Raw genomic sequence first — 143,207 nt, forward strand, 5'->3', positions numbered from 1 at the left:
TCAACCTAGGTGAAATCATCTTCACACACTTCCAAGGAATCCCTAAACCTTCTCCATAATGTGTAATTACATAATCCTCTTTAACCTTCTTGGAAGCCAAAACCTCTCCCTTTGTTTGGGAGATTTTCTGTGATGACATTTCTTGCAAAAAACCCCACAGCTGTGGTGTCCATTACTGCAAGAAACTGGATTTGATTTGGACATGATAGCTACAGGAAAAAAAAAATGTCTGCACCTTTATTTAATGACATAACAAAAATAAAAATAAATAAAAGTCAGGGAGATGAATGGTGGTATAAGCAGACACTGACAGCTACGTTTGAGTGTATGCAGGAGTGTGTGTTATGTGTTGTGTGTGGAGGCGTCTCTCCTGTCCATCGAATCTGGCCAGCACAAGTCTGACATGACATTTCCCCAGGACGTCAAGTTGCAGGAAATGGGGGTCACAGCTAGGGGATTATAAATCTAAAACTCATTTCATCCTGCTGTCATTCCCTTCTTCCTCTTACTCTCCTGTCATGTTAGCAGCTCTGAGGTAGATGTATACGATATACAAGTAAATAAATTAATAAAATAATAGACTTTTGTGACTGTGTTGTGTACGGGGCTTAGAATTCCTCAAACTTTCCTCGCGGCTGGAAGCTTGATTACATTCAGCAGCACGTTCAGGATTTAAAGAGCATTATTGCCAGCCTCAACCAAGAGGCGAACAAAACAACATGCAGTGTCGCGGCATGAATAATAAAAAGCTCACAGGATGGAGAACTTCCTCTCACACACGCAGATAAGAGTAGCTTCGAATGATTTCATTCACATTCATTTAATCTTTTTCCATGGAAGACGCACGAAATGCAGAAGCCGGTATGAAAGGCTTCTAATTACAGCGGCATCTTTTTCATCTGTTTATCATTAGGTGACAAGTGCAAGAACCCAGTAGACGCCACAATAAGTCAGTGTGCTGCAAGGTGACGTTCACAAGGACAGCTTGGTTTAACCTTCAATCGAGCCATGGGTGTAATTCTGTCAGGTAGCAGACAAGGTGGGTAAATAGGATGTCAGCCAATAACACTACTGTCAACACAACGGAGCCATCGCAGCCAAACCAATAAGCTTTATGGGCTTGTTGTAATTTAGTGCGAAACAGTCTGAAATATGTTATCCTTACAGCCAGTACAAAATCACAGAGGTAACAATAAACTGTGTTTTAAAGGGTACAGGGGCTAAGTCTGGGGGCGGAAAAATTAAGCCACCTCAGTGGGGTCGAAACCTGCAGTTCCACTAGAGGCCGAGTCAATCCCTGTAGACCTCCAGGTTAAAATGCCCAACAAAAATAAACATGTTTACACCGTGGCACAAGGGTTTTGGTCTCGATAGACAGTTTCTCCCATTAATGACAACTGTGCAATTTCTCCCATCAAACAAATTGTATTAAGGCTTAAAATAATGCATAATTAAGGAGAACAGCCACTTTGAGTGACAGCTGGGTGAGAGATTATGGGTTACATCCATTTTTATGCCACCAAAACTGTCCAGACTATGAGTTATATTTAAGTCCATGTGACTTCATGCTAACAGCTCATGATAGACCCAAGCTTGTATTTTATGATTGTGTGTATAATATTCTAATAAACACTACTAATCAAAGACGGCAACACACATACAATCAGATGCAATCAGCAGTAAAATATATCATAAGCAACAGAAATTAAATTAGCACGGTGTTAAAATGTGCCTGTGCGTGGTCCCGTCTGCGCAGCGAGAGGACACTTTCACAGCTTGAAGATACTGACAAAGGCTCCAGAGAAAGAGCCAACAGTCGACCACGACAAGCAAACGGCCGCTACTGATGTCACAATCACAGAAATACTGGCTGCGATACGAGCTGTGTGTTCTGAGGTTCAAGATTAGAAAAATATTCTCGTCATCTCTGAGAGTGCCAGCCAGTGCAATATCAAAATGCAGACCAGCAACCTCTAGGGATACAACACATTGCGTAAGCACATAGCCTTTCAAAACGTTTCTTTATACATATAATACAGGCCATCAGTTTCACAGACGAGAAAATAATAGATGATTTACTTGAACTCTGTGTAAAGTTATTATGAACTGTGAGTAAAAGGATTTCAAGCTCGTCATCCAAATGTTTCACCTGTCTGTCCGGTGCAACAGCTGTGTGATCCGCCCCTCCCTCCCTCCACAATACTCTGGCCCCGGCGGCATCCAAAACAAAAACTTGTGAGAAGAAACAGAAAACAGGACAACAAAAACGCTGTCTCAGGCTGCAAACTCTGGTGCATATTTGTTCCAAGACATCAAACTGAGCTCAAGCTGTGCCGTACATTCCTGAGCCTAGTTTCCTCTAGCATCAGCAGAGCCTGCAGCCTCTCCAGGGGGATGAGTGCGTCCCTGCAGCCTGAACTCAGCCAGCAGAGCAGGCAGAGGCCAGCTGAGCTGACGGAGCAGGCCTGGCTCAGAATGCTGGAGGACAGAGACACACTTTTCACTTCCCACATCTGTCCTACTGAGACAGAGATGAGCACAAGCGTGTACAGTACGGTACATCCGAATGTGTGCGACTGCTTCATAGAACTGACTGGTGTGTTAGGCTGTGAGCACAATGGAGATTCTTTATAGTGATAAACAGAGCAGATGATCGAAAGTAATGTAATTTGAAACAAATTTGATAGCTGAATAATCAATTGACTTGAATCTTGAACATCCCTACAAATAAAAACAAGTTTCGTGTAAAATTTGAACAATAGTAAATTCAATATTTTTGAGTTCTGGTGTTTCAAGCCAACTATCGACCACTAACCGGTGTTGGGCCGCTGGGAATAGAGGTGTTTACAGCAATAAAATGGAAATGCAGAAAAAGGCTTTGCAATAAAAAAAATCCTCTACCCCAAGTCCCAAAGCAGAAAAAAAAAAAAAATTTGCATTATCTGAAACCAGAAAGTTTGTATTTTTGCTCTATATGTGACCTCAGTGTTAATCTATCTACATATTTGTAGATTCAGATTTATTGCCAGTATGCTCACAAATATAAAAGGATCCATCTTTGTGTTTGGTGCACTAAAGAAGGTAAGAAATAACAACATAAAATTATTTTCTTACACAGTTAAGAGGTAAAAGGGATAATTCATTATGTGGTATTACTAAGTCTACAACAGCAATCTATGCAGTCATCCAATATTTGATAGAAACGATAGACCTATTATCTGCTGTGACCCTCAGTCTGATCACAAACGAACCCATGGTCCATTACTTCTATTTTACCACAATCATTTCGTAAATGAAGTGAGTTGAGTGGAAGCGCCGAATGCCTCCGCCACTCCTCTGAATATAGGGCACGTCATGTAAATGATGAATGCTCGGAGGCTGCTGCTCCAATTCCTGGAGCGAGGAAGGGCACAGAGTATGCAAATGTATTACCCCGAACGTGAACAGCTAGGGAAAAAAAGAAAGACACAACACTGCAAGTCAGTTCTAATATATTTATCCTTCAAACGGAAAAGATTCATGGTGTTTGAATTGCTGACAACAGTCTGCACACGAAGCGGAAGGAGGTGTGTTATGAGGCAGCAAAATAGGTTTTCAAGAAAGACAAACATATCTCAGTGGCATCCATGTAAAGGTTGATAATCTAGTGAGTGTAGGACAAGCCATTAAAGAGGAACAGCAGGGCTGCTGTTGGCACTAGAGTGGAAATGTGAGAGGTGTTGACCGATAAGAGCGAGTCTGCTTCTTGTATAAAGTCACTCACCAGCTCGACAGAAGCTACTCTGTGCTTCACCTTCCGCCCCGAGGCTTTTACAGCTCATCTTCTTCTGACTGCTGAGCAGGGCTAGCTTCTGCACAGATATTTAAATGAGGCATCCAAGCTGAGCCCATTTTTACAGCTGAAATTGGAAAATTTATTTGACAGACAGCCAGTTTAAATGCTTATAAGCCTAATATGAAATTTCAGAATATTTCTCACAGCAGAAGCCATTTTCAGACCCTCTCTGAACAACTATCAATCAACCCTGTCAAGAGCGAGATGCTAATCTTAGAGAGGGCTATGCATCATCTCAACAGGCAACTAATGAAAGAAAGGAACATTAACATGGAAAAATACATCCTCCAGGCCTGTGAGCAGAACAGAAAATATAAAACCAAATGCAAGCTTCTCACATGAGTCACGGACTTCTATAAAGTATGGGATCCTAAGTAAAGATGGTTTAAGTTGTTAAGATGTTTGGAAACATCTGACTGTGCAGAAACTCCAACTGAAAAGACCTCTTCAGATATTTTTTTTATTATTATTATTGTGTGGGGAGAGGACAAGTAAAGTCAAAACTGCAATGTTCAAGAAGTAAGACAACCTAATTCAAAATCCAGCAGTTCAGTCATAGCGACGACAGCGACAGCAACTTTCTTAAGAGTATGACCGTGCGTTTTACTTTGTATCTCAATGTAAGAATTTCAGTTATGTTCAGTTTTTAATTCTCCACTTTCAGTAGTCTTTGATACTAGATCACTGCAGGTTAAACACCATGGCTCATAACAAGAGGCAAGCTCACGGCCAAGGACAGTGTGGACGTTTTCAGGCAGAGAATATTAAAAAATAAAACGCTAGAAGAGAGTGCTGGTGATTTTTAAATCTCCCACAGGTGTGAATATGAGTGTAACTCTACACAACTTGGTTGATACTCCACGCAGAGCATGAAAGTGGTTGACATGTGTTGTTGTGAGCATTTAAACTGGCACGCTGCTAGCCAGCTGCGTCGAGTTTCTCCGTCTACTTCAAAGAACGCCGGTAGCTGATGTTGGAGTTGGAGCTCGTAAATTAACAGTCACTGAAAATCACTGCAGCACAGAGAAGACTTCGTAGTAGATGGTGTGTAGGAGGCAGAAGGAGGGTGAATTTTCTGTGCCTCTTCGGCCACTGAGAGCCACGGACGAGTGAGGCCATTTCAGACCAATTACAGTTACAGCTGCAGCACAATGCACAGTTACATTTCAGGGGAGGTGTATAGCAGGTGCAGGAGACAATCAGCCACTGGCCAATGTTCAAGTGAGCGTCCATAGCCCTGGTTTTTACGGTGTGTCTCACCGTTTGTGCTTGTCGGACCCCTGTCGACTGGATTTTGGCTGATTGAGCCTTCTGAATACATAAGACGTCACTCTGACTGGAAAACCAATGCTCAAGACATGATGTGGAAAAAAAATAAACTGTAGGCCAGCTCTTTACGACTGCTTTTAATTCTTCCTAGCTTGTCTTAATGTACCCATTTTCCCTTTTGAATGACAAAACAGACTTCTGCCACCTTCTAGTAAGGACTCTACCGTTGCCTGTGGCCTTCTATGGTATGTTCACGTGAAATTTCCTTTGCCCAGACACAGGTGTCAGGACGTAAATAATAAGCAAACAAATGGATGGCTGTGTGGTGGAAATGTTCATTCAATTGTTTGGTAAAATGTTTTTATTGAAACTATTTCAAACATCTCAGCTACAGGCATAAGAGCACTCCTCTGAAGAGCTGCCTTTTCTATTATCTATTTTCTATTGCAGAGTGACTTCACCCTTCGGTCACAGTCAGTAAACACGCCCTGAAAACGACCCTTGGACACGTTGGACTGCCAGCAGATTTTCACCACAACCAAATACAAGCTTGTGTCATCTTCTAGAAAAAGCTTCTTAGGATTAGTCAAACCTCTAAGAGTCAGCATGCTGTTAATATAAAACCATGTCGTATTTGTCAGGCGTACAAATCACCTTGTGAAAAAAAAAAAAAACAAAAAAAAAAAAAACATGATGTGGTTGCATGCCAGCCAGCGCCACACGGCAGGGATAACAAACAGATTTGTTTGCCTCTACTTCATCTTAGCGTCATGGGTGCAGCTGCAAGCTATTCTACTATAGCCTGTTACATGTGCACTATTCAGGCTACAGCTCGCCGAGAGCTCTATCTGACCAAATAGAGCATACGCCTGCTTCTCTTTCACTTAGTCCCCTGACATCAAATAAATATTTGGGATGTATGCCTCTTTTGTCAAGCCACACTCTACAACAGCAGACCCTTTCCTGCAGACAGTGGAAGTGCAGTTGTATGAATTTTAAGTATAGCCACTAGTCAGGTTTGTGTGTTAGTAAATCCCCTGATGATTTCCAATAATCTTCATATTCTAGCCTGGATCATAACACTACAAAACAAATTCAAAGCACGGTGCAGGGAAAAACATATCTGTTTACAGTTAATGCATTCAGAATTTGTACAAAAATGACCGGTTTCAACCCACACAGGTCAACCAAGTTTATATGCTGCACAAGTTTACGATGAGTTCTCAAGAACTTTTTTGATCCTAATTAGACAGAAACCGAGGGCATGCATAAAGTATAAAAGCATAAGTGTTGTGCAAACAAAATGTTCAGAACAACAAGTACATTTGTATTCAATACACTTCCAAATAGAGAGCGAATACAAGACAACCTTTTAAAGCTTGTGCCTACCTCACTTGCCTTAATAGTCAATGTAATGTGCTACAGAAGGTTTTGTTCAGTTGTTATTCTAACCGAGAATAAAAGCATTTTTAGTGTAAATGTCTGAGGAGAGTGCTTTTAAAATTGATGCATCTATCGTTTCATCTTTATAAAACAACAGGATGCTCAAATGTTCCTCACCAGGACGGGCACAGATACCAATTTATCTAAAAATGTGGACTGAAACTACCAATAATGTTGTATAGCCTTTCAAGTAAGACACTGAAAAGTATTTTTTTTTTTTTTAACCAAAGTACAACAAGAACTGAAAGCCTGAAAGCATTCACCCTCTTTGAAATGGCATCATTTAGTATATATAGTGGAGAATCAACAGCCTCTAACATCAGCTCAGATTTGCTGAGACTACCTCCGCGCTGAGCTACTTAATTATGAAAGATCTCTATCTACATGTTAATGGCTGAACAGTAAAAAAAAAAGCTGCAAAGAATTATTTTCTTCCAGGACCCATTTAATTCAGTTAACAACAAATCTGTGCTTTAACCCGAACAACATCCACACCTCACTAGCAAAAGATTGATCACATCAGGACATCATCTAGATTGGCAATTAAAAAAGTCAAAAATCATCTTTGTTTTTCGATATACCATGACCTGGATAAGTGATGACTGATCTTCACAGGCAGCCCAAAATCAGGTCAATTCAAGAGCTCAGTTTTCCTCATACTCACGCTTCAAATATTAGCCGGTCGGGAGAGTTTCCAAAAGCTTAGATTTCTGTTTTTGAATGTTACTTCAGATAAAACAAAGAGAAAAGCACACTTCTTCTGAAGGGTGATTGTGTACATAGTCTGAGAGAAAGAAGCAAACATTTCCAAACACCCCAACTTCTTTTAAAGCCTTAATGCCTTTTTAATGAAACAACATATATAACTTGCAATTTATTGTCACTTTAATAGATGGGGCTGCAGATAAGAGGGCCGCACCTCCTTGACTTTGCCTGATTAAAGCTGTAGCACATTTCACAGCTCTCTGAACTATCTGACAGCAGCAGCTATTGTAAGTCACTGAGGATGAGAGCGTGTGCTAAACGCCTAAACTGTTAACAGCTGCTCGAGCAGGAATCCGCTGTTAATGTGGAGACTGAGAGCGGAGACGTGTAGAGGAACCATGGTGAGCAGAGACAATACAGCTGGCTGCTCCTCGCTGATTAGCCTGAATCCTGCCGAATGCAGTATGGTAAATAAACAAAGTCCAAGAACACTTGGCCATAAAAATGTGAATATACCATACATCACATTAGAAGTTAGGGTGTTTAAATTCCTAACTGAGATATCAGTTATAATACAGGCTAACCCGGGGCAGTCATGTAGATAATAAATTGGACTTATAAACCTTGATAAGTCCGTACAGTTTTATTGACTAAAGCTGTTTATTCAACAAGACTTTTTCTCACAACTCTGATAATTACATAACATTTTAGGAAAACAGAAATAACTGCTGCTCATACGGAGATCTTTTACCTAACCCCATCACTAACACTAGACCGATCACGCAAGAGCTTTTCCTGCACTTGCCTGCCTATCGATCATCATCTGCCCCTCAGCACCTGCACTGATGCAGGAACCACAGGTTTGTAGGTAAACTAAAATACCGCTTTGAGACTTGTAGGCAAAAGAGGCAAACATCTACAGGTTTTCTTCTCTCTCCCGCTAAGGCGACTGGTTAGCTCAGGGGTCACGTCTAAGGCGGACTGTTTGGTAGCTGAAAACGAGGACTCCTATCAGCAGCAAGTCTAATTAAATCATCTACAGCAAATCACGGACACAGGGAATTACAAGAGATTACAGCCCCATCCAACCCAGCCCAGACCCCCAAGAACAATGGGCTGTAATCGGTCTTAATTCCCCAGCTAATCAACGCAGGGCTCAGAGTCTCATGGCTGCAGCGGCAGGGAACAGCAGTTCCCAAACATCAAACTGACAAAGACAAAACGAAAAGCAGTCTGAAGAATCTGAATAATGACTCCTCACTCATGGATTATTAACGGATATCAAGATCAGGAATTGTTTCTGCCCAAAAACATTTTCTTCAAACTATCATTTGATATTCTCAACTTGTTGTACCTCTAAGGGAGTTCGAAAAATATATAAAAAATACACCCTTCACTGTGAAGCGTTTTACATTTAAAGTAATCTTCATACTGGTGTCGCTGGTGCAGGGGCTGCTGTCTCTGTTGATTAGGAAGACCTGGGATCAAGATTAATCCTCACTTAATGCAGCAAAACTTTGAGGGCAGCACTTCCACTTTCATTCTCTAATATGACCACAAAATCCCGTCTCTTTGGCGACCTGTCGTCTCGCTCTCTGGCCTTTCCCGACCCGTTCCACCACTCACAGCGTTCCTGCGAACTGCAGGTTTAACGAGCTGCCAGGTACATGTACAACTACTGATGTCACATAGCGGGAACAATGCATTCAATTACAATGAATCATCGAGATGCGGTAGATGTGTGGAGTTTGTGGGTTTCCAAAGAAGCTGAAACAGACTTCTGCTGAACACCTCCCTTTTGAAGAAGCCAATTTGGAAGACTGTAGCTAAGCAAATATACCCGTCACTGCTAGTTTATTCAGCAGCAGTTTCCTACAGTCGTACCAATAAATCCGACCTTCATGAGAGTGATAAGGTACATTTGACCTAATGGTCAGTTTGGAGGCTGCTTTATGCAGATTGCTGTTGCAGTTACATTATATCCACCCCCATCATTAAAACATTAACTAAAACTGAACATTATAATCTTTGTGAAGTCAGGATGTATTACTACATGTTAAGCTAGGTGTGCCTAATAAACTATCCACTTAGTGGCCGTCTTTCACTCACTGTTGGTCAGTTATCTTTGGGACCTCAAATTTCCAAATGTCAAATGTCATCATTTTGAAAATATTAATTTAAAAACGTACACATTAATTGAAAAAGACCTGGACAACTGAATATAATACATCAAGACAGTGGCATTTCAGCCTGACAAAAAAAACTACAAACAACAGTTTATCTAAAGAATGAAAAGAAGAAGAGAGCAACACAAACGGACCTAATGTGCAAAACAAATATTGAATTTTTTGTATGCAAGTTCAGTTTTTTTATCACTTATTTTACTTTAAACTTAAAACACATTGCCCTCGCATTTCTTTAAACAGAGGAGGCGTTTATCTACAGTCGTTTAGAAGAGCGTCTTAAGCTGCAGTGATTTGAAAAACACCTGTTAAGCTTGAGATGGTTCACACAGGGCATTTTTTTCAGTCATCATAGCTTTTTGTGAAACAAGGTCTCTCTGCATCTACAATATGTGGCTGCTTATTAACAGCTTTCACCTGCATGTCTCCTGCCTCACACTCTAATGAGACATTTTCACTCGCTAGAAAACATACAGCAAATTGCAAAATCATCTTCTCTTTGCAGAAGGCGTACATTTCTAATGCACAACAGATGTGGAGACATCTGACTCACTTAACTGAAGCGCGAGCCAAAGTAATCATCTAAACAAGACACAATGTTCTGTGTGAAAAAAGCCGAACCAACCCACTTTTTAAAATCAATGCAGCTGTTTATCTGCTAATCTACCAACAGCATGGTGTACGCCGAGCATGCAGCATAATCTGTCTTGCCTCAAGTACCATCAGGGGTATCAGTAATAAGTGCAGTATGAGCTACCACCTCTCTCTGGATGAGGATATTTGCCAGGACTCCTCAAATGAAACATGACTCTTCTCTCGTTCCCCATAGCTCTGTTTCTGCCACACTGCCATTGCTGACCGCCAAACTAGGCAAACTCATTTGTTTGTGGTGGATGCGTGGCAAATGAGTCTGCTCAGAACTAGCGTTGTCAAAACAATTTGTCACCAAACCAGTTATGTGGCACTTAATAAAGAACATAGTTTGGAATCAAGAAGATTACTGACACAGGAGACAGAAAGACGGAGAGGGAGAGATGGAGCTGCTAGAGCAGAGGAGAGTGAGGCGAGCCACAGGGGAGATGGCAGCCGTGGGTGCCCTTGAAATTGCCTGACTCATTACTGCAGCAGCACGGCCATGCGTGGTGATGGCAGGCTCAGAGAGAGCTCTCGGCCCGGCGCTGACAGTCGGAGAGTGAAAGACAGCCGTGCTTTTAAACCACCAGAGGAACGCTTCAAAGGATGATGTTCTCATTTTCCATTTTCAAACGTCACCTTACATCAATGCAAGGCACATAGGGGAAAAAATGCTAATTTATTTTCATGATTAACCCCCCCTGTCTGTGGTCTGATAAGAAAATAATAACCTGGTAGAAGATGGTGTTAATGGAGAACAGCAAACAGGTACATCTGCACACTTTGAATGACAGGTCTGTGTGGGTGACTCAACACCACAGTAATCATTTAATTCTTCTCTCGCTTGGGCTTTTGTCAAAATGAGACCAGCATCACTGCACAGCTGCCCGCTGCTATTCTCCTCGCACATACAGTATAGTCTATAGTATCGGAAACAAAGTTCAGTCCCCAAATACGCATGGATAACCAGGGGCTGCAGTCGATTTCCCTTCTTATCTGGTCTTACACCGCTGTCAAGTAGAGCGGAAACACATCCCTAGGGCATGTAGACAGCCGGAAGAGTCTGTGTAGCCTCGCAATACTGTGGCTGCACTCAGCCCACAGTAGTGACAGTCTCCATCATAACAATTAAAGCACGCTGGCTGCTGTGGCTTCCATTTTGTCCTCCGCAGGAGTTGACTGCCAACTTTAGGCCACAGTGGTGTGGTAATACGTGCACAGCTTCGTCCGGCTCCAATCAGAGTTACAGCCAGCCAGCCAACCTCTATTTAAGATGGCGCCAGCGCTCCAACTCTAGCTCGACCAAGGGAGGGAACTGTAACCACGTTGCCTAAAAATAATGGCATTGTTTTCCTGAGCATAAAGCACATACTTCACATGGTGAAGGAATGGGGCTCTGTAGATAAGAATATATAGCCTCATGGTTAAAACCTCATTTAATGAGTTCAAACCTAGTTCAAAATAAAATATCAGAGGATTAAAATGATGTGTTGATTGACAATCTGCATATTATTAATGCGGATTGTGGCGCAGTTTAATGTGTTGGCGCTCAAGAAGTTTAAAATATTTTTTTACATTTAGAGAGCTTTTTGCTCTTATACGAAAGGTTTAAATGTGGTTCCAAGCCATGCAGTACGATTGCTGGAATAAAACCCTTTCTAATCATAATGCATTAGTTGCTGTGAAATCTCTGCTCCCTGGAGCAAATGGCAGAGCGGCGAACAAATCCTCCTCGATCCTACCTTAATGTTCTTTATGTTGAGAAATATGTGCAGGCAAGCAATTATGTGCCGGGTGAATGTTTGCCAGATGTGTGTGCGTCACCGCGCAGTGGTCGGGTGCTGGGTGCGTTTGTGCATTACAGATTTGGCCACGGAAGCATTTACGGCGGAATAGGATGCAAATCGGCAGGAGGTAAAGCTCTCAGCACAGCAACAAGACTCAGGGCTTGAGGTCAGCGGAGTGACATGCCAGGCTAAGGAGATTACATTCTGCCACAGACTAACCAACGGCTGCCCTAGTCACTAGACACTGGTCAGTCAAAAATTCTGTCAACACAGAGCTATGGCAGCAGTGTCATGACAAAACAGAAAGATGCTGCACTTTAGGAGTATTGTTAGTTGGAGAATATGAAATCAAAGGCTTTAAAAACTTGGAATCTGTGCTTAAAATGTCATAACCTCAGAATGAATCTGGCAGTCACATGGCAGATGTGCTTATCAACAGACTATATATCTGTACATACAGATATATAGTCCACATATCTGAGTCAGGGTCTACTGATGTTGAAAGTCAATTGTGACATCCTTGTAGCATTGATTGTGAAACAAACTAATGATCAGTGTTGAGGAAAAGGTCCTGGGGTGAGAGCATGCCATAGCCTAAATAGAAACCCTGCTGGGAAAATGGGCAGTAACAGTGAACTATTACGCATGAACTAATCCTGGCAGAATCTATTTTTGTTTTTTTTTGTTTTCCCCAGAAACAGAGGAAAGCATAGTAAGAGCCAGTCCTGAATTCCATGTGCCAAATTATCAAACAATTCAACACAAAGAGGCAAAGCTTTGGCTCTCGACCTACCAAATCCCCCCCCCCCCCCTCTTCTCCAAACTTTCCCACCCTACAAAAACTCTAAGGTTCACTTTAAAGAGGCCAAGAAGCTGGCACGACATGTGTCCCTCTGGCGCAGGCAGTCAAAACACTGGAGCAAATTGCTGCTGCAGCACTTCAACACATCCCAAGCATGTTGTTTTGGCATTTAGTTTAGCATCGTCAAGCCCCGTGGTGAAAGTGACGTTTGTGGCTGCAGGCCCAGCTCTTGCACATTATGCTATTGGACACACGGTTCCTGTCTGCTCACTGGAATAAAAGTAAATAAAAATAACAGGACAACTTGTAAGCTGCCTAATACCACAGAGCATTATTTACACATGTTACTTCCTACTAGATAATCAATTCAGAGAATAAAGTTCAGTAGCAGGATACAGTGCAAATTCCTCGTAAGATGCATCTTGTGATCTTAAACGAATGGGACATAAAATAATCGTAGCACCATCTGCTGCCTCTTCATGATGTCTGTGTTTGTCTAGTAGGGATGAGACATTACATAACAAGCCACCCCACTTGTAGATCTAAAAAATGCAAGTATGCCAAGCTCATCATGGGACACGGTTGTTTCCGACAGGGCCTTTGTGTGCTCATACTTCCTCTCAGGATTGCAGAGCTGGGAAGCCTCCAAAGCTCCTGCCAGAATACAAAACGCCACAACACGGCCTTGAAAAGAGCTCCAAGCAGAGGGACAAGCTGATGCCCAAGAAAAGAGAAACATCTTGTGCTGGGCCTAATTACTTCAGCTCCAGGATTACACAGTTTTGACCTTTCTCAAGCTTCCACTGCAGAGCCTGATTGGAAATTGAGGGGGGCAGCATTGATGTTCACAGCGCTTTTAATTATACTTAATGCAGAACACAGAAGGGAACACCGGTATCTCAATACTACCAACATACTGCATGACTGTGTTTACATGTAATCATTTAATTAAACTGAAGGCACTTGCATATGTTTAAAACCTTTATTTACTCCTCATGCAACACTTTGATGGTGCCAACTGGTCACAATCCAATTAAAACTTTAACATTTTTTCCAGCTTAAGAAAAACTGCACACATACCACACATCAAAGTTGACTTACATGTCTTTGGGCATATAGGAAAAATTAATGTAAAGCCGTTTGTAGCTCCAGAGAGAGCTACATTTCTGCTTGAGGCGAAGTGCTCGAGGATACATTCACTGCAACTAACATAACAAACCCAAACCTTCAGCTAAACTGAAATGATTTAAAAAAGGAAAATATTAAAACTATAAGTAAAATGTGTCCAATCGTGGTAAATTTCAATAATAAATTATATGCAGTTTGTTATTCAGCACCTGCTCTTCATCAGATGGATTTAATAATTCATCCACAATTCGCATATAAAGCCACTCACTGATTCAGAGCGTGTGGAATGAGCTCGTCAATGTCAAAGATATGCTTTCAGAAAAGTGTAAGTGGTCAGCTTCATGAATAGTAAATAGGCTGAGGCTATTTAATTGATATAGTCTGTGCAACGAGGCAACACTTAGCAACACACACACAGCTGCAATCAAATGTAGACATACAGCAAAGGATTATAGTAAAAAAATGATCTCCAAATTATCAACACTCAACACTGCAAAGCCAAAAGCACAGATGACATTAGTCGAAAGCGGTTTTATTGTTGGTCTGAGGTGCAATGTAAGAGCCTTAACCATTAAAAACCATCACAGCCGAATGTTACCTCGTCAGTTCTTCATCAGAAACTTCACTGTGCTGTTTGTAACGCAAAAACATGCCCTGGTTTCCAGTAGATATGAATATATCTACATCGGTAACAGCGTGGAGGACATGAGGATTGAGAGAGACTACATAACATTAGACTGGAATGTGTTGCTATGAATACTGGAGCAAAGAAGGAACGGGATTAGGGGCTTTGTTTTACAGTTATTGGATTTTGGCTCTGTGGGAATGGAATTATCCAAACAGTGAGACGAAATGAGGCACTGAACCAGTTCTGTTAATGTGGAAAACACGACTCTGTGTAACCACATATGACGCATAAACACGAGATTTGCAGGGAAGTTCATATCTTCACAGTCACCGACAATTACTGGCAAGCATCCTGGAACTAAAACGTCATGAATCATTTAGGAGTTTTCCCCTTATTTTAACGAACACTTTGGATCAACTGGTACATTTGAATTGAATTCCTTACAGAGTCGAGATCCCTGAACTGAAACAAGCGTAACTTTTAAGCACTTTTAGGCCAAGCTGAAAGCACATAAATTATAAGAAATGTGGGGAAGAGAGATGAGATTAGCAACAGAGGTATGCTTGAAGAGTTGAACTTCAACATCATAACTGAAATATTATAAATCCAGGACGCAATTTTGTAATTTGTTGTGGCATGTATGTCGAGGAAGTATTGACACGCAACTGAACTCACAGATCAGCAAGGTGATGTGACCTTTATTTCGCTAGATACATCCTGCTGAGATTCCAGATTTAATTTTTGAGTGGGACCTGCCAAACTGGAGGCATGAAGGTTGAGACAAATAAACCAACAACACAAAACGAAAAACAGCAAATAAACCCATATATACCCAACGCTAAAAGTTAAAGAAATTGCCTTGGGTCCAAAAGTTAAAAAACATTCACAGTTTCCAATAAAGATCTAATTCTTTGGTGCACAGTGCTTATCTATTTCCCCCTAGGGTGAAACCTATTTCAAGTTACTCCAGGCAATAGGGGCTGCACACCTAAACATCTTTTTACCCAGTTCAGTACGCACCACAGAAACCAATCCATTGACCTCTGATCACAACAAGAGCAATAAACTAGAATCTCATTATGATCTGGGGTCAGCACACTCATGTGGGCATCAGTAAAAAGCAAGTGAGATATTTCTCATTCGTCAGCAACTATTGTACGAGAAGTACTCATGAGGAAAGCACAAAATCTCCAAACTGCTTTAGTGGAGCTGCTCTGTGGAAGGAGAGGACTTGACGCTGAACTGTCTGGGCAGCTCCCAAGGGGGGAACGAGTGCAACTGCCTGAATGTGATGCAGAGCTCTGATGGGTTTTAAGAAAATGTCAGCCTCACCCTTGCTAATGAGCTGTCAAGAGCGTGTGTGGTGCGACTGACCTGTATCTCCTCGTACGCCTCGTCAATGGTTGTGACTTGGTGCTGCTCGTGTAGCGCCGGCTCGTCGCAGAAGAAGCAAACCAAACTTTTGTCAGTGAGGCAGAAGAGCTTGACCTTCTCGTGGTCCTTGCAAGGGTAGGAGCTCCTCTGAGCGTTAAGGATGGCGTCCAGAGGGAAGGCCGAGTAGCGCTCCACAATGTTGGATAACTTGAGACTCGGCGAAAGCAGAGGATCGGTGAAGGTCCTGCGGCACTCGGGACAGTCTCGCACTCCGTGAGGCTCCTGTCTGCTCCAGTGCTCGGTAATGCACTTGCGGCAGAAGTAGTGCTCGCAGCCAAAGCTGACGGGATCCTGGTAGATGCTGAGGCAGATGGAACAGAGGAGCTCGTCCTTCAGACAGCAAGCCATTTGCAAAGACAGAGGCAGAGCGGCATCTAAGAGTGCAATGTTCTGAGAATACTTGGTTTAATGTGTAAGAGAGTGGCTCACTGCCATGCAGGAGTTGACCTTCGGGAATCTTGGAATTTCACGTTATTGTCTCTGCAAAGAAAACAAAAAACCCCAAAACAATTAAGAACGGAGATAGATGCCTTAAGCATTCAATCAAAGAATAGTACAGTAATAGATATAAAGCAAAGAAATCAATACGATCGGCAGGTTCTTTCTGTAACACATTAACAAAATGGGTTCAATGATAACACCTTTAATATTTAATCTTACCCAAAAGAGCTTCCAGGGAGCTCATATAGCTGGGTCTCACTTCAGACAGCTAACACCAGCTGAACTCAACATGCCTCTGAAAATGGAGCTGTAACAATTGCCTATTTAATTGATCGGTTGACCCGAAAAGGAAACTAATCAGCAATTATTCTGATGACCAATTATTTGATTTGAAGGAGAAATGGCCCCAAACATCACAGCTTCCAGCTTCCCAAACCTGATTATGTGGCATTTTCTAAGACTTTCATGACAGTATATGTAACATATGTGGTAGAGGAGTGGACCAATCAATTAATCAATGAACTGGGAAAATAACCAGCACACTTATCGACACTTAATATGACTGTTACAGGTTTATTTTTTAACAGCACCTTTACTCAGACTAAAGACAAATTAATGAGTAAAGTGGACAAAACTTTAATGCTTCATCAATCACATTTAACTGAATTTTAAACCGACTTATACGACAAAAAAAAGAAGAGCAGCATTTTACTTTCATTTTGTTAGCTTCCTCCTTACCTGGGATACCACCTCAATATGCTGATGCTTTTATCAGAATACTTCTCCTTTCTTCACTACATCCCTTTCCTCGCTCATTGTCAAGGATTTTTTTTTTATTTTTTTAATTTCTAACTGTCTGCACCGACCAACCACACCAACAGGCAAACACCTGCAGCAGTATTATCTCCGCTGCTGTCTTCCTCCCTCCCCGGTGTTAAGAGGCTTCCCTTTAAATTCCTTCACGAGGATGGTTCCAACAGCCCGGACTGAGCTTTTTTTTTAATTATTACCTGCCGCCACAAACTACCGGGCCAACAGCTGAGATTTAGCTTAGCATAAATACTATTTAACTGGCTTGTTCCACCTTGCCTGCTAGCTGGGTTTTGTAAACACAACCGACCAGGACACCGCCAACCACAGCGGGAGGAGGACTGAGGGGAGGCAGGGACACACACACACACACACACATACATAAAAAGAGGCATAACACTAATTAAATAAGCGACATATTAAAATGCTACATTCGGGGGAAGCATACCAGAGATAAACGTATCTTACTGTGATAATTCTGCATAGTGGGGACGTATAAAAACGAGGAGAAAAAGCATCCACTCACCAGTTTCTCCACAGCGACATCAGCAGCTCCAAGCCAAGTGTCTTTCAGGAAGAAGAGCAACACACAGCGGCAACAGATGCAACCAACTCCTCCAAAAGACGGGGGGGATCCATCAAACACATAATTTACAAGATAAAAATTATTTGTCTATGAATGCCATGTGGAAGTAACTTGGAGCTAATTTCTGTTTTATTTGGGAGTTTTAGTAATTTTGTGTCAGTATGAAGCGTAAAAAATAAATAAAGATGTAAAGTTGTCCCCCCCTCTAATAAAGAAGTGGTTCAGACTTCCTAGCTCCCCCGTTCTCCGGCTGCTGCTGCTGCTTAGCTACTTTGATTATAACAAATAAATACACAAAAAATACATCGATAGCAACTTTATTAGGAAATGGTTTGACTTAAAAAAAAAGTACGTTTAGGAGCTGCCATCCAAACTCACTGTCACCGTTTACCGATAATGTGATTAAGAGCCGAAAGAGAAGGGTTCTCAACGTCTGCAGTGCCCACCTTCAACCAGGAGGGGTCAGGAGCGTCCGCACAAAAAAATACCCCAGACTTCCCAGTGCAGGTGATTTACAAAATCTATGTGATAGATAAAGGGGGAATTCAACTTTTAAATTCGTCATGAGGGGTATTCCTGCTAAATCGTGTGTAGTTTACGCTCAAGCGAGAAAATAACCGTCATAAGGTCAATTGGGTTTGGTTTGACCAATGTTGCTATGTTGTGTTTGGACCTTGAACCACAGCAGGGAAGTCTGTACATCCCTCAGGTTTTCCTTTATCAGTTATTATGACTGTTGTTTTATTTTCCCATATGAGTCCTCCAGGCTCACGTGTAGACCAGGCATTTTAATGCATTTTGTGCCTAAGATAAAGTCTGAATATATTATGCAAGTTTAGAAATATACATCACACCAGAAATTCAACATGACCTGGTACATTTACATAACACAAATATGAGATTTTTTTCACAGTGCATAGTGCATTGTTATTTATCCCACTGTATCCCAAAAATAAAGGATTATCTTATCTTATACACAACTGTGCTTTTAATTCATTCATTTTTAAATTTTATCAACCGATTAAAAAATGAATATTTCACCACTAACACAGCTATGCCTTTAAGATAAATGTGTTTATCTGTTAAGCTGTTGAACTAAACTGTTACAAGCACCCGACCTGTAAACTTTGACTCTTGAGGGTTTGTGACTGAGAACAGAAAGTGTTAAAGCAGGCCCAGAAAGTTCTGCGGCAGAGCGGAGCATGTAATTGTGAGTAAAAACAGGCATAAAGCAGCAGAAAGTGTCACTTCAGAGATCACTAACAACTGCCAAATGCAGTTCAGTTCACAGACCATTCAAAGGGGGTCAAGGAGAGGACGGTGAAGTGTGTCACATTCAGTGGCAATAAACATGTTGCAGTTTTTAATATAAAAGCTTTTTTTTAGTTTACAAAATGCACAGATTATTAATTCAGAGGACAAACTACAATTTAAAAAATATATATTTTATACTGTGTTTTTACAAGTGGGATGTTGAGTTGTGATTCACTGTTCAGTTTATAATTATATTTTACATCTCGGTTAAGTTTTCTATGCAAGTTCTACAGAAAATATTATTTACACCATACAGAACAGACAATAGTATTTACAGCAAACAATATACATTATAAACACACATGTATCACAAGTATCAATGACTTTGAAACACAATAAAGGTTTAAGCCTTTAAGGTTTATTGTCCATGCCTACAGTGCAAGTGCAGTTCTTTAGCTAGTCAGATTTCTTCCAGTGCTGTTTGATGACAAAATAAAAGTGTTTATGTGCTGTAACTGCCACTCTCCTGCACTGACATCAGTGAAGGTTTGCCAGCTTCTTGCTGTGGGATGCTAAAGGACTCCTCTTCTGCTCCAAAGGGGAGCTTACAGTCTCCTTGCATTAAGTCTGCGGGCATGAAAGACGGCGTCCCACAAGACCCATTTCCAATATGCAGAGTAATGTTGACGTTGACGTGGGGGCTGGTAGTCACCGGGCTGATGACGTGAGCGCTGCTGGGCTGAGACAACGACCGTGCAAGGTTGCTGGGCTGGGGAGATATAGGCTCTGTGCTGGAGATTAAAGGCATGGGCTCCGACAGAGTCGAGTGAGGATAGTTCAGAGCCAAGGTGGATTGTGAAGGGCTGATGGAGTCGTGGCTGCTGTAGCCATCTGTTCTTGTTTCTGTACTGGTACTACACTGACTATGATCACCACCTGCTTCCCCATTCTCTAGCAGACGTTGTTGTTCTGGATAGGTAGCGGTGAAGGAAGTAACCTGAGATTCCTCCATATAATGCTGAGCGACCTGCAGTAGAAAAAAAATGAAGTTACATTTTCAGTGTTTTATATAGTCTTGTATACAAACTCACCTCTACATTCAAATGCAATCTAACACAACTAATCTGCCATGAAGTGTACTGTTTCTGATGCCAGGTTAGAGTTAGATTTGTATTTAGGTATTTGTAGTATATGTAAATTGAAAGGACGGCTGGGATAGGCTCCAGCAGACCCCGCTACCCTTAACAGGAATAAGTGGTTACAGAAGATGAATGAATGAATGAATGAATGAATGTAAATTGAAAGGAATTCACAGTTGGATTCAGAAGTTTACATACACTTAGAGTCAAATCTTTAAAACTGATCCAATTTTTTGGTAACAAACTGTAGTTTTGGATAGTTGGTTTGGATATCTTCTCTGTGAATGACACAGTAGTTTACAGATAAATTATTCATTCATTCATTCATTCATCTTCTATACCCGTTTAGTCCTGTTAAGGGTCACGGGGGTCTGCTGGAGCCTATCCCAGCTGTCATTGGGCGAGAGGCAGGGGTACACCCTGGACAGGTCGCCAGTCCATCGCAGGGCTAACACAGAGACAGACAACCATTCACACTCACACGCACACCTACGGCCAATTTAGAATCACCAATTAACCTAATGAGCATGTCTTTGGATGGTGGGAGGAAGCCGGAGTACCCGGAGAGAACCCACGCAGACACAGGGAGAACATGCAAACTCCACACAAAAAGGCCCAGCCGGCCCATGGATTCGAACTGGTGAGAACCGCCCAGATAAATTATTTCACTTCAATTATTAATTATTCCAGTGGGTCAGAAGTCGAGGCATGTCGGTGGCAGCATCATGTTGTAGGGGTGCTTTGCCACACCGGGGGCTGGTTAATAGGAAATAGATGGTGTCATGAGGGAGGATATATGGAAGCAACATCTGAAGACATCGGCCAGGAAGTTAAAGCTCAGAAATGGGTCTTATAAATGGACAATCATCCCAAGCATAATAAATAACACTTCATATACATTTCCGACCTCAACTGTACTGTACATAGTCCCACAGTGTCACCAAAATCCGAAAATTAACAACTTTCAAGGTGGTATTTATGGCAGATCTCATTATGACACACATAACAACATAGAAACATAGACTCACTTTATCAGCACTCTCGCAGTTTCCATTTGCATCTACTTTGGGAGGTAATTGTGCAGAGTCTTGGAAAAAAACAACAGTGGACATTCAGTGAGGTTGTGAGTATGTGATGGAAACAGTTCCAGATAAAGATGCTAATAAATTATGGTCATAATTATTGTGTATGTCAAGTTGAAGATAAATATAAAGTAGATAGAAGCATAGCTTTTCCACAAAACAATATGACGCATTCACCTTTTTGCTGGCCGTTATCACTCTTACAGATTCGTTTACAGATGCACATGAGAACGATGAAAAGCACAATGGCAAAGGCAACGGGAATGATGACTGCTGCTGTCAGAGAGATGCAGGAAGCACAAACACAGAATACATTTTCACTTCAAAGTTTTCTTATGATGACTGATGATCATGAAGCAACAAGTTAGTCTGTTACTGTACCCAGTCCTGTCCAGTCAGATCCTGGGGTTGGGCTCTGTGTGGTCTGGCTTGGTACTAAACGGTTCACGGTTGTGGATTCTTGTCCAGGTGAAGTGGTGGAGTCTGAAGTCGCTGCTACGGTGCTCGTCGTCACACTTGCAGTTGTGGAAACGCTCTGAGTACCAGACTGTTTTGTCAAACTCTGTGGTTCACACACGTTGTCTGATGTAGCGTCACCCTTTCTAAGGACAGCCATCCCACCACAGCTGGAGAAGATAAAGAAAGAAGTTAATGATCTGAGTTCCTAACAGCTATATTAAAAAAGCGTCTCTCCTCCGCTCACTTTGTATGAGGCTGACATTTGTCAGTGTGGGAGATGATGTCAGAGAACATCCCATTGCCACACTGTTCACACTTCACATCCGAATTTGCTGTGCCTGCCAAAGACAACCAAACCATCACACATTGCATTTTATTCTCTATGTGACATTTTCTCTAAGAATCGTGTTGGACTAGATTTGTAATTAAGTTCACAGTAAATTTTGTTGCTATTCACCGATGAGCCACAACATTATGACCACTGACAGGAGAAGTAATTAACATTGACCATCTTATGACAATACAATGTTCTGATAGGAAACTTTTGGACCTGGCATTCATGTGGATGTTACTTAGACATGTACCACCCACCTAGACCAGACCAGGCACCCCCACCCCATAGCAATGACGCTCCAGCAGGATGCAGACTGATCTGGCCTCCAAATTCACTAGATTAAATTAATCAAGTATCTGTAGGATCATCCACATAGGCCCCTCCCCTCAACTCATAGGACCCAAAGGCCCCCACTAACAACATTCTGTTGCCAGACACCACAGGACACCCTCAGAAGGACCATGTCCATTCTCTGATGAGTCACAACTGTTCTGGAGGCACAAGGGAGACCTACACAATATTAGTAAGGTGGTCATAATATTATGCCTAATCAGTGCAGTCTCAAGTATTGATATGTAATTCTTGTGAACCGACTTTTATACTGAGGCTACTGAACAATTTAGAAACCAGCTGGCTAATTTAACACGTTAAGTTTAACATTCATACAGTGACTTTTTAAAGATAAGTATGTACCTGGCACAGAGACTCCATAACCAGCTTTGCAGGGTTTGTATGCTTTACACTCACTGCAGTACTGCGGGGCGTCGAATCCCATGATGCAGTACATCCCAGGCTTGCAGCTACACTTGGACCTTGTGGTGGAAGTGCAGTTTTGGGCATACTGCAGACCTTTTACTGTATGAGAAAAATGTGTTTTGCTTATTTGCAAACAAGTATAACAAAACAATATTTTCATAAATGTAAAATTATTTTAACATGGAGATTTACGGTGCATCTACTGACTTGTTTTGCATCTGGTGCAGGAGAAGCAGTTTGGGGAGTAGTTCCAGCTGTCTAAAAACTGGCCTTGTCTGCATGGTTCACACACAGTTTCAGTAGTTTCGGTGCATTTGTCTTTCAGACGGTGCCCTGTAATAATATACAGTTAGTTATGAAACAGCTACTTATATCATGGAGCAAGTGATATGAATTAAACCATATGTAAAATACAATACAATAATTTATAACAGCACATTTTAATTGCACAATTAAACAGACATGAAGATAAAAATTTACAATTTGCATAATGCCTTTTTAATGGCACATTATGAGACACAGGTTCTTAATAAAATATAATAAATTACATTCATTATAATCACTCTATAATAGAAATATGACATTTAAGATTGCTATTAATTACGGTTAATTTTTCATATGATTCACTTGAGTGCAGTAAAAGATTTTGGCTTTAATATTAAATACATTTTACAGCCGCCCAATGGACACTGGCTTGCTACCCTATATTTCGCTCAGTAGAGAAATCAGATGTGAAGGAATTAAATCCACACCCAGCAGGAGAGATTAGCAGCCACATTACATCAAGTTATTGCTCGAGCAGGAGTGAGGAAGAAAAATCGGCTGAAAAAGCTTTCAGGAAAAAAAGCACATTCCTGCTTTTCACATCCCAGATCACAGATACTACACCACAGTGGTTGCCAAAACACAGTGTTGCACATGAGCTAGGGCAGTAGCGTCACCCCTGTTGCTGAACAGAGGAATGTGTAAAATAAATGTTCCACTAGATCATCACAGAAAATCACAACTATCTTAGCTGCAGTTGTTAGCCAACACGTTCCTTCAAAGATAGAGGAGCTCAGCATTTAAACAACTATTAGTTTCTGGGTTACAAAAAAGGGCCCCTAAAAGACGAGCGTATATCCTTTGTTTGTGTAACATTTCCCCATCGTGTGCTGCGGATGTTAGAAGCTCCAGCTACCACGGCAACATTACCCAGTGTTACAGTACACGTGCCAGTCAGATATATTAGTCATCAGCCTAAAAGCCTTTCCTGTTGTAACATGTAAACTACGCACAGCAACAGGATTATGATTAGAACAAAACAATTAGTCTGATGTTACAGTGTTCCTTGCTGTACATTATTAGGATTACCTAGCTCTGTTACAACACAAAGAGCAATGGTGTTTCTTAAGTTCTCGTACATGGCTGCTGACGCGTTGTCTGGGCTTATCTTTAGCACTGTATCATGACAGAAGACAAACGTGTAGAATTTTAAGTGGTGTATTTGTCAGTGTTGACATTTTTGAAATTAAATGTGCTTTCTTTTTTTAATGCTATATTTAAATATTGAAATTCCACTGACATCGAGCAATATAAAGTCAGGGAAAACAAGCCGCAAAGTATCTTGGTTGACATATTTAAAAAGTACGGGAGTAAATAAAGATGATATTCTCAATAACTATGTCTGAATTTATTATTTTCTAAGTAAAACAGAGTCCTATGTCAAAGATAATTAGTAACAATAAATAATCACTGGTGTTACTGCTCTTGTGGCACGTGTGTAAACGCTCACAGCAAAACCTCTCTCACTTTCACATGTGTCCTGATGCTACATGACAGCTGCATGTCTTTATAAAGCTCCGGTAGAAGCAAACTTGTATTACTTTCAGTGGCAGGAATGGTTGCTGTAGCCTTATACCCATTAAACGATGTAATTTTATGCAAAACGCTGTTTTAATTATATCTTTTGAGCTCTCTGTTGTGTTTTGCACAAACATCGATGCCAAACTCTGAGGGTGAAAAAAAGCCTGTTAAACCTGTAACTGCATTGTGAAACAGAGTGTATTATTTTGCGTGGGAAGCGACAGGGAAACTGTAATTTGCCATTAATCATCAGCTTAAACTGTTTCTGCTGTGTGGCCCCAGCTATATGCTGAGCGTGTGGATCGTGAATACAAAATTATATACCTACTTTCTGTTCCTTGTATCTCAGGGTGAAACAAGGAAACTGCCGCCTGTAAATGCCTTTAATTACAGTAGCCGCAGTTTTTTCACACCTCTACGCCTAAGCTTTTACCAAAAGTTCTCAAGAACTGTGTCATCAAGAGGTTTTTATATTTCAGGATTGAATATGTCTTTTTGGTGAGGTATTATTATGAATTTATTCTTTTTTTTGTTTTTGTTTTAAATCTAAGTCCTTGCTTGGTTTACGGGTAAACACTTACCAGGGGGACACTTCTGGCAGCACAGGTTAGTACCGTCCCGCTGGTACTCTGTTGACGTGTTACGACAGTTTCCTCCCGAGTCTGCCTGATAGGGCAGAGAGAAGACCTACGGGAATGAGAGACAATACCCAACAGTCATTTCTGCTGTTCACATGAAAATTGTGAAGAACATAAAAGCCTTTTGTTGTTATCTTTTGACACGCAACCTGTTCTGCAGGTAAACACAGTCATTTTGAAACGGCTTATGTGGAAATTATTTGCTGCCCACTTTCAGATCTGTCTGACATGAGTCTGATGTCTAGAGATAGATAAAAAAAAAAAACCCAGTGTAATGAGATAATGACCTTAAACCTTAGTAGTAGTAATTTAAAAATCGACAGTTTAGTCACTGGATGATGAGGGAAACAGACGGGCTGACCACTGACTGGTTATTTTTTTTTTGTTTTTCACCATGTTAAACAGGGGCTTCAAGTAGTACCAGACCATTCACACCTTCACCCACTTATTCCCTTATGTTAATGCTGTTACCCATAGCTGATCTGTAGGAGGTACATGTACTTCTACAGCAACTCTCTGCGGGGGGGGGCTGAAATCTTGTGACTTTGGCCATCAGTGCTCACGTGAAATCTTTCCTTTTTGCCATTGTCCGAATATAATAAGCAGTAAGTACCGTGTTGCTGAGGGAAGCCATGACACAGTAGCTGTTCACACACCTGTACAAGTGACTTCACCGCAGAGCCCTCCCATGACAAGCAAAAGTGTGAATATGCTGACTGCAGTAGTGTGTTTCTCGTATAACAGGAAGCGGAGGCGGCAATCTCGAAGCCCTCGGCTCAAAAGCACCGAATTCTTCTGTGGTGTGACCACCGATAAAGTACAGGGAGTCACGATAGAGTTGACATGTGAGGATTTATGTAATTTATTACTGACAGTTTATCGGGGACAACGTCCTGTTGTTGCCTTTCCCTTTGGCCACATGCCTGAACTTGTCCTCAACAGAAAAGCTGGAATACAACGGGCAGAGTAGCGGCTTCACTTCAACAGCGACAAATACCAAGTAACCGAAACCAAATATTCACGGAGGTTTATGCAACCTCTGCAATATATTTCCACAACGTTACCACATGAGGACAAAACTGCCATTCATTTACTCTAGGTAAAGAAGGAATTTAAAATAAATGATTTGTAAAAAATGAGAGGTCCAGCTTTAGGACAGCTGACCTAACCCGACCATATCAAAACACATTTAAAAGATAATTGTGTTTACATTTCACAATTATGACTCGTGACTTTAAAAGTACACCATTTCGGTTTAACTTCACACTGAACTCAGATAAGATTTCCTTACTTTGAGCAGGGTAGCCTATCGGTCATCTGTTTATAACCATCCTGTCCGAAGTCACTCATAAGAGCCACAGGGCAAGCATGACACGTTTAGAGACAGACGCGTAGCTTACCTTGGTATTTCGGGCATTCAGAAGAACCAGCAGTATGAGTATTTCCTTCATTGCTCCTTTAAAGCGGGTTATAGAGGAGAGGATACGGCAGCCGGCGTGTGCACAGTGCTGCTCATAATTTTCTAAAGGCGGGTCAACGCTGTGCAGCAGTTTCCTTGAACTGAGTCAAGTATTTGAAGGAAGGAAACGAGGCAGGCAGGCAGTCAGGCTGTAACCCACATTCACCTTCATCAGTTGTGAATTACCAGTATGAGGTTATACAGATGAGGTTTTAAACCCAGTGCAACGCTTCTACACTGACGTCTGCTACATAATTTTGACAATACTGTGAATTCACCACTAATTAGAGGAAAATATGCAGCATCAGAAACAAGTATTTAATCCTTATCTCAGTTATCATGTTCTAGTGTAAAGACACATATGTCTAAAAAAATATTTCTTTGAACTAGTGAGCATCAGAAAAACTCTTAATACATTCAACTGTTTAACAGCGACATGAAGGCAAAACCCACTGAAACCAGAAACTGTTTAAATACTATTGAGTATGAAGTAACTTCAGAGGAACCATGTCTGCGTTGCTCCCTCTGGGTCTCATTGCTGAACTATGCAGTGCTGATAATTTTTTTTCTTTTTTTTTTTAGGAAAAAACTGACTCTCTACCAAAACAGGAAGTGGACTCACTTGACTTTCTGTTCTTATTTATACACAGCCGTCCACTGCAGTCTGAGTGAGACCATTGATGGCTATCAACCTATTGATGTCTGGAAATAGATTGCTGTTCTGTATCAGGCTGTTGCAGCTCACGGTCACGTAGTAAAGGTTTTTATTGTTCCATACAAAGAATCCACCTTTGACCTGAAACACAGGTGAAGCTCTATGTGGCTGCTACTCGCCATCATCTCCATATTTCGGTGGAGACATGGGTGTAGTCTAACAAAGAAGTCATTATACGCTCTACTTGCTGCTTGGCTGTAGTTAAAACATGCCTTTGGCTGCCCAGTTTAATGCCCCTATGCTTCATTGCTTGTTCCTGTGTGAGAAGTTGACATTTCACAATAAAGTTTCCCCTCCCACATCCTCAACAGTTTTCTGGTACTCAAATATAGCAGTAGCAGCACCTTTGTCTGTTAAAGTCTGATTTTTTTTTATTCATTTTCTTTTCGTTAGTTTTTTTTTTTTTGGTTCTACATTTAATTTACTTTTAACACTGAGCTTTTCTAAATGACACGTGTTCAGTTTTCACCTCCTTTGACGCTACAGTGTAAAAAGTGACCAGTAGAAGTGAAACTTGTTCTGGAGGAATTTATTTGCTTGGTTTGGCTGACATTCACGTGTTAGTGCACTGATTTTTTTAATGTTTTTTTACACTGTACTGATGAGTAATTTCCAAAAGTACAGCGTGACCGTTTTCAAATGAGACTTGAAAGTCCTTTGAGTCAGGAGTGAACATGCTTTTTATTCTTGTTATGTCAGATGGAAACACAGCGCAGACTTTTTGAATGAAACTGTGTCTGTGCTAGCGCTACCAGGCAGCGACAATGACGAGGATGTGTTCTCGGCCTCAGTTCAGTTCCTTTTTGATTTCCATGGAAACCAATGGCTACCCAAAGGTAGAAAAATACTTTGAAAGATAGCTGGAGCTAAATACTTGTCTCGGAAAAGTGAGCCATATAATCACAGATCTTCGGTGGAATACAAAATACTGACTGATTTGTCAGGAAGTTGTTGTAATTTGAATCCAACCGACATCATTGTAGGTTTTTTTTATCAGTAAGTCTTTCTGCTGAAAATGAGATCAACATGAACTGACACGTACAAGATGTGATTTGAAGATACGACATGGGCTTCTGTAACATCATGTACAACTGTTAAATCTAAAGGCAAATGCAGGTTCACTCAGTCACATCTCACACAGAGCACACCAGCCCTAAGATGCTTATCAGTGGTCTGCCAGGCAATGGCTGTGGCTTTGCTTTGCAATGTTTTCTGATAAAATCTCCAAAGTGCAGCAGCTCATCAATATATCCCTGCCCTTAATCTGAACATAAAAACACATATATGAACTTGACATTTACTTCCTATTCACTGAGCACACCACAGCTCATTGTATCTATACTATGTATTGTATTCAAATATGTTGGTCTGAGAGACATAAACTGGAAAAAAAAAAATAGAGTCATAGGTGGGATCGCAACAGTACATGACATTAAATATAGGTGGTTGTGGTTTCCTGTGAAATGCAGCTCGCGTACAGTACATCGGCCTCTGCTTCTAGTGTTCTCAGTCCCACAGTAAGGAAGTGTCAAAGGAAGGTAAAAACAGAAGTATGCGAGAACCCGGGAGCCAAAGTAAACAGCTGAGAGGAGGGAAGAAATGACTTCCCCAATGTTGCAACTTAAAAATTTATTTTTGAGCCTTGCCGTGTCTTCAACAGTTTATACGTGTTAAATGTGGTCCCTTTCCACTGTGGTGCAACACCGATGTCTTGCTTCATGCCCACGGGTTTGCTGGCAGTCACATGCGATGTCTAAATCTGTTCAGGCTTTAGTTCAGATGAAAGAAAGTAACTACTGTCAACACCAGCGCGTAAATTATTACAGTTTTATTGAACTAACACGATTTTAGTCACATTAACAAAATACAACATGAGCTTCTCATTTTGTAACTCATTCCTTAAAACTTATTATCTTATGTTTCACACATTCCACTTCAGATCTGGCACTTACAACTTCTGATGCACCTGACGTTTGTTTCCTATGAAAAGGTATAATGCGATCAAATAGATTCAGAAGAGTCAGAGGTGAAATCACTTTGGGTGGTGTCAAATGAAACTACAGTGATCACTTAAAAACGCACTTTGATGGTTTGTCAGCAAACAGGGTAAGATGCGCTTCCCAGTTTTCTTTTAGGGGAGAAGTGCTGAAAGTTGTGCCGAGCCAAGCGAGACACATCTGAGACCTGATCACGGTTACCAGACACTTTGAGCGCAGACAGATCCTGAAAAGTATTAAAACCAATGTTTTATTTGTGCCATGTGCTGGGCTCTCCAAAGGTATGGTGTTAGTAGAAACTAGCGCAGTTATTTATACAGTATTCAAATACACTCACCTAGAAGGTAAATAGGAACACCTGTACAGCTGCTTATTCATACAATTATCCGATGAATGTCAAACGTGATAATAATAACAACATGTGCATGTCCGGTTCAGGAGCTTCTGTAATGTTCACATCACACATCAAATTATCTATGAACAGCTGGTTAGAGTATTTTTGAAACTGCTCATCTCCTGGATTTTCACCATTACAGCCTCCAGAGTTTATTAAGAGTTATATTAAAATCAGCCTCTTATTAAAAGTCAAGGATCATTTGAATACTACAAGCTGTCTGAGTATTGTTGCTGGTCATGCGCTACTCTTTATAGCCACAGTTTATCATCGTCAAATGACTGCTTCCAGCATTATAATGTCACAAGTAAAAGTCGTGACAATGAGTTACCTCAATCTTCACTGGTGTTTCTAAATATCTGCCCAGTGTATAAAGAGTAAACTGTATATAAAGACCCCATAAATACAGTCCTAAGTTGACAGCGTCTTACCTCCAGTTCCTTGATGGAGCTCTTCAAGTTGAGACTGCTCCGCAGATCAAGGCTGCTGGTTGGTGTCAGGGTGCCCTGACCTGAGTTTGACCAGCCTGAGAGACAGTGCTGGACAGGGACACAGACATGCATGAGGACGATGACAGTTTAAATATAGATATGTTCCCACAATGTCTAAAAGTCACGGACGGAAAACGGCACGGCCCATTAGCTATAGCCATTTATACTTTCAGAGAGAGAATGGGGCTGACAGTGTGTCAGTGGTGGAGTCCATCCTGGACAGGTAGCTGGTCAATTACAGGGCTGACACAGAGACAGACAATGACATCCACACCTATGGGCAATTAAAAACCACCCCTCAACTCCACACAGTAAGGTAACAGGCAGCCAGTAAGTGGAAACCCATAACCCTAATGTTGTGAGAAAATGGTTCATTAGGCGGATGATTTTTGGTCATTTGACTTCATCTGTTACTCACCGATGGTAACCCCAAACTGTCAGAAGGGTTAAAGCTGCATCGCCGATGAGCTTTGTACTTGTGAGGTGGCAAAAGGTTGGCAAGAGGAATGCTGACCCTTAGAAACAGAGAGTAAGAAATTTAAAGAAATCATCTAATACATTTTGTATTACTCTTCATATGGATGAATATCTCTAACATCTCTGGTTGTAAGAGGGCAAGCCAACGCTGTCACACTATGGTGCATAAATTGATGCAAACATCATTCTCTCAATTGAATTTCTAGAAAACCGTATATTGCACACACTGATATCACAACCTGAGGTTACCACAGTGATAGACAGAGAGAGAGAGAGAAAACCACATAAGAGTAGTTATTTACAAAGTCTTATCTAATCAAAGACTAGTGATATTCCTGATGGTTATACAGAAGTATTGCATTTTGTGACACATGTCCACACCACTGTTGATTTCTGCATGAACTTCACGAATAATCTGCCAGGAATTATCAGTTAAACGTGCAAGAACTGCTGACCCGGATTAAGGTGTTCTGAAATTAAAACAGGATGTGGTGTTCTATGAATAGTTTCTCAGATTAGAAAGAAGTAACCACGGTTGCGTTATTAGTTTTCTTGTGCTCCATTCCTGTCTATACCTTAATTTATGTTGGTATTATATAAGAAGAAATTACAAGGCAGATGACCCAATTTAAGTTGATCTGAGATGTATAGTTTGCAGGTTTTGAGATGCTCAACATCTCTCATGAATCAAATGTAAAAACACAGTAGGGAATGATCTTATGACTTAGTTCAATCAAAGAATACTTTTTATGAATGAGGCCTCTGCTTTCCAGTGAATTTTTAAGAGGTAGGAATTCTTAAAGATGTCACACACAGATACAGATACTCTATAGCTTTAGACCAAGGACACCAATGGACCTAATGGACCATCAATATGACTAAGAGACTAACAATACAAAGGGTTATATGAGGAGATAACACATAAGTCTTTATAAAACAACGAAAACTGCTAGTAAATACTTTTTACAAAATCAGACTATTACTATGATTATTAGAAACTATAAGAAATTTCAATGCAAAACACAGGCGCTGCCCGTACCACACACTGCCTTGCAACCTGATATAATCTTTCAATGTAAAGGATCAAAGTAAAGACAGAAACAGCAAAGGACAAAATAACGCACGTCTAGATCTCAGCTGCCTCCTGCATGTAGATGAGAGCATACCAAATTACAAACAACTAAGACTGTTTTTCATCCTTGTTCTTAAGTGGTTCATCATCACATCATTGGTACCTGATGAGAGCTGGGTCAGCAGTCGAGTGAGGGTGGGAGGATTTGTGCCTTCTGCACACAGGACAGCACTCCTGTGAGTGAAGCGGGACGGGGAACAGTCTGCTGTTAATCCTGTATGAGAATGTGCCTGGACAAACGGTGAGCAAGCGGAGACAAGTGTTATTTCATACAGAATGAAAGGAAAATGTGAGAGGCCCGTTCAAATAAATGACCACTCTCACATTGATGAGTGTCCGTGTTAGCCTCTGGGTCGTCCGTGTCTGTTAGCAGTGTGGGGACTGAATGGTGCTCCTCAGAAAATCTACGAGGAGAGTCAGTTAATAGTCACTTAATGAAGCCATAGTGAATCAATGGAAGACCTGAAACACGGTATCATTCACAAGTGGACTCACTCTGCTCGTGCGCTGTGGACACATTCGTCTTTATTTAACGATCGAAACATGTGGAGTTCATTGAAGAACTCATCAGGACGCTCTACCAAGGAGTCCTCTGTATCAAGAACACCTAACAGGGAAAAACCAAACAACAAATGTAAGCGGTTTGTTCCATAATTATGTGTGTCATACGGGTCAATAAGGTGTACCTGCTATCCAGTCATATCCCAGTAAGGGTGGCAATCGTTGCCTGTCGGAGGTCAGTGTGTCTTCACATTCATCAGACTGAAATGTGACTCGATTGTGCACATCCCTCTACAAAAAAACAAAAAACAAATATGTTAGGATTAGGATTAAGTATTTGAGTGGTTACTTCACACATAGCATGTTGTAAATATCATTTAAAGGTCATTAGTTTTTTCAGCAGTGCAACGTCAGCACTGTTCGCTGAATAATGTCTTATACTTCCTTCCTGGTTAAACATTAGGAGACATTCTGAAATTATCTGCTTCGCAGATTATGTTGAAAATGTTCCAAGGCAGCTGAATAATCTTTTTGTTTCTCTTAAGATGTAAAAATGTGCCTGAGATGGGTGTAAAGAGACCACCTGCCACCTCAGTTTGAGATTAATTATTTCTTACTTACTTTATGAGATACAATAACAGTGAAAGGGCCTTTGCTTACGTGTTCCTTGCTGTGATTTACTAGACAGGACTTGGTGCTGAATGGCCTTGTGTCCTGCAGTCTGTTGTGGACTTGAAGATGTCTGCGGCTGTCTTTGAAGAAGTCTGAGGGCGTTGTGTGTTTGGCAGTTCCTCTACTGTGTTTGAAGGTCAAGGAGGGTGTGGAAATAGTTGTCTGGAAGTCTGACTGTTTTTCACATACGTCTGATGAGGGCAAAGAGGAACAGATTTCTGCATACGTGATTCCGTTTACATTTTATTCATCACATGCACATGATAGACACAGTGACAGGGTTATTAAAAGATTGTGCTAACACAACAAAAACCTAATGTGCAACCTGAAAAGTTGCACATTGCAAAATAATGTATCTACCTTTTAGTTCCATTTTAAATCACATATTAGGTTGTCATCAGCTAAAACTGACCACTTCCTGTAAATTTTAGCTTAATAAGCATGCATGTTCCTTTGTTGCCCTGGCTATTTTCTTTTCTTTCTTTAGGATAGATCTTAACATTTTAGTCTTTGCATAAAAAAACCGAATGATCTGGCCCCGACATATCTTTCTGATCTCCTACAACCACACGTCCCACTAAGGTCACACAGGCCTGCTGACCACTTGCTTCTGGTTGAGCCAAGAACAGCAGAAGGAGAAGCAGAAGGAGAAGATTGCACTGTCACAACATAGTCAGTGTTATCCACTTCAACTGTCAGTGGTCACAAAGTTATGGTGTATTAGGCAGACCTAGACACTGCCTGTTTTTAAATGCCTACTTAAAACATTTTTTTTTTTTTAATTATTTATTTATAGCCATTTAATTCAGTTCTCAAACTGAATTAAATGGCTCTTTTTATTGTGTTTTAATCTTGTACTTTTTTTTTTTAACCTATTCATTGCCTTTATTTTGGTCTTGACTGTGTGTTAATAGCTTGGACTGCGCTCTGCAGCACTTTGGTCAACATTCGTTTCATAAATAAAATGACAGTGACACTTTTGTGTCCTCCAGCCATACTGTCTGCAACAAATTATTAAAAACTAGTGCGAAAACTGACTCAGTTTTGTGAGCTACATTTCTATGTTGCTTCTGTTTAAGAGTGTGTGTTTATGACCTCTTTCAGCTGACGTTTGTGGCCCAATTTAGCTTGCTAGTTAAACTAAAATGTGTCGGGACCCAGTGGCTTACAAATTGTGGTAAGCTCTTTTATGTCTTCACCATTGACAATATATACTAGGTCTTCACTGACACGCTTGTTGTGACCGTTTGCCCCGCCCACATCAGCAACCTCACACCATTAGAAACTACTGTTACATGTCAACTAGGGTTGTAGCCACAATGCAAGATTAGATTATGTGATTGGCTGTATAACATTAAAGGGCTGCGACAGTCCAACCCTTGCTGGCCTCACCTTAATTGTGTGTAGTCTGAAAAAACATAATACCTTGGGTGCACTTTTTCTAACTTCATCAAAGTATGACCAAGATTTGCCCTCTCTTTGATGTGGTGCAGAGATTTAAAAAAATAAATAACGCAAATGAAGACATGGTTTGGACGAACATAGCACTCTGGTTTTGAGGCTAACCGAGCTAATGTCTGTAGATGTTATCTCGTGCTGCTGGCCTCGAGGAAACAAGCCATTTAATTACCGGCAAATCTCATGGTGGGTTTGGAGAGGGCTGCCCTGGCCGGACCGCGGTCTCCGTCGGTCAGAGTCACCATCTCTTCAGGCTCCTCAACCTCATCCTCCTCTCTTTCCCTCTTCCGGTTCTCGGTGCAGCCGCTCAGCCGCTCAAGTTTCTGCTTCTGCTGCAATAACTGGTTCAGTAAGTGTTTGTTACGGTCTCGCAAAGCGTCCAAACGATCCGTGGACATTTTAAAAAATACATGCAATTAAAGTTAAAGGCACTGGTGGGTGAGGTGAGACAAACACGGAAAAGTTTCAGGTTCTTTCGTGATTCAAAACCGTCTCCGCCATTACCTCCATAACAACGCATTGACAACAGTGCTTTGATTGGCTGTGAACGTTCTACCCACAATGCATTGCAAGCTTCTTCAGATTTTCTTAAAGTGACAGACACTTGTTTTGTTTGAGCTACAGTACAGAGTGTTGACCATCAGATGGCGCTGTGTACTTTTTATTACCGGAGCGATTGCATTGTTCAAGTACAAAGAACACTGATTGGTTCATAATGATGGTTGAAGAATATATAAAAAGAAGTATGAACTGTGTGGAGGTTACAGTGTCGATCATACTACTTTAAGGGGTGTTTGCAAAGATCATCAGTAATAATATATCCAACAAAGGTTCAAAAAAGGCAACTGGACTTTTTGAGAAGACGTTTCACCACTCATCCGAGTAGCTTCTTCAGTTCTACAGCTACTCGGATGAGTGGTGAAACGTCTTCTCAAAAAAACCCTACAAGTCCAGTTGCCTTTTTTGAACCTTTGTTGGATATACCATGACCTGGATGACTGAGAACCTTCACAGACATCAGTAATAGTAGGTCATCAGTAGGTCCTACATCAGTAAGAGAAAAGTTAGAAATAAAAGCAGCTCCAACAAGTTTAGTTGTCTTTGTTTTTGCATTTGTTTTCATACATGCATTAAACTGTTTCCACTTCCAACAGGAAGGCATTACACTGTGCATATTTATCTTTACCATAAAAGCATTTGCTGTCCCAAAAACAAGATCTACAAAAACTGATTAAAGTCTATTGTACTTTCTTTGCATGAATAAGTTATTTTAGTTAGTCACATCCTGTAACCCAAAATAACTGACTTTAATCCAATCACCTCTGCAAACAACTGCAGTGCCCATATGTTTAAGAAAAAAATGATTGTTTAACATTTCCATAATCCAGAAACGCATAAGGTTGCGAGTGCCACAGGCAGGCTGGCATAAAAGATAATTTAATGACAATAACAAGGATCCAAAAAAATAAAGCCTCATCCTTTAATATTGTAAGTGAAGCCTTCATTGTGTGTATTTATGTTTTTCAGTAAATGTACTCAGTAACTTTCCATTGCAAGTTGACAAACAGACGCACTATGAATAACATAGTCCACACCTCTCTGTACCATCTATATCTTGACTGATCAAATTAATTTATTAACGTCTTCACAAACATGTTCCGAGGAACAGATGAAAAACACAAACCAGAAAAAATATGCTAATAAATGACACGAAAAGATTAAATGCTGCGATAAATCTCAGGGGGGGAAAAAACAAGATAACAAGACATAACAAACCTTCAAAGCCTCCTACTTGAGCCTAAACAGTACCACCAGAGCTGTGAAGAAAACAGGGACAAAATACTCCCATGCAAACCGTATTAGGTATAAAGGAGGGCAGACTGTTCAGAGGAAACTCCTACACACAGTACTACAAGAGGTGCCAGAACAAAACAATGAAACGTCATACAGCCGCAACTGAAGCTCATTCTTTTCATGATCAGTTCATGTTCAAATCTTCAAAAAGCTCACATTGAAAGATTAAAAGACACAGATTTATGCATGGAGAGACTCAGTCAATGATAACTCGTAAACCATCAGAAGATAAGTGCAACTGCGTCTACTCAATGCCAGGAAACTACTTATCCACTTCAAAGTCTGGCATCCTTCGCGTGAGGGAGGAAACAAGTCTCCCTAGAAAGATCCCAAACTTGAACTTTTTCATCTTTAGTTTTCCTTGACAATGTCAGTGATGTATTTCTTTAGCTACGTGTTTATTTGCAGTGGCGCTGCACTATATGGAGAAGTTTTTAAAATGTTTTGCACGGATAGGTAAGATTATTTCAACACATTTCAATATGACGCAGCGCTACCACTCACTACAAACTCAGTAAAAAACATACATTTGATAGGCATAAACACTTCTCCGAAAGTCTTAATAAGTTAAGTTTGTGGTACTAAAAAAAAAAAAACATCCATTGAATGCATAATTAGATGAGACATCTGATGTTTTCATCCAACATAGAAGCAGTTTGGTGTCTATGGTCACCACAAACCTGGATTAACTGATGTTTTTTCCACTCACAATACTTATTTGTGACTTTATTTGTGTTTCAGGCAATCTACTGCATGTAAGTCCAACGTTTACTTCACTGCTTGCTGAAGAAGATTCATCAAGGCTTGTTTGCTAAGTCAGAAAGTGTTTATATCCTCTCTTCTATCCACTCTTCTGAGTTGATAGGACAGACAACAAGGGAAATAGTGCATTGGGGGTTTTTAATATTGTAACTGAAGTATCAGTGGCACTTCATAATAGGTTCTTATAATACAAATTAGCAAATTCTGTTCCTTTGAGTTGAAAGTATTTATTCACACTGTACGTCTGCATGCAGAGATAATTATCATTTCTTGCTGACTTCTTGTTTTGCTCTTGAAGGACAACCTGTGCTTGTAAACGTGTGGACAGTATTCATCTTCTGCTGGCTCGATGGTGATAGCTTATTTACATTAAACCTGTCCATCCGTGCTGGCACTAATGACAGTGTTGCAGATGTTGCAGGGTCGCAGCCATAATCATATGCCCGATCCCCCGCGGAGCGAATGGTGTGGAACTGCGTGGGCGAGCTGCTGATCAGTATTCTGGTCACGGCTGGTTTGCATTGAGAGCTGCCCAGGCCAGACCAGTATGATTAGCTGACCACAGTAGTGTGGAGTTGCACCCCATTATCATTAAACAGTGCCAGTCATGAAGTCATATACTCCTCCCTGTCTCTCTAATTACACCCCCACTGTGGGCTCCAAGCAATTACTGCCTGCCGCCAGAACGCTTCATCGTTCATTAGGCACAGATAACGGACACATCAAAAACAAAAACAGAAGAAAATGCAAAATTTCTTTTCTGCTGAACAACAAGAAAATCCGCTGAGAAAAAATGTTTGTTATCTTCACTACAAAGAAACCAATGGTGGTGCAATTATTGGAAAATTAAATCATATAACCCAGAAACAGTTACATTAGTTTTGACGTGTTCAGGAGGAACATGTCATGTCTTTGTGTCCTTTTCTGTCTAAACTATTACTAGGATTGTACTCTTCTGAGCAGAGACCATGGATGTTGTACCTGGAATATGGCGTTCACAGTTTAATTCTCTTATAACCACCACGGCCACTGTGGACTCCAACTTCCACATCTGTTCCAGTTGTTTCTTCAGACTTCTTTAGCTTATTATTTCTTGTTGGTTCGCCAGTGACTACCTGTCTGGCTAAAACTCAAAGTCCCACAAGATCTCTTGTTCTCAATTCTGTGGTGAGTTCAACTGGTCCGTGGCGACTTCTAACCTATATTCAGCCCAAATGTCCCTGTCCACTACCAGCAGCTTGGCACACCTTGCTACTGGACCGTTTCAGGCGTGACTTTGCACAGCATACACCTTGACTCCTAGCCCCATTCCACTACGGATCTGGCACAAAGAGCTTATTCTTCTTCTGGAGACCTCCAGATCAGAACCCCTGTTGCGTCCTTCTGGCTAGCCTTTTCTGGCCACTGGTAGGATTTCTTGATGTCAGCCACTTCCTCTATATATGTCAATAATATGTGCCATCAAGGGTCTTTCTCCTCCGCACTGTTTCCTCTCTCTCTTCAGTCTTCTGCAGCCTGAAGCTCTGTCTTAGAAGTTCATCACGTGTGGGCATCACTCTGAGGTCGTCATGGATTCTCCTTGCTTCATCCTGGATGCAGGCACCAAAACTCATTTACCCTTGCACTCCTTGTTTTGTTGCTCATAGGGTGATGGACTATGTGTTGGACTCTTTACAGAGTGAGGAGTTTTCTCTACTATTCCACCCCACTACCTGATGACGATGGCGTACATGTTGATGGCTTGGATCTTACTAAAGTGTTTTCTCAGCACCTGTCTTACCTTCTGGACGTATTTATCTGTGGCACCCACGGGACTTTGGAACATCTGGGTACTTTTAATTGTCCTTTGTGTCTGCTAACCTGCCTTCTGGTTGCTGCATCGCTTCAGTCCTAATCACCATCCCCCACCATCCATGTATAGGAGATTTGCGACTCAGCATCCATTATTGACTCGCAGTCGGCTGCCAGTGGATCCCTTTGGTATATACCGCATACCTTGATGGTGACTTGTGCCCCGAGTCGAGTTTCCCACAAAGTTCTTTATGGCTGGTCTTCTTGGTCTAAGAGTCTAGTGCTTTGACCAGTTGGTGTGATTTCTTATAGTCTTCTGGCCTTTTCTCATGTGTGGTCTCATTGACCTTCTCAAGTTAGCTGCTAACTTACCTGCCTCCCCCATTGTTGTGGAGATAGTAAGTGGTGATAGTATATGTTTCACAGTATGCTATCGGTTTCACATCCTATTTTGTGTAAGGCTAATCAAAATATTGTGAACTTTGTTGAGATTCTCCATTTTCCCTGTATGGTCACATGTCCATTTATCACTATTAGTTCTCAGCATTTATCATCCAGTCACAGATGTTTATCAAAGTCTTTGAAAAAGCTGTTGTTGCTGAATGGAGACCAAAACGAATTTGTATTCTGTCGGTACACTGTCGTCAGTTAATTCTGAACACAACTGGCAGCATTTAGAAAACTGGAAATTGTTTTTTGTGTCTGCTGATTTTCTATAATAAAAAAAAGAAGGCAGTTTTATCATCCTTATGGTACATATAATGAGGCAGTAACACACATCAAAACGCTGCACATAAGTGACACATTTACCATGTGATTGATTTGTATCAGATCACACCTAAATCCATCAGTAATTATTTTCCAACGTTTTTGTTTCCTGAGTTTTTCAGGATTCACATCCTGAAAATCGTTCGCTCAGCTACCGTCAACTCCGAGTCGAGGACAGGATGAAGGACATGTTAAGACAAAGCAGTAAAATTATATTCATGCTGACTTGTTGGTTTTATTCAGTTCAAGTCAGGATCCCACTAAGTAAATATTGCTTTAAATCGAAGCTCTCACAGTTTCATTGTGCATGAAGGAAAAAGGCTGGACATGACTTTAAAAATCGTGCCAGTTAAAACATAATTTCTACACTTGTCTTGAGTTGAGCAATTGCCCAGGGAAACCAGAGTTCACGGTTGTACAAACCACACTGTGTGAAGCTTTGAAAAGAAAACGTGGTACCACCACATGGTCCACTGCTTGCAGCCACCTCCGCCTCTTTATCTGATGTGAAAAGTCTCTCTTGACTCCCCTGTTGCAGAGTGGCCGTCGTCGCAGTGGGATTATGAGAAAGCAAAGGAAAATAAGGCAGAGCCAAGGTACACATCAGACCGGCATATCCTGAGTGTATTGTGACTGAGTGTTTTGTTCCTTTAAAATCACAGGCCATTTGTCCTTTTCAATAGCAGCAGTGTCTTCCAACAAACCTTTTTTTTATGTATTTTCCCAGAAGCAGGTATCTCCACATAAATAAGGCTGAGATTCTGACAAAGCACAAGAAGATATGGTAATTTCAGAAAGACCAGCTGATGGAGAGAGAGCAGAGGGTCTGACAAGAAGGGGTGACCAAAAGGATTGACCAGGGAAGTGTTTTTTGCTGATAAAGGAAGGAAAACGGGTCGATTGTCCCTACCGCTCAAGCGATAGTGCTGGATGCCATTAAGATAAGGAGGATTAGACCTGCCACAATGCTGTCCTAGCTGCTACAACGTGATGGACCGGTGGAGAGCAAAAGCCAGGAGGTTATTTATTTATTTATTTTTTGGGTTACTACCTGTCAGTGACCAAAGAAACCGATGCAGTCATGTCGATATGGTGATAGAAAGCAATTGTCACCATTAACAATTCTGTCCAAGCAATTTGAGATTGATTTGTATTGGTTAAAGAAATATGCAACTGTCAATAGTCAGGCCGTCAGTGACAAAAATCTCTCTCACTGGCTGCTCATCTTTAGAAAGCCTGTGCACAAGAATAAAAGTAAACAAGTTCAAATGGCGTATCTTTATCTAATCTGAACGTTCAGATACAGAAGTATTTTAAGAGCGACATGATCAACCAGAATAAATAAACCGTGGACCAACTGAGCAGCATGATTCAGGAGAGGTCACCTCTGTACGACAGTTTGTAGCTGTTCCTAGCTTCCTAGCCTCCCAGCTAGTAGTAGCTCTTCTGGTTTTCCTGAATAGTTGTTTTGTTTCACACAGGTGCAGGACATATGTCCAGCCACAGGTGTCATTTGATCTCAGTTTTGGTGTGTCCGTACCTAAAAGAAGCACACAATCAATATTTTTATTTTGTAATAAATGACTACGAAAAGCTCACCATTCCTCACTAGGTCAAAGGTCAAAGAGGTTTTTAGGTGCAGTACATAGTGAGATGACAGGACGTTCCTCCATGGAGCTACATGAAGACATAGGACAAAAATCGAATCTAATCATTTTCAGCTGCAACGGGTAAATGCTCTGAAAGCTCACTGTACACTCTATATCTGCTCAGCATCAAACAGAGTCACGGTGAGCAACTAGTCGGTGAACACAGTGGAACAAATAGCAGCGAAAAAGCCCAAAAAATTCCCTCATGAGTTGGTGTTGTTTATTTGCCGGTGATGATGTGAAGATGATGAAGAAAAAGATCTCCGCTGACACTGTCTCCTTTGCATATAAAGAGGTTTATTACAAAAGACTACAGCATCTGATACAAGCATTTGCAACTGCTCAGAGAGCCCTTCTGCCAAATTGAGACTCTCTCGATCTCCTCCGGTCGTCTCCTTTTATACACAACATGTTTATCTAAATACATAACATCAGGTGATAAGGTCATGCTCCACCATATGGAAAACATACAGAATTCCTTACTCATGGAAAAGACACCTTTAAACTCAGCTTAATAGTTAATTTTCTAGCTCCAAGGCTCCTGTCTCCAAACATTAACCTAAACATTTGGCCGTTTCCACACCTAACCTTTAACTGCTTGTCCTTCAACTGTTCCTTATCTTTTCTTCTTCTTCTGTTCTTAATCTGTTGGACCGTCTATTTCCTAACCCTACCATAAACACTGACTGCCTTATTCCATTGCCTTGGTCCACATCCTATGAATGGTTAACTTCACAGAATGTTTCTTTTGAAATATACCTCATTGGAAGAGAAACAGAGTTAAATGACGGCAAAGGGTGGACTAACATTCAACGTCTGTCTTCACAGTTTCTGCTAGCACCAAACGACCAAAAGCAAAGTATTTTTTATTTTTTTATACTTTAGTTTTTATTGGATACAGACAAATACAAATATTTGAATGAGTACAAATCTCAAGATTTTTCCTATAAATGAGGAATCACGACGAATCAACAACGCTAACCCTAACCCAAAAGTACAGCCATGTCTACAGTCTATAGAAGAACGAATACAAAACAGGTATCTTGGAGATCATATATCAGCAGGTCAGCTAAGCAACTTTCATTCTGTTGTAAATCAACCATTTCTTCCAGTTTTTAACAAAAACATTTCCTCTCAGTCTCTGTTGATAAGTCCTTTTCTCCATAGTACAACTCTCTCCTATAATTTCTAGCCATTGCTCTAAACTAGGGGTTTCCTTCCTTCCCCTTTTCTTGTTATTGCCTTTTTGCTGGCAATCAAAACTATCATAATCAGTCATCTGTCCACGTCAATAGCATAATCATTTATACATCCGAGATGCAGAACCTTAGGTATTGTTTATCCCATAGTGTCTTTAGTTAAAGCACACACATGATCCCAAAATTGTTGTAGTTCCCAAAAAAAAATGTGTGCAAGATTTGCTTATCTATTCCCACATCCCAGCCGACCAAAACAAAGGTTTAAGCGTGATACCACAATGTCAAAATAGTCCTGCGGAAAGATTAAAAGAAGAAAATGCACATTCATACATGAGTGAAGAATACGCGTGCATCACATCACGACAGCTCAGCTATTAATTCCATTTAAAATATATTATTATTGTTCTGTTTTGCTCAAAACTTCGAGAGAGGTATTAACTTAAGTGTCGAACTGTGCAGCAGTTCAACACCAAGAATGAGCTCAAGAGTAAATTTGAGTTGAATTAACGCCTCTCTAACTAAAAGCAGATTTTGCATTTAAAATCCCAATTTACAAAGTAACATGTAACTATGAATAACCAACTCTGAATGTGAAGAACTACACCATTCATTAAAAAAAAGCAATTTGAACTAAATAACTGCACTTAATTTTTATTCAAATTATTATTCTTTATCAGCGCTGTCAGCCTGAGGATAGACAGTTTGACGTATTGTATTAACATACTTAGACACAGATAGAGTTGTTTATTTCAAACCAGAAAATCTTTGTGCCGCTCTCACAGCTCCCACTTTTGTTATTGTTTAAAGACTATTTCCGTGCAGTTTTACGACTGTTTGACAGTATTTGTTCTTATTACTATCTCTGGTACGCTACAGATAATATTGTCACAGTACAGAGTGGGAAGATGTTCCAACCTTAATATACTTTTTTATATTGTTGCAAGTAACTTGTGATTATTAGCATAGCACTTACGCAAATAACGTAGATGTACAGAAAGAGAGAAGCGATACTAATACAGACTGAACAAAAAAATAGCAATAATAATAATTCAGGGCCTGCAAAAGTAGATTTCTCTACTTTTTAAATTGTATTTTACACTTCCATTATCCTCAAAGCTATTATGCCCTGCCATGCTCATGCTTTGTCTGAGGAGCTCAGATGCCAGAGAGAGAAGGAGTCATGTTCTGGACACTCGTATTTCAGCACCTGCAGTCTGTGATCTAATGGACGCTGATTTGTGAGACGGGGACGCGGGACATGTGGTTTGCTTCACGTTCGGTTCCTCGGAGTTTGTCTGCAGAGGGACCTCATTTTGGGGCTTTTATGTCGGCGCTGTGCTTAATGGCCTGTGTGCCTTCTCGGAGGCCTATTAAACACAAGCATTAAATCAACAGAGGAGGAACATAGTTAATCACAGCTTTTGTTTCGGGCTGAGGGAAGACGGTGAATCTAGCCCGAACGCCGCCGAGCTGACAGGGAGTGTGTAAGAACAGCTAACAACGTCATGTCAGGCTGCCACAGACTCAATGCCGTTCTTCCCACCAACCTCTTCCTCTACCAGCAAACCATCCTTATATAACCAAAATATTTAACTGTAACATGGAAGATAAAAACACCTCATCATAAACATTTTTTTATTTATTTATTTTTTTGCTCAAAATTCTGCGGTTTTAGATGTTGCAATTAAAAGCTCGGATATTCTAAGCCGGTTAAGCTCTTGCCGACTGCTGGCCTAATCCAACAGCATTTACCACGGACGTAATTAATAGAGTGAGGAGAATGTAAATCCATGATTGCTACTATTGTCACGCTGCAAACCAGAAAAAGCAGAAACGTGGAACTGTATGTTCAACGCTTTTCAGTGAATTCATCTACAATGAGAACATGATTGCATCAGCTCCAGCCAGAGAAAACACGTTACCATTGGGCCCACATTATGCAACGCGTGATTTCTTATCAGTTTTAGTTACGAGTCCATTTTTATTCCAAAATACATGAACCGTCGACCTACGACAACAACAGCCTCCTTCTGCCTTCTTTTTACTCTGTGGTTTTTCTGAGCACATTTTCTGCCACAAGCTTTTAGCAAAGTTGAGCAGCCTTCTCCACCAAATACAGTAGCATTCATCAACAATAGCCTAATTAAAAAGCTTTCAAGCTTGTTTTTCAGATCCACTAATCACCGAGACAGTCCGGTATTTGTTTATGGCCTGTGTGAGAACAAACGTCCTCACAGCAAATAAATCTCCAATAATCGAATTTGAGGTTCTCCACTTAAACGCAATTAGACCCTTTTGGAAAACCGAGGATCGAGTCTGCACTCAAGTATATAACATGCAATACATGGACCGGAGACTGCGGCAGAGTGAAGATTTGATGCAACCAAAAAAATAAAAATAAAAAAAGCTTCTTTGAGTTTAGGTAATGATCACAGCAAAATGGAACAAGCAACACATTAGCTGGCGTCGCTGCACCACAGAGCAGAAAGCACAATCGCAGCTAGCAAAAAGCTAAAGGTCGAGGCTCATAATTCAGAGTAAAAAAAAGTGGGGCATAAAAAGAAACAGCAGCACCAAACCTTTATGTTTGCAATAAAAGACAGTATTTCTGCAAAGCACCGGCTGAGATAAATTAGCTTTCTTTTATTCTGAAGCATAAATGTTGTGAATTTTATCGCTCCTTCTTTCTCAAGTGAGCAGACGTACGAGTTCTCTGTTTTTAGTGCACCTACTCTCGTGCTCGTGGGATGACTTCATAGTTCAGAGGAACGGAAAGATGACCTAACACTTTTATGCCTGATTACATGTTCTCTCTTGGCCTTTTCTGATCTCTGTGAGTAAGAAGAACATCTCAGTGCTCCCCTGCAGGAATAACATAGAGAGCACAGTCCTCACATGTGCCACTATGCTTTATACTAGAAGATGAATGTACTACAGTCAGGACAGGTTAGGGATGTGTTTCAAACTATATTTAAAATGCATGCTACTAGACCTTTGTACATGGTCACAGATCCAAATAATCGCCAGTTATTGAGCTTTCCTGTCAAACGCCGTTTTTAAAGCATGCATGCATGAAAGCAGAAGTAATGCATTTAAACAGAAGAGCACTCACAAACATATTATCGCTATTTTACGTAGTTTTCAAACCACACATTTAATCAACCTGTCAATGTCCGTGACCCTGTTTGTCAGACTCAAGATCAGCATTGCACTAAATCTCTCGCAGAAACACAAAGAACAGACGAGAGGAAACCTTTTCTCTGCTAAATAAAATCTATGAATAAATTATTAACTCGGCTGCAACTCTCGACTCCCCTCTGTGATGCACTCCATCAGTCATGTTAAATGACTGTGGCTCCTGACAAACATCTCCTCCAGATTAAATGATGCTGCATGTGAGCAATAAACATTTTAGTGCATCTTCAATTCACGCTCTTCCTCTTTTTTTTTTTTTTCTTTTAGATCCGATCACGTTCATTCCCCCCGTCTTGGGTGGCAACAGCACCTGAGAAACTGGGCGCCTATGAACACGAGCCAGTCCCTACTTTCCCTTTATTATCAGCTAATTAGTGTGGTTAATCAGGCTGATAATGAGCCCAGGCGGCGTGCCATTTCCATCTGACACCAGGCCAGGGTTCAGATCCCCACCAGGCGCTCCACGGGCAGCTGAGATCTCCCAAAGGACGAGTTTTCCTGGACACGAGAGGACAGAGGGATGACAAGGGCATCGGCGCCGTGTGGTGTTTGTTTTGATGACAACTGGAGAGTATAGGTCTGTACTTTTGCAGCTGCTTGGATACTAAACAACACGGCGTTACCGGATTATCTGACAGCAGAGCGCTTTAAGAACGTGTTTGCTTTATCTCTTTGAGAGCTTTCCAGATTTTTCTGCTCTTTCCGCTCAGCAGCTGGGGACACTCCACAGAGAGAAAAAGGAACTGACGCTCACTGTAACACGGCCTGTATGCGTCCTGTTGACCCCCCACCTACACATAGACACCCATCACCTCAGCCCTTCACAAGACACACGTCCCCGACGTCTTTCTTATCACAGTCATATAATCAAAAACAATCCAGTGCTATCACCTCCCATCTGCCTCCTCTTCCTCCCCCCCTCCTTTCCTCTCCCTCTCTCTTGCTCTCCCTCCCTCTCCGCTGCCTCACTCATTCCCTGAGCAGCACACTGAACTGGATAACGTCTCCTTCAACCCGCAGCCTCAGACTCATTTCTCTACACACCAGCTCTGAGTGGATGCTCAGCAGGGGTGCTTGAGATATTAGCGAGCTGTGGGGGAGCGGCTCAGGGACTTCTTCCATCCACACACAAAGGTAAGCCTCCGGGTCCTTTAGATTACATTCCTGTTTGCTGTCAAGTGCCAAAGTGAAAGTGGTTAAAGTTAGACACTTGGAAACGCAGCCTTTAGGTACCACTCATGTCACATGCTCAGCGGTGAGGAGTCAAACACTGCAAGCACTCGGTTTTAAGATGTTCAGACACCTTTTACATGTGGAAAATGCTAATGTCACTGTTACACACTTGGGGGCACATTATCAGCAGCTAAGCAATTAGGACTGAACTGTGGAAAGTGTGCAGATTGTTGGCACAGCCTGACCTGTGAGTTAATCCTTGTTTTCTTTTGAGCACTAAGTTTAGAGAAAAACAGTACCAGCCACTGAACAGAGTGTAATCTTAAGGAGACCTTGAAACGTTTAGCACTGATTACTCTCAATTTCACAAAAAAAAAGATTTTACTGGTGACACAATGAACCTCTGACCTGTTTGATTAAACCATGTCACTGCAATGTTAAGACTTAGTTTTAGTAAATTACTCACTTACTTGTTTTGTGCACACCAAATACGCTGCGGACATCACTAGGAAATCATTTGCGACCACTCTATAGGTGTATAGCACACGAAGGAAAACATTTTTTTTTACTTGTTTTTTACATTAATGCTCCTCCTTGCTGATGAATTAAAGTGCTGCTGTTATACTTCTCGCCTTAGGCTGGTTCTTTCTTATTTTCTGTACGTACATCACATGTGCTGAAAGTAAATAATGCTTCCTGTGTTCTCACATACAGATTCAGGTTCTCCACGTTAAAAAAAGCAAATTGCTTTAAATTTTGTTACTTCTATTTACTGATTTTGGCGGAATAGCATGCTATTCCGCCAAAATCAGTAAATAGAAATAGAAATAGAAATAGAAAACACTTTTGTGTTTTAATAATTTAATGCTGCCCTTTTGAAGGGTTCTCTCATAAAAACAGATTACGTGAAGTCTTTTTCTGGTCAAACTAAGAAAGACAGAGATGGAAATGTCAGCTGAGGCGGCTAAAAGGTTGCGGACAGACTCTGTTGTGATGTGACAACCCTGTCGCAGTTAGTGGTTTCAGTGCTGTGAGCCCTTTAAAAGGCTAAAGGTTAGCTTTGCACTAAACTGAGCACTTTCCTGTCGCAATGTTATGAATGGTGGTTGCTTACAGCACAATCAGTGAATCCTTGTACTGATGAGTTTCTGTTTTCCATATCTAATTCACTCTGTCTCAAATGCTGTGAAGAATTGTGTTTCTGATTCATATCTTTTGTTTGGTTCTGTTGAAAGAGTTGTAGTGCGTTTACTGATTTTCCCCAATAAATTCATCTCACTCTAGTAAATTACTGTATCACCAATTATGTACTGTGTCGTTCAGTGCGGATTCTAACCAACGTTCAGTTTGGCATCTGGTAGAAGCTATTGATTCGTATGGCGATTCATCAGCTCATTTAGGAAATTCTACGTTAAAGCAACACGATGCAACTTTTTATGAGCTGTTTTAGCGCTATTCCCCGTTGAGTCCAGAGTTACCTGTTATCATCATCCGGGGTCTGTAGATTGACCTACAGACCCCAGATGATGACCAGGATGATGTCGCCTCTGAGCGCTGCGAACACCCGTGATGGTCGGCTTGTTTACTTGTAATTTGCTGCTGCTATGGTTCGTCCACAACCTCAGAGTCGGAAAAATATTTAGTCATGTTGCAAAAAAACTAGCAGTAGAAAATTACAGGTAACCAAGCCTGGATGATGTCGTGCTCAGAGACGACATCATCCAGGTCAGAAGACATCATCCGGGGTCTGTAGGTCAATCTACAGACCCCGGATGATGATAACAGGTAACTCTGGACTCAACGGGGAATAGCGCTAGCATATGATAACAAAATATTGGTGAAATGAACGTGTATCTCCTGAAGGAATACAAATTACACCAAAGTTATATGGGTGAGTAAACGACCGTATTTTATGCCAGAAGTAAGTTCCAGGTTGTAAAAAACAATAGTTCCCCTTTAACCAAACGCAACTCAGTATTACATGATTACGTGTATGTCTGTGTGTGTGTGTGTGTGTGCGCAGACATAAAGCTAGAGAATTTAGTTTTTCAGCATCTTTGACTGATGTAGGAGAAGATGACAACTTCATCTGTTACTGCAACTTTTTTTACCCTATGTTTAAAAGGCGATATAAACACAGACAGATTCTAATGCTTTTATTCAGTGAGCAGCAGGAAACTGTCATGTCTGAGTTTTCTATTTCAGGCTACAAAGCAGCCGTTCGTACCGTATATATGGATCATAATGAAAAAAAGTGTAACAAGTCACATGGAACAAACCCACATAATTCATTCAGGATAATTCAGAAGCAAGACAAATATTAAAATAAAGTTGATGTAATTCTGTTAAGCCATAGCCCCTTTGGTTCTTCACACGAAATGTATCTGTGAATCTTAATCTAGCATCTTAATTTGAATTAATGGGCATCTTTAAGGCATATCCAAAATGCTTTGGCACATTACTTATTAAATGGTTCGATAGGCCCTTCTAACAAATCAACACCAAGTGAACGTTTCATTTCGGGCAACAGTTTGAATATCAGATAAAGAGATAACAGATAAAAAAAAAAAAAAAAAAAACACAACAGCCTCACAGCCACTTAATGAGTGCGTTTAGCATGAGTTTAAAATTATGAAAATATTAAGAAACACCACTGACGGATCGGATAAGTAATCTTCTTTTTGTGAAGACACTTATAAATACAATTAAAAATGCATGCTACTACAGAACTAAATTCTTTTTCCATCCTGTACGCAAGGAAGCAGTGTGGCTATCTGAGGAACTGAAAATGTAAACTACTCTTTCCAGTGGGCAGCAAACCTAGTTTTGACGCAGCAGACTGCACACATTATTGCACAGTTTTCCATAAAGTGAGGCAGGTCGTTAATCCAATATGGGAGCATTGTGCCTCGCAGAGTGTTTCTGTGCCATCCAGTGCTGAAGCTGATCCAGTCTGCGGAAGGCAGTGAAGCTCTAACAAGCCCCTGCCTGCTCTTCATCACTGTAGTGCCAGATATGTGCCCATGAGTATTCATCAGGAAGGGCTAATGGGGCACAGCAGTGTGAACCTCTGATTTACAGCCCCGTCCCCTGTCAGGCCTAATGATAGGGCAATGGGAATGGTTATGGAAGAAACAGGTGCTGCCGAGTGAATAGATGTGAAGCAATGCCGCTGAAAGCCACGGGTGATTGTTGTTTTGTCCCCTGCACAAATGCTCATTTGCAATATTGTATTCACACGTACATAATTATTGTGCATAGAAATTAGCTCTCTTGAAGCAGGCTTACTGCTCGGCGTACATGTGCACGCGGGGGGGCCTAATATTTCAAACAACAATGGTCCCAGTAAGTAAATTTAATGGTTAATTTACAGTTTGCCAAATTGTTTCCTGCATGAATGTTACACTGAATGTGCACAATGACTCTTTGGTAGATTAGAAACATATGGAGCTCAATGATAAAGCCGGAAATAATGTCCTGAACGAACGTCTGTGTGGTGCAAAATGTAATTCATTAAAACAGGTGAGTCCTGTTAAAGCATCATCATTATTGTTAAACTACTCAAACTGAACAACAAAGGCATCATTCAGTGACACGTTGGCGCGGTGCCATTTGCGGAAATTGATTGTGCAATCACTCCCAATATTGAAAGCCAGCTGCCAAATTACTGTATCTGCAGAGAAATAGATAATAAATCATATTTATTGATATAGATTTGCCATAAAGGTGTCTTTGCAGCGTGTTTTGGTCTTCTAAACACTTCGTCAGAGAAGAGTGAAGATTAATTTGCGTCGAGTTTAAAGATAAGTGATAGCATGCATTTCCAGATTTGGGTTCATAACCCTTCTAGCTTGTGGATGTCTAAAAATAAGCAACACGGTATTTACTGGCCTTCCTGGAATGTCTCATTTTAACCTTTTGTGCCCCAAACCCATGTTAGGAACCTTAACAAACTGACGACAGAGTAAATCAAAGCAAGAAAGTTAAAGAATTTTACTTTTCTAAATTCCTAAGTTTTTTTCTCTGATCTAAATAAACTAATTAGAAAGGATTTAATCCCAGCTCCCAGCTCCTGATTTTTGAAGGTGTGAAACTAGAGCCCCACTTTTTAGTATTAAACTTATTCAAAAAATAGTAATTAAACCTTAGAACAGAAACCTGAGCTGAAACATCTTATATGGCTGCAGAGAACACTGTAGCAAACATGTCTTTGTGCAACAGTTTCACAACTCCTGACAGTGAAGCTGTTGTAGGTGTTCAGCAGTTGAAGCTCACTCACTGCAGGTCAGCTGGCACAGTTTACCGATGGATCACTGTACAGCCCCCACACACACACGTATTCACACAAACACACATTCTCACAGTGGTAGCTCTCTGCCTGGACCGTCCCACACTCCCACGTGTCTTTCCCACAGAGCCGGCAGTTGGGAGGAATATGGGCAAATCCGAAAGCCAAATGGATATCATGGAGAAATCAAGTAAACCTGGAAAGCGTCGCTGGACTGTTGCAGAAATTGGTCTGTCTGTGCTGCTGCTGTTGGTCAGCTGTGCCTTGGCCGGGCTGGCAGTCCTCTACACATCGGCTGTGAAAGGTAATCAGGATCAGGATCACTGTTTAAATATCCAGCTATTACAGATGGCAGCGGTAATGGCAAGTGTCTCCCTGCTTTGTTTGTTTATAACTGCAAGCCACAGGAATCTTGACCCTTGTCTCCAGAGCTGAACATGATATCCTTTATGCAGTACTGATGTCAAGAGATAAGTCCTCAGTCATTCAGGTCGAGGTATATCTAAAGACAAAGCTAAAAGGTCTTTGAGAAAGCCCAACAAGTCAAGTTGCTTTTGTTTAAGCTTTGTCTGTATGTCAACAGATAACTTTCAGTGTTAGTTTAAAGATTAATGTTACCCAAAATCTGCAAAATAAGGGTTTTGCCGGCCTATCCTTAGGTCCCGAAAATGCAACTGGCTTCTAATTGTAGTTATTGTTTTTTGAAGAAAATATTATTTTTGTATTTTGTAGTGTGTAGATCAGTATCTTGCTTCAAAATTGCAAATTAAACTTCAGAATAATCTCATCCAGGCTGCCTCTAACGTTGTCTTGACCCTTTGTCTCCCGTCCGTCCAAGAACAAGCAAACAGGCCGAGCGTGTCCAAGAGCTCAACAGGTGGAGGTGAGTCTCATCCCGGAAGCCGAGCACTGAATACAACGTGGGTCATGTGGGAAGGCATGCGTCATATTCGACCTCTCACAGACACTGTAATACTATAATTCCCATTACTGCCCGATCAGCAGCGCCGCACAAAAGTGAAAGAACACAGTCGATGCTGACGCAGACATTGCCTCTCTCGACAGAACTAAGCTACTTAGAATCAGAGCACAACAACATCCTCCCTGTCTCGGTTGGGGTGTAATTTGCACATCCTCTCTCTCATAACTGTTGACACACTGTTTTGTTTTTCTTTTCCAGGTCCGTTGCCTCACTCCAACCTCAACAATGTGTGCACAACTGAGGACTGTGTTACTGCAGGTGAGAAGATCTGCCTTTTCTTTGCACTCCTGCAGTGTTTTTTTAACAGTTCATGAATCTTTACCATGCCGTCCCTCCGCCTTTCTTCCCTCCCGCTTTTCTCTTTGATGTCTTAAAGCCGCCCGACTCTTGCAGAACATGGATAAGTCCGTGAAGCCTTGTGATAATTTCTACCAGTACGCCTGCGGGGGTTGGCTGGAGCGACATGTCATCCCGGAGACCAGCTCCCGTCACAGCGTCTTTGACATTCTGAGGGACAAGCTGGAGATTGTCCTCAAAGGTCAGCCGGGTTTAATCGCGTGTGGTCAGTGGGCTGCAGTGTTCCGAGCCATGCGTGGGCTTTCGTTCTGACAGGAAATGCTTGCGTGTGTTCTGCTGCTGCAGGTGTTCTTGAAACAGGGAATGAGCAGGACAGAGACGCCATCAAGAAGGCCAAAACCCTTTACACCTCCTGCATGAATGAAAGTAAGGAGGAAAAAAAAAGATATGCTGACAAAAACACATTTCAGTCATATCACCCAATCTTTAAGTTTCTCATGATTCTCATTGTCCTCATGATCGCAACAATGCAGCTTTAACTTTATTTGCGTGTAATGTTCATTCTTGAGTTTCTTCAGCTGTTTCAAACGTGCAAAGGAATGAACTTCCAGCCTCCACATTGCACGTTGTCTTTCTGCATGATTTGTTGTTACATACAGTATGTGTTGTGTCCGCAGGCCTCATAGAGCAGCGTGACTCGCAGCCCCTCCTGCAGCTCATTGACAGCATCGGAGACTGGCCCGTGGCGTCAGAGGACTGGAACACCACAACAGGTAGGAACGCCTCCGAACAACACTCTGATTAATGCCTCCAGCACAAACAGGCACTGTTCCTCCTCAAACACATGTTGTTCACGCAGGGCCCGTGTAGCTATATTTGCACTCAGTGAATTGCTGAGTATAAGCTTTGTTGGCGGGATCGAGAGGCCGGTCGAGGCTTTTTTCAGCCGAGCAGTCAGGTGTGGAGTTTGGGAGGGCGATGTGTGGGCAGAGGAGCAAGTCCTCAATCAGGGCTGTGAAGGAGGCTTTAAATAGTCTACGCTGCTCTTCCCCGTGCTCCTGGCTCTTGCCACTTTAATTAAATGTAATCATGGACGGTGGCTCAAACAGAATTAACCACGCATAGCTGCATCTGCACACACAGATTTACACAGAGAGCATAGTTAATGTGCAGCAGTGGCATAGAGGCACACTGTTTTGTTTTTTTTTTTTTGTTTTTTTTTTTGCAGCCTGGTGGTACACTGAATAGTTCTTTGTAGCCAGACATGTTTTTAAATTTCAATGCTTATTTCTCTCCTTGTTTCAGAGGAGGCGTGGAGCCTTGAAGACACACTGGCGAAACTTACCGCCCGTTTCCACAAGAAGGTTATACTGGACATGTATGTGTGGACGGATGACCGGGACTCTCAGCGGCATATCATTTATGTGAGACGACAGTTTGTGCTAGCACTAATAATAATTAAGTAGTTATTATGGATTATTGTCGACAAATGGCACGACAGGACATACAATGTATTGGATCTCTTAACTTGAACGACACAACAGGGGTACGTGTACAATACCAGATTAAAACACATCTAGTGTTCTACAGACATTTAGTGTATGAAGGAGTAACTCAAAAGAAGCTACACTGGTCTTGCTTATAGTAATGGAGGCACTTGTCAGTCTGTGTGACGTGCATTTATTGATTTTTGGCACACTACTGCCGTGGCAATGTCGGCCCACCACTTTGGTTCAGACATATTTATTTAATGGATGCTATTAACATCATGGTCACCATTCGTTTACTGACTGTGTTTCTAACAGGATCATGGTATCAAAATTTCAATTTGTCACTTTGTTTGATTTTCAGTTAGAACACCACAAGAAGTCAGTGAACGTGGCAAACGACATTAGCTCAAGAACAGTGCGTAGAGAGCTTCATGGAATTGGTTTCCATGGCAGAGCGACTGCATCCAAGCCATACATCACCAAGTGCGATGCAAAGTGTCGGATGCAGTGGTGTGCAATGCAATATAGCATTAGTATGTTAGCAATGTCATTGTTACATTTTGTGCAGCCACATAGATCCCGGGATTACGTAACGTAACCCAAAGATTCATTTAGTTACTTAAAACAAAACATGACGTCTTAAAGTGAAAATATGGTCCCAAGATGTTAAGACGAAAGTCAAGACACACAGTGGACACACAGACACTTGTTAAATACACATTCATTTAAATAATTGTATGAACAGCCTAACTATAACATATTATGAGAATGCAAAGACACATAATTGCTTCTCTTCTATTTTTGTTATAGATTGACCAGCCGGGACTTGGAATGCCATCCAGAGACTATTACTTCAATGACGGAAACTACAAAAAGGTGACACTTTAAAATGTCAAAGTTTGGCCAAATCACAACATAACACATGCATCATTATCCCTCTTATCTGCCATGTAGCCTAATTACCTTTGCAGACACTTATTTATTCATTTGGTTTTGAAATATCCCTGTCTGAGCTTTCTGACTTCAGAGTGAAGCGGATTTAGTATTGATATAATAAAAACTGTCCACAGTGATCTTGACTAATCCTGACTTTGTTTCTGGAAAAGTATGTTTTCCAAATGTCATTTCTAATATATTGTTGATATAATCTGATTTGGTTGTAAAAGAGTTTATGCGATTATACCCTAGGTTCGAGAGGCCTACCTACACTTTATGGTTTCAATTGCCAAGATAACCCGCGAGGACAGGAACTTGACTCAGGATGACGACCGAGTGTGGGAGGAAATGATGCAAGTTCTGGAGCTGGAGACAGACATCGCCAACGTGAGTGCTGGCCACAACAGGAAATGGAATTGTGGGACGAGCGCTATGGAAAATGAATAATGACAAGATGAAAAATGAGAGAACCCGTCTACTTTTTGTATGGATCGTGGAGATCGGCCAAGCCTTTAACCACCTTTTTTGTCTTCCCGCCTGTCAAGAGCGTGACAAATGAAACTTTCCTGATGAAAGGAGAGAAAAATGCGAATATCTAACCAAGAAACGGTTTATAAAATATATCCTGTTTATCCTGTTGCTTGACAGGCCACCTCTCCAGCAGAGGAGCGCCAGGATGTCACCATTCTTTACAACAAGATGACACTTGGTGAACTGCAGAGCACCTTCAGCCTTAATGTAAGCATGAATTCTTTCTTGTGGGTTACATGTTGAATATTTTAACAGGTCACTGGTTCAGGTAACTGTATCTCAGATAGCGTGAAAGGATGAGTGAGAATGTTTCTACCTAATTAGCAAACCATTAATTGAACTACCTTTGAGCAGGACGGTGCATTTATACTAATGGACTGATGAATATTAATGGACTTGTGCAACATTTTGGGAAATACAACTATTCACTTTCTTACTGAGAGTTAGATGAGAAGATTGATAATACACTCTCGTCAGTGCAGAACAAACATGAGGCTAACCAGTTAGCTTAGCTTAAAAACTGGAAATGAGCCTGGCAATGAAAAAAGTTCCTAAAATGTAGAATATACTTGTAAATCTTTACAACAGGAAGACCACAGACTACATTTTCCTACATTCTAGCTGACGTGAAAAAACTTAGATTTCTGTAAACAAACTTTAAAATGGGGGATGGAAGACACAAATATGTCTCTTGGTGCCGAGTACAGCGAGTGGCCATGGCATAAGTGTAGTAATAATAGAGTCCTGATATAGAAAATAATACGGAAGGCATGTTGTTTATGTCTTGAACGTAGAAATTAAAGGTTCCACTTTAGCTTGCTGTACCTGGACTTTACTGTATGTCAAGCACATGTGTCTTGTTTATTGATAATAATCTAATATTTTTTAATATACAACATCACTTTTAGAGAGTTCATAAACCATTATTGTTGCTTTCATAAACCACAAACCTACTGAAAATCAAGAGAAATCCCACAGTCAAAGACAATGGTTGTGTGGCTTTGGTCAAGATACACAAGCACAGCTATAAACACACATTACCTATCTTAACATTAGATTCCTTGTAAAATCCTGTAAACCACATCTAAGCATTAATTTGTAAGTATATTGAAAATAATTATGTCCTGCCTCTTGTGTTTTCCAGGGTTTTAACTGGACACGATTTATTCAAGGTGTTCTGTTGAGCGTGTCCGTTGATGTCCAGCTGGAGGAGGAGGTGGTGGTGTACAGCGTTCCCTACCTTGAGAAGATGAATGATGTTCTCTCCAGACACAGTGTCAGGTCAGCCTGGGAACATTATTCGCAGAACGACGCATTTAGATTAATTTGTTAATTGACATATTGACTAATTGACGAATGCTATTGCCTCCAATGCAGAACCATTCAGAACTACCTCACCTGGCAACTCATCATTGACAGAGTTAACAGCCTGAGTCGCCGCTTCAAAGACGCCAGAGCCCGTTACAGAAAGGTGTGATGGGAAGGATATAACTGAACAACACATGTTGCTCAAAGGCAAAATAATATAATAATGTGTATGTGTGTGTGTGTGTGTGTGTGTGTGTGTGTGTCTGCGCGTGTGTGTGTGTGTGTGTGTGTGTGTGGTCAGACTCTCTACGGAACCACGGTGGAGGACGCTTGGTGGCGAGAATGTGTCCGTTATGTCCAGAGCAGCATGGAGAACGCAGTTGGAGCTATGTATGTGCGCGAGACCTTTGCAGGAGAAAGTAAACGGATGGTACGTCTTTTTGGTCTAAAAACATACAGCTTTGGAAATAACATTCAAACATGGTCGATCCTCTTGTCTAATGAGAGAGAGCAGAGGTGTTCAAGGGGGTAAATGAAGAGAGGGAGCGGCGTTCCTGAGCACAAAGCAGTGGATCAGAAAAATAAAACGTCCACTGTGGCCTCTTTGCTCTTGCTTTCTCACCCCGTACGTTGTTATTGGCTGGGCAGACTCACGAGTTGAAAACAGTTATCCTTTGAGTACGGACATCAGTTCAATTCTTCTGGGAAGGCTTTCCACAAGGTTTAGGAGTGTGTTTATGGGAATTTTTGACCATTCTTCCAGAAGCGCATTTGTGAGGTCAGACACTGATCTTGGATGAGAAGGCCTGGCTCACAGTCTTCGCTCTAATTCATCCCAAAGGTGTTCTATCGGGTTGAGGTCAGGACTCTGTGCAGGCCAGTCAAGTTCTTCCACATCAAACCCGCTCATCCATGTCTTTATGGACCTTACTTTGCGCACTAGTGTGCAGTCATGTTGGAACAGGAAGGGGCCATCCCCAAACTGTTCCCACAAAGTTGGGAACATAATTGTCCGAAATCTCTTGGTATGCATTCACAGTTCATTTCACTGGAACTAAGGGGCCAAGTCCAACTCCTGAAAGACAACCCCACACCATAATCCCCCCTCCACCAAACTTCATGCTTGGCACAATGCAGTCAGACAAGTACCGTTGTCCTGGCAACCGGCAAACCCAGATTTGTCCATCAGATTTGTGCGCTCATCAGTCTGGCTCGCTCTGTAACAACGCCACCAAAACGCTAGTTGGCGTGTGTCTTTTTTGGCAGTCGCTACTGAAAATTTTGCAGAAATTTTGCTAAAGACAAGTCATACAAAACAATCAATTTGAAAATTGTGGAGATGGAGAAGCAGCCGGAAATACTAAAGCAGAAAGATGCTACCACAAAGTGGACTGCTACTTGCGTTCTGCGTTGCCGCAGCACGTAGTTACATTTCTGGTGAGGTGCATGTCAGGCTACAGCGTTAGGGTCTGTGTATGCTCTGCACTGTCGCCATAGCTACGGCATCAAATTGACGCAGAAGCCTAAACTGCCTATTAGAGTGACTTACATTTCACTGTCACTTTCAAAGTTGAACAAACAATGTCTGTAAGAGACTGTGGTTACTCTTATATTCACAGGTCAGTGACCTCATCGGGAAGATCCAGAAAGCATATGTGGAAACCCTGGAGGAGTTAAGCTGGATGGACACTCCCTCAAAGGAGAAGGCCAGAGAAAAGGTACAGCGCAAGCAAAAATGATCTCTCACTCTGAGATAGTCCAGAAGATGTAAGCTATTGTATATAATGACTGCGTCACCTTTTGTAGGCCATGGCTATCAAGGAGCACATTGGCTATCCAGATCATATTCTACAGGAAACCAACCAGAAGCTCGACCAGGAATATGCTCATGTAAGTCTTGTCTCCAGGAAATACAGTAAATAACTGAAAGACACATTTATCACAGATTTGTCCCATTTCTCTTTTCAGCTAAATTTTAGCGAGGAACACTACTTTGAGAACATCCTCGAGAACCTCAGGTCAGAAGCACACAAGAGTTTGAAGAAGCTCAGAGAGCCTGTTGACCCTGACTTGTAAGTGGTTGATACATAACACATGGCATTTTTTTTTAGTGCTGTTGGCTAAAGTGCATGATGTAAAACATCATGCAGGGTGACAACACAAACCTTTCTTTTAAATGAAGTTAAATGAAGTTAAATTTATTTGTTCTCCTGCCTCCTGTTTTCAAAGATTGTAAAGAGGGATGTAATGCAGAAAATATTATTTTCTAAAATGGACATGATGTATTGAATGTTCTATTAAATCTGTTGCTTTTATAGCCTCACCCACCACTGTGAACTGTATGCAAAAGCTGGCATGCCTTCCCTGGACATAAGACGCTATACACACTGGTTGACTTTAGTTTATAAGGCTCTTCTTGGCTTGGTTCCCATGTATTTATGCACTTTTCTTCAGAGAACTAAAAGCCGTTATGCCCTGAGATCGAATGACATTCTGCATCTTACTGTTCCTCGTGTTCGAACTGAAATGGGTAAAAAAGCATTCAGCTTCTCTGCCCCCTCTGCTTGGAATGCCCTCCAATCTGAACTGAAAATGTCAGAACTTGTTTCACTGGAAGCTTTCCGCTCTATTTTAAAAAAACTTCAATGGAAATCGTTCGAACAGTGCCTATGTTCTTAACTTTTACTGTACCTACAACCTCTGCACTTTATTTCTCGCATCTTAAATTTTTTATATTTTCATGTTTCATCTTTTACTGGTTGTTTGTTATTGTTGTTTGTCTGTCCTGATTACCATGACGTGTGCTGCTGCCTTTCTTGGCCAGGTCACCCTTGTGAAAGAGGTCTTGATCTCAATGGGTTTTTTATCTGGTTAAATAAAGGTTATAAATAGTCACATAAAATAACCCTCAAAGAACATTAATAAAGGTTTAAAAATATGTATGCATGGATTGCACTTGGCATAAAAATGGCAGTTCAGGCCTTTGATAAAATCTGTACCAATCACACCACAGGTGGATCATTGGTGCAGCCGTGGTGAATGCATTCTACTCACCCAACAGAAACCAGATAGGTAAGAGCAAGAATCATTGAGGCCACTGGTACTCCCTATGACCAATGAAAGATGTTTTTGATGGCAACAGTCATTCCTCATTGCATTCCTGTTCCTGTAGCACAGCTAGTATTTATGGTATTTTCACTCCCTACTTGTTTTTGTCTATCCAGTATTTCCTGCAGGAATCCTGCAGCCGCCATTCTTCAGTAAACATCAGCACCAGGCACTTAACTTTGGCGGAATAGGAATGGTTATCGGACATGAGATCACACACGGATTTGATGACAACGGTGAGACACTAGTGATTTATCAGTTTTGGAAAATGACGAACTGAGAGACATCGTTTGCTTTCATTCTAGAGTAATACTTATTTCAAATATAGCACAGGTAGCCTTTGCAAACAGTACTTTCCTTAATGTGTTATGTTTCCTCGCAGGGCGTAATTTTGACAAGGATGGTAATATGCTAAACTGGTGGAGTAATTACTCAGCTGAGCACTTTAAAGAACAGTCACAGTGCATGGTGCAACAGTATGGCAACTTCAACTGGAAGCTAGCAGGTGGACAAAATGTAAGCACCCGGCGGCGTGTTTGACATGAGATGTTTTGTTTTGGGTGTAACACCATGCATTAAGTGACCAGAATGAGTGTTTTCATGCGCTCGTGGTTGTGTATGCCCATGGTTCTGTTGACATGATTGCAGGTCAGTGGAATCAGCACTCTGGGGGAGAATATTGCAGACAACGGAGGCGTTCGTCAAGCATATAAGGTTGGATGTTAGTTGCACAAAACGACATGTTACTATTTCTGTAGTAATGACTTCAAAATGCTCCTAATAAACATTCTGCAAATCTGCACTCTGTTTTTAAGCTTCTCTGCGCGTGTGTTTACAGGCTTATCTAAAGTGGGTGGACATGGAGGGCGAGGAGCCTCGTCTACCTGGTCTGGACATGGATCACAAGCAACTTTTCTTTCTCAACTTTGCTCAAGTCAGTAATAAAAGACCATGTTGTTTTTTATGTATTGTTTGGGCACACAGCGGGGAGATAATAATTTTACCAGCTGAAGCTGAGCGCTAGAGCTCAGGAGCATCATTTGTCAGTGGATGTTCGTTTCTGAGGAGTAAACACTGGGACAGGGTCACACAAGAGGGTCTGGGGGCGCGACGCTGAAGCAATAACATAACAAATCAACGTTGAGATACACATGCAGGGGTGGAGGGAAACTGCCAAAGGCTCTTTACTCTGGCAGCTTCCGTCCTCCCCTGCACCAGTGGTGCCAGAAAACATAATGCAAAGGCAGATAAGTGTCATCAACAATAAAAAATTTGGGAACTGTTGCAAATCTGGGAGCCAGAGTCACTCCCCACGGAGATGATGAAATATACAAGTCAGTATTTAGTTAAATAATATGTTTCAGAATCGTACCTACAAAGCCTGAGAGATAATTTATTAGTATTTAGAAAACAACTGCTGATATAGAGATCGTGTAGAGATATTTTAGAAATAGATTACTCTTGACTAATACATCTTTTTATTTCAGGTGTGGTGTGGTGCTTATCGGCCTGAGTATGCCAGCCAGTCCATTAAGACAGATTCACACAGTCCTTTAGAATACAGGTAAGAAGCTGCAGGTTGCAGGTTTGTTTTTGTTTTGTTTTTTTTCGTTCAGTGTAGCCAACACCACGTATTTAATTTAATTTAGAAGCTTCAATGTTTTTATGTCACCAATGGATCTCATGATGACCCAAATGTCACGTGAGTCACTTGTAATGATGAGCTCATAGAATCATGTCTTTCTATGGATATTTTTAGCCTCTTTTAGCTTATTGTTTTGGTTTTCAGACCAAGTTAGCTGCTGAAAATTGAGGAGCATTTAGCAGCTAAGGGCCCAAATATTTTTTTAACTTGCTCCAAAAACAGAGCTAAAGGGAGATTGCATAATGGTCATTGATTCACTAGTTGATATGAAGCTTGATCCTAATGAAAGCTTATGTTGCTGGTGGATGTGTAGATAAACACACACTGGCCATTTCACCTCAAATGTGGAGATATTTATAAAATGTTCCACACCTCTCCTAAACAAACACAGATGTTCATGTTCTGTAACCGCTTGTCCTGTGAAGGGTCGCAGGGGGGTGGGGTGACAGAAGTAGGGGGCCGTGGTTACTTGAATATTCAAGAAAGACTTTCATTGGACGTAGGATTAGTGCACGCCTCCTCCTTGTGCAGGATGAGTCGTCAGCATTTTTTTAAACCATTTTCCAGGAAGTGACCAGCTCCGTCTATAAAATAATTATTTTTTTGTCAAATGGATGTGAAGTGCAGGATACTTGATAATATTGTACAATGAAAATACAAGTGTAGTAGTGTAATGAGGCTGGACTCACACTTCCTAATGTTCCCTGAGAATTCTTCACATACTTTAGCATTCCTAATCCTTGATGTTCTGTTTTTCTTTCGTCCTCAGGGTGCTCGGATCACTCCAGAACTTTGAATCTTTCTCAGAAGCTTTCCAGTGCCAAAAAGGCAGCCCAATGAACCCTGAGCTGAAGTGTCGTGTCTGGTAGAACTCCCGAAGCATTTTATTTCTTGACATGGGCAACTCAAATCAAAAGAAGTTGTACATTTTAAACCCACAGAGACATCCTGCTTATGAGTTATTCCAGTTTATTTGGGGCCGAGTGATAACACAGACATTTGCAGTACTGTAGATGTATTGTAGATGTTTTTTCTAATGTATGATTACCCGGACAACACATTAGTTTCAACAGCAAACTCGCTATTAAAAGAAATTTGCTTGAAGTGTTGTCTGTGGATGAGGAGGTCACTTGTTCTTTGTTTGCTGTGTCCCACGACAGGCAGTGAGTGGGAACATGAATGAAAAGGCTACATAGAAAACAGAAGACCTTGCGAAAGGGTCAAAGCTTATACGGCTGGCTTTAAATGCTTAACCAGCCTCTGTTGAACTAATCATTTTAAAAATCTCTTCCGTAGATCTTTGTGATTTATCCATTAACATTTGGCACTGAGTTGCCTTGGTGTCTTTTCGTGTACTGTTTTTAAGACATTGTGCCACTTCAGACGGAATAGTAGTGAACACATCTTACTCTGACAGAAGAGAATGAAATAAACGAAAGCTCGGGGGCGCGAAGTAAAGCTACAGTAGAATTAGTCACACTCGGAGAGTTTGGTTATTCACTGTTACATGGACACAAATTACCTAAAGACTTTAAGACTGTTAAATCTTTACAGCTTTAACCGTAAATTAACATTCAGAGAGAGCTGCAGCTTTCAGCGTTTTTACACTTATAAAGTGGACACATATTTAAAATTGACAAAGCTGCGTAGTACTTTTTGGAGAGCTTAAATCTCTTTGTCATGTTCTGCAAATTGTTGTTGCTCATCACGCACTGCAGAAGTGTATATGTACGACTGTTTTCCTGTAAGAAACCACATACAACACGTTCTGAAAAATATTTGGTGGCCTGCTATTTTCTTAGCTTGTGAGAAACCCCAGCAGTCATTGGAGGTGGAGTGATGTAATACCGATATTAACTGCGTTATTGGTTGCTCCTGATTTTGACTGTTACCCCTTTAGATCGCAGTTGTTTTGTGTGTTTGACGCCTGCTCCCTCTCTTCTTCTGCTTCCACACCTTTTTACGTGATTTCAAGAGGTTCCCAAAAGTGTTCCTAGTGGGCTAAATGATCAAAAAGATGTGCCATTTATCAGGTGACACAAACCTGCAGTTATTTAGTAAAAAAAAATAGTGACTGATTTGTAGAACAATTGTTCTTTCCTTCCGCGCGTGATCTCCCGAGAGGAGACTGGAGCACACATTGATTACAAGACTTTTAGCCTGCGGGCATAGCCAATTACATGTTAAAGTGAAGGGAGAAGAAACCCCCTCTCCCACATGGAGAGGCAGCAGACGAAGTGCTTTGCCGTCTGATCTTGCATTGATCAGTGTCGTGCAAGATGAAAGGACGGGAAGCGGTGTGCTGAAGCGTGGTGACCGCTCTTGCTGATCCACGAGCCCGCAGGGCAGACACACCGGAGAATGAGGGTTGTCATTAACGAGAAAGCCGGGGCCAGGACTGTTATTTTCTACCTTTATTAACAAGTAATGACGGGAGAATCAAAGCGGAGCAGACCTCATAAGAGAGGATGGACACACTGGCTGCAGTCAGCTGAAGGGAGCTCTCAAACGCAGCGGAAAATCACAAGCAACACAAAGCCGGTTTTGAATGTTAGCTGTCACTGGTCACATTTAGGATGCCTTGGTAAACTGAACACGACTGTTAGGTCTCAACAGAGGCTGCTGAACTGAATGTTCATATTGAAGCTTTATACTCTCAGTCTGTCTCTCAGTCTTCACATATTGGCAAATACTGTTGTGTCAAGCAGGGGGAGAGGTCACATCCTCTGAATGTAAGGGTCTGATGCCATCTTAAAGCAAATGTTTGACAGGTTGGGAATATATATTTCTTTTCTCGCTTTCTGGCAAAGAGTTAGATGATTGGAGTGATTAGACTCATTTTGGTCCATTAAATATGAAAGAAGAAACTGCTACCCAGCCTCTGACCACCGGTAATAAAATCCACATTACAGCACGTCTGCAGTTCACTACCTACTAGAAATTACATTTATATACTAATAAACTAAATAAATTATGTTGTGGAGACAAAACATATCACTGAATGGGTTATTTTCAGGAGCTGGCCGAAAGTGGTCAGGATGGATAGCAGGCAGACTAAGTGCAAGGCTGTGATACCGTAATTAGGTTTATGTAAAAGAAGATTGGCTAATGTTTGGGAAAGTCCGTGGGTTCGGTTAAATGTTAAAAAACACGTTCCAACTTAAGTCACTGTGGATTATTTTGTGCTTTTGTGCATTAAACCAGACCTCAATGTGCGCAGTTTTGAGAGACCACAAACCAGATTTTTATGCTGTAATCAATCCACGCTGATTTAAGCGCAAGGGAGGACAGAATCATGACCGTCACGGACGATCTGAGCGTGCAATAGGAATTGTGTAATGACGTCTGAGCAAGCAACACGGATTCTCACGCTTGTGATGATCAAAGCTGCTTGCGCTCATTTATGGCAGACTAAATCCCTTATGCATAGACTCAGCAGCATCTCGGGGTCATGTTTAACCCTGAAGTGACTCGTTCTTCTACAAATGACTTTTACAATACAATACGATATATCAATGTACGATACGATACGATACGATACAATACCATTAATTACGATACCATTAAATTAATACTTTGAAAATAAAGGCTGACTTTTATTTATTACCGTCACAGGGAGAAAGAGCCACATTTCAGTCTCTTTACTAATCTGCCTGACCTTTGCAGATGTTTAGACCACTGTGAAAAAGCTCAAAAACCTATCTGAGGAAACCCTTTAGTTTCTTGAATAGTTTCCTAGAACTGTAAGTTCTGGTTGTTTTGAGTGGAAACAAGTGGTTTTTGGTGTGAGGCTTTAGAGATGCTGGTAAGCCGATTTGGTTGCATGTGGACATGCTTGCTAGCTGTTTCCAGTCTAAGTTAAGCTGGCTAACTACTGGCCATGAGATATTTTACGGTATAAGTATTGTTCAGTCTTGTATAAATTCTCTGCCAGAAAGCAAAAAAGCATATTTCTCCAAATGTCAAACTACTCCTTTGAACAACAATTCATGTCATGTTCAAAGAAATGCTAAAGGATAAATCAAAGATGCAGCACCAGGCTGTCGTGAGAAGAGCAACGGGTTAGACTCGTGTATATTTCGTCCGTTTTTCCTATTTAAAAAAAAAAAAAAAACTGTGCATCAGTTCAAAGTTGTTAACTGAACACCAAGGTTATATAAAATAAAATGTATTATTGTAGAGAACTGATGTCCTACACGACAGAATATCTGATAGAAATCAGGTGAGAAAGACAGAGTACATTTCTTACCTTAGATTTAGCTTCACACTTAAATTGTGAAACTGTGTTGTTTGGAAATTACCAGCCAAGTACAAATACATTTTCCTTTTTGCTATATCTGAACGTTTCATCTGTACACCTTTCAGAAGAGTTTATTTATCTAAATGAATATTTATGACATTGTTGCTTTGCCAGAATTCAGATGTTTAAGATGTTTTATGAATGTTCCTGCTGCTATGTAATTATCTAGACTGCTATTTTTGTGACTCAGATCTCTAATTATTGCCATTAAAGTGACTGTCTCTTGAAACTTGCTCTCTTGAAAACAGAATATCTCTTGATGTTTTTTAATCAGCAGAAACACTTTTTAATAACTTTAAAAAGCTTTATAAATTGTTGCTAAGAACTCACAATGGCTTGACGGATGATAAGAAGTCGTGGCAGTTTTAAATGTTGGTAACTGTGAGGCAACAAGGTAGTTCTCATGAATAACTTCCAACTGATCTGTAAAGCAGTAGTAAATGATCTTTTCAGCATGAGATTTAGTCTGTTGAGATGTTGCGCTCCATAATGTATGATATGAGACTCAGCAGAAGAGAACTGGAGCTCCTTTCAGTGGTTTTCTTTCATGGAATCGATTATAAAGACTTAAGTCACCGGGTATGATAGACAGCGTCACACCTGAGCTAGGCCTGACCAGTAACATTCAAAGCTTCTCTCACTACTTAATCTTCTAACAGATGTCTTCATGATAGTTGGTCACGTTATCTTTCAGACGGGACATTTTGTTCCTTCCATTACTCGTGTCATAGCGAAGAGACAAAGAGAGGACCACATGACTAAATATGTATTAAACAAACTGTATAATGTGATCAGCAGGAAGCAGAATCTGAAAACTCACTAAACAACTAATAAATGATATTGTGAATAGATGAATCCACCATCTTCCACATATTCAATTCAATTTTATTTATATAGCGTCAATAACAATACAAATCGTCTCAAGACGCTTTACAAAACCCGGCCTGAAACCCCCAGAGCAAGCCTGAAGGCGACGGTGCCAAGGAAAAGCTCCCTTTTAACAGGAAGAAACCTTGAGCAGAACCCAGCTCATATGGAGGGACCCATCTGCCTAAGGCCAGCCGGGTATAGACGGAAAAGAGAGAGAACAGCAGGAGAAACGAGATAAACATACATCTGTCATAGATACACGTATCTGACTAAAGCGTACATGTGGAATCTTATGATACAAACTGATGATGTTACATGACAGTTTGAGAATGTAAGAGGGTGGTTACTCTTTGTGATGGGACTCCCTGATTGACTCCAGGGAAGGAAAAGTACCATCATACAGGACTGGCATGTTTCACTAAAACACAAACATTACTTAGGCTGCTGACTACATAAAAACATTTTAAATTACAGATTTACGCCCCTGTATCTATAAATTGTGTATGCCGTTACACAGGCAATATGCATTTATTTATTTTGGAGTATCAATTAACAGTACACTGACTGAAATATCAATTAATCTGAGCCCATGTTACAGTTTTAGGAAGTTCTGCTGCAAAAATGTCATCTGTTTGAAACTTTTTTAAAGCAACACTTATGGTGGCACAAATTAGTCAGTTTCACCTTTAGACACATGGATGAGAGTAAAAATGGAGAGGACTGTTGAAGTGGAGTAGAAGTAAGCCCAATGATGAAGGTGTGAAGTGTTTTTAATTAATAATGAAAACATTCCTCTCTGCAGAGAGGCAGGATTACCGTTGGTCAAAATCGGACACCTCCAGACCCATTTTAAATTTGTGCACGTCAGCATTAAACGTCAACGACTGAAGCCAAGTATGATTTTTTTTAAATATGTTTTAATTGTACTGATGTTAAATCAAGGCATTCAAAGCAATGTGTCTGTTTATAGCTGGATGTCAGAAATACAAAGCCACACAACAATCACTGTAATCAGATTAAGTGCAATTAAAGGTAAGTAAACTTTCAAATTATCAACATTTATCACAATCATTAAAACATTTGGCATTGTTAGTACTGTATATATACAAAAAACATTAGCTCCGTGTACAGCAAGCCTTTTTAACGGTTAAGAAAAATGTCACAAAGGAATCTGGAGCCATTGGATTATTAGCAGTGATTTTACGTTAATGTCAAGATTTTAATGAGATCCCCCGTCACTGAACCTCGGCGTGCTGTTCACGTACATTTGGTAGCGGCGTCATCATCGCGTACAGACGTCGTCGTTGCACTGCAAAAGACGGCACAAAAGTTAAACCTCACCACGTTCCTATAGATTACACTGAGCAAAACTTCCTTTGCTTCTACCGAAACACAGTTACACTACAAAGGCTTCCCTTGTCAAGAAGGAAGACTTCAGTTCACAAAGTGACCCTTACGTATCTGCAGCAGGACATTTATCTGAGATGTTTCTTTAATGTCTGCTCAAATCAACAGGATAAAACTTCTACGCTGAGCTACAGGTAAACAACAGTAGAGATGTTTAATCTTCCGTTTGCCATCCCGGAGAACATCAGCCTGGAAGCCGCAACAACTTCTACAGAAAACTACCAAATATTTCTGCTTGAGGTCTTATCTCTATCCTCCAAAATCCCAAGTGGGTACATTTTGCAACAGTTTATTCATAAGAGGTCTAGTATTTATACAAGCAGAGCCCATCAAGTCACTCATTCACATACAGTATATATCAGTTTCACACACTTTCTACTAAATATTCAGTTTTAGTAAGATGAGAAGAAAATAATACTAAAACGGAACGGGATTATTGCAATACTTGTTATTTTAACTCATACAGCAGTTAGACAGCAGTGTCTGGGACTATCCCAAACGCTGAAGACTTCACCCCAGTGTTCAACAAGACATGCGAGTTGCAGTCAAGTGAGCTTCTGCATAGCGTCCTTCTTTAAACACAACATTTTCATGTTGTCTTGGATCTTATTCTAGAGTCAAAATGTAAATCTGCTTGAGAGCTATTAAAGCAGCTGACTTTTTTTTTTTTTCTTTTGCTGAAACCTGAAGGAATGCTACAATGAAAACACTGAACGCATAGTAGAGCAGATTCTGCACCTAAAACAACTGGGCCTCTCACAGCTTTCAAAAAGAGGTCAAATAACTTTGCACAGAAATCACTGTAGCAGGCTGAAACATTATTTCTTTAGAGATATATAAAGGCTGTTTACACTTTAACATAAACGGATTAGCTACATTGACACATATACACCGATCAGGCATAACATTATGACCTAATATTGTGTAGGTCTCCCTTGTGCCTCCAAAACAGATCAGAGAATGGGCATGGGCCTTCTGAGGGTGTCCTGTGGTGTCTGGCAACAGAATGTTGTTAGTGGGGGCCTTTGGGCCCTATGGGTTGAGGATTGGGGCCTCTGTGGATCATCCCATAGATACTTACACCTTGTGCTGTTTTTCATGTTTTTTTGAGTTGTTCCTAAAGTGATTTTTGTGTGGGCTGTATCCTGCTGGGGATGTCTGCTGCCATCAAGGAGTGTCATTGCTATGGGGTGGGGGTGCCTGGTCTGGTCTAGGTGTCTATGTCTAAGTAACATCCACACGAATGCCAGGTCCAAAAGTTTCCCAGCAGAACACCGTATTGTCACAAGATGGTCAGTGTTATTTACTTCTCCTGTCAGTGGTTTTAATGTTGTGGCTGATCGGTGTAATTTACTGGTATTCACAGAGAACTGAATTTGGGATTAGGGTCTGAAAATAAAACTGATACTTTTTGTTTTACTATTTTCTGACCTCATACATTATACTTATATCCTGATAATTAATTGTCAAGTTAAGAAAATATTTTATAGAGATCCTGACACTGCTATGAAGTTGTAATGATATGTACAGTTAAGGCTAAAATGAATATAAACATAACTTTCTGTATATCATATCCATATTAAAGGTCTCATGCTTCACAAAGAAAAGATTTTCATACTTCCCTCATAACCTTAATTGACCTCATGTCTGAGACAAAGTAGAACAGATTTCTGGAGACTTTTTTTTGTTTGCATAGTATAAACACAGCCAGGAGTTTTTGGGGTAAAAGACCAGGATCTGTAAGCACTTGGTGACTAGCACCTCAGTTTATAAGATAAATCTCAACCTGAACAAAGCTGAGACAAGGGTTGCTCTAAAGGAAATCCAGTCTCAGAGTTACCACCTCGAGACAGACAGATGAGAGAGCTTGTGAAAGAGTAAGCCGTGTCTATCAGATGTTCGAACAGAGAGACCTTACTTCTTGATTTCACCCGGATCAGCCACTGACCTCACTCTGCTAACAAAGCTGTAACTTTGTCAGAGCCCCTTCCACACACTCATGTCAGTTAGCTTGTGACTTGAACTTGTCCCTGACGCATTTCGACCCCTCGGCGAAAACAAAGTCTATTCTGTTCCTGGGCTGCAGAGATGACATCTGTTGGTCTTCAGACAGGTCATGGGGACATGCTGCAACAGCTCTGACATGGTGGATTTTTGTTGGAAACGAACAGAACCAGGATGCAAAAATCTGGCCCAGACCATGTGCTGGATATCATGGGCATGTCGAAGGCCCTGATGATCACAGGACAAGCTTTGAAGAGTCCTGGACTTGAGATAATGCTGTAGGTCAACATCTGGGAGCAATTTGTGTTGTTATAGCGCAGAACGGGAGAACATTTTTAATAAGGGTTTCTATTTCACATTCGGTTATGTAATGGCACCACAGATCCATAATCAACAATGTGGTTTAATCTGCAAACTGTAATTTTCAGTGTGCTACCAGTATGGTGTTACATAAGCATTTGCTGTCCTGAGTTTTTTTTTTCTATCTGTTTTGTATTTGAGAAAATGATAAGTAAGCACTTTGACATTTTTGTAGCCTGAATCAAAGACATGAGCTGCACAAGGCCTCACTGTCACATGAACTCTTCTGACATTTGCAGTTTTTGATGCAATAATTTGACCTTTTGAAAGTCAGAGTGTTGACAAGAGTTGGATGAGAAGACTGAGACCACTCTCATATCTGTCTGTTAAATATTTAGCTTAGCTTAGTTAGCATAAAGACTGGAAAATGGCGGTAACGGCTGGCCTGGCTTTGTCAAATCAACAACTAACATGTTATTTCACCTTTGTTTAATCCATACAAAATGTACGAATGACACAAACACCAATTAATTAATAACAGTAATTTGTTGGGGGGCGGCACAGTGGCGTGGTGGTTAGCACTGATGCCTCACAGCAAGAAGGTTATTGGTTTGAAACCCTGTGTCTGCATGGGTTCTCCACCTTCCTCCCACTGTCCAAAGACATGCACGTTAGGTTAACTGGTGATTCTAAATTGGCTGTAGGTGTGAGTGTGAATGGTTGTCTGTCTCTCTGTGTCAGCCAAATGACAGACTGGCGACCTGTCCACGGTGTACCCCGCTTCTCGCCCAGTGACAGTTGGGACAGCCCACCCCGAGACCCTCCACAAGACAAGCAGTTACAGAAAATGAATGAATGAATTAGTTGGTACAATGGCAGAGGCCACCTCAAGTTGCCACAGTGAGTTTACCAGACAAAAAGCAGACGGCCAAGACATAGTGCTGCACATAAACACCTATAAAACCATCACTTTTATAGTTTAGATTTTTTGAACAGATTAAACAGACTTTTTTTTTTTTTTATAAACCTTTGGATAAAACACGGCTAATCGTTTCCTGCCTGTGTCAGTGAGCTAATTATACCCTTGGTTTAGCTTCATATTTCACCTTTGGGTTATAATTGCCCGTGCATGACATGCTTGCGTATGACAGGCTGTTTATTACTTTGTGAAAAGAAGATAAATTTCATAAATGCTGGCTGCCAATGCTGGTTTTCCGTCTTATGCTACAGTACGGATATGGTATGGATTTCTATTATAACTTCTCTGTGCACAGAGATCATCAGTCAGGTTTAAAAGGTTTTTGGGGCCTTTGACACAGACGCTGACGGACCATGAAGACAGTGTAATAAGTGTGAAATTGTCTGTGAAGGGGGTTACTCTGATGCGTGAGTCCACTGACGTAAAACAGAGACTGCAGGAAACACAAAAACCTGACGAAACAGTGTTTTTCAACAAACACAACAGAATTTAACCCCTTGCTGTAAAGCTTAAAGTGACTGAAATGAATCATGTGAAGAAATGTGATCAGTGACATGTCTTACCACTGGCTTCTGTCCTGCTTTTGCTGAGGATGAGACACCCAATGCCTTGGAAATGTCCTCCAGTGGAACAAGGTCTCCCGGTGAATCCTGGATAAAGTGGAGTAAGACCTTTTCTCCACCTTTTCAGAGAAAACCAACAAAATAAAGCAGGCATCATCAAATAAGCAACATTTTGACTGTGAGCATTACAATCAAAGGCCATTATGACTCTGCTTTTGTGAACGAACAGCCGCCTTAATACACAGAATCTTATTATATACTTAACACAGGTTACAAAACCCTTTGTCACTAAAGACACTAATAAAAGAAAAATCAATAAATTCCAAAATTAGCCTTAAAAGATATAGTGCTTCAAACATGTGCAATGCAGTCTGGTTTAACTGCAAAGCAAGGACAAGGAATTAGGGGCAGTAAGGACTTTTGCTGGAGTCGAGACTTTTAAAATTGAAACAGGACAAAGTGACCTGTGATCTATTTTGTCCTGCTGTTTCCTCTTCACAAGGTCAGGCTGCCCTACCACACAATAAAATAATAAAATCAGCACACTAACAGAGACTGAGTGTGACTTCAGATTTCAGTTTTCCAAACTCGGTGCTTTGGATTATTTCGAATGGTGTCTTTCCACTCAGATGGAAGCTTTTCTCCTCAAAGCTGATTCATTAACACAAAACAGGGCTGAAGACTTAAAACAGTTTAATTCTGTGTGGATGTAAGAATTTAGGAAATTCAACTGTGCTGAGCACTGTCAAATTCAGGTGAGAGGCATCTGAACAGCTGATTATGACCACACTACATCACTGTGATGCACCATTGCCCTCTAGAGGAGAGAGAGCAGAAATGCCATTTCTAAGTTTATATTTTCCAGCATTTAAATGACAGGGCAAACTTCTTGTGCATCAGCTCCATATCCCCCTCTGGTGTATTCTGATTGTACCTTTGGCCACAATGAGCATGCCTCCACTCTGGAGCAGATCTCCTGAGAAGTTGCCCTGGATTCCTTCGGTACTGGCCTGAAAGAAGCAGAGAGGACAGGAAGTCAGAATCTGTGTATCAGTAAATTTACCACTGCTCTTGTAACTCAGTGAGCGGTTAAGTAATCATTAAACTATCAAGATTTCTACCTTTGAGGCTATGTCTCGGACTTTCTTTCCGAGAGCAGCAGGAACAAGACTTAAAGCTGTGTACCTGAGTGGGAAAAATACAATTAGTTAGACAAAATTACAGAATAAGTATGCATATTATTTTCTAAAGTAACTATTCAGTTTGGAAATGGCCATAATAATTAAAAAATCTTGAGATTCACTCAAATGTCTTGTTATATTTGACGACAGTCCTAAATCCAAATCATCAAATTTATCAGTTTTATTTATTCAGTTTATTTACTGTGTAACTGATGAACTGAGTGATTGTTGCAGTTCTGTAGTATACAGATTAAAGAAACTGAAGTTCAGTTTCCTTTGTTTCTAGCTTTATTGTTTAGATATACAGATCACACTGATGATCATGGTCAACTAAACCTTCTATCATTCTCATAAAAAGAAAACGCTACACCAAACAACTTACGGATAAGGATTTACTCACCGTTTGAATCCCAAAGCCTTGTAAGTTTTCTTCTGTTCGTCCACATAAATGGCTAAAAAGGAAAATGATGGATGATTATCTGCAGTTCAACCAGATGACTGGAGGTTAAGAGGCACGCCCAACTTTTCCTTTACATAAGTTTGGAACGGAGTTAATTTTAGGCTTGTTACAGAAGAGAGGACGACATATAAAGTATTAGATAAATATCCCAATTAATTTTGATTTTACTTAAGGTGTAAGGAAAAAACAAACAGATACAGATGTTAGCATTTATGAACAGAGAGTTTAAAATCTGATATAAAAGTGCATGATCCTATTTTAATAAATTTTTTCCCAATTGGCGAGATCCAAGTACGACATCACTTCAAAAACAGGTGTCTGATTAAAACTATTCTGATGTTTTGTTACTTGAACACACGTCAAATTTCCAAATCTGAATCTTTGGTCAGTAGCGTTAAAATAGTTTCGCTGGGACTGATTTTTAACAAGACAACTACGCTTTGTGTTGTAGAATGTGTATCCCATAACTTTACCAAAAGATCAAGTGTAATATTTGCATTAGTTGAGTGATCTCTGCTTACATCCTTTAAAAAACCCTCCTTCCTTGAACTCCTGAAGCCCGAACTCTTCTGGTCCGATGCCCACCAGAGCCACGCCGCTGGCCCTCAGGTCCGGTTCCAGTTTGCTGATCTCTGATGCCATCCATCGACACACCTGGCAGCCAAACCTGCGCAGGAAGAACAAGACCACCGGCTGGTCTTTCCACAGAGACTGAAGCTCTACAGTCTGAAACACAGGAAATAAAAATAAGAAACTAGGTGAAACACAGAAGACATGTGGGACTTTTATGATGATTTTGCCAGCTCTGTGTGAAATCCTGCACTATAGATTCAAGAAGTGCAATGTCATGACACACAGTCACATGTATTCCCATCAGATCATCATTATGTCACACTAGAGGCGTCATTAGACAGCTGCTAAATCAATGCTGTGAGGTAATGGCAGGTTTATCAGCGTCAAACTCAGCATGGAGCTCTGCAGGGAACGAGTCAACTTAACAGTTCAATCTTCAAAGACAGTTACTTTAAACTCAACCCACACATACCAAACAGGAGTACATATAGCATCTTAACACAGTCGCTCAGCTTTATGACTTTACCTCATTACTTTCAGCGCTCTTCACTAAGTTCTTCCCAACTCGAGCAAGGTCGACTGTTGTCATTTTCTACTACTTGACTACACGCACTATACAATGACACCGGTTAAAGAAAAACAAGGCGAGACGAGGAGTATCTGAAAGTAAAGAATCTATATAGTAATAACGGCTGTTACGCCTCCACAACAGTTGCAAAACAACTACATCCTGATACGCCCACTGGACACTGACGTCCAATCACATTCTGCCGCCAGAGAAGTCTCAGCCAATCACAGGGCGAGGTGAAATATGCATGGGCGGGGCTTAGTACTGGCTCTTTCTGGCTTGCTGCACATGTAATCATCTGTCCAGTCAACCCAGCTAAGTTTGTCTCGTATTTTTATAAAAACGAGACAAATAGAAGTTATATCCTGAATTTCATTGTATTTTCACACTCCACGTGACATATTGGCTGAGTAGCTTTAGCTTTTACTTTAACTGTGGCCTATTTAATTGAAAATTCTGTTTTTCATAACACATGTTGCGCAAGGTGCAGTGCAGGTGAGCTCAAAGGTATGGAACTGATTGCAGGCCTTTGTTTGCTCTGTTCTTTTAACTAGATGTATATTTTATAGCTGTTTGTCCCGGCCATATGTCCTCCATTAACCCCTTAAGATGCCATTTTTATGGCACCTTAAGGGGTATTGTTGATGTTCTGTATGGCCTTGATAGGGCAGCTCATTTAATGGTTTTTGAGAGTTTAAGAAAGCTGAAGTTACTCAATCTCTGTACAGATGTACAAATTTGAGGTACTTCAAATGTCAGACACTTTATACTCTTACTCAAGAGTGCAATGGTATACATTTTTGCCTACTCCAGCCTATCAAATTCACAGTAATTAGCAAAGCTGCCGTTTTCAGATAATAGCCTACTCTAGAAAAAATGGTGGTTTTGCTAATCACTTTGAATATGATGATTTTTATTCTATAACCTTTCCCAATATCAGTCCTTTAAGCAGAAAAAAATATACATATATCAGCCTGATATTTCAGTTGACTATGCCTTGAGGGTTTTTTCCTCCTCTCCTGTATCAAAGTGGACAACCTGCAGGCCAGATTATTGTACTACAAGTCAATTAGACATGATGAGCCTGCCAACGGAGGTGGCCCTGAAATCACTTCAGTATTTCTGCAGGGACCGGTGCTATCTATCATGCTGCCATTTCAAATAAAGAGAAGCAGGCACTGTTTGGCACTGAAAGTCTTAAAGTGGATACTGATGAAAACCGCCTCACAGAAATCTACTGACCAGAGATTTTACCTTTCAGACTAATGCAAAACCGCCAATCTGTTTATATATATATATATATATATATATATATATATATATATATATATATAACTGCACCACAGTATTTACTGCAAATCAAGTGAACTTTTTCAAAGAAGACATTTTTACATTACACAGGTGCAATTAAAAAGTCTTTCATACCAATTGCCGCGTTTTACAGGGACTCTTGACAGAAATGAGCCATCAACTAAATTTGTTTCAAGCAGGTTTTCCAGCTAAAATGTCTCTTGTGTAAAAAGATCTCTTTGACCTTTCCTCCTATTCAGTGCTTTCACTGCACAGCTAATCATTGACCTACTCATACACACCTGCTTTGACTATAACTGAGCTATAGGAATCTGAACAAACATCACAGTAATCCAGATAAAAACATCAGGAACTTAAAAAAACAGAACTCTCTCCGCTTGATTGGGGCCAGACAAGGTTATCACGTTGATTTCTCATCCAAAAAGTAAAAATTATTCATGTAAGAGTTAATTAACAAGTCATAGTTTCAGTCACAATCAACAGGACATGTTGGTGCAGTGTACTGGTATAGGGATGCATAATTGAACATTATCCCAGTAATCAGTGGGGGGAAAAAATTAATTTATATATTTTTTCTTTTATATATTTAACCTTAAGTTGGAATATATGTTATTTTTAAAGTTTCTGGCTGGTAGACGGGAAGCTAGTTTTAATTACTTTATGTAGTTGTCAATTATTTTCTGTATTAATAGATCTTTTACATTTTGACTTGTCACAGTAGGGAAAGCATAGGTGTAGCTGGTTAGTGATGGCTGGCTTAAAAGGACTCTAAATGGAACCAAGCTCTCATTAATACACCTGTTCTTTCTCTGTTGTGACAAGTCAAAATGTCTAATAATGTGAAGGAGAAAAAAAAATGCAGTGGAGCATAAATCATCACATCTGAGTACCAAACTAAAAAAAAAAATTAAAAAGTGTTCTGCTAGGACAGGATGTATGCAGCCACACAGATGTGTCGGCGGTGCTGATGTTGCAGGGAGGGGCGTGACGTCACGGGAGAGACCGGGAGGAAGAGGAGGAAGGGGTGGAGGAGAAGAGGGGGAGAGGAGAAGGGACGGAGGAGAGAGCGGGGGGATGACTGCATCAAAGGAAAACAATAAATACAACCATGCCTCCTGTAATTCATACAACGTTTTCTATACATCATAACGGTTGCTCTGTTCACCTACACAGTATGCCGCAATAAATGACGCGCAGCCCCGATAAGGTAATTATAATCTTTCACGTCTCAATTTGCACGCCTCTTTTGCCCGTCTTCTTACACAGTTTAGTCGCTCGTCCGGAGCACACCTTTAGATCATAATGTTAAAGAAAATAACGAGGACGATTTGCTGAAAAAAAAAAAAAAAAGACAAAAAGAACAATCGATCGATTTACGACTGCGTGGCTACGTTGGAACTATCCGTCAAATATTTTTGTTTAAACGCAAGCGATAATGAAACGCGATCCTTGTGTTGAAATCCGTCATTACAGCGCACAGCGGCTCCATTGTGTCCGATCTGAGCTTGCTACATGAAAAATTAAAATGGAAACAGGCGTCATGATAGTGGTGCCGCATAGTACACTGCTGTAGTCAGCCACGCCGAGCACATGGGCTTTGCGCACAGCATGCGCACTGGTTGCAGTGCGTCGTGCACATCTTTGCTGTCTCCTCATGACTGCAGTGTCCTCTTGGTAGCACAACATGCCCATTAGCAGCACCAACTTACTGACACGCTGACTGTGCAAGACTGTGCTGATCTTGAATGACCTCTAATCTGAGCAATGAAACCAAAGCCAAGTTAAAGCCATGCCTGACTTTTAACTTGTCATTGTTGTCGTCCTTTTTGCATTTTGCAGTGAGTGCTGGCTTGAGAGAGATGTCATCTCCAGGCATGGGCACCCCGAGTGACCCCCTCTTGGCCAGTCCAGGAGGGAGGTTCCCCGCAGCTCAGGAAGGTATCTGGAGGAGCTCACTCCCCAAAACCGCCAGCTTCCCGACATCCACCACTAGGCACCTCAGTCACCGAGCTAACAACTTCCAAAGACAGCCGAAGCGCAGGAAGCTGATACGACCTTCACCACCTCCGCCCCCCAACACGCCCTGTCCCCTGGACCAGCTGGACCTCAGTGAGCTTCCCCCGAGGCGTACCTTCCAAGAGCTGGTCTTCAATGGCTGCATCCTGTTCGGTATTGAATTTAGCTATGCCATGGAAACAGCTTACGTGACCCCTGTGCTCTTACAAATGGGCCTACCTGATCAGTTCTACAGCCTGGTGTGGTTTATTAGCCCCATTCTTGGTAAGTCAACTGCAGAGGTGTCCAGGATTATGAGCTGAAGCATGATGTGATTTTAAATCGCACTTATCACAACCAGTCTTGCTTCTGTGGACTGTAACTCTGTCCTTTGTCTTTGTCTTGAAGGATTCCTCGTTCAGCCTCTCATAGGAGCATGGAGTGATCGTTGTACATCCCGGTTTGGGCGAAGGAGACCTTTTATTTTTGCCTTGGCTATAGGTAAGAAATGCTAAAATAGTATCATGTTGATTTTGATTTACATAACGGTAGTAGGCTTGCAAGAGACAGACTAGATGAAGAATAGGCAAAAGCCATGAACCAAAACCACATTGACAATAGAATCACATTATCATATCAATGCCTACATGTTTTAACATTGTGTTTCTGTTTTGTAGAAGATGATGCTTGTGTAGTTTTCTTAGTCTTCACAAGAATTCAGAGCCACAAAATACATCATACAGCTGCGCATATACTCCTCTGTTGTTGTGTTTACATAGGTTATTATTACCTTTGGCACTCTAGTGCATTAATCTCTTCTTCGCTGCTCCTTTCCAGGAGCATTGTTTGGTTTAACCTTGGTGCTGAATGGACGGGACATTGGAGGTGCCCTGGCTGACACAGCATCAAATCACAAGTGGGGGATTGTCCTGACTGTGTGTGGTGTGGTTCTGATGGACTTCAGTGCTGATTCAGCTGACAACCCCAGCCATGCCTACATGATGGATGTGTGCAGCCCAGAGGACCAGGATCGTGGCCTGAACATCCATGCATTGCTGGCAGGTGGGAAAACTCATTTTTTGTGTTAATAGCGTAGAAGGCGGCAGCTATGTCCGTCTGATCAGAGCTGACATTAGTCCATAAGAAAAATAAAAAAATTGTCTTCTTGTCATGTTGTTGTGTCTTTGTTTTTCTGCACAGGGCTCGGAGGTGGATTTGGCTACATTGTAGGTGGCATCAACTGGGACCAGACACAGTTTGGAAGGTCAATGGGAGGTCAGCTGCGGGTCATTTACCTGTTTACCAGTATCACCTTGGTGGTCGCCACAGTCATGACTCTGTTGAGTATCCCTGAACGGCCTTTACCAAAGAGCCAGCCAAACAAAAACTCGAGCAAAAAACATTTGAAAAGCCCCAGCCTCCCTCTACCGCCCTCTCCCCCTGTTCCCCCTGGAGCAAATCTGGGACTGGACGAGGAAGATGAGGACGGTCTTTACAGGTATAATTTCTCAAAGTCTCACCCGTGTAATCCTGACCACCTGGCCCATTCTTGCAGTGCCAATGCACGTCTTTGTGCTGGCCTCACTAGCCCTATATCGCCCCTAAGCCCCCTCACTCCAAAATATGGCAGCTTTATAAGCAGGGACAGCTCACTCACAGGAATCAATGAGTTTGCCTCCTCATTGGGAACCTCCTACATAGACAGTGTGCTCATAGACTGCTACACGGGTCAGCAAACACCACAGGGCCTGGCCGGCTCTGACACTGTGCCCCTGCCTCCTGGGGACTCCCCTCCTCCTGATGATTCCACACAGGGGCCAGAGAGTCGTCCTGAAGGACAGACCCAGGTGGGCGAGTCGTCTCATCCAGCCGGGGATGTTCAGGATGCGGAAGAGCCTCAGCCTGAGGGAGATGCACAATCTCACGGAGCACCTCAGGTCACGGCTGGGGCTCAGCCCGGTGCGGGGTCACACCGGGGCTCTACTGCCGGCATCCTGAAGCGACCTCAGAGTCTCGCACTGATAGAGGAGCCCATGGCGACTCAGATTGTTGGGCTGGAGAATGGACGGAGGAGAACGGTAACTTTCAGCCAGCAGGTGAGACATTTTAAAACATAACAAAAGCTGTGAAGTGAATTGAAACCACAGCGTGTTTAAGCTTCTTTTTTCTCTCTGGCGAAGGTTGCAAACATTTTGCTGAACGGGGTGCGCTATGACAGTGATCTAAGTGAGAATGCGGAGACAGGAGAATCCCAAATGTCAATGAAGCTGCTGTGTATAGCCATCTACAGGATGCCTCCCTCTCTGCGGAGTTTATGCACTAATCATTTTTTAGGTGAGTAAGTTTTAATTAAAAAAAATTAGGCAGCAATTTAAAATCTGCGTGTGATTTAAACAGTGTGAATTCTACTTTTTATTTCTGCCCACTCTAGGGTGGCTGTCTTTTGAAGGCATGCTGCTCTTCTACACTGACTTCATGGGGGAGGTTGTGTTTGAGGGAGACCCCAAAGCACCCCACGACTCTGAGGCTTACCAACGCTACAATGCTGGTGTTAGCATGGGCTGCTGGGGAATGTGCATCTATGCATTCAGTGCTGCTTTTTACTCAGGTAAGCGCTCACAACAACATCACGGCAGCGCAGTCTTGTCCCAGGAAAAGTATTTTTTCTTATTCGATACACATTCGATCTGTGTTTATCTTCTCCCTCTTGCAGCCATATTGGAGAAACTGGAGGAGCGTTTCTCTCTTCGCACTCTATATTTTTTTGCCTATCTGGCGTTCGGTTTGGGCACGGGCCTTGCAACACTATCCACCAACCTGTACGTGGTGCTTTCCCTGTGCGTCACCTACGGGGTGCTCTTCTCTTCTTTATGTACGCTGCCTTACTCTCTGCTGTGTGAATACTACCAGAGCCCTCAGGTCAGTAGCCACTTATGTGCAGCAGCATTTTGGGAAATTAGCTTATTTGTGTTGAGTTACTGTACATGTGTGTTAAGTGTGAAGTACGGATGCACATCCAGCAGCTGGTTAGCTTAGCTCAGCACAAAAAGTACAAGAATTTGAGTAATATAATCTTCCTATTTGCACATTTAAAGCTAAAAAAATAAATAAATAAATAACACTGCAATTTCACAGGAAGTTACTTACGAGCCTATTTTTGAGCTCTAGAGTGGCTCTTAGTGTGCTTGTGATACCTTTGAATGGGGAACACAGTTGCTGTTTCCCTTTTTACACTCTTAATGCAATGCGAAACTAAACTTTTCAGCTGCTGGCTTCATATTTAGTGCAGAGACACGATAAGAAAAAAAAGCAAATAAGTTAAACGTCTCACTCGTCTTTTAAGGCTGTGGTGTTTTTTTTGGTGCATATTGGTTGCACAACTGAAACTATTTTTATCTGTCTTTCAGTTTTGCGGCTCATCAGAGGAAGGGACCAGACGAGGGATGGGGGTGGACATCTCTCTGCTCAGCTGCCAGTACTTCCTGGCTCAGATCCTGGTCTCTGTGGCGATGGGACCCTTGACCTCACTGGTGGGTGGGGCCCAGGGAGTGATGTACTTTGCAAGCCTGATGTCATTCGTGGGCTGCCTGTACTCCTCTCTCTGCGTGGTGTACCAGCTGCCCCCCCCTGAGGGTGAGCCCCCCGAAAGCGAGACCCAGCCACTATTGGTGCACATTTAGAAAAGCCTCTTAATTTACTTTACCTCACGCGCGCACACACACTCTCTCAACGGCTCTCACACTGTCGCCCAGTGTCTGAGTGCGTTGACCTTCACAGCACTGATAGTGACAGACACACAGTACACCATGCCGCACACTGTACAGCACGAATTCATACATTGTCTCTACACTAACCGGCACTGCTCTCCTCAGAGCTAGACAGACAGACAGACAGACATTGGCCACTGCTCTAATATGTGTGTACATGACCAGTGTGTTCATACAGTGTGTGTGCCCATGCATTTTTTCCTAACTTCTGCAAACCGAGTGCGTGACCTTTCTGACTGCACGTGTGATTGAGAGAGACTGCGAGTGACTTCTCTTGAGTATAGACTAGCCCCAGCTCTTCTTGTGTCTGATTCTTTGCTCTAAAATCTTGCATCATTTTTTCTTCTTGCTTGTTTGTTGGTGTTTAGGATAGACGTGTGGATCACTACTCACAGGCTAACCACAGCTTTTCCTTCTTTCCCTTCCTTTTTTCAGTTGCCTAACGTCTGCATGAGCTGCAATGTAATCTCTCAAAGCCTTGTGTTAATGTTTTGTTTTGGTCACACGGCCAAGGGAATGTCTACCTGCCTGTTTCTCTGAGTTAGTGTACTAGCATCACACCGCAGGCGGGATTGTCTGACTAAACGAATGTGCTGCCAGTGACTGTTCACATTCACCGCTAATAATTCTTCATTGAGCTCTTTTGTAGCAGGATTTAGCAGACACATAATTAATATCCGTGTGAAGCTATGCCAGGCTTAATCACCGTCTTGAAGGGCTTCACATTTTCCACATACTTAACAGCAAGTACAACACTTTTCACACTATCCGGTCATTATGAGACTTAACCAGTGTGCCATCCCCAAATTTCACAGTTTGGTGCTGGGTGACTCTTAATCAAGTCCCACATATGATGCCAACTACTGCATAGAGTCATGACGAATAGCATGACACACACTCGTACACAAACATTCAAAAAACACAGAGAAATGTGTACTGGTGGCGAATTCTGTCTGGGCTCTCACTAAGCCATGGACAGCCCTGTGAGCTGTCCCCGACTCCTGGCCATGCCATTGTAATAATGACAGTGATTCTTGTCATTATCAGGAAGAGGAGAAGTTGAAACTGGGGTGTGAATCAGCATTCAGTCGGAAACCGAACAAAACAGGAGAAGAGAGGGAAGACTCATGTGAACTGGTGGACAACTTTCAAAAAGACTGTGGTGGTTCACAGAGCCAGCAGCAAGTGCTTATTGTCATCCTTAGGGCGCATGCTTAAAGTAGTAGGCTTCAGCTCCACCATGCTCGGCCCATCAACTCAGCATAGTGATGCTCTTATGTTTTATTAGAAAGGTTCCTCAACTTTCATCCTCAAGATTTCATCTTTATCAGCAAAATGGTACATATGATCTATTTTTTTCATCACTGTGCCATGGCAAACAGTGCGCTTTATCTGTTCGGCCTCAACACAGGCGTCAGGCCTGACTTCAGGGCTTTAACAAGAGGTAAACTTTAGAATACAAAGCCTTTTCATTGTGATGGTTTCATTGACCGAGCACCCCGTCAACCTGGTGCCTCTACAGAATATCTAGAAACGCCTACTATTAAAGCCTCCTGGACTGACCGGATGCACGCCATGCTTACGTTTCCGAGGAAACAGTAACTGTACGGATCATGCTGTTGCAGCTTGCTTGAGAAAGAAATAAAACACAGTTTTTGTGTTATATGGTACCACCTATTGCTCAATATTAGCAGTGTTACTGTAAAAGCTACTTTTATTCAGGGTTCAGTTAAAACTAAAATGATCGTTTTGCCATTTTTGACTCCTGTGTGAATTATTTTAACCACTGATTACCATTGAAGCTCACACCAATTGTCACCTCTGCTGACTGGAGCAATACTGCTGTGCACCACAAGGGGGAGCCAGGGATACACAAAACTAAGACACATCGATTCAGTTCTTTCCATTACCAAGTGAGGGAAATTATTCCTGCTCCTTCCTGCATCTAAGCCAGCCATTTTCCATGTTCATGAAAACTGGGTCAAGTGACATCATCCACATAGAAAACCATGGTTTTTAAAGAGTTTTTTTTTTTTTTTTTATAAGTTGACACATAAACAAAACAGGCACACTTAAGTAAAAAGACAATTTATTTGTTGATCAGAATATACAAAGCAGTGGCTGAAGTAACCGAATGCCATTCTGGTTCTGAAAAAGGCAGTCTTGTAGACAAAACCGAGCTACCCAACCATAACATCAAATCATTGGAAATGTAAGAAAAACAAAGTATAAATGGTACAAACTTGCGTGGAATGCATACAGAACAAATGACCAAAGCTTTAAGATTTAAGAGGGGTTAATTAACATTGCAAAATCCTGCCTCCACAGAGCGGGGTCAAACTTGTCATGGAGGTGCAAGAAAGAGACCCTTTATTCATTTGCACCATCTGTTATGTTAACAGGGGCAGCCGAGGATTAAGTAGCAGCTCAACACAAAAAAATTACGCCTTAACTAATAATGCTAACAACTGTCCATTATCCCCTGCTTAAAACTTATCTTTGGTCCTTTAAGTGTATCTGAGAGGTCAACATGAGCCTTGGGAGGTGAGCAGCTGCCTGTAAGTATGAATCATCTGGTCAGCACTGACATAATAGAGATTGTGCTTCTAACATACTGATATAAAACCCTCAGGAAATGAAAACTGATCTCACGGTGTGGCCCAATTTGTACAAGTAGAAAAAATGCTAATTTTAAGTACAAATAAATAACACTTCATAAAAAAAAAAAAGGATGCAGGGCCACTATGTTTCAAGACTCCAGTGCAATGTGATAACATGGGAGCAACCAAAAAAAGAAATATTTCTCAAAGATACAGAAAGCACAAGCTCTACAACACGATGTTGACCAGGCTGGTAAGACAGTGCCACAAAAGCGTAGCAGGGTAGAGACCTAAGCCTCCACTTCTGCCTCTTTCGAGTCTCCGTTTTCCTCCGTCTTCTGCTTTTTTGTCTCCACCTTTTCCTAATAATTGAAAGAAAGAAAGAAAGAAAGAAAGTGTCATGCATTAGCAAAGATCTGACAACAAATTAGTCACTGAATAAAACTGAACACTTCTGAGGCCTGGTGACAACCCACCTCCTCCTCCTCAGCTGCACGCTTCACAGGCTGTGCATCAGTCTCCTCAGCAGGGGGCGCCTCCTCTGCTTTCTCTGTAAGCACAGTTAGTCACTTTAGAAATTACAGCCTTCACTTTCAGTGTATTTAAATCAAGATTTGCTTGCTCTAAAGTCAACAGAAATAATTGAATTTCAGTCAAGTCAGGGCCACACAAGAGAACAGCTTTTATGTGAAAACTTAGCAGTAATAAAAAAAACAAAAATAAATAAATTGATTGAGGTTTTAAACAGTTGTTTTAAAAGTCACCGTTTCATTTTAAAGCATACCATCTCCATTCTTGTGTTCCTCCTCTGTGGTTTCTTCCACTTTGTCACTGTGGTCAGCACCATTCTGGTGGAAAACAAGGAGATGTCAATCTAATGAGACATGTCATGGCTTTGCTTATGTGAACATTGCAGGATATTGAAAATAAATAAACAAAACAATCCCAAGCATATTTCAAATAATCCTCTCAGAGACTTGCATGAACAGACTCCTCTGGGGACACTTAAAAAAAAAAAAGCTATGACTGTGGAGCCCTTATTACCTCCCCAGAGGATTAGCCACAACGCTCTGAGAAACCAATAGAGACGTCCAAAGGCTTGCTAGCTAACATCTGTGCCATTTCACAACCCAAACAAAGCAGTGTGTAGAGCAGCTGAACAGGAGGGGGAGGCGGGTGCAGCGACACCTGCATGATGAGGGGCGCTAAGACAAAAGGCCATGAGGCTTGGTTCTCGTCTCCAACTCACTGTGCCATTGGCAGGTGCGTCCCCGTTGTCGGTCTTCTTCTCCTCCACCTCCACTTCTTTCTTCTCTTTCAGCTCCTACAAAATAAAAGCCTTTCATCAACGCTCAGCAAAGAGTTAATTCTCAAAGTGCCGCGCGCGATCTCCACGTCTGGTTTTAATGAGGAAAAAAAAAAAGAAAAGAAAAAACACATTTCTGATTCAATTCAATGTCGACTATAAGGTGAATTAGAAATACTAATAAAATTATGATGTTGGGGGGTTTTAATTCCACGCCGCGCACATCGCAGGGGCTTCCCGCCCACAGCAGCAGCTCCGCTTCACCAGCTGTACCGTTTGTACCGCTTTGTCTGCTCAACAACACATTTTCAGCTAACCACATCACATAAGATTCAGTTTCTAAACACAGCAATTAGCCGTCGACGCTAATAAAATAAAAATAATCCACCGCAGCTGCGCACAGCTGTCGAGAAGTGACATTTTTAAATTAACGGTCATTTAGGCAAATACACATTTCCCCCAGGTTAGTTACCGTTTGTACTCACATTAAGTAACGTTTGCTATAACCGTCCATTAACTTACAGTTGTTAAGCTTGCTAAACCCACTGTTAAAACAAATGCTACGACAACTTAAAAAAAAGTTCCCTAAATCTTTTAACACGACGACTCAACCGTGAGAGGAAAAAAAAAAAAAAAAACCTGAATGAAACGCACCTTGGCTGTAACCTCTGCAGTTGCGGTTGTGTCAACAGCTGTGTCGGCCATGGTTAAATTTGTGAATTAATTTAGATAATTACGTTCGTGTTTAGAAAAAGATTTTATTCTTTTCCTTCTTGTCTCTTTGCCTTCGTGTGGATAGTCCAAAGACGCCGAGAGAGAAATGATGTCTGCCTCTCTCCGCTTTTCTCTCGAGCTCGCTGAAAATCCACTCTGGTTGGATACAGCGGTACGATCCGGCACCTGATTGGTCAAGGTCGACCACCGGGGTACGTGATTGGACGACACCCTCGTCACTCTCAACTTCCCGCCCTCTGCCTGTGTCGTTGTTGATTGGTCAGTTTTTTTTAAAGCGCTGCACTGTGATACCACGATGCTTTTTTTCTTTTTTTTCTTTTTTTTTTTTTTTTTTTACTATCCATCAGTGTGCGTTTGATTTTTTAAATTAAACGTGAACAATGGCCTCTTGGTAAAGTTATAATAATCCACTCTAACGTCGATTGAATATTAAAGTAGAGGTATTATAAAAGTTTACACGCACACACGTGCCCAGAGGCAGCATCTTTTGTCTTTGCGCTCTTTCTCTGCAGAGATGTGGTGTCAAATGACATGCAAAAAGGAATAATGTGACGATGTGAAAACCAGACGGCCACTCCTCCTTTCTATATTTAACACTTTTAACGAAATGTGTTCCTGGCTGCTCAAGTGGGCTTACACTTGCAGTTTTTACCAGACCCGATCAGTGTCATGGAAAGAAGGAAACAATGCAAGTTGTGCAGTAAATACAACAGATAAGATTCAACTTTATTTTCACTGCATGTAGTATAATTACATACACAACGAAATGCAGTTTGGCATCTAACCAGAAGTGCAAATTGCAGAAGTGGAAAATTAACCTAATAATAGGAAACATGCCATTTATATACATCTAGATCAATTAATGGACAATCCCAAGTCTGCACAGCCAGGGTGCCAAACATTCACTTTTCATGTTTATTTAATTAGTCTGGATGTTACCTAGATTGTTGTTGTTTTGGCGTTTTTTTTTAATTTTTTTGGTCCATATTTAAGAAATTATGACTCACGTATAGATGATAAATATGTGTGCAAACGAAAACCAAAAGAATATCAGTTAATTAAGTGGCAAATCAAAATCTGAATCAAAGAGAAAAAGGATAATCAGTAAGGCAATTAATGTGTATGATTTCTTGGTCCTTCAGAGACAGAAATGGGGTGCGGTGTGTGGTACAAAATGTGTGAAAGCCTTTATAGTCATTCATTACACTGTTAAAGATGATACAGATTTCTTTCTCTCACATAACGTACATACTCCAAAGCTCACAAGGGGCTGAATAAAACACACATGTGAGGTCGGGTTTTAATCTAATCTAATCTAAATCTAAAGATTCTCTCGGCCAAGTATACTTGTGTATACAAGGAATTTGGTCTCTGCATTTATCCCATCCGTGAATTAGTGAACACACAAAGCACACAGTGAGGTGAAGCACACACTAACCCGGAGCAGTGAGCTGCCATGCTACAGCGGCACTCGGGGAGCAGTGAGGGGTTAGGTGCCTTGCTCAAGGGCACTTCAGCCGCTTTCTACCGGTCGGGGGTTCGAATCGGCAACCCTCCGGTCACAAGCCCAAAGCGCTAACCAGTAGGCCACGGCTGCCAGTAGGCCATTGGATACTATCTGAGTTTGCCACAAGCACTATACAATAAACTTAATCTTAACATACACACTGCCAATAGATGTTTGTGATTTGGTGACAGATGGGAGTGATTTCCTGAAACATTGCTGTAATATTGTCTCTAATCTTTTCTTGAAGTGCAACTGAAAACACAATTTTAACATCGCATATTTTCCTGTTCCACGTTTTCCTGTTAATTAAGAAACCATTGCTCTTTTTGATACCTTGTTGCTCTGTGCCCCAAACACGCGATTTGTCTTCTGCCTCGTTGTGGTGACTTTACTGTAGTCACACATCCAACTGTTAAACCAAAGGAAGTGGCAGCGCACAGCCTCGTGGGCCCCAAGCTCTGTAATTTAAGCCTGCATCTGGCCAGCTAAAGACAAAGCAACGTATTTTTTTTTATCACAGGTAAAACCAACACGGTTTGGTCCATGACTCATGTCTCAAAATCAAATTCCTTTGACCTTGAGTAACCTTTTCCACGCCTATCATTGTGTCCGCCCACACGTGGCTGTCACTCATTTTCATATCACATTTACCTGCAGTTTTGATCTAGCATTCGGAGCAACAGTGTCTTTTCCACTTGTACACAAGGCACATTTGCATGTCCTCCAGGTGTCACGTGATTTCAAATCTTTCTATAAAGTCTTACTATTGTTTGTATCTTGAACTTGTCCCAACACACCCAAACAGGATATCTTGGTAAAAGTATTTCTCCACCCTTTAATTTCAGGGCCTCTGCGACCTCAGCTTTTGCCTAAATGCCTTGCTTGATCCTGAAGAAGCCTCCAGGCCTTGTTTTGTCTCTCACCTCACATTTAGCTAAAATATAATTGTGAAGAGTGTAATTACATACAGAGATCAAAGGGTCATGTGTCGGTGTATGAACTGGTCACGCAGAGATTTATGTTTTTATGTTTTTAGTATGTTTTATTTATAACAGTATATTAAAATGTGTATACATTATATAAGTCTCATGACAAAAATCTAGTTGTTATGAATAAAACATTGCGGTTGAAAAGTATTGTACAAATCAGCAGCAATTAATTATTTAATGAATGAATGAATTAACATATTAATCTGGTTCTTATAACATGCCCTTAGATTGCCCTTGGATTTGGGAAAATGAAGATCATGTAGAGACTCCAGATCTCTGGGGCAGGCTTACACAATGTAAGTGCATGTGTTCAACACAACCATACTGTAAATCAACGGGAGGAACAGTGGCGCAGACTAAAAAGCTTTTTCTGTAACTGGAAAATGGAAGCAATCAGAGAGAGGTGGAGTGTTTGTGAGATCATTTCCTGTCTTTTTTTCTTATTTGCCTACCTCAACATCTTTCCATGTGCTACTGATCTGCTACAAAGAAGGAAAAAGTGTATCTATGGGCAGCCTGTTCGTTCCGCAGGTGAAAGAAGTGACCAAACTGTGGCAGCCATCCAAATAGGATAGTCAAGCAAAAAATGTTTAATTTGGTGGTTTTATAAACGCTGTATATGCCAGATTTCCAAATGACGGAGGAGGAAAACTTTCGCTGAGACCACAGAAAGTAATACTGTATAGAAGAAAAGCCACTTTGTGTTCTCAGTGACGTTTGAAAATAAATAAAATATTTTGCAGCAGCTCGTCGTTCCTGTGAACTGCAAAACATTTCTTTGAGTGTTACTGGTTGAGGTCACAGAATAAAAGATGAGAAGTACAGCAGGCTAATTTCACTTTAATTTCTTGAAGACAAAGGACTGACCTGACTTGAGGAATGTCAGTGCTCGAGGGAAGAGTAAAGTGGGGCTCACCAAAGAGCAGAGGTCAGGATTAGGCGGGGGAAGGGTCCCGATAATTGGAGGAACTGGTGGAGGTCAAACTGGGCTCCTTTGTTTTGAACAGCAGTGTCCTGCATGGTCTGGTGGCCTTTCTCTGGTTCTCAGGCAAGCCCTGCAGAGTACACTGATGACACAAAGTTGACTTCTCACTGGGGCTCTTTAGTCAAATGTACACTGGAGGAAAAAGTGCATTTACAGTGCCATTGATAATTTAACACAATTAAGTACAGCCGGCAACAAATTAGCACGGTTAAGTACAGTCATTATTGACAATAAACACAGCGGGGCTGCCACATGAAGCTTCATAAATACAGTTTCGAGGCAACTTAATGCTTGTGTTAGACGTAGAACTTTCTCCTTTAATGGTCTCCGTGTTACCTTGAGATAGAAATACTTACAGGAACAAAACCACTGCACTCTTGTCAATCGCTGCAGCACTATTTTACATATAAGGACCAGTTCAGAGGTAAAATAATAATAAAAAAAATAATTGTTTCTCATACAAACAGTTAAAGTAGATTAACATCAAATACAGGTTAAACTTAAAGTGTCTGAATATCAATTTGCAAAAAAAAAAAAATCATCATCAGTGTAACCGAAGCTAATCAGTGTCAGGGTGCAAGGAGACCTTAAAATCCTGTGTCTCTGGATGTTCCTGGGGCTGTTGTGGTTTGACGTGTCTCTTCGGTGGATTAGTCTTTAGGTGCTTTGAGGATTTGGAAAATGCCAGTACGAGTGTTTCCCAATGCTGCAAGTCTCTTGGTCCCTGTGCACGCTGATGTGAAGCAGTGTTTGGAATTAATGCAATCGAGTTCAAAACAGCTGATGAATGTATAAGTGCCTCCTTCCTTGTGCGAGGCATGAAGGTGCAATATAGTAGGTGGCTAACATTGCTGCTTCAGAATCGGTTGCAAATGTTTGAAGTAAATGAGAGCAGAATTAGCTTCTGCTTAAGATGTTTCTACAGCGAAACAAGACAAATCGCATCCAGGTCAGGGAAAATCATCTCATTATTAATGACAGAAGGTGGAAAAGATGAACAGTAAAATGGATCAACTGCAGTAATTATACTTATTTGACCCATGATGATCTATAAAGAACAATAAAAAAAAATAAAAAATATCATGCAAACACAACCCGGGGAAATCTTGGGAAACATCAGACTCTGCGCTGGTTCTGTCAGAAGGTGTATACCGTAAAGCTGATTAGAGAAAAACCCTAAAGCAGACACAGAATATGCCACAGGGACTAGTGGAGCGGTTAGTAGAAGTGCTGGAGGAAACCGACGGGAAAAAGGTCATCTCTAATGGGTGTGAAGTCACAGTGACGGATTCCTAAAAGCTTCCTGAGAATAAATAAGTGGACGAACGAAAGAAAAGATTACAGATATGAGGTGCTGTATCGTGCATCAACATTACAGAGGATACAGTTTATTCTACGCAGGCAAGATTAATAGGTTGAACTGTCTGTGTTTGTTGTAAAATGCTTCAGGATTTCATGTTTCAAAATAACTTTCACGAATTAAAGACATTTTGTTCTGCGTTCATTATTTCAGTGAAAGCTGCAGTAGTCAGGTGGATGTACTGAAATAGTTTATCAATCTAATGTCTAACAAATGAAGGGAGTAACAAAGAGTTTCCTTCAGCTACACCACTTCAGTTGAACTTCTACCACCTTATTTATTCCACCTCTTAGCTCCACCCCTGTAACTGTCTTGCCAGAGAAAAGTGGAAATTTCCAGTAATTCCTTCTGCAAGAAAGCTCCTCCTCCTTCTAGTTTCCCGCCTTTTGCTCTACCTGCTCTTTCGTGCTGCATGCCGGGCCAAAGACCTCATGGCTACTGTTGCTGTAAACCGTGTGGTGCCCAGCAGTTTTCAATTTGCACACTGAAAGACAAGACTATTTATCACAAAAGCAAAAAACACACCTGCTTTATATCATTCTGGTACAGTCAGTGGTCTATAAATGTAAGCTTTGCCTCTTTCACTGAAAACATCCAAGATAAAAGTGTTTAACCTTCTTTTATTTTTGAATTTGTGTAAAAAACAATTAATTAGTATTTTTTTTAATTGTTTCATTTGCACTGATCTTCTGTTTACTGTTTTTGAAAAAATGCAGTGCACCTTTTGATTAAATATGAATGGTTTGGCTATGTGTAACTATTGCATTAGCCCTTGAATGATGAACAAGAGCAGGTTTGGGATCATAGAGCAGATGGTAGATTTGCATTTCTATTTCTCTGGCTGATCTGATATTCTAGTGTCTGGTTTGTTTCAGAGATATCACATGCTCCAAAGCTTGAATGCAACTGACACATCATTGAAGATTCAAGACACATGTGACAAGCACCTTAGTGGTTATACAGAGGGCCTTGGTGTGGCTCAGATATGGAAAACAAGATGATATCCGTTAACATGTTTACAGCCTGATATGTCCAGGCTATCTCTGCGCTGCATCTGTGTGGTTTTATAACTTCCTCTTAATTCAACACCGTAGTATAACCTTATACACATGAGCGGTGGGGATGTTTGACAGAAAATCAGCTTAGATAAACTACAAATAAAGCTACGAGACAGCTGGAGTGAAGAAGTTTGAGTGTGTTGATGGCATGAGACACACTGACCTTAGACCCATTGTGAAGCACCAACAATGAGCCATCTGCACAGCAACCAAAGCTGTGAGATGAGGGACTCGCACACAGGGGGACTGGGGAGGGGGGCAGGGACCTGGAGAGTGTAAAAGACAAACAACAAATTAGGGATATGGAAAACAAAATAAAAATAATGGGGCTCCATCAGCTTTATAGATGGCCAAAGCATTCAAACACTCAGTGTACCGTTTTACACAAGGAAAACAAAAAGCCGCAACCACAGAACATACGGATCTCTCTGCTGCTGGTAAAGTGGAAGACAAGAGCTGCAGGCCTAATCACTCAAGAGCACATTTCCTGCCTCCTGCATGATGAGATGAAGTCAACTGAAACTGTTCAAGGCTAATATTTAACCTCAGCATGGATGTCCACCGCAGCGGATATCTAACCATCAGAAATGCGCAGATCTGTTCAATCTAATCTGAGTTGTAATAACATCTTGATTCATAAAGGTTATTATTTTGGCTGTAAATAGGTTTTATAGTGCAGCCAGTAAAATGTCCCTTTCACGTGGACTGGGTGCATTACAAAATGGTGATAAGAAAGACAAAATGGTGTCAGGGACATCTGTAAAAATCACAAATGTTTCACAGGTAAGAAATGAGAGTCAGGATTGCTTAGCAACAGCAGTATAAAATTCTTGCAGCCTGTGTGGTTACAGAGAAACTGGTCATGGTGCCACCCTGTGGCAGTCTGTTAGCACTTGCAGAGGATGCACTGACACTGAAACCGATCCCTTCTCAGGAGCATGTACATGCATCCAGATGAAACAGCTGCAGTCATTTGCAACGTGCAAGAACCTCATGAATGACTTAGTGCTTGATTTTAAAAAGTGATATCCTGTGTGCTTCCTCAAGGCTGTTCAAAAATATGCTCGGTAATTTGATTGGCTGGAAAATGCACCAGCTCTCACGGCGGGTGGTTGCCTAGCAACACTCGTGGCCGGGTGGGAGGGGTGCGAGTGCTCGGGGAGGGGGGTGGGGCGTCTTCAAGGGGTGGGAGCATTGTGGGTGCAGGCAGTCTGACTGGGGAAATACCTGGCAAAGTTCCCAAATAAACAAACAGGAGCGAGAGAGAGAGAGAGAGAGAGAGAGGGAGAGAGAGGGAGGGAGAGAGAGGGAAGGAGAGAGAGAGAGAGAGAGAGAGAGAGAGAGAGAGCAAAGATAAATAAGTTAGTCTAGTCAGAGATAAAGGGAACAAGGCATTTTAGTGCTAACACAGGTCGCTCCCAAAGCAGAACAAGAGTAAGGACAGGAAGTAGAGAGAGAGAGAAAAAAAACGTTTTCTGTAGAGAGATGAAAGTTGACAAGAAGTTTAAAATACTAAACTGTGTGTAGGGACTGGCTAGAAACACAGTCACTGCCATAACAGGACATTTGGGTTGCCAGATAAGCATTTGGAGAAACACTGCCTGTGCTTGCATGTTCTTGTTTGAATATCTCTAAGAACTGTTTTGGTTTTATTCGGATGAGTCAAACTAGATCCACCAGTCTCATCTGTCTTCAGTCCTTCAGGAAAGAATCAAGCGAAATTGACAGGATGATGATGATGATGATGATGATGACGTGCAAAGAAGGCTCAACAGAAAATAGGAAGAGTGTTAATCTGGAGAAAAGGTGGAAAATGTGCTTATAAGGAGAGGAGGGGTAAAAGAAAGAAGGGGCTGCTGGAGGTAGGCTCAGCCCGCAGAAGGAGGTGGGCCTTGGAAATGGCTGATGCAGGCGGTCTCTACAGGCAATGAGGACTCTTTGTCAGGAGCAGGAAATGAGGTTTCTGTTGTGATTAAAAGGAAGGTTTCTATGGCAATGCAGAGAGCCGTGTGCACAGAGAATTTGTCGGGAGTGGAGGGGGGGCTAAGTGAGAGTAGAATTTCAAAGAAAGCTGCCTCCTCCATCTCATCTCCCAGCACCGCCACCACCCCTCTGCTTTTCCACAGTACCCTTTTATCTCTGATAATCTGTTTTCATAGCCACACTGTCGAGATGGCGAGGGGGGATTATCTTGAGCAAACCAAGTCATTGGTCGATCAGCTATGAATGTTTACAGAGTAGCAGTTTCACTTCCCGAAATTGCTACTGTCAAAAACCTGACTGGGGAAATGACAAGCTAATTAATACCAAAGAACTCAAAATAATGAACGTAATGATCTAAATATGTCTCTTCTTTGTTTACACCGGTCCACCCCCGTCAAATTACCTCCTTCACTCGTACAGACCGTGATAAAAAAAAAGAAACATGATGCCATCGGTGTGACCTTTAAAACCTAAATATAGTTTAACGCTTTGTCAATTGTTTCACTGAGCTGCGTGTAAGTTTCTTAAAATAAATTCTCCATCCTGGTTTTCTCTTTCTTTCATGGGAAGGGACTCTCTGTAGTTAATGCCATATTCGCCCCAAAACTCGCTCCAGGATGTTTGGATAAGATGACATTTGAAACTCCTGAGGATCAAAGTTTTTTTTTGTTTTTTTCCCCCTGGCATTACAAGCTACACCGACTGTTTTAGATGCTCCTGATATTACCGGCACAAATGCAAATGATCTAGTAATCTGCCAGTGCAAATATGCAACAGACTGATGTTAACTGTCCGGGATGTACATGAACATCCAGTGTGTGTCCAGTGTGTGTGTGTGTGTGTGTGCGCAACGCAGCTGAGAGGTAAAGACACAAGCTAAGATTAAAAAAAAATAATGTTCACAGGTCCAAACATTGAACTAAAGAATCTAGATGAACGTAGAGAAACTTTCCATTTTCAGCAGAAGGAGTGGAGTACTACCTTTAAATGTCAGACTCTGTATATAAGTCATTCTGCACAATGAAGCTTAAACTAAACACATTTTTTAGAAGGAAAAATAATAATTAAGAATTGAAATAACTGAGTTAAATTCACCGGCATACACGTGAGAATAATCATATTTCCACAAACAGGAAAATGTTCAAAATCAGTCAGTACAGTGAGGCAAACAAAGCTCAGAATTAATAAATAAATCTAAATAACTGAGTTACCTTCACCTGCATGCATGTAGGAACAAACATTCTTACTCCACAAACAACAATGAGTGCACAGTGAAGCTCTAAAATCTCCTTTTTGGAAACCAAATCACCATCTCAGCAGGCCAATTAGAATTACAAAAGGTTCTGCTGCCCCCAACCTTTTTGTTTGAGTATGGCAGCAAGTATCATGTAATGAAGCGCTGCCAGCGAGGGAGGGCTGCACTGGGACCAGATTGTATAGTCAAAGCCAGATGGCAAGTCACACATCAAAAGGACAGCTGGTTACCAGAGTCTTTATAGCACCAAACCTAATTAGTTCCAACTAAACAAATCACACAAGTATATGATACAGCAGGCCTAATGATTCATCATAAAAGGTGACATACATATAACATAATTAAGCTTTAAATGTTTACATGTGCAAGCTGCCGCAGTCAAGATGGTTGCTCGGGCGGTCATGGCCTCCGCTGATTTTTATTACAGTAATTTATGAGGATCTGAATTTTAATCTCCGCAAATTAACGCTGATCAGGTCAGTGTGTCAGATTAGTGCGTCTTCCAAGGAGCGCCGTCTGCCGTCGAACTGCTGACTGGTCTTTGAAGATTTTGTCGCCTGACGGGCAGAACTCTCTTTCTGCTGAACCTAGAAGTCCAAAAATAAAATCAGATAAACAAACTACATTAAAAAAAAAAAAGATGAAAAGCAGTAAAACTGGCACCCTTTTTTCATTGAGCTTACGCCTTTCAGTATTTTTCTGCGAAGTTCCCCTTGTGAAAGCGGCCGTTCTTCCTCATCTGTAACCGGAGACTCTTCTGCATCGTAGTCCACACTGGCAACACAGACACACATTCATTAACTCAATCTACAGATTTAATTTCACGTTTCTTCAGCAAACAAAAGGCTGACCTGTTGACTGCAGGTTGGATGCTAATATTTTGCTGAAGAAGCTTTGGATTCTGGCCCAAAAGGAATTTGGCCAGGTCTTTTGGATTGTAGTCCTTTTCCAGATCCTGTACATACACATTTCTATTACAATGCAGAAATTAATAAAATGCTCTACATATACAAAATAAGATGATGTAAGGATATACATAAGGTTGACAAGTTACTTTAGAGTTGATGAAAGCCTGCACAGTGAGCAACTCATTAGTCTTCTGTTCCACTAAACCCAGGTAGGACATTATGTTGTTCTCAGTGATTCCTGTGGAGGAGCCCAGCATATCCTCTATCACTGAGCGGTCACACTCCATGCTAGTGAAGATGTTGTTCACTCCTGTGAAATGGAAGAAGGAAAAGTCTGAACTATCTAGAACTGGTTTTGACGAAACCAATAAAGCTGCAGCACGTTAAAAGCTGTTTTTGGAGCCATTTGGTGAGTAATTACGACATGTTTCTTAGATACATGTGCAGACACGTATGTATCTAAGAACAATCTGTATTTTACAGGTCCTGATAATAATAATAATAATAATCATAATAACAATAATAATTCAGGTAAATCAGTTTTCTTATATAACTGCCAATTATTAATTTACTCCTGTGTGTTCTTCTTCTTCATATTCCTTACAAATTGTTAGTTCATCGGACTGTAAGGTTAGACAATTTCATCACGTGGAATCACTATATACTAAGTGAACACGTGCCCAAACAGTAATGGGAAATTATAGATCTGTAAAACGAATCACTGCTGAACCTGTTTTAATCTCGTCCAGGACTTTGCTCATGGCGTTGGCTTGGTTTTCATAATCCTCCGCTTGAGATTCAGTTTCCTTTTGTTGCCTGTCAATGTCTCTCAGCAGAGAGAGGTGCTCTTGCTCCTGTTGTAAACCTTTAACTCGAAACTGCTCCATCTCTTCTTGGATCTGCAGGGTCACACATTTGAGAAAACTGATAAGTATACACGTAAACTTTTTCACCCAAACTTTTTCCAGCTGCCATTTAGTTTTCTTAGTGTTAATGGGTCTTACCTGGCTAATTTGATCCCTCAGTGCCTCTGCTTCATTGTTTTGCTCATTGACAAAATTGAAGAGTGCGAAGTTCCGGTCTTCAACTACAGGAATGAAACAGCAGCACAGCAGGAGATACATTCAAATCTTCATAATGACACTGATTACTCTTATAATCAACGTATGACCTTAAACATATTCAGCTTTAGTGTTTCTTCAAGGTTGAAATGTAAACTAAAATTCATTATTTGACATTTGTGTCGTAGTAAAGATTAGTTCCAGAGCCAGAAACACTGTAAGGATCATTGTCTTTGTGTATGGATTATAAAAATCCCGTGGTTGTGTTGATTTACCCTGGATGAACCTGGTAACCAGCAGATCCAGGTTGTCCTCCCCTGTTAAAGTCCGAATCCTGTCAAACACCTCCTCCAGAGCATCCAGAGACTCTTCTCCAGAGTCCATCCTCCTCTGCTCCTTCAGCTCCGACACTAGGAAACACAAAACCCTCGACAGTCGTAACAGCAAGATCATAGCAGACTTTATCTAACAACTGCTCCAGCTGTCATCGTCATGCTTACTGTTCACATAAGGCTCTGTGCTCTTACTTGCTAAATCAATTCTGACAAATCTGTACATCACATTCTTATGCTGTACATGTACACCAGCAGCTTAAGTATGTATTTTTTCAGCAGTGCTGCTGCTAGTGTCTGAAACAAGTTAACAAGCACCAGGAGACAAATCCCTATGTTTATATTACAGCATTCAAGGACGCGTCGTTGGTACTGACTGTACTTTCACACGATGTTAACAATGTTCTCTGCACTATTTTTATGTCTTATTGATTTACTCAGTACCTGTCCAGCATTTAATCACACCTCTGTCTGATCATTTTCTGCTGTAAAATCCTAAATAACCGTTAGCTAGCCGGGCACATTGTGTTTCGTTAACGGTGACATTTCATTGCCTATCAACACATATGATTTGACTCTGTTTGCCTTTTAGTGTTGCGGCAATGTGCATGTTTTAAAGATCATCATATAAAGATATTTTTAAACAATTCCTGTGCTGTCAAGAAGAATTTGTTCATCCAGACTGAACAATAAAATAAAATAAGCCAATTAATGTAATGTAATGTTTCCAAATGTAAAATTAAACCTAAAATGGATGGCGCTATACATGCACTTTTGTTACTGCACAGTGTCCAGTTTAGAAGCAGACACACATAGGATGTCTTTGTCCTATTCATTTTCTAGGGACCTTAAATTTGGGCTAGACGTTTATCTAGATGGGTTTTGTTCTCTGGCTTGTACTCAGGGGCCAAACAGTATTGTGGGAGTCTGGCTGAGCACTTCTATAGCATATGCTGAAAATCAGTGCAGCTTCACACTTGATTATCAATAAATAATATAACTATTATCATTGCCAATAGCACAGCTAACATTTTGTAAATATTAACTACATTAGCTCAACACAGCGACTGCCTCTTACGTTGTTTGAGTTCCTGTTCGTTGTCCTGCTCGCTTCTCTCGCTGCACTTGGTGGACATGAACTCCTTCAGGCTAAACTCGTGTGCAATGAGCCTTTCCAGTTCTTTCATCTCAGCGTTGTAATGGGCGAGGTCCTTCACTGCCTTCTCCCTGATCATGGTCATCTTGGACTGAGCCTCCAGTCTTAATGTACAGGTTGCAAATATGAGCTACACATGGGGGCATAGATGTGCTCCACACCACACAGATATGTCAGATCTCACCTTGCGTCGTAAGCAGCAGTGGAATTAGTAATGATTTCCCCAATCTTCTTACGGACTTCCTGCAATTCCTACGACACACAGGTGTCAGTGTAGAGACATGTTTTTTTTAGTTAAGACTCTCTACTCAAGTGTAAAAGTCTGAATAAATAACAGGCAGGCTAAATAACAAAAAAAATTGTGTTTGACTACTATATGATGTGGCCTCTGACCTTGTTCAGCCTGTTTTGTAGTTGCTGGAAATGGGCATGCTCAATATGAAGAGTATGCAGCTCCTTTTTTACCTGGCTGTTTTTGTTTAACTGTTCATTGAAGCGAGTCGTGGCCTAGACGCAGAACAAACTTTAATCAAGCAAAGTAAAACACAAAGGGCTGATATGCACTTCTTTTGTAATAATGAGTTTCATCACTCACCCTGTCCAGCTTGCATTCCAAAGTGCGCATGGTCTTCTGAGTCTGTCGCACCTGCGAGCTTTGAGAATCACTGTGACTGTCCACTCCTTTCCTCAGCTCTGCCAGCTTCGACTCCATGCTCGAGATCTTTTCCACATCACAGATACACGATGATTTATGTGACCAAAAATATCGGAAAGCGTGAAATGACTCAAAAAGCTATGTATGAAACCTCTTTTTGAAGCTCTTTTTGACACTGCTTCTCCTTATCCATCTCCTCCTCAAGCACGTCTCTGTGCTCAAGCAGAACCTGAAGACCCAAGGTTTCCTCACTGTCCTGCTGTTGACGCGTCACGCTCTTGCACATGCCAAGGTTACGATGCAGCTCCTCCTGCTCCTTCAGCAGCTTTTCCATCTCCTGCCTTCAACCACATCACACAAACAGTTGATCAGATTAAATTAAACGAGTGCACACACTGCTTACAGCATCGGGTGGGCGTGTAGTGCAAATTCACTGTTGTTTGCGGATCTGCTCCCGGGCCTGGATGTTGTAGGCCTGCCGGTCTCCCTCCATGATCCTGAACTGTCTCTGGAGTTTGGCTATCTCTGATTCTGCTTGAAGAAATATCACTTGCATGTTATAGATTCTTCAAAACACATAAAGTTAATGATAACAACACAATGATCATTACCTGTTCCATCAATGTCCACCTCAGTGTTGTCTGAGCGAGCACTCGTGGCTGATCTTCCCCGAGGCATGGTAACAGTGGGCTGCACAGGAGTAGAGAGGTATCGCTGTTTATGTAAATAATATTAACCTTGTATTAGTAGAAATATGATTGCCTTCTAACCTTGGAAATACTTTGAAAACACACACTTTTTTAAAAAAAAATTTGCATTTTGTATGTATCTTATGAAACAACACAGAATGCCTCCATTAGTTCAATTCAGAATTCAGAAAACACGTTTATCTTCAGAAACACTAGCTGCAGGTTATTTTTATATTAGCTATAAGGCTTGCTATCAAAATAACCCACATACAAATGCTAATACAGCCAAAACAAAACATGTATCACAGATTTTACTAGCTAATAAGAAAGACTTAGCTTAGCTTAGCTATTTAGCTTGGATACAGTTTGCTAGGTGAAAAGTATAAAGGTTAAAAGTTTGTTTAGGGCTTATAAAAGTTAATCTCACCACCTGAAAGTTTGTAAAGCAACAACCCAGCGACTTCTTCAAGGACACACAGCGGCTGCGCAGCGAGCTGAGTTGTTAGCAACCGTTGCTATGATTTTGGGGCAAGCCGTCCCTGGGCTGAGGCTCGCAGGTGCGGCCTGTGGCTCCCAAGGTGTACAGGATTAAATAAATAAATACCAATATTACAAGAAACTATTTAGAAATAGCATACCTATCGTACACCTACAAGTATTATTTCGTTTTTGATTTTCAAAAAAATAAATAAATAAAAATTTCCAATAAAGTATTTTTGTGCAATTACTACGAAAACATCGTAGTGATGAATGTGTTGACTTATTCTAGTTTTGTAGATGCCACTGTCTCTATAAGAGGTTACAGTGGGCTGTGAATGTAACAGAAGACATACAGTATACATGAAATATAACAGCTTATATGTGAATGTATGAGGTAATGCTGAGAAAGTAACTTCCTACAGTCAAACAATCCTGATTGGGCATGTGTAAGGTATGATATTCAGTGGTAAAATCTGTTGTGTGTACAAGCACTGAGTTCTTGGTAAAATAGTAAAATTGTGTACTTTGCTTTACATTTGAAATCCATCCATGATCAAAAATTTCTATGGGCTACAGATTAAGCTACCCAGCACTAGTTGAGAAATGCTAGATAACATGTAAACACAACCAAGTAATTAAATGTGGACTGTTCTCAAGCAGGCCATCTGCATAACGAGTACTTTCACTCTGACAAACAAGTAATTAAAGCAGACCTCATTTGGCCAGCAACAGCACGAAAAGTTGTTAATTCACTGTAACATTTAGAAATCTGTAATTATCCATTTTAAGAATACTGATTTTTAAGAACACCCACTTCTTGAAATGTTTATTATATAAACTCTATTCAGAATTTGAATATGGATTTATTGTAATAATTGAGTCTTGCTGCATTACAGGCACAGGGAAAACATTCAAAGGAAAACATTTTACATAATGTTTTATTTCAGCATTTATGTTATTAAGTTAGTGTTGTTGTTAAAAACATTAATATCTGTAACAAAAACTACACATTTTCTTGAAAAATAATACCAACATATTATAGACTGTTACTATGAAAATCAACACACTGTTTCTACATGTTTTTACATGATTAAAGTGTCATTCAGCAACAAAACTTATTATATCCTAATGCAATAGTATGTCTTTAGGTCTAGGTTTTAGACAATCCTTGTTTACTGAATATACAAAGCATTTTCAAAATATGTCATTCTTGTGGTACACTCATACATGGTTTTATTTATGAAATGACATTGTATCTGGTTTTATTCCTAACACTGAGTCCATGTTTATCACCCTGACTGTGACTGTGTCTGTGACTGTGGCTCCTCCTGAGCTGGTGTTGGTGGGACGCCCTCTAAGAAAGTACAGAAGTGCTTTGGTGTATTTAGGTCAGGTCTCCTTAAGAGGAAGTAGCATTTTGGGAAGTAGTAGGCAGCCAGCAGCCCTAAGTTGCTTGCCAGGGTGAAATTAACATGAACTATAGACTTATTCTTGTCGGGCAAGCCTATGTAAATTGGAATGAAGATCACCCAAAACACACAGTAAATCAGGGTGGAGAAGGTGATGTCCCTGGCCAGGTTGTACTGATGAAGAGGCTTCACTGCCATGAAGGTGGACATGAATGAAACAAGGGCCATTGCACCGTTTAAACCTTGCATTAAGGCAAATCCGATCAGAGGTGCCACCGGACATGCCAGGAATGAGCTCACAAAATCTATTGTCATATTTTCAACGTGTTCAGACAGCGTTGGTCCGTCTCGAACATACCAGCCACAGAGACCAGCCTGCACAGCACAGCAGAGCAGCACAAACAACCAGCTTCCAGGGCCTCTTAATATATGCAGGTGAGAGGCGGCCATCTCTGGGAACTCCGTCACGTAAAATATCTGTTAGAACAGAAGGGTTCGGAGACTGATTACAACATGTACTCTTTATTAAGTCTTAAAATTCACAAGAATGAGAAATTACATGTATCTGTATTTGTTTCTCTTTCTTCCATATAAACAACACCTAACACTACATTTGAACCAACCACACCATAACTACTAAGTCAGGAGGCTACATTAAGCTAGCTGCAATAGCTTTTTTATCTTGAATGAATGAAATTTGCAGTCATATTTCAAAAATGAAATAAAAATTATATTTGAAGAATATTTTTATTGTTTTGTTTGTTTGTTTAATTATTAAATAAATGATGACATCTTCTAAAACAAGAAGAAGAAAATACCTACTAAACTCTCCCTAGCTTTAGCCTCAGGTTTTGGTTTGAGGGAATTTTGTGAGATTTGGGTAAGTTTCTTTAAATCACACAACTTTATTAAATTGTAATATCACCTATAGTAAATGTGGGATAACTTAAAGTTTTATCTTATGTACACTGAAGCCTATTTTTTTTTTCCTGTTTCATGTGTTTATCCTTAATATTTTACAAAATGTACAAATACCCTTAATGCTTGTATACATTGTAGTACAGATCAAATTAGGCCTGAAGCGAACAACACTTGGCTAAACACACAGGTCAATATATAGGAAACCCTTTCTATCTACTCCATAGCATGTGGTCCAGCTGGAAAGTCTCAAACCCTTTCCTCTCAGCTTCACTGGGTGTGTAGTTACTACACACTGCCTTCGTAGGGCAGTATTTTACATGTCATTCCTCACCTGCAGTGATAGAGACAGGATAATGGAGATGGGGACCGTTTGGAAAATGGATGTGAGTGGCAGCTGAAGACGACACACCAAGTCTCCTGGCTGTCCGAGGAAGAGCAACAGACTTAAACAGGCTCCCATCAGGCTGAGCAGAGCCACAAAACTCAGGGCTCCCCCCGAGGCTGTAATCAGTGGGGTCCCTCGGTGCATCAAGAACACGACACCCACTGACCCCTGACAAACCAGAAGCAGCACCACAAACAGCATAATTTGCAGGGCCTCAGGCGTGTCCCAGGACAAAAAGTTAAAGGTGGGGTTTCTGCAATTCGTGCTGCGGAGCTCGGACCACTGGCGATCAGGACACTTAGTACACTGGATGTCCTCTATGAGTCAAAAAGCACAACAGAAAATTTGGTTTGATTAACAAGTACGACGTTTAGACATTTTATTGTGTCATTGTTTCATATGACTGCTGTCATGCAGAGAGCAAGAGGAGAAGATCAGAAGATCAGTACTTAATTACTGAGTATTACATCTAGATTTACAGTGTATACCAGGTTAGCTTGGGCTTAGCGTAGAACTTAGAAGCAGGGAAAACAGGGCTGGCCTTGTCTGAAGGTGACAGCTGCGTCCCAGATAGTAAAATGGTCCAATAACCACTGGGTTGGTTATGGTTGGTGAACCCAAAGTTGCTCCAGATGGTAAATACTATGGGCAAGCACATGGCGTATGAGTGTGAAAGTGAAACATAGCAGAGTGCTCAGTTTACCATTTAACAATGTCGCCTACCAGCACCTCTAAACATTTGGGGTTTTAAGAGGGGCTTTGTGTGAGACTGTTTCATTGCTGCATGTGCTGACTTCCTGGAGTTCCTTTGCTGTGCCTGGCAACCTCATAATGATAAAAAAGACTCTTGGAGGGTACAGTGTCAGGCCATTAAAGAGGTCAACACATAAATCCCCTTCAAAATACAAACTGTTGTGTTCACGCTTGTTTTTTCTACAGACCATATGAAGTTGTTATAACTTAAGTTTAGGGGAAAGACCACACATCATGCTGTACTCTTTCCACGCTTACCTAACAAGTAGTGTCAAACACCTCTCTCTCTCTGTTCGTCCAGCTACGTCCCACCATCCATCATTCATTTCATTCATTCATTTCATCACAGGAACCAGGAGCAAAAGCTCCATGAGATGTGGGTTCCTCCATCCTAACTCTTCCTTTGCCTTTAACCCCCCACCTCTCCTCAATTCCTCAGGTCCCTCCAGTTATTTCCCCCAGGTCTTGTGAAACAATAAACGTCTTTGCACTTCTAGCAAGAGGGTTTTGTTACATTTGGACAGAGACAGTTTGACTAGTTCTCCCTGTTCCAGTCGTTATGCTATATTAAAATAATGTAACTGTCTGACTGCAGCCTAATATTACACAGAGACACCTTTTGGCGAGACAGTCAGAAAACATCTAGAAATGTTGCCCTACCAGCATCATCATTTAAATAAGTATCACATATCAGCGGACAATCACATTACCCTTATTTGCCTGGTAAGTGCCTTTCAGACAGTCGATACAGTCAAAACAGCAAGAATGGAAGCCTTTGACTCTGCGGACCTGGCCTGACTCACAATCTGCTGAACAAGTGGACTGAGGAACCTGCACAAGTTGTAGAGACATAGCAAAGAAATTAAAAAAAGCAAAGCTTATAAATGATATAAGTTTATTTAGTATATTTTATTATTAATTTCTGAAATTACCCCTGAGTTTTCAGGATACCATTTGATGGCAGACTGGTTGAGGGACAGTTTTTTATAAAATTTTCCAACCGTTTTAATGTCCACACCCGAGGCTGTCCAGATCCACTGAATCACGTTGTATCCCATGTTTGGATTGCCGTTACTGTCGAACTTTAAATGTGTGCCACTTACATTTATGGAAGTATTCCTCAAAACCTTTAACAGCTGAAAAAAATATATAAAATAGTTATTCCTAAAATTTGTGCAAATGTTATCTACATGGAAAAGAAAAGAAAAAAAAAATCACCTTCCAGGGATAGATCTTTGTTTCAGGTCCCCACTTACAGGCAGTTGAATTGCATTCAAGCAGATTATGCAGTGCCTGTGCTGCACTGTAGGTGGCAGCATACACACTGAAAGCGGATCGCTGCACTGCAGTATCATTCACCAGGCTAATATTAGCAGGTGACAAGTTCCAACATTGTGGGCAGGGATCATTGGTGTAGTTAAGTGCCGGCTTTGGAAGGGATGTCTTTTTTCTCTCCTCACTTATTTTGGTTAAGAGCTCCTGTGCATAAGGGGTTAACAGATCCAGGGTCTGTGTCTCATCTGTGAATCCAATGATTGTACCAACTGTACTGATATTGGGAAGAGAAAGCAGTTGATCGTTGATGGCCCAGCTTGTGCTGGCAATCCACACGCCAGATACATTCCTCCGGATTACCTGGAATAGATTAGATTGGTTACCTTGTACTGAACTCATTTGCCGTATAATAATTTAAAAAACTTCTCTACTTCACCAACCTCTTTAAAAAACACCTCAGCTGGCTGTGCGAGAGAGAACACCACGACCACTTTAACCTTGGTGGCTTCAATATTGTCAATTATGGTTGTGATCGCAGAGTCGGGGTCTCTGTAAACTGGAATCAGGCCTTGATAGGCCACACAGACGGACTTATTTTCTGCTATTTTGGAAAACTCCTGCACACCTCGTTGTCCATACTCCTCTTCGCTGCCCACCACCGCCACCCAGGTCCAATTGAACTTTTCTATTAGAAGTGCCATGACTTCAACTTGCCATTTGTCACTAGGCACCGTACGGAAGAATGACGGGTAGAGAAGGTTGTCACTGAATTTTTCACTGGTGGCCCCAAAGCTAATCTGAAGTGAGAAGAGTCATGTTATGCCCCATTTGAATTAAAAAAAAACAGAACTTTGATGTTTTAACAATTACTTTAATTGGGTGATAGAGCTAGAGACAAATGTTTAGCTTTCCTTTTACATTTAAAATATGTACATTATGTCAAAGCATGCTCCTTATTAATTAACGTATGTGTAACCAAACCTGTGGCATGAGAAAGAATCCCAGGAGTTTTCCGATGACTGACACCATTTCTGAGGTAAGAGGACCAATCACAGCTGATATGCTGGTCTCATAGTCGGTGTAATTACACTCCACAGATAGCGCTTTGGTTGAATTTGCCGTGAGGAAGGAGATCGTAGGCTTCACGACGACGGCGGATTGTGTGCATGTGTCATAGATTTCATAGCCTAACTTGATGCCAGGGAGCAGACTTTGATTTCCGTTGATCTCATCCACTGCATATTTCATTACTAGAGCGAGACCCAGTCCAAATGTGTTTATACTGTTGAACCACAAGAAGAACACAACTAAGCAGAAGCCTCTTTAGTCAGGTTAAGCCTGTGCATTGATGCAGAAATTCAGTTAATAGGGTCATTACTGCCAAAAAAAATGTCATTACCTTTCACATCTGATGCCATTAGGCTCCTTCCTCTCGCTGAGGTTGCTGGTGAGCTCGTTGATGGGGAATAGCCCTCCAAGCTTGATGTCCCCGTTCAAACGGAACAGGCTGGTAGAAATGTTGTGGAACCACGCCGGTGAAGTCACAGTGCAGCTCAGTCTGAACACACAACAGCACACAACCAGCAGAAAGCAACGTGAAGCCATGATGCCGATCAGCTGGAGACTGAAAAGAGGGTAATGAGAACAGAGCACATATGTGTCAGCGCGTTATGAAATATGCTTGTATGCAAACTCACCTCAAAGCCCCAAGGCCCTCCCTTCCCTGGCCACCTGAAGGTGTTTTACTAAAGTAACAGCAAATCATGTCAAATGAGCCTTTTAATACTGACCACAATTGCAATTTGTGGTATGAATGCATATGAAATAAACGCCTCTTAGTTTTTATTGAGAATTTTTATTTTATTTTTTTTACCATTAGAACAAATATACTGTATTCGTAGTATAACTTACATAATTGACTCTGATGGTATGCAGTGCCGTCTTATTTCATGACAATATTGGTTTTCACTTTTAACAGAGTGGCATGTAAGAACGAAACCCTGCACCTTGTGTGTGTTTGTGTGTGTCCCGGCGGTGTTCATCTTTCCGGAGCATTTTCCTGTCATTTGCTTGTGGTTTGAACTTTGATCATCTTTGTTGTGACTGTCTGCCGGGGGATGAGCCCATACTGTAAATCCCTGCTTGTCCTCGTCCTTTGAGTTCTCACAGCAAAACGTCACTTGTCAAACGTTTTGCAGGCTGCATGCATTATTTATTGAAAACTGATACTGCTATTTCCTTGTTTGTGATGCCATTGTGCGGTTGTGAAAACCACTAATAGTTGTTTACCCTAATGTTGAGTTAATAGTAGCCTACCTTCTATTATGAGATCTGTTTTATTGCATGCTTTTTTTTTCTTTTTTTTATTACGTTTTGTATTCACCTCAGTGTTGGTTTTGCATGCTCATTTGCTTGTAATAAAAACAAATTGATACATTTCCTCCCAATGCATTTGCATAAACCTGCAGTGGACATGTGCTCTTTTGTACAGTGTTTTCGTGACATTTCAAACATGCTGTCAAAGTTTTGTTCAAGTACAGGTCAAAGTTCTTTAATTACAGAGTTTTTTTTTTTTGCTTGTTTTATAATATTTAAAGCACATTTTACTAAATTTGTATGAAACAGTGCCAAAGAAACACAATAGAAAAAGGGGGGCTGATTAAAGGCTGTATGTCAACAACCTGATCACAGACGTTCACACCAGTTCACACAGTGCAAAAGTTCCTCCCCACCTGACAAGCAATTCTCTGGAAATTTGAGCTCCCAGGTAAAACCGATGCAAAGTCAGAGAAGCATGAAAACACCGGCTGAAAAACAATGAATGTGAACTGACAGTTAAACCGCATTTCTGCAAATGTCTTTCCTACCCTGTTGTCCTCTGATGAAATAAGGACAAATGATTAGTCAGTTGAGTTGAAAAGAACAGGGCCACATGGATAAACCTGGTTTGATTCTGTAATGCTTTTGCCTGTAACATTTTGGACTAATTGATTATTTGTGGCACAAAGGTGTAATATAATATAATGTATAATCAGGTTAAACTGTTTGTTTTATTGATGCCGTTGAAGCTTAATTGCATTTTGAGGAATAAGATTTTAAGCAGGAGCGAGAAATGGAAATACAACCTGGATACACAGGATGTTGGAAATGTTACAGAGCGATTCACTCGAAGCACATGTTGTCTGACAAAGACGAGGAAGAGGCTAACGAGTGAAACAAAAGGACGACAGATTCACAGTGTCATGACACGAGGAGGAGGCAAGAACACTAAAATCTATCTTTGATGCCTCTCTGTCATTCAAAGACCCAAAAACACAGTCAGTGAAGGAAGTGTTTGCCCCTCATGACTAAATGTATTCTTATGAATCACACATGTGAACAAAATGTTCTCGATGAATTAAGAAATAATTACTAAACAGGTTATGGAAAGCCACAGCACGAAGCAATTACCTCATGAACGCCTTCAGTTCTAATTGTCATTCATTAATAATTTGGGTTTTATTGAAGCATAGCTCAGACCCTGCCCACATACATAATAATACAGCTTTTAATACAGAGTTTTTACCCTGTTGCGTAGTTTTTTTATTGAGTTACATGGCAATGCAACTTTTCGACACTGGCCTTACTTTCCCGTGTACACATTTGACGTCTGATTTGAGGACCTATCACTTACAGGAAAGGGTTTGTTCAGGGACATAAAGGAGGCATTCTCTTGCCTATCTTGTTAGTCATCTTGACGTAAGAAGGCCAGTGATGAAACTCTGTGTTTTCCTTTAGTCCAGCCTATCTGCCACTCGCTCTACCTGCAACTCATTCTTTTCACCAGATGCTGACATTTGAGGTTTTATCCTCCGTATGAATGGCCAGGATCATGTTATTTGCAGAAACATTTAAACTTGCTTGCTAGCGTCTGACTGGGACTTGAGAGTGATTAGTGCGGGCTCAGTGTTTGTTTGCCGACGGTGGATTCAGATTAACATCTTGTTTATGTTTGAGCAGCTTTCTTTCTCAAGCATGAACTCACCTTTTGCCTTGTTTTGCGTTGTAGCTAAGGGAAACTTTCATTGATGAGCAGCACCAACGTCACACACATGCAAAGGCTTCTCTGTTTTGTTTGTTTGGCAAGACACACTGTTCGCTAGACATAACTGCAGTGATTTAGCATTGTGCATGGCAGATTCTGCAGCAGTCCGCCTCCAGATCAAGTGTTTTAATTGCTCCGGAAAAAATGTGATAATATTACACAGGACTAACCAACTGGAAATAAACGTACTTGCATGCAGTCGCCACAAAAAGCTAGATTGAGAGATTTTGCTAATTATTTCAAAGTGTCCAGACTCTGGATATTGGCTTTACAAACTGTGCAGTATATGTTTTGTCCATCTTGTGTTTTGCCTCTGAAATCCACCGACAATGCGAGTGTAGGCATTTCTGCAGCTCAGCCACTAGATGTCAGATGTGTGCATTTTATCAGCTTCACCCCACAAGGCTTGCACAGTCTGCCTTGCCTGAAGGGCTGCTGAAGTCTGGCACTTTACTCATACATACCGAATATTTACGTTATGAAGAGCTGGAGGCCCTGGGTGCGAAATCTCAGACGTATATTGTTGTCGCTGATGGAAGGAGGAACTCTGTGCAGCCGCGTGGGCAGCAGGTACACTGTGTAGCAAAGGGCTGTTTGAACAACTGATAACAAAGGGGAGTCAACCTGAGTACACGCTGACAATATATTCTTGTTCGAGATGTTTTGGTTCACTCAGAATCGGAAGAAACGTGTTTTGTCCTGCAGGCCATTTTTCTTGTTTTGGTCTGTAGATTTCCATGGGTGAGCCTCATGACCTGCACAGGAGGGAACACTGTTGCTCAACACCTCTCATATTTTCAAAACATAGGCAGTCTTTGCATCACGGGAACAGTGTACACGTCCTGATGTGAAGAAATATATAATCTCTCACATTAGGGTTATTTTCTTTTCTGCCTTTGTGCCGGTGTTAATGTACTGTGGCTGGAAAGCACAATGTGCCACTAGTGCCCGTTGTAGCTGTCCCAGACGGCTGTGACTGTTGCAAAACATAGTCTGAGCTGCACTCCCTCCCTTAGAGAGACCCAGGAATACCACCCTCTCTCTCTCTCTCTCTCTCTCTCTCTCTTGCTTCCTTTCTCCCTCTTTCACTCCCACTCCTCTCCCCCCTCGCCTGCAGAATGGCCGGATCAGCCTCGCTCTCTAATCTCCATTGCTGGCCGGAGAAACACTGGGCCCGTTGTTGACACGCTGGCCTCATACCCCATAGGGGCTGACAAATTATTAGCCAGCCTCTCTGTGCAGAGTGAGGACAGCCAGCCAGCGAGTCTGTGCAGCCAAGGCAGCAGAATACTAAACTGTGCTACTGGACATGAGACCATCTGTCTAGATCATCTCTGTGGAAGAGGAGATGTGGGAACGACGAGACCTCGTTGTGTGATGGTCAGGGTTCGACCAGCTGTCGTGTACGTAAGAGTTCACAAAATCAGGCCGTGTCACTGAAGTCTTAACACATGCTCACGGAGGTGTTTTAGCTCACCTCAAAGGGTTAAATGAAGGAGTCATCCTCCCCCATTCCAGTAGTAAAACTTGTTCTTCTTCGTGTCTTTACCCTGTGTGCATGTATCGTGTGCAGCTCACAAGTGTGTTGCAATTTTGTATTTGTGCATACATGCACATGTGCAGAGATATATAAACAACGGAACACATTATTGTGCATTGTTTTACTTACAGTCAGTTACCAAAAGGCCTTGTTTGCACATCTACAAATATTTCAATCTATCACCCATTTCTGCGGAGATATCCACAGCTGGAACATTTTGTTACACACACGGCACTGAGCTAGATAAAATTCAACAAAAAAGCACAAATTAAACTGATTCTTAGAACTATGTTAGCTCTGTCCAAGGACTGCAAGAGTGATGTTTGCACTCTTTATTGACTAACCCTTGGGTCAGGGCAAAGAAAAAAAAGAAAAAGCCTTTCGTGCTGTGCTCTGACAACTCTTTAGAGTTCAAATCAGGGACAAGAGTGCCACACACTCTGCCAGTCTTCAGCACTACTTACACAGCGGTGGTTGACTGCCTCACAGCAGTTCATAGAGGTGGAAGCAATGGGAATTTTATGAGCTTGTTGAATAATCTGAGTAAGGAGGGTAAGTGTTTTACCTGGCGCTGGAGGCTCGTACCAAGTTATGAAATCAAAAGGGACTGGCATACGGCTGACTTGCACAGTTGTCACGCAAAATGTAGAGTTTCTATTTTAAGGGCTGGAAACGTTGTGTGATTTATTCGGCAGCAAGTTGGAGGAGGGACCCAAAGCATGGCCAAAGACCCTGAAAATCTGCCCCAGCCATAAAGATTGATTCAGTTGTCTGTGCGTTTGTGCAAATACACCGTGTTGTCGCAGCTGTGTAAACTCTGGTGACATTACGGACGAATGAAGTGAAGTATGGCTAGCCTGGGTTGCACAACAAATGCCCAACCATCTGCACAGAGCTGCAGCTGAATACATGGACGTATGGCACACACTGAACAGTAGACAATGTCTTATTTGCTAAGTTGTTCTTGCTTGTCTGTTGTGCTTTTTATTTGCGTTTCTCTCAGTGGATCTATGGATTTCAAGTGAGCATCCAAATGCTGAAACCACTTAATGTCTGACTTCACGTCTGTTACATTTCATTGTGCGTGTCTTACAGTGTGTATGCGTCAGTATGCGCGTGCGACTCCGTGGTGGTGTCACGTTACATCCCACAGCTAACTGATAGGTCTCACCTTTCATCCTTCAGTGTGTGAGTCATCAGACGAGTTATCTGTAATCTCTGAGTTGGTCTGCTGCTCTGTTCGCCTCCTAGAGCTGGTGATGTGAGCCATTTACTTTGGAAATATACAGTTACATTTGCATAGAAGCAGAATAATACGTTGTGGTGCGATCGTTTTGGAGGCAGGATGGAAATCTTCAAACGTGTTAAAGCGGCTGCAATCGATTGTTTTAGGATAAGCATGTATGAAATTACAGTTTCAAAACTATATGGCCATGTGAAAGGATGAACCTATGGTGAATTATTACATTAATCTGAATGTAGCTGTATGGCCCTCTGTTTAAAGTTCTGAAAGGAAGATGCTTTCAAGGAAAAATCCCCAAAACTACAGCGTCCATTACACAGATTTATGCCTCATTTATGCCTTTGTTACACACATTAAAGTATAAACTAAAATGTGCAGCAAGTTCACTTGAGTATTCCCCAGTCTGCAAGTAGCTTCAGGAGAGTCCACAGAGAAGGTCCATTCAGGCCTCATTTGAAGTGAGGTAGCCTGTTTGTGAGCAGCTGGAAAAACATCCTATGAGTGGGTGGCTGGATCTGAACAGTAAGAAATTGTTGTCACTACAGGGTGAGACACTTGGAAGTTAGAGAAGCAGGGAGCAAGTGAGCACAGTGGAATTTTACCAGGTCAAACTTATGTAAGAGGCTGAGCTGACATAGGACAGAGTCAAAGAGTCACAGACAAAGAGAGTGGGGAGAGAGAATGGAGCTAGAAGGAAACAGGAGACATAATAGGAGGTAATGTAGCCAGATTCCAGCGCATGAGTGAAGGAGAGAGCTGCTGTTTATAGGAGATAAATGAAGGGGAAATGAAAGCTCGGGATGTCTGCCCGCCTGAAGCAGTCCTGACTGCATGACTCTGCCTCTCTTCAGGCCTCTAATTCTGTTTCCTCCCTGTCATTGGTGAACCTTTTCACTCTGCGTTTCCGTCCAACGCGTGAGTCACATGGTGAGGCTGTCAGTCATCAGATGATTTGATGTGGTTTTATTAAAAAGAGGTGCGTCTTTCCCTCTGACTCAATAATTGCTTCCTTCTGAAGACTGACAGAGATCAGCATCTGCTGTGAAGAACAGAGAAGGAGGAGGAGGACGGCGAAGGGGTGAGTAGGGGAGGGCTTGTCTGTTTTTAGAAACGTACCAGCTGCCACAATCTGACCCTCTGGGTGTCTGTCTTCCTCAGCGCAGGTTAGGAGCAGCCCCATGCAGAGACATGCCCAGTCATTTCAGGGAACCTAACTTCCAGTCATAGTCATTTTCAGTCTTCGCACCACAAGAACTAAGACATATTTCATCACTGATAAGTGGATGAGCTTGGGGTTTTGGTTGCAGTTTCCTGATAAATGACTCTGTTTCCATTATTTTAGTTCAGTTTTGCTTTTGCCATCATCACAACGCATATGGTCCGCTTATGAGAATTACAACTAGAGTTGAAAAAATCTCTTTCATACCCTCAGCACACACATTAATTGTTGAGAAGTTGTGGCAAAATGAAATGCATACTTTGAGATATACTGTTATATTTCTAAACATATGGTAACAAAAAAATAAATAAAAATTGGTGCATTTGGGTTTTTGCTTTCCTCTTTTGATGAAGTGGAAAGCGGCATCTTTTTGTGATACAGATAAAAACACAGACTGCTCGTTATCAAGCAGAGCCATCACATTACTCTTATCGCTCCATCGCTGGCCCAAATCTTCCAACAATCACTGGTGAGCTGCAGATGACGGCGGCAACTCTGCAGTTTCCAGCTGCTCATTAAGGCTGTTTGACAGTGTAGCACCATTTCAATTAGTTTTAGTGCAGCCAGCCCCAGGGCAGCCGTGTGGGTGAGAGGAAGGAGGAAAAAAAAAAAGACAGAGAAGGATGAAAAAGAGAAAAAAATGCGGTTGAGGTGGTGTGGAGGAGCCTGCTTTTACTGTGATGTTTTTATTTTATTAGCCTCTACAGCCACTGGGCTCAAATAAGGTAATGGATGGGGAATATCTAAACTTCTAAGCTGATTTTATTCCACTGCTGAAAAAGGCTGCAAACAGGACACAGGCATCATCTCATTTTAGTCGGCACATCAGGTGAATTTGTAGTTGTGGCTTTTTATAGACTCAGCAGATACAAAAATGTCTGTCTCAAGCTGCTCTTCTACATGTTCACCAGCTGGTTGTTAGTTTTGCTTGTCTGGTATTTGGACAGATATATATATTGCTTTTTTCCCCCCACTGGGAGCAGATGGCTGTTTCAGCCAAAAATGAAAATTAAATGTGTGAAACTAAAGAGTTGGTTCAGTAAGCAGAAAAACTCCTCAGAACCTGGGGAGTACTTCAGAGTCTGGACTCATCATTACATTACAAACAGTCATTTGACTGATTTATAGAAGTATTTATACTCATCTGCTCAAGGGACACTCCAGTATAGGAGGAAATACAGAACGTTGTCTCATCACTGGGACTTTACAACTGACGTTCTATGTTCAAATAGTTTACGGTTACCACATTTCCTTGTATGAAGCAACAATCAGCCTGTTCTGAATACGGTTTAAACGGGTACTGCACTGTTTGAGGAAATACTGTATATCGACAGCGGGATGCAGCACACTAAACTCCTTTGGACCAAATAGTTCTGGGGATTCCCTGAGCGTAACTACCAACAAAGGAACTACCACAAGAACTGAATGCCTACCCCAAGCACAACATACCTTCAAAGGCATTTTTTTCCTGTGTGTATTTACACTGACAAATAGGAACACTGTAGTGGCTGGCCCTTGGTAAAACACTGTCATCTTAGTTCTGAGAGGCATACAACAACATATGATTGATAAAGCCTGGAGTTCACTGTCAGTCTACTTCTCTGTTATTTGTTCCACTTTTAAAGGGCTAACTTTGAGAGCTGTGGTTCGTACAGCTAACGTTTAACCCATGTCCACATGTTTTTTTGTTTGCCAGATTCAGGTGGGAGTGCAGACTCACAATAAAAGGGTAAACTCTTGGTTTTCTCCAAACCCTGAACGTTAGGATGCATTTTTGCACATAACAACAGTGTGGACTGTGGACACAATGTGGACTATCAATTATTTCATGAACATGTTAGATCCGGATATCGCTTTAAGGCATATATGTGGTCGTCCCATTCAATCTGCATCCCATTCTATGTTTTTTTTTATTATTATTTACATGTAATCTACAGTATCAGTTAATCTGACTTGTGGGAATAAAATTTGTATGTGGGTTTTAATGCAAACTCCACTCAAATATGCTGAATTGCTTTGAGTTTGAAGGACCTTTTTGCTACAGGCAGCCACAACATAGAAGAAAATTTGACACAAAACACTGGGAAGAGTGTTGCTGTATCATGCTTACTCTACTGTGCACCAGGTTTACCACATTTTCTCCTACAAGTCAAACCACACTGTACTGACAGTAGGTATATTGTATTTTATTTGGACAGATGACTCAGTTTGTGCTTTTGAGACACGGGTTTTGCGTCACTCCGGTGACCTTACAGGAAAATCCACATTGCATTACTGCAGGCAAGTGACAATTCCAGTCATCACCATTATCATGCATTGGTAATAGCCGTCATGATGACAAGCTTGCACTGTGATACAGGGATGGGCTCTGGATTAGGCTGACGACCCTGGACTCTGTTCAAACTCCAGCAGCCTAAATAAGAAGGAATGTCCTGTTAGTCTTCACAGAAACCTTATAGGTTTGGTGGATATCTTATCTGAAGACCTGGAATCACCTCTCTGTCTCTCTCTGAACCTAATTCAATGTTTATCGGTGGCTGTTATCCGCAACCACAGTAAGCACAAACTCTACCTTTGCCTGCTATCAACCATTCTCCCACGAGAGAGATCAGTCATATTCGAGCCTGGTCTAAATCTGTCACCGTGTAAACACAGACGGCCCAGCTGCAGACCCTCCAACTGTCTCCAGAGTGGTGAATGATAACCTGTGTGCTGTGTGGCTCCTCCTGACTGACAGCTGGCTCGCGTGTGAAGATGCCTCACGACTATAAATTTAAAAAACCTGGGGAAGGGGGTGGCCTCTCTTCAATTGCAAAACACCTGTATCTGACTCACTCAAAGTTAATCACACACCTTTACGGCATGACAGATCAGCCCTGCACTGCTGCACACTGAGAGAGGAGAAAAGAAAGGGAGACCAATTAATATGACAGTGAATAGTCTTCTTCCTTTTTAATTATTTAATTTCCTTTTAATATTGTATTTAATAAGTATTACCTGTGATGCCCATGGTTTGAAATCTGTCTCTTTAGTTTATTCTTAACAGTAGAGACAGGGGAAATGTTTGAGTCTGAGCTTGGTGTTAAAGAACATGACTGTATCGGCACTGACTCTAGCCCCTTCTAACTTTTTTTTTTGCGGTGGGGGGGCAAATTTAAATGAGCCAGGCCTAATCAGCCAGTCTAATCTGTTTGGCAGAGCTCACTAATGCTTTTGTGAGTTAGCAAATCCCCACAGCTGAGCTCCAAAATCCTGTGGAAAGCTTTCCTAGAAGTGTGACGGCTGACACAGCAGCATATTAATGGCCCTGACCCTGAAGCAGAATCCCATGTGGATGTAACGTTTAGGTAATGGTCACACTTTTGGCCATCATAAGCTTTACTTTGTTTTTTTTTGTTTTTCTGTACTGTGCTGCACACGCAAAAACTGATGTTCTTAAGAAGCAGGTTATAGCTGAGAGTAGATGATTCAGAGAAGGGAGTCCAGACATCCATTAGCAGCTGCACAGAGTTTACTGTGCTGTCATTTACAGGCAGAAAGATGCATTTATATCAGTGTCAGAGGTGACTGGTCTGCCTCCCCTGCCTGCTTTATGACTGGAGTTGGTCAGTGTGTGAGGGAGAGAGACACATCGAGCCATTCTACGCCAGACTTTGTCATGAGGCAGCTCTCTTGAACTCGGCCCCTGAATTGAGCAGGGAATTGAGCATGCGTCCGTGCAGAGTGGACGAACCAGAAGACTATTCAGTTGGAAAAGATCTCAAGCCTCACATGTTTACATTCAGATGGACGCAATAAGAAGGGGGCTGAAATAAAAGGAGGGACGTGCTTGTGAGTAACACAGACGATGCGATATGTGGTTTAGATTAAAGGGGGTGTATTTTGTCAGGGTAACGACACCTGCATATGTGCGTCCGAGCGAAAGAAGAAGAGCACATTGAGGTGATGCGTGTGTGTGTGTGCAGAGGGGTGCGTGCGTCGAGGGTAAAGTGGATGGTTGACTCCACTGGAATGTGGCGCTGACTCAGTCCGTCTGTCAGCCACGGCCATGTTCGCTCTGTGGACTTATTCACACTCTGCGACCCTTTCAGGGGGGCAGCCTGTTGCCTCATGTTGAGATTTCCGGCAGGACTCTAGGAATTTCAGGGAACGCAGCTCCAGGAAGTTCTGGAAAAAAATGTCTGTGTTCGGTTTCAGACTTCCCTGTCCTGCTGTAAATACAAAACAGTTAATGTTGTTATGTAGCATATGTGGTGCAAATCTGGAGACATGAGCCTTACTGATGTTCAGTACTTTTACACTGCATTCTGGTGACTTGGTTTATAGATCAATAAGACAGACATGTGGGGTAAAACATCCTTAGCTGGTATGCTACATTTTAATATGTTATCATATACTGTACAAATTATTAAAGGACACACTGTCTCTATTTTGATGCTTTTCCGACCTAAATAAATGAAAAAGAGGTGCACAGATTTATAAGTTCTTTAGTTTGTTTAAGTGTTGACTCGATTTATTTTATTATTACTTATTTATTAGTTTCATACGGAGAATGCTAAGCTGCTCAGATACACCAATCAGGTATAACATTATGACCACCTTCCTAATATTGTGTAGGTCTCCCTTGTGCCTCCAAAACAGTTGTGACTCATCAGAGAATGGACATGGGCCTTCTGAGGGTGTCCTGTGTTAGTGGGGGCCTCTCGGTCCTATGGGTTGAGGAGAGGGGCCTCTGTGGATCATCCCACAGATGTTTTTTTAGTTGTTCCTAAACTGTTGGAGATGGTTGCTGCGATCAAAAAGTGTCATTGCTATGGGGTGGGCTTGCCTGGTCTGGTCTAGGTTAAGTGGGTGGTACAACTGAAGTGAATTGTCACAAGATTTTGAGTTTAGTGTCTATGAAACATCTGAGATTTGCATCTGTGAAGTACGCAGCATTATAAAAGCTCAAACAGAAAACATCAGTGCGAAATTCATGGATCCCAAATTAAAAATCTATACGTGCTTTTCGCTGCGCGTCTCAGTCGTCCGCCCAGCCAGAAGCCTCACAGCACTGTTAGTATTTCGCCTGTCTGCACCAATCAGACATGTCTCATGTTAGTGACTGAGTGGAGCTGTCATGTAATCACAGTTGTTGCAGGAGAATAGGGCTTTGTCTTGTACTCCCACACCCCTCATCTCACCCCCTCCAGACAGACGGAGATCTGATGTGTGTCTTTCCTCTGTGGGCTCATCAGATGGATCCGCCCTTTCCAGATGCTGGCCAGACAGGGAAGGAGATAAGGACCCGGATGGGGCGACTTCTCATCTCGGGATCACCTGGGCCTCATCTCTCCCTCACTCGACAATCAAAACAAACTAAAAAAGACGTGTTTGTGATACCGTGCATGTTGCATGTGTTGCATTGACTATTCCTGGTCAAACACTAGCTAGTTATGGCTGTTGTGTTGAAAGACACTTTTCAGGTACATTAAACAAGTACGTGTATTTTTGACTGTATTTCCGTTTCTTTTGAATAAGTAAATGACATGCCTACATCCAGTTAATGTAATTTATTGTTAATAAACGGGAAATTAATATGTAAATCTTTATTTTATAATCAAAAAACATAAATATAAACACATTGCACATGTATCAGTATTAATAATTATATACAGTTTAATAGATGGCACCGCAGAGTCAGCGCTGATTTACTATTAAACCTGTACTTTAACGGAATATTTCACTGTATAGCGCGGTGCGAATTCTCTCACATTAATCCACTCTCTATGTAAAGAAAAGAACTGAGTCTCTGCCTCTGGTAGACTTCAACTGGAATATTTAGTTGTGTTTTTTTAACTTGCTGGACTGTGTTGAATTTCTCACACGATAGCGCTGCACAGACAGCCTTCACTTCCGCTGGTATGCTCTGGTGTCAAGCACACAGAGTCTAAATCAACCAGATAGACTTAAAATATGCCTGTCCGCAATTGATCCTGAAGGATCAGTGTTCACCCCGGAGCAACCAGCAGTTTCTCATAGCACTCACCTCCCAGCCAACCAGGACTACTGTGTGTATGTGTGTGGAGACAGCAACATTAATCACACTCCGGTATAACATGTCCTTTTAAAGCTCTATATTTCAAATACTCTGTGTGTGCACCTCTAGCTGTCGCCAGTACACAGCTCTGTGGCAACGCTTCTCCTTCTCCTTTGACAGAATGCAGCTTGTGGCATGAAAGACAAACAACTCCTGCACACACACACATACACTTCTACACTACTTGAACCCTGGGGCAGAATGCCAAAGAGCTGGAGGAATGTGACCCGGTGACCTTGGCTTGCAGACTTCCACATGGAGACCGGACACTAGGATGGTGTGCATCGGAAGAGGAGGCCAGAATAGCTCCGGTGTCCGGTAACGGGAGGCAGGCTGTGTTTGTAAACCGTGGCCATGTGACACACACACACACACAGTCTGCAGTGTATGCACAGACTCACAGGTGATGGAAACACATGTACTCATGTCCAAGGGTTAGGAGGTTGGCCGCAATGGGTAACATACAAGAAGGGGTGCTCAGTTTGAGATCACTTTGTTGTCTCCTGTACAACGCCAGTTTAACCTTGCAGCCACGCATTTTTCTGCTTTAATAAATCCTGACTTTCCTGTTTGACGTTCAGTTTTTTTTTTTCTTTCTTCAAATACAGCAAGGCGGAGGCCAAGTTTGTGTCATTCTGCAAAATCTGCACTAAAAATTCATGTAAAACGTCTTACACCTGCGTAGATGCGGATTCGTCTATGCAAATGCATGCAGGTGGCACAATCACACACACACGTGTTTCTGCGCACAATCACCCACGCGATGTGACACGCACGCTCACACACAGCAGTCTGGTGTGCCAAGTGGTTGCACAATATGCTGACCTGTTTTTTTCTTCCGTCAGTGAGTGCATGCAGTGGGGACCCAAGTCATGCATCAAAGATGGTAGAGATAAAGTGTACCAAAGCTGTTAGAAATATATGTGACACCTTTTATAAACTACATATTGTCACCAAATCGCAGCCTTTCAGAGAGGCCTGTTGACATTTTAAGTAAGAGGCCACATCGTAGTGATAGTTGGTGATATGTCTTTACAACTCATTTTGACTCTAATTCACTTAATATAAACCCATTTACTTTTGGAAACAGACAAAAACTAAATTAAGAAAATGATGAACTGTATGGGCAGAGACATTCAGTGTAAATCCTTTTTTTTTTCATTATTATTCCTCTGCACAGACAGGCCAGGGGTAAACCCCACCCTCTGTGCTCGACGAGAGGACAGAGATGCATGTGACAGATCAGGTCCAACCAGTCACAGATGACAAACCTTCAGTGTTGCCCCACGATTATCTGACAAATGCTTGAGCCCTCTGCAAGAGTCATAATTTGAAGCCCTTTGATTACTTGATAACAGGGCTGCGATTCTCCCAAAGCCCTGAAAGGTTTCACTTCTATTTTAATTTCCCGCATTAGTTCATCAAAGGATTCTTGTGGAAATCGTGAATCACTCAGATGAAGTGGGTGTCACACTTGACTTCACTGAGATTATTTATGTTTATCCTGTCAGAACAGTGGCACGTTTAATGTTTCAAAGGTGAGGCCGTATTGTTTAGGTTCACCTGATTCCCCATACCACACTTACTCACAAAGTGCCTGACACCTCTGAGTCAGGACACAGTCAGGTCTGAGGCCTCAGGAGGCTGTCTCCGGGCCTGTGTGCAGATCCCACCTGAGGCAGACGGTCTGGTGCCATTGGGTCGTAAAGTAATCAGACGACAGCAATAAAATCCTTCTACTTATCAAATAGCTAACAGAGAAAGAAAAGAATAGCAGCCAGAGACCGCCTCTTCCCATCTGGCTCATGGATGACTTGCCACTGTCACTGCAGAATTAGACTCCCAGTGCCACATACAGACACACCTGCCTTCACGTAGCACTGCGACTGACCTAATTTTGACCTAAGTAGTGGAGAAAGGTCGTATTTAAGACAAAGCTCCGTAGAAAGCTGCTCTTGAAGCGTACAAGTGCACATAAATCTTAACAAAAATGATACTGTATACTTAAGGCTTCCAAGCGCAAACACACCCAGCATCATTTATTCACCGGGACTACAGTGTGTCGGATCCATTTCTCATTAGCTAATTGAGCTGTGCCCAGCGCTACCCCCACGCTTGTATGCACAGCCAATGCCCCCACGGCATCTATTCAGGTCATCTATTGAGAGATGCCACCATCACTAGGGCAACAGGGAAAACAAACAATGTGTGGGTTTTGAATGTGTATGAAACACTAGACTCAAATCAGTCAGCCACACAAAAATGGAGCTAGTGGGAACAGAGGAAGGTCTGCGCCCAGTCGGTTCGAGCCGTATTTTCAACCACGTCCTGCGTTTTAGGAGACAGTGTGGGTGGTGCGAGTTTAAAAGTTGTCAGACTCTTTTTTTAAATCCGTGTTTACCACAATGGGAAGCTCTGTAAACACATGGGTTTGCCACAATGCTATTCCAGCAAGCGCGTGCGCTCGGATCCGTGGCTGACAGGGGTCTTTCCGTTGTGGGGCTGATTTTAGTCTGCGATGAGCTGGCGCTGAACTGTTTAACTTTTCCCAGGCTTTGGGAAACATTGCGGCCTGAAACAATGACGTGGCATAATAACTTTGGAATGAGAGTACAGTAATCTGATTTACTTGCAGTTTGTTTAAATATTTTGCGCCGTTTTTTTAAAATAGTCCTTTCCCATTTGTTCATTGATTGCTGACACCTGGCTCGTATGACTTCTATTGACTTTTTTTTTTTTTTTTTTTATAGTGGTGACAAACACTGCTTGGCCTCAGGGCTGTTGAGTAATCACCAGCCCTACACAACCTGCACTCCAAGAAAGGTTTTGCGTTCTGTGTTAGTGTGGCTTCTGTAGAAGAGAATATTTCAACATATCCAATCACGAAAGACCCTTAAGTCACAGGGGAGCAGGTATAAACGGATACAAACAGCAAGTGTGTGTTAAGCACCGTAAGAGAGCTCGCTAACCATTCCACCTGTTGTAATCACCAGCTCTTATCTCAGCGTCCATGGGGCGGAGGGAGGGAGGGTTTTTTTATCAGCTTGGAAACACAAACTGGTGGGAAAACAGTGTACTCTGAGTGACCAGGGACACAGTGGGAAGAAAACAGAAAAGAGAAGCTGTGCGCTAAAACAAACAAAACATCAGACGTTACATATGATCACAGCAACTCATGTGATAGCTACAGAACAATCACAATTCTTCGAAAGGAGGCAGGAGCACAGTCCAGTCTAATCCTATGTCAAAAGTCTGACTTTTAGCATGTAAAAAAAAAAAAAAAGAAAAACGATTCTCTCTCTCTCGCTCTTGTTTTTATCATGCCACCGAAATGGATGACCTGTTATGCAACATGAATATGAGAGATTGTTGCAGCAATAACAAGCACACAATGTGCCAAACACACTGTATATGTTTATATACAGTGTGTATAACTACTGTCTAAACACAGTTCAAAAAGACACAGAGTTATCCATCTTCTCTTCAGGGTGTTTCTTAAACGTGCGAAATGAAGTCATTAGACAAACAGAGCCACAGAGTATAGCACGGCTGAAACACGCTCTTGTAGGAGTGACACTCGACACAATGTGCACGACTGAACGTTCTCTGAGGGCTCGTATGTCATAATTAAGATAATAGTGTGTCTACTAATCAGCCGGCAGTCAGTGCGGCTCCAGTCGTGCAAGCTGTTGTCGGGGATCTGGGCGCTCCCCTCCTCTCTGCTGCTCTGGCTCGGGGTCAGGCAGCACATCCTGTAGAGGAGACCCAGCGTAATGTCTCTGTCCGACATCCGTGTGCCAACCAAACCGCATGAGTCAAGCCTTCGTGGTAAGTGTGGGTGGCTTCTCTTCTGTGACTACTCCCTGACCCATCTCTCTCATACTCTCTCACACACTCTTTCTCTGTAACCCCTTCTTTCTGCGTGAATCATCCAGCCGGTTTAGGTTGAGGATGAATGTTTAGAAATTCCTCTTCGCTACCTGCCCTGGGATTTGACTGAAGCTGTAAACACCAGTCACCAATACTACATCTGCTTCAGAACAACATCGCACAGGTTCTGTTTGACAAGCCATAGCCGTGTCACATGAGAGGGAGGTCTGCCTTACGTTACATGGACACGTGCCTATGCAAACACAGGCCCACAGACGGCAAGGAGTGGTGCTTGTACAAGTAAGGTGCTCGGTGCAGGGCAGCACACCAGACTTTCCCATTACAAAATCCATCCTGCCTCCTGTGTGTCTGCTGTTGATCTGAGTTAACAGGCAACCAGGGACTAAGAAAACACGTCTAGTGTCATGTCTGCTTCTTCTCACACAGAGGGAGAAAAACATGCTGACATATGCTCCTGAAGTGCTGCCTGTGCTCTTCACCCTCTGAATGACGTCATTTGTCTTGTGCTTACGACAATGAGGGTACACTTGGACTTCCTGTACCTATATGTGAACACTCGCAAACACAAACTCAGCATTTTTCAGTTCGCTTCGTTCTTTATCTTCTTCCTATTAGCACAGTTTCCCAGCGCGGGGGAAACGCCAGAGGAAGCGGAGCTGTTCTTGTCTCTCTCGGCTGGGTGCTTCCTGTCCTGATAGAAGGCCGAGTAGAGATATCCCTGAAAGGAGCTGTTGGAACAGGGCAGGAAGAGCTGGGTGTTTTGGACCCCTTTCAATGACTCACAATCTTATCTAGCCCGAGTTTGGTATGCATCCACTAGCTGGTGCTGGGAAGAGTTTAGGACAAATAGTAAATAATTAGCAGAGCTGCAGATTTTCTGCACTCCACTTTCATGTAAAAACACTTTTTTTTTTTTCTCTCCCGCTTTCTCACCAAACTGAGCACAGACACTCATTTGATTGTTTGACTCCTAATCTGAAAAGACTTGGACTGAAAGATTTAACAGGGATTTGTTTGGTGTTTGCAGCATACCAGACGGTATTTCAAAGGAGCTACTTTCAGCACTTTAATGAGCATGCACTTAATTAGCAGGTCCTGGTGGGAACGCTGTGCGTGCTACATCTCAAAAAGACAGCAGTCGTGAAGGATAAGCTCAAAACGCACACTCACTGCAGAGCAGCGAGCAGTTTTAAATAAACAACAGGAGTCTGTAATGTTCCACAATCTGAATGTGCCAAAAATCTGCTTTAGGCTTTTTCATTTAAACTACATTAATACAGGGTTGTTTAGGAAAGGCGGCCATTTTTAGGAGACATCGTTTCAGCTTAAACTCCAGTTTGAGTAAACATATAAAGACAAGCTGTCTCCATGTCTGTCTGTCCTGAGGACTAATGTAAACATGAAGCTCCACTTCGCGCCAGCAGATAAGAGTTACTGAAATGGATCAAATAATGAGTGGGACGAGACTATCATTGGTAGTCAGGGTAACCGAGCCCATTCTTGTCGAGGAAACATGACTGGTAATTAGATGGTCGGCTATTGTTTCCAGCAAATGACAGACACGGATACTGATGTCACAGACACACACGCTCGTGGAAAATTACCCACGCTTTAATCTAACGCTTTACGCCCCGGTGTGTTCTGGGTTATTTCAGGGCTGCATTTTAATTAGGGTAGGCTAATTACCGGGCTGCTGTTAGTCATAGAGAGCTGTGCTGGAGGGCTGAAGTGTTGTGTCTAATAAGTGATCTTCCAGGAATGCACTTAATATCAGCACAGGATGTTTTTAAAATGCTTTTGAAATACATTCAGTAAAACTATAAGCATTGTTTTACAAAATGTCTCATGAAGAGGGATGCATTCGGGGCCTGGTACGGATCATGACAGATAACATACGGGGCTATTTAGCACAAGCAGAGTGTCACAGTGTGTCTCAGCCACTTTGGCATGAAGCCCCTATTTAAAGCCAGTCCTTCAACCAAGGCAGTCTGAGGTCAGAGGGACACCTATGTGGGTGTGATATCTCTTAGAGAAGTGTAAAATGACACTCTTTTCCTGTGTAGTGATATATTAGGAGTTCAGTTAGGATTCAGAGAGGTCTCCAACTGAAGGAGTAACTGGGTCAGTAGCTTTCCAGTAAATACAGTTTTAGAGGAAGGTCTGAGGGTGGTAAGTATAGACTGTGGCTCACATTTTTTTTTCTAAGAGTGTGGAAAAATATGTAAAAATATTTGAATTAAGCGACAAGTAAGCATGTCTGTCTCTGTCTCTGGTATGTGCAGGCGTCTGTGTATGCACAAACTGTTGCATGAGTCAGTGTGAGTTTAAGTGCGTGTCTGCGTGCACAGCGGAGTCTGTTATCCTACTTGACAAGGAAGTAACAAGCACGTTGTGCCCCCAGAGCTCGGTGCACACCTCCCACACGCCTTCAGGCTCCAGAGGCCCTTGCAGTGTTTGGTCTGGGGCGGCTCCCCTGGCTTATTTACTTCCTGCGGTGCGCTGAGGGCTGCATCTCCAGTGTTTGCCGGAAGGAGGAAAGAAGACAAGGATAAACTGAGGGTTCTTGTTTGTTTCACGAGGTTTAACACCTCGCTAATTTAATCGCCCCTTCAAACAGAAGCTGTGCGTCTTAGTGACCATACCATACTACCATAAAGCAGGACCTATTTTAAGATGTAAAACCATGACGTAAAGATGTTAAATCATCTTGCCAGACCTCTAAAACTCTCAGCTTCACTTGTTACATGATTTAAAATGAGGGTGTAGAGCAGGAATAATCCTCTATTCTTCACCAGAGCTGAGAATAATCTACTGGCTCTGAGATAATTACAGCCCTTATTTAAATCTGAACGTTCTTTCCATCCGGAGCTAAATATACTACACAGTAAGGTGGCTCCAGTGAACCTTTATATTTCCTCGATTGTTTTGACCTGGTTTTAGCAGCATGGAATTGTTTCAACATTTTTTATGGTTTTAGGAGCAAGTAAAATGTAGTAAACAGGAAGATGTAAACACGTAGTTAAAAATAAGCTAAAGGAAGTGCTGCAGCTTCGGCGCCTATAATTTCCCAGTATGTGTGTGTGTATGCCACTGTTTCTGATATACAGTATATGGCTCATTTACACACATGACCATACACACATGATAACACATAATGTACAGTTTTTGCAAATGTTTAGGGATGGTAAAAACAATAAAGCAGCACTGCTCAATATGGTGCATGACACAACACAACAAAAAGTGAACCATTATTCATTGCATCACTTATACATATACATAATTCATCCATAAATTCACATAAGACTTGGTTTCTCTTGAATACACCTGCCTGTATTTAAAATGTTTGTTCACCACGCACGAACAACTCAAAGCTATCAGAGATGCAGAGACAAAGCTGGAGCTGTTCAGAACTCACAGTTCTCCAGCGCAGTGCCACAGTGTGACTTTGCATTAACTCTTGCGAAAAAGGAACAAGTGATGTTGTGCTTAAGAGTAGATTAGCTATTCATCTGCCTTGACTTTCACCGCGCGGCCTCAAGGCCATTATTGTGCCCTTACAATTGAGTTATGAGCAGGACCGTGCGTTTCCACCCACACAGGGTTTCTCTCCCCTGAGCGCCACATTTCTCTCCTAACATATGCGTCTGCACAGCCAACCTGCTCGTAGGGGATGGAAAAATGGGAGCCGAGCCTCATCTTTTATTCTCCCGGACCTGCTCATTAAGAGGCTTGTGTGAGCGGTGATCCGGAGCATTGCCATTGTGAGGAATTAATGTGGCTGCTGCGTAGCGCCTGGTCAGGTAGTCTGGCACCCTAAATCCATGCATGAATGGAACAAAAGGCCCTCTTACAAAACACATACTCTGCCCTCAATGACTCAGTCCCTGTCACCAGGCTCTGCTATACGCACAATCATACAGTATGCACAACAAATGGGAAAACAGGATATGTTCAGGTGACTGACTGTAGTTCATCTGTGAACTAAATCCTTCATTACACATGTGTTTTTCTATCCTCTTCATGTACCTAGAGAGCAATGCTTTCTTAACCCTACAGCTATTGATTTATGGCTTCTCCATTAGGAATGCCCTTCTTTGATGGCAAACCTTCTAATCTCCTTGGTGGACAACATCTGAAATCTTTATCAGAAGAACTAGGGGCCTTAGGTCCCACCGTGTGCTGCCTTTCAGCATCTCCCATGGGTGAAGCTGGACCCGGAAATCAGGGAAAGAGAAAACTTCCCCTGCAACGAGTTGTTACTTAAGATTAATAGATTGCTACAGTAAGTGAGGCCTAAAACGTTTCTTCTACAGGTTGACAGGAACACCGGAAACCTGGGATACTCATCGGCCTAATGCCAGAAACTCCTGTTTGAAACACAATACCACCATTACATTGCTGGAAACTGGTAATGTATTCCTTCACGAGACCCTTTAGGGTTCAGTAATGCAGCCCAAACAGAAAATGAAAATGTAGCTTAAAGATAGCCGATGTTCTGTGTAGGGAATAGTTGTTGTGAGGCCGGAAACGGGGCATATTAGGAGTCAGTTTCCATCTGTGTCAGTCAGTTCTGTCGAGCTCCACTGGAGCAGCCTGCGAGCAGAGTGGGTTTTGGACCAGCAGCTGGAGAGAGAGAGAGAGAGAGAGAGAGAGAGAGAGAGAGAGAGAGAGAGAGAGAGAGAGAGTCGAACCAGCGTGACGTCCTCCATTGCACCACAGCTGTCGTTTTCACAACTTCTCCCCAAACATCAGACACACATCAGAGTGCTGGTGTGGGTGTCTGTGGATGGGATTATGTGTAACTGTGAAAGTAATCGTAAAAGTATGTTCCCATTTTTTTTCCACTACTACCCAAAATTCAAAACGGGGAGATTATTACAGCATGTTTGCCACAATAATTATTACTAACATGACTTTGATTCAGTCTCAGTCACAGGATGATGAGCTCGCCAATAACTCCCCCGGCCTGTCTAGAGTGATCCTCGGGTCCTGGAGACTAAACACACCCTGTCATCATCGAGGAGGCAGATTGGCTTGCTCCACCTATTACTAACAGCAGGCTGTGGCTGCACTTGAACCACTCAACATAACAATGTCGAGGAGTGATGCAATGATGACTCGTTATTGCTGCCTTTGAGTATATCGTGGGCCAAAATAGAAAATACCTGTGCGTGAGCCAGTTTACTCTGAAATCCCTCCATTTCCCAGAAGCCTTTGTACCGGCACAGGAAGTGATTAATAACTGAAGCAGCCGGGGGTCTCTCAGGACATTTGTATGGTTAATAAGTAGAAGTGCTTTAATATGGTCGTATTTACATTGTAGTGAGAGATGACAGCCCGTTGCCTGGGGATTTGTGTTTTGTTTCCACGGCCGGAGCCAAGTGTGTGTGGGACTGCCAGACAAAACCAGCAGTAATACGCTGTTATGTGTCAGCCTGAGCTTTGGCTGCGGTGCTCACAGCTGCACCGATTGGACGCACGGCTCGTCTCCAGCACGAAGAGTCACGGCAGGACACATTCATGTTGAAATGAAAAGTGTTTATTTTCTGTGGGCTGCTTAAATTAATGCAATCTGTACTCGGGTTGTAAAGATGAATTCTCCAAACATTTGTGTGATCACAATGACAGTCCCTCTTGTCAGTCTTCATGCTTTGTTCCTTTATTTCCATAGGATCAGTCAGCATCCTCTGAGGAACTATTGGCAGCTATTAGCGTGTTTTAGGTCTGGAGACACTCGTAAAGCTTGGTCTATACTTCCACATCAAATGTACTTCAAATCTATGTTAAACTTATGCAAGTTGCCTACGATAGCAGTTAGCATTTCTAGGCCCTGGTGTGTCTGAATCGCTCTGTAATTATTCTAGACGATTTACCTGCTGTTGTGTTCCATTCAGTTCACTTCCTATACTCTAGACAAAAGCAACTGGAGTGTGAGTAGCTATTACTGAAATCACTGCTCCACGTAAAAAAGACGATCACCAAACCGACAGAGGCAGAACGACAGAGAATTTTCTGCACTGGTCCAGTCACTGAGAGACGTGGATGACGACTGGACCAGTCACAGTGGTTCTTCTGTGTCGCTGTAATGCAAAGTTACATTTCCACTGAGGTGCATCTCAAGCGTAACTACGTCCTAGTTTCCACGTAGACCTGTGAATGTGGCTTCAGCTAAAACAGCTAGTCTGGCTCTGCTGGTTGGCTGTACTAATGTGTTCTTTATGTGAAAGCATGTATGGTGGATTCAGTTGGAAGGTGCCAGAGAAAGTCACTCATACTATTCTCAGTCCAGCTGTACAACAACTCACCTTTCTGTAATAGATAACTCCATGTTACTCACGTCAATGCACGTTATTGCACCTTATTAATCTAGTTAATTAATTACTAGATTTTTATTTTATTTTCTTTTTTCTTTTGACTTGTGGCTCTCAAGAGTGTTTTTTTTTTTATGTGCAACTCAGCTACTGTGACCAAGCAATTTCCCTTGCAGATGAATAAAGTCTGTCTAAAGTTACAGTATCCTCCACATAATTCACCTGCTGTTATGTTGCTTCAGTTCTGCAGTTTGGTCGTGTTATGACAACCAACCAAAAAAAATGATGAAAAGTACAGGATGTAGAGCAAACACACTTTTCTAAAAGAACGGTCTGTTTAATTTTTAATATAAGCACATGAATTTAACAAACATTCAGTGTCATAGTAAGCTATTACAGAGACAACTTTGCAGATAAAACACAATTACTGTGTGTCAATGGCCAAAAAATAAAAATAAAAGAAAAAGTTTTTATAATGCCGTTTTTAAGCAGATTTTAAGAGGGTTCACACAATGTCAGTATAAAAGTCCAAGGTTGTAGGCTTCGCTGTCCCCTGCTTTAAATGCTTGATCACTTTTAATTTACTGTAGATTCTAAGAAACCATGAAAATGGCCGTTAGTTCCAGCATGTACTAGACTCATCCACAGGCTAACAGGCTTGACGTCACCTCACTACAACAGTAAACCTGTTGCTGCGGTGTTTATATCAGTGCGGACTTTGGATGCAGGCAGAATATCCACGTAATTTAATTGCCTAAGCAAGCAGAGGCAATCAATGCTGTGACCTCCACAGAAAATAAATCATTTACAGTGGTAATAGTTTTTTTTTTTTCCTCTATCCACAACTAAACTCCACCCTTCCTGTCAGTAAGGGATTCATAGCAATCAGCTGATGGACTGAATGAGTATACTATTGTGTGAGACACAAAGGGAAATTCCTTTCTGTTACAAGAGTATAGCTGAAAGCAAAATGAGTTAAAGGTGTCACTTTTGAGTGTGGGGAGTTTTCGGAAGTGACGTGTAAAACGAAAATTGTGAGTCATGAAGAAGAATCAAAGAAGAGGCCGAGTCATTTTTCCTGAGAAGGGCAACTCTCTGACACGCGTGCTTTCATCTGCCATCTCCAGCCCTCATCAGGACTGCCTTCTTATCTTCCTCTCTGACTTACTTTTTATTTTTTTCTCTGCCTGACTAACTTTATAAGGAACTTCCTGTGAGTGAAGATGACATCACGATGTGGCTCACAGGCGGGGAGGAGGGCCGAAGGGAGATCAGAGACGTGTCGGACATGAAGCCTATTTATCCCAGTGAATGTGCCTTTTTGGTGGCACTCGGGGACAGATCCACTGAATCGGCTGCATTACATTTATGCTTTTTCAGTTTTTCGTGTTTATATTTACAGTGAATAGTGTCATGCACTATTCATCAGACTAAAGCTTATTTTTACTGCATTTGTGCACAAAAAACTTCTGGGGAGAAAAAAAAAAAACACCTCTTTTTCTTCTCTGCTGGTCACAACTGGCTCTGGGGAATCCCAAAAATGTGCCTGAAATTACAGAGGAGGATTAGAAAGAGTCTGGTCCATGTAGGGGCCAAACATGCAAGGATAAGCCGTTTGGATTTGGGGGTGGGGAGGGGGGGCTGTGGTTGAGCTGTAAAGGATCCACATATTTTGGCACAAGAACAGTCTGTTCTCTCTCCACGCACACCTCTGTTTTCTGCCACTATTGGTTCAACACACTAGTTGTTTGTAGCTTATTGTATCACCGTGTTTGGTTAGCGTGCGTGTCAATGTTGGGTTTGTTTAGCCCACTTAGGAAAGGTTAATACAACACTACTTAAGTGTAGTGGAAGGTGTGAGGGACTGCACATCCCGAGTTTATGCATTTGTTACTCTAAAGAGAGAGAGAGAGAGAGAGAGAAAAAAAACTGAACCTGTTGCATGAACATTATTCCAGGTAAACAGGTTCAGCTAAAACAAAAGGAGGGTGATCTGATTCATGAGCAGCCAAACAATCTGGGCTCCGTGTGGTTGGCAGCAGAACACTGTGCAGATAAGAGTGTTTCTGGCTGCATTTCTCTGCCTGCTGTCTGTGCTATCTACCCCAGATCTATCCCCATTACTGCTGCCTCTGCCTCCCTGCTTCTGTTTGTGCAGCAGAACTTGCAAGATATTCTGCAACAGTCACTTTATTAAAAGTATCTTCGAACTTTATTCGAACACTATTCACATGTGTAGCTAATATGCACACTGAATGGCTTCCTTCCCAGTGGGACTGTTTACTGTTTCTGCCCTGTCCTCCGAGGTCACGTAGACGTATCCGTGCAGACTTTGATCACATTAATTCATGTTCAAATGATGCCTAAGAATATGTTCAAGTGTGACCCTGCACTCCATATGCACTCAGCCCGTTGAGCTGTGGAGAGACTGGCGGAAAAGGGAAGACTGCGCCTTTAAGGGCAAGTGTGCAAGGCGGAGCCAGAGCGCCTCCAGAGCGGCGAAGCTTATAAGTGTAGCTCGCCACAATACTAGACTTATCTAAAAGTGTCACATTATAGCAGGAGCGTCGCCAATTCACTGGCGTCCTGTTCCTGATGCAATAGAAATCAGAGGATCACGGACTCAAATCAGAGCCCGAGAGTAACCAAGGAGCTGTATTATTATTATTGTACATTTTATTTTATTTTTTGTTTTTTTTTACCAAAGAGGACTTTAGGGGTCAGTCAGCGGAGGAGAACAACGAAGTTATTTAGGTGAGTTCAGAAAGTGATTTGAAATGTTTTTTGTTTTTTGAAGGCATGTGTATGAAGCCATGTCTCGTCTGCCTGTTGTTTTGTATGCTGGTGCCAGCACGACACACACAAGTGATTGATGCAACTTCGGATCCTGTAAGGATTTCTAGTTTATTGATTTATTCATGTTCACTGCCAGAGCCTCACAAAAAATGAACTTCTTTCTTTTATTTCTATACACGGCTCAGATCAGATAGATTATTTGAACATTTCTGACACAACAAACTACAGACTTGGAAGAGATTTATGAACATAGGTCTGTCATTTTAAGATGAACGTGAAAGAGGGAGAACATGACTTGTGCTCGTCTGCACGCCTATAACCTGATTTGATCTTTTGATTTGGGCTGCAATATCATTTTCCGCTTAAAACAAAAGGGAAATGACAATTGACTGTGTGTCATCATTACCTGGTCTTGCCAAATAGCTGACTTGTGTGTTGCGGTGTGAGTCACCTGCCTGCTAGAGGGCTTTTAACCATTATTATCTCAATCCGGTAAAGTGAGGGGGTGTGCGCGCTGTTTGCTTGCCGCACAGGTAGAGCGGGTATGGTTGCTCGGATACCGCTGCAGGGGTGTCATGCGCGGGGTGTGAACTCCTTCTTTCAAGGCCTGAGTGTGCTACAAGCCTGAATCAGAGGCGACCTGTCCCATTAAGTCTTACATCTCTCCCAGCCTCAGCGGACCTCCTCCTGTGCAGCACCCTTGGGGCCTTGTGTTGTCTCCACACTCACACTGAGCCAGTCCACCTAATGTACAAACACACATTTGACCATAAAAACATTGACCAAATGATGTGACTTAACTGACTTGAAAAAATGCCTCCCTAGGAGGGTTAACGCTCTGCATGACTACATCATTTGTTTAATCCTGTTGCCTGTAAATGCTCGTATGGTTCACTGCCAGGATGAACTGTCTTTGCACCTGTTGCAAGAGGAAGCACAAGCCCCTGGGGGTTCATTATCGAGGATCATGTTGCTTCCCGTCCCCGCCGAACCGAATCGACGGCCCTGGGGCAAGGGGGGAATTGCATGCCTTGTTGGGCAGTTTGGCTCAGACTGATGCCCCAGGCTTCCTGTTGTTTTAGAGCTTTGTTTCTCGCCAGCTGTCAGGACAGCACATAAATATGGCTCACAGGAGACCAGGAACGAGGGGGCCGTGTTCTTACTCAGTCATCACTCCTACATTATAAGGAGGACGGCGTGTCTCTGAGTGTGCGTGCACCTCATTTGTGGTCTCCAGGAGGTTTAACCACGGGTGCACCTGTCAGAGTGAAAATTAAAAAACAGGATTTATCATGTCAAAGACTACTACTGGTGCACTGAAGGCTTCAGAAGATTTGCTCCAACAATGCAAACATGGTGTCTCGGTGAACGCAGTGCGTGCATACGACAAAGACACCAGCATTTACCCACCGTACACTTAAAGTTGAAAGAGACTTCCTTACTTCTGAACTCAGACAATGTAAACCTAATGGTCAGACCAGGTTGTGACACCAGCGTGTGGCTGACCCCAGAAATATTGATACGCTGCTGGGTTTCTTTCCCTCTGAATATTGTATACATTGTTTACTCAGCCTTGACACATACTTGACATGACACGAACATTGAGGTCATTTGACGTGCTGAGTTCTTGCATCATCAGGTTTATCTCTGGCAACAGGAGGAGCCCCTTACTTTTCAGTTCAAGACGAGCAGGATTGCAGGAGTGGAGCACAGAACAGTCAGGTTTTAAAATAAACTTATTAAGAGGCACAGTCTGGAGAAATGGAAATTTGAAAGTTGGTTGCTGAGTTCACACCCACGATTGCAATGTTGAACTTGGGCTTACGCAGACTCTGGCTATAGGTGAAATGTAATTATCAGTCGTTGAGCATAGAAAAACTAAATGTGTTTTTTTTTTCCCAATACTCACATCTTCTACGCCTTGTAGGTGAAATGACACATAAGTAGAAATTTTTAATGTTAAACTCTGGCATCGTTTGTGCTTTGTGAAACTCCTTCTAATCAGCTAAATCTTAAACATTAGAAGATAGCGTCTACATTCAGTTTCACAACACACAACCAGTGTGTCCACATCCCATTTACCTTTAACAGTCTAAGCATTAAAGTAACATCTATATGCCAGTCTAGTCTTTCTCTTTCATGTTTTCTTTGTAATTTGGCTAGAACATTTTGAGTGTATGCTCCCAAGGTGTGTTGGGACACCAGTGTCCTGAAGGCCTGTCAAAAAGAGCTATTGGCTTTCCTCTGCTATAGATTGCCATTATCCACGAAACCATAGTTAAACATTTGACCTGTGAGGAGCAAAGAATTGATTATTTCTGTTACTGTGTCCCATTATTTTCTTCACTAACGGATGCTGGCTCTACTTTTTAGTGTGCTGCCCCGTGTTTTGTTTCTTTTCAACTGCTTTTGCTTTGAGCTTTCTTTCACCACCATTCATGACTGTGTTTTGGCTGTGTTGCAGGTACACCAGAAGCAGGGGCAGCCAGCCGGGCGATCTGAGTGTTTCCTGGCTTTGATGCGACCCGATTGTGCCTGGAGCATGTCCACAGTGGGCCTGACTACCCAGGAGATCTCTTTTCCCATAGTAAACCCCTTTCTCCGGGGCAGCTACTGTCACAGCATGGCTGGATCCAAATCCTCCTGGAGCCATCACCATGATCTGGACAAGTGAGTGTTCAGTTGGCAGGACTAGCAGTACGTTAGGGGAGCACTTTTAAAAAGAGATGATATTTCAGACCTGCATGACATGTTGAAGTTATTTGGTTCAGGTCAGTCTCAGATTTCTTGTTACATTTCTTGGCTTATTTGAACCTCTTTCTAATCTAACATGTACATTTTCTTCTTTAGCACATTGTACCTCAGTATGGACACTGCACACACAGACCACAGCTATCGAGCCCAGCCAAAAGGGCCTCCTCCCATATTTGAGAGTAAGTGCACAGTCATTCATGTATATCCATTCTAAAATATACTAAAGCATGCATTGTGTCTTTCAATCATCTGCTACTGTACATACTTGATGTTGTTATTGCCTGAATATCTCAGTAGCACTAATTATATATATATATTCAGAAATGTATTATTTTCTGTCCTTTTTGTGCATTAAGCAGTCAAATTGACTGTTTAATCCTGTGACATTCATGTTGTTACTTTTTTTCAACAGGACATAAATACAGTTACAGCTCACAGAGATTACTTCCAAAAAAATCCCGGCCCACCAATCTCTCTCTGTCCAGCAGCGCTGAACCATCCACCCCAAGTCCAGCTGAAGATGACCAGGTGGTCCCCCCGATTGGTAAGCTCTCATTCTACGAGTGCAGCAGCCCACCACAGACACCAAGCAGATGTTCCAAGCCTCTGCCCCCGACACCCCCACAAACAGACCTCTCCACTGAGCAGGCTATAGACAATGAGGTAGAATTTTTTACAATTTCGGACGACAGCATCTGCCTGGTGTCTGATCAGTGTTCCAAATCGTCTCCTTTTACATATGGAGTACCGAGCCGACGAAGCTTCAGGGACTGTGGACAGATTAACTATGCTTACTATGATGGTCCTTTAGGACCACAAAGCCCTCGGCAGCCCCAACCTCACCATCAGGCACATCCGCGGCAGGAAGCGTGGGAACAGTGTGAGCAGCAGAGGCAGAAGCCACCTGAGCCGGTGGCCTGTCAGAGACAGCAGGACAAGGCTCAAAGGAAGCTACGGCGCTCTCACTCTGGCCCAGCTGGATCTTTAAACAAGCCTTCACTGTTGCGCCTCATGTGCCAAAAACGTTACATCAACAGCATGGATAAGACAGAGGTGCCACCCCCTATCCCTCCACGTACAACCAGGACGGGGGACTACCGCCGCTGGTCAGCAGAGGTCTCGTCTGGGGCTTACAGCGATGAGGACAAACCACCCAAGTTGCCCCCAAGGGACCCTTTGTCCAGAGGCAGCTCCCGCACCCCAAGCCCCAAGAGCCTCCCGACGTACATTAACGGGGTGATGCCTCCAACCCAAAGCTTTGCACCAGACCCTAAGTATGTCAGTTTACAAAGACAGAACAGTGAGGGCTCCCCCCGCATCATACCCGTTATGGAGAACGGCGAGAAGGCCAGCGGCACACATTACTACCTTATGCCTGCTTTTACAGACTCATCTTGTGACTGCCACACCAAAAGGAAAGTGGATTTAGTTTGAAAACCGTCAATGGAAGTAGTAGATGACTCTACTGTACATGAGCAGAAACCACTTGACAAAATAGTGAAACTGGACGCTAACAACCCTCAAACTGCTGCTTTTTAACATGTTTTTTTTTTTTTTTTTTTTTTTACCCCTTATGTATTCTGAACACACAGGGTATGTACGCACTGTATACAGTTACTGTTAATGTTGGAATCGCTATCACAACCAAGGTACTTTTTGTAAAAAGTGTATTTGACTAAAGATTGTGGGACAAATTGAACATTATAGAGCTTATTTTTGATATGATTTTTATTTCATGACATTCAATATTGTGCTGTTTATCTGATGATGATGATGATGATGATGATGTGGCACGATATCAAAAGGTACAAGCGGGCCTTGAACCTCACGTGCTCAGTGTTTTGTGTCTGGAACTGTGTGGATGTTTTGTGAGATGCACCGGGGCTTTTTATTATTATTATTGTTTTTGTTTTTTTCTTTTCAATGCGGCTTTTGTATCTCACAAGGGACAAAAGGTCAGTAGTGTAACCATGTTATCACTTAATATATGAAGTCTAAATACAAGCCCGAGGAATTTTTAACAAAATGAAGGATCGTGCCACACATATTTCCATTCTGTTTGCTGTTATATATCTACACTGATATGGTTTCCCTGTCTGGATGTAGTTTGAGCTTAGGCTGACTACATCAATGTAAATTTTTATTTTTTTTCCCCACGTGGCACATTGTCATGGTACATTTTGTACTAAGAGGTGGGTGCATTACTGGTAGCTATGCATGTTTCCATTGGAATGTCTAGTGCAGCTTATATGGTGTAGTTGTTGAGTGTATTTGTGTGTATGTATGTGCGGTAACGTGTTTGTGCATATGTGCATGTGAACAGCAGTTGGAAAAGTGTTATGGTGATACAACATAGAATGACTTTCTACAATCAGTAGACAATTGTCAACCATACTTGTTACTGCGCGCTGCTTGCTGGCAGTGTCTGCTTTTGAGGACGGCCCTATAAGAAGTGCACACATTCGACTTCTTTCAGTGTCTGTTTTTGTTGCCCTAGAACGTGAATGTACGCTGTCCTTCTTGAAATTCTGTCAGACAGTTAGAGGAGCTTATCTTTGGTCAAGCTGTGAGCCATTGCTTGGAACGAATTTGCCTCAAGTACTACCTCGCTTTGATATAAATCCTGTATTTCACACAAACTCCCTGCTAAAATTACGTCCAAAGGTCAAATTTGAAATGATAATCTGGAAAAGATGAGGTAACCAGCTCCATATGTGACCGGACTCAAATTTAAATTCAGTTACACTTCAGCTAACACAAAGTCGATTCTAACCGGATGTCCTTAAATAGAGATTTTAGATCACGCAGATCTTAGATCACAGATGTTAGGCTAACCTGTTAATACAGACGCATTACAAAGACAGTGAAGGGTTTACCTGCCTGACACAGACTTTCCTGTTCTGCACATGCATTCCTGCCTTACATGATTGCAGTGGGTGTGGTCTGAAAGACTTTGGCTGCTGGCAGCCTAGAAAATATATGAATTGTGTTCTTGTCGATTATTCACGAAGAGTCTGGATGATATAGGAAATGTAGCACATGTATTGAAGTAATCCTCGCTATCAAACACGGCGTTCAGTTTGGGAAACATAACTGCTAAGGTCAATCGGTCATTGAAGTATACTCTTCCTCTCCCTCTTGCTCACAAACCTTGCCAACACAATGTTGCTTTTGGCTTGTTTGAAAAATGTTTACATCATACACTAATACTATTTAATCTTAAGGTATTCATATGTCTTATTAGAGATGAATAAAACCGAATGAAGACTCAAGAAGTAACTTCTCTGCTGTGGTGAAGACATGCACTGGGAGAACTCAGTATGCTGTGTACAGTATTTAACTATTCCATGTTGTTATGAATAGTTGATAAGTATATAGTCTATAAAAAGAAAGCAACAATAAAATGACTTATTTATGAGCTCGCTTTGCTCCGTTTCTTGAATCTGTCAAGAGTGAACTCTCAACTCAGCTGTTTAGCCTGTTTTATCACCCACACACCCTCATGCTGTGCCTTATTGTGACTGGCCTCTATCCAGAGAAAGAAGAGTGACAAGTGTACAGTATATTGCCTTCCTCTTCCTGGTTAACACACGATTTCCTTCTGCATGACTCCCTGGCAGCCAGCGAGGACCTTCAGGTTTTAAACGGTCTTTGAACAATGTTGCAAGTGTTTTATTCTTGAATTGTGTCCATGTGGTTGGGCATGGAGCCGAGACCACATCGAAACCACATGGAGCATTAGAGGGTCAAGTAATTACTAATTAAGCTGCAGTTCAGCTGCACTTACAAGATCTGCTGAGACCTCAGAGCGAGGCCGTCGTTTACAATACCCAAAGCCTAATTTGACTTTTGTATTATTCTCTCCACGGAACAAAAGATGCCAGTATGAACTATCTAGGCCACCTGCAAACCCTTTCACCTGGTTCATTCTCAGGTGAGCTGCTAGGCGACAACATGGGTTGTGGCCATGGCAACAAAAGAAAGACATGCTGCTCATTTTGAATGTCTGCTGGGAGCAAGTGCCGAATGAATTAACAAGAAGCATGCTGTGTGATTTGCTTCTGTGAAAATAAAAGAAAAAGCTATGCTGTTGCACTGCTGTGGCGCTAAACGGCATTGGACTCATGTGAAATGCGTTGATGCCGCACTCACAATTTTTTTTTCCGACTTGTAAAACTTTTTATCAGATTGGACTCTAAAGACTCAAGAGCAATTCAGACCCTCGGTGTCACAAGCTGATTCTGTCGAACCTTTTTGGTTCCCTTTGAAACACCTTATTTCCAGCGGTATCTTAGTCTTCACACTAATATGAATTTAGTTCAAGCTCTGAGAATTTGGGACTTGCAGTTTCATCAAATGCATTTCTGGCCTCAGTTAATCAAAGTCCTGTCTGCTGCTGCTGCTGATGGATTAATAAGCGGAGCAAACTTGAATTGGTGATAAGAATTATTACAGTCATCATGATTAGGGCTTCATTAATAGCAGTTTCTCTGCAGCAGACTGAGTGGAAGAGACCAGGTCTGCTTTCCGTCTGCAGAGCTGAAGTGGTGGTGGGAATCATACTTAATAAACGATAACTCTTTAATGTACAACATTATGAAATGAAAATCTATGACACTGATAAAAGAATGACTGACTAATTAAAAACATTTCCCCAATTACATCAAATATATGCAGCAGTAATGCCCATAAAGGAAAACTAGATTTGGTCAGATGCACTGTTGACCATCTGATAAACAAACTGATCCAGCAAATTACATTAAAGAGCTAAAAGAACAAGCGGAGACCCCGGTTGGTAATCCAGATTTGGATCTAACACTGGTGGATCTTTGCAATCCACAAACTGAATTTAAATAGCAAACAGAAATATCACAGATAGTGCAAGTTTAATTTATTTTGATTTCAAATCTGTAACAATCAAAAAAAAAAAGCTTAATTTACAGACATCCTGTCCTGTTATATTTTTTGTTCCCATGAACTCAGCAACATGATATCATAAGTTCTGATGTATGCATAAAACTATGAGCTATTTGCAAAGATCCCTGTCATGAATCTGTGCCCATTTACATGAGAATCTGAGCCTAAAAGTTAAAAAGGAAAATAACTGCTCACTCATACAGTGATATTAAATGAGGCGAATCGTAGACCATGGACTTGTTATATTTTCTGCTTTTGTCCTGCAAAACTTTACGTCGTAGTAAGATATTCTTAATGTTGAATCCAAAGACGCTGTTCTGAGAACGATTCCTGATAAATATGTAAACAGTTACCTATAGCAAATAATAAGGTAAAATACATGCATACTGCAGTGTGATATATTTTCAAGAGAAGTGGAGCTTTTGTACCTCAATATGATTTTTCTAGGTTTTCAAATTCCCATCAAGAAAAACAACAACAAGGAAAAAACATGCAGGCTAGGCTGGAAAATCTGCTAATTAACTCCACTGTTTGCATTAACATTTTGTTCAGGTGTAAATTTTCTTATCGCTGGCAGTGAGGGATGGACAGAGTTGTAAATATTTAACTCAGGCTGAAGTGCTGCTGGTTACATTTTACTCAGGTCAGAGTACTTGTGTAGGAAACATTGAAATGAAGGTAAGGAAACGGGTCAGGCAGTGTGCCTCCTGTCTTCAGGCGGTAGGTGGAGACAAAAACCCACGAATGGTCCAGATCAAACATTTTCTTGAATATTTAACCCGAAAGAGAGAAGTTTGAAAATGCTGTCTTGCACAATTTACTATGACCCTGTTTGCTGCTGTGGAGCTGGAACTGTGCCCTGTCAGCATCATTACAGTCACAGTCCAGGATTAATGCTTTTGCCCATTTGTCACACCGGCTCTGACAAGATCTTTTATATCCAACAACGCACCTGTTGCCGGGACACATTATTGCTGCGAGTCCACAATAGCAATACAAAGTGTATTAAAACTCTGCCCTAAATGTCCCTCTTCTTTTATTTTCTGCAAAGGCAAAACATTAAAATCAATGCATCTCTGCCATCTAGTGCCAACAGACTGTAATGACTCAGAGCAGCAGTCCACAAGCAATTATTGCGCCCTCTTTATGGGGAGATATTCTTGGTCTCTGTTTTGTAAAACTGTATTTGCGTGCTGCAGTATAGATTAAAATGTGATTCTGTGTCAGAGATGGACATATCTTGATGTCCCAGTCCACGATGAGGACACAGAATGGGAAGTAACACCAAAAACAGACATACCTCTAAAAGTCAATTTGATTTAATTTTTGATAAAAACAAAAAACACAATGATTAGGTATGAAATGATTTAGAAACTTACACCTTTTAAAATATTTTATGCACTCTCAGTAGATATAGGCATATAAAGATATAGGCATATAATTCATTAACTCATTCATAATTCATTGTCCTCTGCGTTGCGGGTCCAAATTCTGACCTTGTGTTTCTCAAGACTGTAAGGGATCATTGCTTATTGACTATAAATAACATGTACAAAATAATGACTTAGTTGTGAATAAACTAACAACACTAATGTAATAGCAAATTTGCATGGTCCGCTTTTTATGACAGCACATATGGTTACAATTATTGAACTAATATAAATAAAATTATAAATATCACAACAAGAAATCACTAATGCTTTACAGACAGTGCAGAGTTGCTATTTTGCCTTCATTGCCGCCATTCAAAACTAAATTCTTTGGTCTGCAGACTTCATCTGAGGTTGATATTCAAAATCTCTGGATGTTTAGTTGCGACCTGAAGAAACACAGGAGGAAGGATTGCATATTCAAATTCAAAATTCGCATTTTCTCATATTTATATGCAGAATGTCGTGGGTGTGGTATACTTGGTCATGTAGGTCATGTATGTAATAACAGAATAGTAAACAACCAAACCTGGTATCCAAGGTCAACATTTTCCCAGTCTCATCACCGTGTGCCTGCTGGGAAATAAACACAAATGTTTGAAGGTCTTGTCAAGAACATGTTTACAGAATTCTTAAATCTGTGACTACAAAGAAAATAAACAGTGGAGGGCCCACCTGTACCAGAGAAGTCAAAGAATTCTTCGCTAAAAACAGACAGTCTTCTGTTAAAAGAGTGTTTCCTTTTCCTAAAAGGGAACAGAGAGATTTGTTTAATTTTTTTTTTATGATTTTCATGATTACAGATATTTTTTTCATATATATTTAGAAGAAAATTTGGCATCATAACTAACCAAAAGTCTGTATGTCTCTGTTTGATAATGATGATAATGGTGGTGATCATAATCAAGAGCAGAAGGGCCCCTGCCAGTGATCCGAACAGTGCTCCATAGAAACCTGGACCTCGGCGGAAGGATTCACACCGTGGACCATAAAACTGCTCCAGGCTATTTTCATAGCACCTGAGTGGATGACATTGATACGTTTTTGAGAAGACATATTATACATACATATTATACAAATGAACAATAATTCAAAAGACGCATTGGCTTACATGCAGATTGGCCCTCTGTTAATGTCATTGAGACATTCTCCATGTTGATGGCAGTAATCAGGGTTTGTTTTGCAAGGTCCAGTACACTGCCATCGACCATCAATAATCTCAGCAGTGTAATTGGCAAACTGAGAACACGTAACAAAGGGCTCCAGGTCCGAGACATCTGATTGAACAAATATGTATATTTATATATTTATTTGTGACTTTGTTATGTCATGTAAATAGAGGATTTAAAAAAATAATAATAATTGAATGACCACTGTCTATGCGTTATGTTTAGAACAGA

General features: G+C 41.6%; 9 protein-coding genes across 12 annotated transcripts in view; 3 read left to right on the forward strand and 6 right to left on the reverse strand.

Moving 5' to 3' along the window:
* trim62.1 (tripartite motif containing 62, tandem duplicate 1) overlaps positions 1-17,683 on the reverse strand; it is a 31,972-nt gene extending 14,289 nt beyond the window's left edge. Inside the window, exons 1-2 of one of the 2 annotated variants that reach the window (XM_084543836.1) lie at positions 17,625-17,683; positions 15,788-16,327 (exon numbers count right to left, since the gene is read on the reverse strand). In XM_084543836.1, the coding sequence (XP_084399962.1) occupies positions 15,788-16,195 (408 nt within the window). In that variant the 5' untranslated portion in view covers positions 16,196-16,327; positions 17,625-17,683. Of the gene's footprint in view, positions 1-15,787; positions 16,768-17,624 lie in introns of those variants that run through there. The other variant, XM_084543837.1, reaches the window with a different exon arrangement.
* A 982-nt stretch (positions 17,684-18,665) lies between these two features.
* On the reverse strand, positions 18,666-35,108 carry miip (migration and invasion inhibitory protein). Of its 2 annotated transcripts, none has more exons than XM_084543747.1 (16): positions 34,660-35,108; positions 33,018-33,220; positions 32,543-32,648; positions 32,352-32,463; positions 32,181-32,260; positions 31,960-32,086; positions 30,666-30,762; positions 30,188-30,295; positions 25,135-25,240; positions 22,916-23,041; positions 22,646-22,807; positions 21,863-21,956; positions 21,541-21,785; positions 21,337-21,432; positions 21,106-21,164; positions 18,666-19,965 (listed from the first exon to the last, which is right to left on the reverse strand). In XM_084543747.1, exons 1-16 carry the CDS (start codon positions 34,883-34,885, stop codon positions 19,441-19,443), a joined length of 2,472 nt encoding a protein of 823 aa, XP_084399873.1. In that variant the 5' UTR covers positions 34,886-35,108; the 3' UTR covers positions 18,666-19,440. The 2 variants fall into 2 exon arrangements, with proteins under 2 accessions (XP_084399873.1, XP_084399872.1); XM_084543746.1 differs by having other exon boundaries at positions 21,337-21,435.
* A 16,119-nt stretch (positions 35,109-51,227) lies between these two features.
* mmel1 (membrane metallo-endopeptidase-like 1) lies at positions 51,228-66,546 on the forward strand. Its single transcript, XM_084543350.1, has 23 exons — positions 51,228-51,470; positions 52,005-52,049; positions 52,347-52,406; positions 52,525-52,686; positions 52,791-52,871; positions 53,123-53,218; positions 53,751-53,869; positions 54,746-54,811; positions 55,124-55,258; positions 55,520-55,609; positions 56,547-56,683; positions 56,780-56,873; positions 57,012-57,140; positions 58,330-58,428; positions 58,517-58,600; positions 58,679-58,782; positions 59,724-59,782; positions 59,935-60,054; positions 60,201-60,334; positions 60,467-60,532; positions 60,657-60,752; positions 61,306-61,382; positions 62,233-66,546. Exons 1-23 carry the CDS (start codon positions 51,314-51,316, stop codon positions 62,330-62,332), a joined length of 2,310 nt encoding a protein of 769 aa, XP_084399476.1. The 5' UTR covers positions 51,228-51,313; the 3' UTR covers positions 62,333-66,546.
* A 637-nt stretch (positions 66,547-67,183) lies between these two features.
* prxl2b (peroxiredoxin like 2B) lies at positions 67,184-74,895 on the reverse strand. Its single transcript, XM_084543351.1, has 7 exons — positions 74,627-74,895; positions 74,049-74,253; positions 73,468-73,519; positions 73,008-73,071; positions 72,821-72,896; positions 71,887-72,005; positions 67,184-67,942 (listed from the first exon to the last, which is right to left on the reverse strand). Exons 1-7 carry the CDS (start codon positions 74,687-74,689, stop codon positions 67,916-67,918), a joined length of 606 nt encoding a protein of 201 aa, XP_084399477.1. The 5' UTR covers positions 74,690-74,895; the 3' UTR covers positions 67,184-67,915.
* A 2,943-nt stretch (positions 74,896-77,838) lies between these two features.
* Positions 77,839-81,654, forward strand: slc45a1 (solute carrier family 45 member 1; the record flags this gene model as incomplete). Its single annotated transcript, XM_084542053.1, has 8 exons — positions 77,839-78,259; positions 78,383-78,475; positions 78,812-79,036; positions 79,175-80,070; positions 80,155-80,308; positions 80,406-80,582; positions 80,688-80,893; positions 81,382-81,654. The coding sequence occupies 8 exons, from the start codon at positions 77,839-77,841 to the stop codon at positions 81,652-81,654; spliced, it is 2,445 nt and encodes an 814-aa protein (XP_084398179.1).
* Positions 81,655-83,813: 2,159 nt separating this feature from the next.
* On the reverse strand, positions 83,814-86,497 carry LOC311486243 (uncharacterized protein). The gene is made up of 5 exons (XM_084542034.1): positions 86,302-86,497; positions 85,591-85,665; positions 85,126-85,189; positions 84,818-84,891; positions 83,814-84,703 (listed from the first exon to the last, which is right to left on the reverse strand). Exons 1-5 carry the CDS (start codon positions 86,350-86,352, stop codon positions 84,632-84,634), a joined length of 336 nt encoding a protein of 111 aa, XP_084398160.1. The 5' UTR covers positions 86,353-86,497; the 3' UTR covers positions 83,814-84,631.
* A 9,507-nt stretch (positions 86,498-96,004) lies between these two features.
* odad1 (outer dynein arm docking complex subunit 1) lies at positions 96,005-100,903 on the reverse strand (the record flags this gene model as incomplete). Its single annotated transcript, XM_084543798.1, has 14 exons — positions 100,243-100,903; positions 100,066-100,162; positions 99,783-99,972; positions 99,572-99,697; positions 99,370-99,483; positions 99,161-99,228; positions 98,899-99,080; positions 97,764-97,898; positions 97,432-97,514; positions 97,158-97,326; positions 96,574-96,737; positions 96,371-96,474; positions 96,203-96,293; positions 96,005-96,106 (listed from the first exon to the last, which is right to left on the reverse strand). Exons 1-14 carry the CDS (start codon positions 100,307-100,309, stop codon positions 96,005-96,007), a joined length of 1,692 nt encoding a protein of 563 aa, XP_084399924.1. The 5' UTR covers positions 100,310-100,903.
* An 898-nt stretch (positions 100,904-101,801) lies between these two features.
* On the reverse strand, positions 101,802-107,152 carry tas1r3 (taste receptor, type 1, member 3). The gene is made up of 8 exons (XM_084543972.1): positions 106,943-107,152; positions 106,525-106,825; positions 105,984-106,340; positions 105,487-105,903; positions 105,201-105,404; positions 104,979-105,099; positions 103,462-103,832; positions 101,802-102,686 (listed from the first exon to the last, which is right to left on the reverse strand). The coding sequence occupies exons 1-8, from the start codon at positions 107,146-107,148 to the stop codon at positions 102,090-102,092; spliced, it is 2,574 nt and encodes an 857-aa protein (XP_084400098.1). The 5' UTR covers positions 107,149-107,152; the 3' UTR covers positions 101,802-102,089.
* Positions 107,153-132,250: 25,098 nt separating this feature from the next.
* errfi1a (ERBB receptor feedback inhibitor 1a) lies at positions 132,251-139,035 on the forward strand. 2 transcript variants are annotated; one of them, XM_084543368.1, is made up of 4 exons: positions 132,251-132,664; positions 135,171-135,376; positions 135,557-135,639; positions 135,873-139,035. In XM_084543368.1, exons 2-4 carry the CDS (start codon positions 135,225-135,227, stop codon positions 136,892-136,894), a joined length of 1,257 nt encoding a protein of 418 aa, XP_084399494.1. In that variant the 5' UTR covers positions 132,251-132,664; positions 135,171-135,224; the 3' UTR covers positions 136,895-139,035. The 2 variants fall into 2 exon arrangements, with proteins under 2 accessions (XP_084399494.1, XP_084399493.1); XM_084543367.1 differs by lacking the exon at positions 132,251-132,664 and having other exon boundaries at positions 134,477-135,376.
* The last annotated feature ends 4,172 nt before the right edge of the window (positions 139,036-143,207 follow it).

The sequence above is a fragment of the Chelon labrosus genome (genome assembly GCF_963514085.1).
Source record: "Chelon labrosus genome assembly, chromosome: 4".
NCBI lineage: Eukaryota > Metazoa > Chordata > Actinopteri > Mugiliformes > Mugilidae > Chelon > Chelon labrosus.

What these genes read in the sequence shown, in the direction of transcription:
- miip (XM_084543746.1), bottom strand. Translation starts at nt 34,885, where the DNA reads ATGTCCACGGATCGTTTGGACGCTTTGCGAGACCGTAACAAACACTTA. An exon ending in TTATGGAGTCTCTGTGCCAG is followed by an intron (nt 21,957 to 22,645) that starts GTACATACTTAT and finishes TGTCTTTGGCAG; the next exon opens with GCACAGCAAATTCGGATGTG. An exon ending in TGATAACGGCCAGCAAAAAG is followed by an intron (nt 21,165 to 21,336) that starts GTGAATGCGTCA and finishes TTTTTTTCCAAG; the next exon opens with ACTCTGCACAATTACCTCCC.
- mmel1 (XM_084543350.1), top strand. Translation starts at nt 51,314, where the DNA reads ATGGGCAAATCCGAAAGCCAAATGGATATCATGGAGAAATCAAGTAAA. An exon ending in TCGACCAGGAATATGCTCAT is followed by an intron (nt 58,601 to 58,678) that starts GTAAGTCTTGTC and finishes TTCTCTTTTCAG; the next exon opens with CTAAATTTTAGCGAGGAACA. An exon ending in ACCCAACAGAAACCAGATAG is followed by an intron (nt 59,783 to 59,934) that starts GTAAGAGCAAGA and finishes TTGTCTATCCAG; the next exon opens with TATTTCCTGCAGGAATCCTG.
- prxl2b (XM_084543351.1), bottom strand. Translation starts at nt 74,689, where the DNA reads ATGACAACAGTCGACCTTGCTCGAGTTGGGAAGAACTTAGTGAAGAGC. An exon ending in AGGAGGGTTTTTTAAAGGAT is followed by an intron (nt 73,520 to 74,048) that starts GTAAGCAGAGAT and finishes TTTCCTTTTTAG; the next exon opens with CCATTTATGTGGACGAACAG. An exon ending in CATGCTCATTGTGGCCAAAG is followed by an intron (nt 72,006 to 72,820) that starts GTACAATCAGAA and finishes TTCTCTGAAAAG; the next exon opens with GTGGAGAAAAGGTCTTACTC.
- LOC311486243 (XM_084542034.1), bottom strand. Translation starts at nt 86,352, where the DNA reads ATGGCCGACACAGCTGTTGACACAACCGCAACTGCAGAGGTTACAGCC. An exon ending in CTGCAGAGGTTACAGCCAAG is followed by an intron (nt 85,666 to 86,301) that starts GTGCGTTTCATT and finishes TTTATTTTGTAG; the next exon opens with GAGCTGAAAGAGAAGAAAGA. An exon ending in GTGCAGCTGAGGAGGAGGAG is followed by an intron (nt 84,704 to 84,817) that starts GTGGGTTGTCAC and finishes TTCAATTATTAG; the next exon opens with GAAAAGGTGGAGACAAAAAA.
- tas1r3 (XM_084543972.1), bottom strand. Translation starts at nt 107,148, where the DNA reads ATGGCTTCACGTTGCTTTCTGCTGGTTGTGTGCTGTTGTGTGTTCAGA. An exon ending in AATGGCATCAGATGTGAAAG is followed by an intron (nt 106,826 to 106,942) that starts GTAATGACATTT and finishes GTGGTTCAACAG; the next exon opens with TATAAACACATTTGGACTGG. An exon ending in CACTTACCAGGCAAATAAGG is followed by an intron (nt 103,833 to 104,978) that starts GTAATGTGATTG and finishes TTTGACTCATAG; the next exon opens with AGGACATCCAGTGTACTAAG.
- errfi1a (XM_084543367.1), top strand. Translation starts at nt 135,060, where the DNA reads ATGCTGGCTCTACTTTTTAGTGTGCTGCCCCGTGTTTTGTTTCTTTTC. An exon ending in CATCACCATGATCTGGACAA is followed by an intron (nt 135,377 to 135,556) that starts GTGAGTGTTCAG and finishes TTTCTTCTTTAG; the next exon opens with CACATTGTACCTCAGTATGG. An exon ending in GCCTCCTCCCATATTTGAGA is followed by an intron (nt 135,640 to 135,872) that starts GTAAGTGCACAG and finishes TTTTTTCAACAG; the next exon opens with GACATAAATACAGTTACAGC.